Source organism: Lepidochelys kempii, chromosome 22 (genome assembly GCF_965140285.1).
Source record: "Lepidochelys kempii isolate rLepKem1 chromosome 22, rLepKem1.hap1, whole genome shotgun sequence".
Taxonomy (NCBI): Eukaryota; Metazoa; Chordata; order Testudines; family Cheloniidae; genus Lepidochelys; species Lepidochelys kempii.
Genome location: NC_136401.1, coordinates 14702279 through 14846457, shown reverse-complemented (window position 1 = coordinate 14846457; position 144179 = coordinate 14702279). Strand labels below are relative to the sequence as shown.

Sequence of the window (144179 nt, the reverse complement as noted above, 5' to 3'; positions counted from 1 at the left end):
TTCTCTTCCAACAAGCAACTCCCTTCCACCAGAGGTGAGCACCAAGAGGAGAAATTTCCTTCGGGGAGACATTTGCAAATTCCCCATGATTTCCCATCAAGCCAACCAGCACTGCAACTCATTCCTTGCAGCAAGGAATCCCAAGGCAAAGGCAAGAACTTTTAGTCGGTCACCACAGCGGTGGTTTCCAAAACGCCAGCCACACTTAGAAACCTTCGGGACACATTCTATATAATATTGTCCGTTTTCATGTGGAGGTTTTATTCCAGTGAGTCTTGTTTGTGGTTGGCGGAGCTGCAGTGCGTCACACCACGCATAATCCGATGCACGGGGGGCGCTTTTTTGTTATTGTTATTCTTGCTTTGTTTCAAATAGTTGGGGATTTGTGGAGACTGCATGAGAACAGTAAGTGTAACCCTACTGGAGGGATACAAATCTTCTGTGCGTATATAGCAATTCACATAGGGTAAAATTCACCCCTGGGGAGTGGGCTATGTATCATTTAAGCCCTCTAAACAGGGATTAAGTGAGATGTAAACGGTGCATGACCCTTGTGTTGGCCATCAGCATGAGGTGAATTTCACCCATATGCAGTAGGGGGAATTAAATATATTCATGTAAACATCCTTATCATTCCACTATGTCCCTTAAAGCAGATGCCAGACTTTTTGGTCACTTTTCAGAACAGTCTTTTGACAAGCTATTCTGCGATGGCTGGAGGTATGAGAACAACTATGACTCACCGTGGTGATATAGTTTTGTTAGTTTGTCTGGTTAACAGCCTTGCTCTCATTGCTGTACACCATTCCTGGATTTGTGGGAAGAAAGCAGCAGAGGTCAGATCAGATATTAAACTGGCACTGCACCTGATTTTAGGCAAGAAGCCACCATCTCTGAAATGCTTGATTCGTTACTGAACATTTTGCGGTTCTGTCATCGCTGATAGTGGAAGATCCCAGTGTCAACAGCCAGATTTGGATTCAAGTTCTCCCACAGTATAGGAGATAGGGTTAACACCCATGGCACCCTCTCTGCTAATTCCAGACTTTTAAAAAAAACAAAGGTAGACTATGCCTTTTTCAAAGAAAAATGCACTGTGTACATATGTCATCATCAATATATGATTAATTGCATGTGTGCTGTGACAGAGACACTGTCAACGGGAACGTATGTCTAAAGACACATAAAAGTGAAGAGACATGCCGTGACACGCTATCATTAAGGAATCATAATTTCCTTCCTATATTCCCACAACAGCTGTCACTAATGTCTTGAAGACAGGCCATGTTCTAAAACACCATGTCAAACACCTTCTCAGACAAAAAGGAAAGGAGGGCATGTTAACGAGGTGAACAGAAGGAAGAGTATTTTGACGGCTTGAATGAATTCAACCTCCCCATACAACACCCACATCCTTCGCTATAAGTCAACTTGATAAAGATCTTCAGAGCTGCACGATTCTGATATATGGGGCTACGTAATAATTACTACTATTAGGGTAGTGCCTAGAGGTTCTAACTGAGATCAGAGCCCCATTGTGCTTGGCACTGTACATGCACACACACCAACAGTAAGGCCTGGTCTACACCTAAAACTTAGGTTGACAAAGCTACATCAGTTAGGGCTGTGAAATAATGTAATGCCCTGTGTGAAGTAATTAGGTCGATCTGACCCCCACTATGGACACAGATAGATCGACAGAAGAATTCTAGCCACTGCCTCTCACAGGTGGATTAACTACATTGACAGGAAAACCCCCTCTGTCAGGGTAGGAAGTGTCTACACTATGGTGCTACAGCAGCACAGCTTGTAGTGCAGGCATACTTTAAGACAGAGTCCGTGTCTGAGACGCTTAGAATCTAAGTAGGAAAGACAGAGAAAGGAATTATTGTTGTACCCATTTTACAGAGGGGAAAGATTGATTGAGGCTGGAATTTTCCCAAAGACCCCAAGGCAATTAAACACCCAACTCTTATTGATGTTCTATGGGATTTGGGCACCTAACCCTTTTAGGTCCCTTTGAAAATGCCAGTCTAAATAAACTGCACAAGGTCACAGGGGAAATATAGGGCAGAGGCAGCTATTGAACCTTGTACTGAGTCTCACTGCAGTGCCATAGCCACAAGCACATCCATCCTCTCCCCACATCTACAAATTCAGCTGCTTCTCAACCTACCCATGGTTGTTTGGCTGAAATCATACATGCAGTCAGGAGAAAGTGGGTCTGGAGGATGGATTTGAAGGAGGAGAGAATAGTTGGCTCGTGGAAGGCATTTAAAATGTTGGGATTAGGGTTAACTCTAAATTCACACACATTTCCCATTATCCACTTTGGAAAATGAGATAGAGAGAGATGACGTGATTTGCTCAAGGTCACACAAGAAATCTGGGGCAGAACTAGGAACTAAACATAGATCTCCTGTCTCCTACTCCAGTGTCTCCATTGCAAAACAATCCACCCTTCCTCTCTCAGCTTCAAGGCTATATTTGTTACATAGGAGGTCAGACTAGATGACCACAATGGTCCCTTCTGGCCTTGGAATCTGTGTGCACAGAGACAGGAATGTCCTTCTGTTACAGCCACTAGGTAATTAAGAACCAGATCCTGAGATGCGCTGAGCACCCACAAACCCCACTGAAGCCTTCAGCTCTGACGTTTTGGTTCAGACCATTACAGAGAGAGGGAGCAGAGGCAAAGTTCTCGTCCAGGTCCGAACATCTCCATGGTTCAGTGGTAACTGGGTTGAGTGCTTGGGTTCAGACCCCTCTTTACTTTAAGCTAGAGTTAGTCGAAACTTTTCCAGTGCCAACAAAAATTTTCATCACAAATTTGCTTTTGGATGTAAAATATGGGGGGGAATGTCAGCAGAACTTTCACTAATTTTATCTTCCAGCAGGCTTGTCTACCAACTAGAGAGGAGGTTAGGTCTTTTTTTTTTTTTTTTTTCAAAATGTTGACCAAAAAGGTAAAAGGCTCATCTCTTAAAAACCCAGGAATGAATGAAGTTGTATCAACATGAAGAAATCCGCAGGAGGATTGAGTTTGGGTTAAGTTGGAATTTTGAGGGAGGCTAATAGTGGTTAGACAGAGCGACAAAGGACAGGCTTGTTAATGCGTTGCACTAGAACTCAGGAGACCTGGTTCAATGGCAAGCTCTGCCACAGATTCTCTGTATGGCCTTGGGCAAGTCACAGCCCCCTTTCTATGCTTCCGTTCTCCAGGTGCAATATGGGGATGATAACAATAGACCCCAACCTCATGCCTGTTGGGACACTCTCAGGCCTTGTCTTCCCTAGGGAAAAAAACATGTGTTCTTAAGTCATCTTAGCTAACACATGGTAAACAACATGAGGAAATTCCTAGTGAAGACAATAATGTCAACATGTGTTAGCATGTCAAATTAAACTCTAGGCCCCCTTTGAGTCTTTACCTTAACCTAGGGTGACCAGATGTCCCGATTTGATAGGGACAGTCCCGATTTTGGGGGCTTTATCTTATATAGGAACCTATTACCGCCCACCCCTGTCCAGATTTTTCACACTTGCTGTTTGGTCACCCTATCTCAACCTGCTAACATATGAAAGCTACAAACTGCCTTGTCTTCATGAGGATTTTACCTGACGTTAGTTACAGCACGTTAGGCTAACATGAGTTAAGACCACATCTTGTTTCTAGTGTATTCTCTCATGGAACGTCTACACTGCAAAAAAGGTGTGTTCTTAACTGAGGCAAGCTTATTCAGCTTACAATAGCAATGAGGGCATGGCAACTCAGCTTTTAACTCAAGTTGGCAGCTCAAGTTAAAGCTTAACTTGAGCTACTACCCTGAGTTAAAAAGTAGAGTTGCCATGTCTTCACTGATATTTTAAGCAGAGCTAGCTAACCCAAGTTAGCTAACTCAAGATGAGAGTACACTTTTATTTTACAGTGTAGACATATCAGAGATTAGAGCGATGGGGCTACATAAATACCTTGAAACATAAGCAATTTACTCATCCTAACTTTCAATGCATCTTTCACGTCTTTTGTAGTTCTTATTGCAAGGCAGGTTGGAACTATTTCATCAAGCTCAAGCAAAAGACAATTAATCAGGACCCAAAGCCACTGAGTCAGTACAAAGCCTGGTTTAAACAAACCAAAAACAAAACAAAATCAGTGCAGAGCTGTTGGCACATGTCAACTCCTCTTGATTAAACTTACTTTCACTTCCAGGTGCACACACAGGACAAGGTTTGTTAATTAAACCTGCCACTGGCCTTATTATGCATTCAATTAAAAAACTTGATGCCTTGATTTTATGCAGCCTGAGCGATGTGATGGTGACAGACTCACAGGCCTGTGTTGTTACAGTGCATAAGATCTGATGGAACTGGGGTGGGAAGGGAATCTTTAAAATATGGTTAAGTGTGATATATGCTAATTGGATACCCTCTTTGTATTTTTTTAAGCTATAGCTGAGTTTAGCATACCTGAGGCATGTGGAATGTAAAGTGAAGGTCTAAAGGTGTGGGGAAGTGCATTTGTCATCTATGGAAACCATATAGATTTTTGCAATATTCAGTATCAACTCTGGCAAGGTTAAGGGATGGGAAGAATGGCATCTAGATGCCCGATGGGTGCTATATAAATAGATTAAGCAGACAGACAGAGGCATCAAGGATTCTCTAAAGACACCACATTCCCACAGTTTTAATTTGGTCGAAGAATAGTCTTGGTGTTAAGGCATCAAAGGGGGACTCCGCAGCTCTGGGTTCAGTTCCTGCCTCTGCTACAGACTCCTTCTTGTATGACTCTGGGCAAGTCACTTAATGTCTCTATTCCTCTGTTGCCCATTTATGAAGTGAAGACCATACTTCCCTGCTCCCAGTCTTTGTCTTGTGTATTTGGGTTGCAAGCTCTTTGGGGCTGGATTTGTCTCTTCCTATGCATTTGTGTAACACCTAGCACAATGGGGCTCCTATCTGAGCCGGGGTGCAATAAATAATTATTTTGGTAATATATGAAATGATGAACTGTTGTGACTGTTCTACAAGCACTGCGCCTTTAAATTTTTAAAAAGTCTGCCTGGCTGCATGCATTTTGTGAAATCTGTTACAGGGGAGACAGACAGACAGCTCTCATGTGGAGACTTCATTTCTGTTCTTTCTTGTTTTTGTCATTTCCCTTAATATACAAGGCATTTGGACTGAAAAAACCCTAAGATAGCTCTTTGTATGTGGAAAAAACAAATTAAGGACCATTTTAAAATCACATCCTATACTATTTATCAGCATATGAAACAAATAAAAAGCTATTCTTTAAAATTGTAAGCTCCTTGGTACGTGATCCGAACTCTGTCCAAATTGAGATAAACTATCAGTAAAATTGCTCTATTTCCACAAAGACTAAGGCACTTCTGGTCATGTCCAATGGCTGATTAATCAAGGACCCTCTGCAAATAAGGATCTAGGCCCATATGCAAGGAAGCTGTTTGTTTCCCCTGATGAACACTGGCATTGTTGCCAGCCGAGAGACCAGCTAACTGGTGTGCCCAGCTCTGTAACTGCTCTCCATCCATGGGAGAGAGCCTTGATCCTCAGCCTTGGAAGGGTTAAGGTTCTGTGTGCTAATCTGGGTCCACACACATTATAACCACAGCACTTTGCATTTGCATCTAGCCTCTTTCATACAAGGCTTGCAAAGTCCTTTACCAATGTGAATGAATTTAGCGCCTCTATGAAGTATCATTTCCCAGTTTTTCAGATAAGGAAACTGAGGCACAAACAGGGGACGGGACTTACCAAAGACCACAGAGTGAGTCAGTGGCAGAGAAGGGAATAGACGCCAGATGTCCTACATCTTAACCCAGGAGACCATCTTTGCACAGCTCCCACCTACTGTGCCAGGTACATGACTCCAGCCAGCACTGTTAGTTCTCCACTTTCAGGCACCGTAAATTTATCCGGACAAATTAAAAACAAACAAACAAGTCTTTATAAAACCATACCATATCAGTTCAGAACAAGCACATGGAAATGAACTGAGCAGACGGCAAGATTTTCTGGCCTAACATATACAGTCGACACCTTTCCACCACCCCTCTGGGAGGTGACTGTATGACCATCATTCCATCACGCTGTCACACTCCTCAGGGGGTGTCAGAAACATCTTGTTTCTTTTCATTGGGGCAGAAGGGCTCAGCACTCACAATGGACCCTTTATCAGACTGGCCTTATGTTTTCTGTGTCAGGCATAGGCTCCCAGGATTCAGAACACCATGGATACATGTAATTAATGCAGGCACAGGCAACTGGGGTGGGGAGATCACTGCTTGCTCCATTGCCACCTCTGAAGACAGTTTATTAGCTAGAATCTGTTTGCCTTCCTAGCATCCTCATGTTTCTGTTTATTCAGATAAGATGGCCGTTCTGCAGTAAAGCTGGCTTCCAAGAGTTTACCCTCATATTATTCTCTGACTCTGGAGAATATACACATAGACTTGGAAGGATTAGATTTTTATTGGGTAACGTCAATGTACATATTGATTTAATCGTACACACACATCAGCTGATGAAAAAATATTTCCACTGATAATATTCAAAATGTACAGAAGGCAAAGTCAGAGGGGTGCTGCTTGAGGACTTATTAGAGTTTGATTTCAGACGAAAATGTTGACATATGATATTGACCGTTTGTGTCCGAAGGGTTATTAAGCTTTAACTTTTTGAATCTCAGTGCCTACTGTCATTAAATAATTATTGTCTGACCCCCCCATCACTCTCTGACCTCCCCTATAGTTTCTTACCACAGTGAAAATTGAAAATCATAAATTTTTTAAAAATTGCTTAACAGCTAGATTTTTTTTTTTTTTTGCAATTGTGGACATTTAAATCGATACAAATTGAAAAAAATGCTTACAAACGAACATCGACATTATCCATCGAAATGATAAAAGAAATAAAAATCAAATTCTGCCAAGCCTCTGTATACGCTAAGACACCAATGTTGAATCAATGCAGGCAGACTTGTGTGGTGCCCAGTAGGCACAGATCAGATTGCAGGACTCTCGGTCATTTATATATGAGAAAGCAAGGAAGCTACCTTTATGGAACAAGCTCGATAAGATTTAATAGGGATGAAACCAATGGGCGCTTCTACAGAAATGTAGGAATCAGTGGGTCAGGATCTTTGACCTGTGCTATGCAAGAGGTCAGACCGGATGATCATAATGGTCCCCTCTGGCCTTAATCTATGAAAATGTAATCGGATTCCACATAAACTAGTGAAGAATCTGAGAGAGAATGGTATTCTTTCTATAGTTTTTTTTTTTAAGAGCCTCCCTCTAGGAAACATGGAATTTTCCATGAAAGCCTATAAGGTTTTTCCATAAGAGTCTGATTATTTCTTAAGTACGGAGAGCATATGAGACGCATTCTGCAGGTATAGGATATCTGCTGCTAATAGCAATATTCCCATTACCAGAATCACCATTGCAACAGGCCTGTAGTTAGCTATGGTTATTTAACTTTCTAAATATGAAACAATGAACAAGGCCCACTATCCAGTTTTAAACTATCTTGATTCACCGGTAGAAAATTCTCCTTCCTGCCTCTCCTCATTTCCAGAAGAGGGAAAGCCAGGGGAAATAGATGGGGCTTACATACATGCATTTGGGCTCTCATACTGAAGGAAGCAAATTCCAGAGTTGAGGACATCTCATTGCAGGCACCAGGGGCCGGATTCCATGCTGACTCTTGCAAGATGCAACACAGAAGGTGAAGGTAACTTGAAGCCACCTTCGTGCCAACCAGAGTCTGGGATTCTCCAGGAGCTGACGTGCCCTCAACACAAGCTAGAATAGCCCCAATTGTACAGCTTTGCTGTGCGGCCAAGAATAACCAGAGCACAAAGTACTCAAGCCATTCCCCTCCCTAGCACCAATCCGCCTTCAGCCCAACCCAGGCACATTGCAGCCCTACCCTGCTCCTGCACTGAGGGAATTCCCAGCTCAGCTCTTTAACACTGCAAGAAGCTGCAGGTCTTTGACTTGCTGAGCTTACAAATTCTGCAGCCTTCAGCCTTGGTCTCTTCTGGGTAGCATTGTAGCAGCAATAGCATGGAGAGGGTGGGATTTACAGGGCCTTTGCAGTGCAAACATTCTACTCGATCAGGGGTTCTCAACCTTTTCCTTTCTGAGCGTCCTCCTCCACCCCACCCCACCGCCAACATGCTATAAAAACTCCATGGCCCACCTGCGCCACAGCACCTGTTTTCTGTTAATCCAGTAGATTAAAAGCCAGGACCGGTGTTAGGGGGTAGCAAGCAGGGTGATTGCCTGGGGCCCCGTGCCACAGGGGGGCCCCATGGAGCTAAATTGCTCAGGCTTTGGCTTTAGCCCCACACAGCAGGGCTTGACCTTTGGCTTTCTGCCTTGGGCCCCAGTGAGTCTAATGCTCTCTGGTTTATTTTGGAGGACCCCCTGAAACCTGCCTGCAACCCCCCCAGGCAGCCCCAGACCCCTGGTTGAGAACCTTTGCGCTAGATAACAACAGCTCCCCTCAGCAGCATCACAACCGAGCCATATTCGGCTCCCTTTGGTGAAGAAGCAGGGGGTTCTTTTCTTTTGGAACAGGAATATTCTAAGCATTTGCCAGGAGGATCTGTAATGATGAACTTTCGCATTCACGGGAAGTTAGGATGTTAAAAAATATATATATATATTAGGCCCTCTAGTCCATCCCCTGCCTTTTGATCAGGCTTATGTTATTACTGGGGTGATTTGCCTGCCAGGATCAAAAGGCTAAACATTCATGCTAGCTCAAAGGAAATTCAAAGTGGAAATTAAAAAAAAATAAAAATAAAAAAAAATAGAAGAAGACGAGGAAAAGTTTAAAGGCCTTTGCTAATCCCTTCAGTGGAGTTGCTCATGTCCTCTATTCATATTTATTTGCAAGGATGAAACAAAAAGAAAGAGAACATTACTGGTCTATCTACAAGTAATTGCTTTCTTCCCCTGACCTAGAAAATAATAATTGATTGCTTTTTCTAGCTCCTTTCACCCAAGGATCTCTAAGCACTTTAATTATTGCTCTCAGCCCCGTGTGAGGTAGTTACCTGAGGTGCAAAGTAAGTGACATGCCAAAGTCACACAGAAGGTTACTGGTACAGCCACAAATAAGCACGCAAGAATCCTGGCTTAAAGTTCCTTGCTCTAAAAACTGAAACCCCTGTCTATCAAATGAAGGGGCCTGATTCTTAGTCACTCCATTCCAGTGCTCGGGGTAGGAATGAGGGAATTTTGCACTTCTTGTAATCTGGAGCTGTTCAGCCCCTGGTATAAATTAGAGCAGCCTCAGGGCTTTTCTAACCTATGCTCTGCTTCTCAGGGTCCTGGAAAGCAGAATAGCCACTGTGCAGTGCACTCCAGCCATACCCCACTGTGCCACTGATCTCCCAGTTTAATCCCTATCTTGCCTTTCAATACGGGGGCTGTAAAGCCTTATGTCACTTTTACATGGGCTGGAGAGGTCCCTAGTCAGGTGGCCCTTCCCACCATCTTTACACAGCAACAGCTGTTTAAAGTGGCCTTAGTGTACCTGAGAATCAAACCTAAGAACTTCTGTGGGAAGAGTAATCCTGGAAGTTTCTAAATACAGTGTCCTGAATTACTCACGAGTCTTTGCATTTTCCCCAAGATCCATCATTGTCATTTCATTCCCCTTAACAAAATTTTTAAAAAATATAGATCCTCAGTGTCCTTAATTGATACTGAATTACTCTTTCTAACAGCAGAGAGGCAATCACTTAATTAGCAAGGAAAAATTACCAGCATCAGAACAAATTCACAGTTACTGAATTTAACAGTATTTAAAGCTGCTTTCTCTTTCTCTCCCTCTCCACCAGATGGCAAAGCTGCTCTATAATTGACATTCTGAAACATGCAAGCTGTGTTCACCACTTGCAGTCTTTAAATCAAGATACACTTTAACCCAAACAGAAATTATCATCTCAATGCAGAAATTATTGGGTGAGGTTCTTTGGCCTGTGTTATGCAGGAGGTCAGACTAGATTATCATAATGGTTCCTTGTGGCCTTAAAAGTCTATCAGTCTATGAAAGTGATGGTACAATAAATTGTTCTGGCAGCAGATAGTTCGGAGATGGGGTCCATATAAGTACCTAGATACATTAGCTAGGACAGGACAGACATTCAGTAATAGCTCCAGCAAACACCTTAAGTATGTGTCACATTTCTCCAGGAAAGCCAGGTTCATTTTGTGCTGATGTTTTAGTATTTTGATGTTGGTCCACGGTTGTCTGGTTTCTTGTTCTTTTACACACTGCAAGAATTTGGGGGTGGGGGTATCTGAATTTATACAAATGCCAAGAAGAGGGATCCTAATCAAATGCTTGAGACACTCTTGACATTATTTTAAAGACACATCCTAAATAATCTCTCGACATTAGATTGTAAATTCTGTGGGGCAGGGAACTTGTCATTTGGTTCTGTGTTTGTACAGCACCTAGCACGGTGGCATCCTGGTCCAGGATTCCTAGGCATTCCAGTAATACAAATAATAAATAACAATAATGAACAGAAATTCAGTGTAGCCCACTGTCACACAGTGTTAGCTGCAGCACCCTGGTCACTTAGATAATTGTGTAACAGAGAAGACTCCAGGCTTAATTGGAGGCAATTAACCTATTATGATGGAGATTGTTGACACTTGGGGCAATGATTGGGCTAAGAAGGTAATTAGTTCAATAAGGAAAGATATATAATTGGCGGGAACAGGAAGTGAGTGGGGGTAGGGGAGAGTAGAGAGAAGCTGTGTGGAAGTCTCCTCTGTCTGTACACTTGTGGTATGTTCTGCTAGGTGTTGAAACTGAAGGTTAAATACACACATGGTGAAAGGGAACCAGCCTGGGTGTTTTTGTGACTGAGAGACCACAAAAAACAGGCGAGGCAGCACAACTTACGGAGTCGCTGAAGAAGCGCCCTGTGACACCCACTCACAGCAGACCAGGGGACTGAAAAGCTCAAGTCGTAGATGTGTTTTCTAAAAAGTAAATGATTAAAAATAAAATATTGGAGGTGAAGAAATACCAAGGAAGGCTTCAATGTGCTGAGAAAAAAAAATCCATTTTCAACTGATTGCTTGACCAAACCCATTGATTTCAGTATTGCAATATCAGATTTAAAATTGTGGCTTTAATCTCATTAGTGAACTGTTACTCAGAGGAGCGATTGCCCTGATTCCTCACCACTAGGATTCCATTTTAGGCCATGTGGTTTAGGGAGATGAATTTAACAGGTATTGACTAGTTGGGATTTTACCAAATGACCCGTTAGAGTACAATATTCTAACCAGAGAGGCACTGTAAACATGATCCTGGGGTCTCCTCCATAACGGCTTGGCAAGAAAGTTAATGGCTGTTTTTCCCTTATTGATTGACAGACATCTCTAGTGACCCATCAGCTTCTGAGACAGGTCTGCTGGAAAAGCTTCTTTTGGACCACAATAGATTTGCTTCCCACTAATTAGCAGACAGGGAAGCCCTAACTCTTCCGATTTTTCCCCTGACAGAACTCATCTATTGCCAGCAGAGAGGCTGCTCTCTCTCCCCTTTCTGTCAGGTCACATTGCCTCCTGGAATTTAACTAGAGCTCCTCCAAAGGCTGGCATCCCTTTCTGATGGCAGTAAGTAAAACAATATGATCATATCAGGCAAGACCTTGACAAACAGTAGGAGGACGTATATACATTGGAGCATTACTCTGTTAGAAGAGGGTTAGACTGTAACCTTGTCTTAATCAAGCAGGGTGGAGAAAGGCTCTCCAACTCCCTGCTCAGCAAAGTAAAACCTACATGGATCTGAGTCCAATCTGGAACAGTCTTTCTTCTCTGGATATTCCTCCTCTGCAAGCGAAGGGGCAGGGAAGGAATGGGGCTTTGTCTCTGCCTCTTGAACACAATAGTCAATAATAATACCGAGATCTTACATGATGCTTTTTGCCCATAGATCTCAAAGCACTTTACAAAGGAATTCAGTATAATCTACACTTTACAGATAGGGAAACTGAGGCACAGGGTGGTGAAGTGACTTGCCCAAGGTCACCCAGCAAGCCAGGAGCAGATATGAGAATAGAATCTAGGTCTCCTGAATCCCAGTCCAGTGCTCTACCCAATAGGGATCACTGCCTCAGCTGTCCCCTATTAAGGATGCAATATCATCCTTCCCTTGGGGATCAGGGGCAAAACAGAGGTGCCTGTGAGGCATGATGACTTCCAGTGCCACTCCTGGTGTCAGACAACATACAGAATACATATAAAATGTGCTAGGCACGGTACAAAATAAAATGTGGTCTCTGTCCTGGCAAGTTTAAAATCTGAAAAATCTTATCAACAAAATGTAAATCAAAACATTTTAAACAACAACAATTAACTTTTCTCAAAACAAATACTTGTGTGGAAAATTTGTTTCTTTTGAAATTTTCTAGTTTTCACAGTAAACTTTTTTTTTAATTAAAATCAGGTTTTCATTTAAAAGAAGAACATTTCTACCAAAAAAATTGCAAAAAAGGAATTAGTATTTCTTTCAAAAATTTTCAACAAAGTATTTGACTTTTTCCAGCCAGCCGTTTACAAGCTAGGTAAATCAAGAAAAAGAGGTTAATACACACCAACAGTTATTACTTCCTTTATAATAACTAATGCTTGAAATATTTATTTCTCCCTGAGAAGTAATTCTCTCCGTATTTTTTTAGTATGCACAAGTATTAATCATAAAAAGCCTATGTGAAAAATGAATTGCCTTCATGAATGGCTTGGAACTGCATTTAAATGTGCTGAATGCTAAATTACTCATGGAGACAAGGTGGGTGAGCTCATATCTTTTATTGGAACAACTCTGATTGGAGAAAGAGACAAGACCTGAAGAAGAGCTCTGTGGAGCTCGAAAGCTTGCCTCTTTCACCAACAGATGTTGGTCCAATACAAGATATTAGCTCACCCACCTTGCGTGTCTCATATCCTAGGACCAACACAGCTGCGACACCACTGCAAATTACTCATAGTTGCATTGGAATCACTGTAATAGAAATGGCCGTGTATGCGCTTTCTTAAAGAGCAAAATTAGCTGCTGATGAAGTTCACCGAGATCCAAGCTCCAGTTACAGGTGCCCAGCAATCGGATGCAAAGCTGCTCTGATGCTGGCTACCAGGGGATTACCAAAGCATAGGAGCATGAAATAGAGCTGACAAAACTGCTCCCATGCCATTTCTCTCCCCGTAACCAGACGAGGGGCATGGCTGGAGGCAGGGGGTGCGGCCAGGGCTTTGCTGTGCCCTGGTGTTACCCAATTATCACAATGCCCCGTTGAGGTCAGTGGCTGCTGGCACAAGTTAGTGTAGCCTGCAGGCTGAGCAACCCCAGGATCGGGGGGAGTGTAAAAGTGGCTTAAAAACACCTTTGCAACCTCCTTCCTGAGAGCACAGAGTTCTCCTTTGCCAGAGCTAAGGATCAAGGCTAATCAAGTGGTTTTCTGTCAGAAGCCTTCTGCTCAAAGCAATCTGCTTTCCCCCTCACATTGAATAAGCCTGTGCTGACAAAGAATAACTTGAGGCAGCAACAGGAAAAGAATGAGCATCATTAATCCCAACCTACCATAAAGAAAATACTTAGACTTCTGCTTCCCTATCCTATTGACACGGGGCTTCTCCAAAGAGCAGACTGGTTTTGGCTGTAGTCTCAGCATTCATTTGGCACAGGCGGTCCTGTGAGAGACCCAAGTAATGGCCTAGTCAATTACTGCAGCAAGTGAAAAATCAGTCTGCATGCGCCTTTAATCATGAAACAAGGTCTGGAGAGGGAGTCATTTGCCAATGTGTTTCTCTCTAGTCTTTTGATCTTTCCCAGCAAGCAGAGACTAGAGAAAGAATCACTGAACAGCCTAAACCTTAGGCCACACACAGTCGCACAGGGCACAATGGTTTGATTCTATGCAATCAATTTAGTGCCAGGGGAAAAGTGCCAACGTGACAGCTCTGGAGACGGAAGCTCATGTTAATACAGTAAACAGGTGCAATGCAGGCAGTGCAAGCTTCAGCTCCCTCTCTTTATTTGCCCCAGACCTGACTTGGATGAGACAACCTCATTAGAGGCAAGAGGGGAGTTTAGTTATATACAGCTTGTCACCTCTACAGGCCAGGTCCTCAGGAAGTGTAAATAAATAAATCCATAGACTTCAAACGGAGATGAGGATCTGTCTCAAAAGGTTTCTACTTGAAATCCAACCCATTTACTGCACGGCCAAATGTTACAAGGCTGATGGCTAGTTGGTGGTCTCTGCAGTTTTCTGTGTTCTGAGCTCCATGTTATGAAATGCATCCCCTCATTGTTGGCTGTCTCAGCAAAGAGGCCCAGGATGGAATGGGTTATGAAGACAGAATTGCTTTCTCACCCTTAGAAGTCACCAGAGTGGAGGTAAATTGTTGGGAGGATGACTTGCATTGCCACTTTCCCCACTCTATCTACTCCATGGATAAGTGGAGGGCCTGAGTGTCCAGCTAGCACCTTGGAATACCAATGCCCACTGCAAGTTATGACTAACCTCCCTTGAAGCCCATGGGAGATGCTTGTATGGAAGTTAATTCAGATCTCTCAGTGGGAGAATTGGCCCCTGGATGTTGTTTCTCTAAGGAAAGATATTTGCACAGAACTCAAAAGTTGAAAAGGCCCCAAGAAGCACGAAGCAGCATTGCAATTAGTTGTCACAATTAAATTAACATCTGCAATCAAGAGTTAAAAAACAACTAAAGCAAAGCTAGACTGTTACTCAAAGCATCTGCCTAGGAGGATGAGTGGACATCTCCTTTTCTGCAACCCCCAGTGTTAAAGACGAAGGAAGGGAATGCTCATTTGAACAAAGATCTATTAATGATGCAGAGCTCACCTGATTGACAGCTCAGTGTGGCATTAAGCACCACGTGAACCCGAAGCAGATGTCATGAACAGTTAGCTACGCAAATGCTGAGCATAAGGAGAGGTGGGAATTTTACCCCTTTGTCTGCCCACGCTCTCCCTTCGGCATGCACATTTGGCAGAATAGCTCTTCCCAACCATATGCTAGGGTTGAACAGTTGCCCCTGATTTTAAGCCCCTGTTTCTTTGGTCATATGAGAGCCCTTTGTCCAGACAAATGTTGATATTAGGCTGTGTTCTCCTCTCTGTTATACTGATGTAAGTCCATACACCTCCACAGAATTGCACCAGCCTGAAACTGATGTAATGGAGTGGGGAATCAGGCCCTTTGTTGTATAAACAGAGTGGGGAGGGAGATACACCTGTAGCCTAAATACAACAGGACTCATGTCAGGCAAATTACAAAAGCCCTTTCTGGGGGTTGTTGGGGACAACAGACTCATCCCAGTGTAATACAGTGCCCCTGGGGGAAGTTCAAATTGAACCTGGATCCAAAAACATTTCGGGGAAGGGGTTGGAATGGGTGCAGGGAAGGGGTGGGAAGAGGTGGGGCAGGGGTGGGGCCTCATGGAAGGGGTGGAGTGGGGGTGGGGCAGGGCAGCAGGGGGCATGGTCAGTGGTGTGGCCCTCGGGCCAATGTACTAGTCCTCATGTGGCCCTCGAGGTCATTTGAGTTTGAGACTCCTGGGCTAGGACATGTCTGGTAGCTACCCTCATTATTTCCCCTACTACAGTGTCCCCTATGGGGTCTGCGGGGCTGCAGCTCCAGGCTGGCCACACACCTATCAAATCATGCCTCTCCTTCCACTTTGCCCTAGAAGGCCGCCCTTGCACACAAGGCTACTGCAGAACTGGTGCAGAGCTGACCCCACCCCTGGGCATAGAAGTCCCCTGTACTGAAGGTATTCCATGGCAGGGTCTTACACCTGAGCTATCGTGCAAAGGGGCACAAAGCAATAAAGTGTCAGGCCCTGGCTGTCTTCTGCTCTCTCTCAGACAGCCTAAACAGCAGACGCACGCACCTAAACCTGTACCTCAAGGCTATGGAATCATGGGAAGACACATTTGCAAGCACAGCTCCATGTCACAATAGTTTACTATCCAGACCTTTCATGAGGAGACACTGACCCACTGCAGACATCACAGATGCACTGCCTGACACTAATACTCTACATTTAGCCAAGATCAGGCTCACGGCTTTGAAAGATTGATCCAAGGCAAGCACAATATTGGCGGCATCCACATGATTACAACTAGACGGTGTTTTAATGATGCCCGGCTGAGAAGCAAAAGAACCAGCTCTGAGAATTACTTGTATGCAACATTATTGTGTTAATACTCTGCCTGAGTAGGCAGGATTTCTTGGCCTTTTATGCTTGGATTGTACTGGGATAGAGAAGCAAATGGTGGTGGTGACAAACAAGGCATTTTCAAACCATAGCCATGACTACTTGTGGCTTCACTATGGACCTGATCCAAAGCCCATTTGAAGTGAATGGGAATCTTTCCCCTAACTACACTGGGCTATGGATCAGGCCCCATGTGGCTACTATCTGTGGACATAGTGCGACAGCCACTTACCGGAAAGGCTACTTTGAGCTAAACTGCAAAAATGCAAGGAAAAGAAATTTTAAATGGAAGCTAGGCAAAAGTTTTGCCTAATAAAATGCAACTATCCATTATGAAAATTCAAAATTCTACAGGCACAGATTATTAGTTCAGTTTGGAGTCAAGAATCAATGCCCCTGCTTTCTTCAGATACACTCACCCCATCCCTTTCTTCCCAGAAATTCCTGCTACAACAGGAAATTCCTTTTTCCTCAGTTGCATGTGAGGGAAATTGACTCAGATAATATTCAACAATCTTGTTGCTTGCTACAGCTCCCACTGTTTTATCAGTCCCCTACTATTGCTATATTCTCCTCACTGGAGTTGGTCAAAAAATTTGCGATGGAAAAACATTCCACCAGAAAGTGCAATTTTGTCAAAATCACAACTTTTTTGCAGGAGTGTATGGATCTTAACAAAATTTCATTTTGACCAAAAAAAAAAAATTAAAAAGAAGCATTTCAGTAAGTTAGAAACATTCTGTTATGACCTTGTCAGAACATTTTGATGTTTTGTTTCTACACAATTTTTCATCTCAAAATTTTAATATATTATAAATGATCATACAATTTTAGCACAGTTAAAAATCACAACAAAATGTGCCAACAGACACAAAACAAGATATTTTTGAAAATTTTGTTTGAAAGGAAATTTTAGTTTTGTTCCAATTCAAAAGAAACAAAAATCTGGAAATTGGAGTTTCCTGTGGAACAGAAATTCTGTTTTGACCAACTTTAGTTATCACCTAAAGAAATACCACCAGTCAATGCTCAGCAATGCCATTTCACTGAGAGAAATTCCCCCTAAACCCCAAAGCTTCTTTTTTTTTTTTGAGCCTTAAGATCCAATTACCAAAAAAACAAATAATTTGTACTTAAAAATAAAAGCAAACAACAAAACCCCACCTTAAGTTAGAATCTACCCCCAATCTTCTAGGCTCCAAATGTGAAGCTCTGCTCAGTCAAGCCCTTTTAGCTACTATTACAGAATTTCCTTGATTGCCTCTGTGCACCTTTCTTGTTACACCACCTAAACACCTGTGTGAGATCTGATCAGGAAGTTAACTCTTTGCTTACTGGAATTCAGGTCATGCACCCTATTGCAATTATGCATTGCTTCCCAGAGACTATTTGAAAATGGCCATTTCACAGATAAGATCCTGATTCTAGGTACAGAACTTTAAGCTTAGGGGTACACCCACTGAAATCACACTTGCACATCTCACTTTGTCACCCCGAAAATGAGGCCAGCCCTAGGCAGAAATGTGGTAGCTGTTTGACAGTGGTTAGGTTTAGGGCAGAAATTAAAGAACTCTTGTGCTTGACTTCAATGGGACTAACTCACAGGCTGAAAGTTAAATCCCATGCTGAATTGGATGGGAATTTAGATTATTAAATAAAACTAATTCATTTGGCTTCTTTTGTTTATGGATCAGACTGGCTTGGGGGTTATTTTTTCTGTGATGACTGAAATTCACTGTTAATAAGCAGCGATCCATTATCCACCACTAACAAAGCACCTTACAATATTCAAAGAGCAGGCTTTTGGCTCACACTCCTATTCCAGCTAAATGGGCGAATGCAATCTCATTATAGGTCCAACGGCATGGCTGAAAACCTCATCTTCAATCTCATGCTTGGCCTGAGAGTCCTGTATCTTGCTTCATCTTTTCTTCTCCCTGTTTTGTAATAAATAATTGGCAGGTTTCCAGCTAGGAGAAAGTCAGTGAAAACAAGCCATTTCAGTCTGGCATTCAGATCACCTCTTCCCTCTTCACCTGACCTGTTGTAAACATTTCCTTCAGCGCTGTTCAAAATCAATGGATAAATGGCACCAAATATCCCTGGTATTCTATAGGCAGAACGTCAGGTAAGGAAGAATTTAAAGAAAGCCCATTTTATAAGGCATAAGGTTAACCCCCGTTAAACAGCTACTACATTTCACCCCACAGGAAGCTGTTTTTCAGTCATGGTAGTGAAGTGAGAGGCAAGCTGGCAGGCAAAGGATATCTCAATCTTTCCTGTCCAATGGTACAGCAGAAAACGAGTTGGTAATGCTATCCCCTAAAGCCCTGAAGAAAGGAAAGCAATATAAACAGGGGCAGCATCTAAACCCCGGATCCAAAGACCCACCACAACTTTAGGGTTGTTGAAATTCAGACCCAGGCTTTTTGACGAGACGCTCTCCCCCACCCCTAATTGCTAATATTACATGCACAGCTGGTTTACTTTTGCAATAAAATATTTTCACTGAAAAGGCAAATTCACAACACTATCTTTAGCACCTTTTTGTTTAGTTTTAGTTTCAATTCCAATGGTCATTAATAGAGCTAATAATAAGTTTCTAATTCTCGTCATAGTCAATAAGAGCGAATCATTCTAATTATTTTAGGGATGCCTGGTTGGGGGACACCTGCAGTCCGAGCAATTTTGTGTTACTAAAAAATGGTTTTCTAAAAAGCTTCCAAATCCTTTGTGAAAATGTACTGAAATCTTTGAATCCCCAAATCAGCCATGTTCTCCCACCCCTAGACCTCACCCTCAAAATCCCACTGTGCAGAAACCAGTAGATACAATTCTTCAGCCTTTGCCAGAGAATTTAGAAGAAGTAAAATAGTGAAATAGAGAGACTGGGACTTACAGAGGTGCAGTCGGTGTCAATTACATTCTAGCCCTGGATAACTGATAAAGCCCTGTTTGAAATACGGCATCCAGTTTTGTCACTGTCATAATAAAGATATGACATATTTAAAAGATGGTAGACCTGGGAGCAATTGGAAGGATAGAATGACTCAAGCATCATAATGACTGGTTTCAGAGTAACAGCCGTGTTAGTCTGTATTCACAAAAAGAAAAGGAGTACTTGTGGCACCTTAGAGACTAACCAATTTATTTGAGCATGAGCTTTCGTGAGCTACAGCTCACTTCATTGGATACATCCGATGAAGTGAGCTGTAGCTCACGAAAGCTCATGCTCAAATAAATTGGTTAGTCTCTAAGGTGCCACAAGTACTCCTTTTCTTCAAGCATCATAGTCACTGAATGAGGCTGGAAAAAATAGCTCTGTGTTCTCTAAACAAGAGAACCATTCTTCCACTGACCCTGCTGTGTCTACACTGGGGCTTAGGTCACACTAACTACAGCACTCCAGCCATGATATTTTTCACAGCCCTGAGTGACATAGCTAGATCATTCTAATATAAGTGTAGGCCTGGCCTGAGAGAGGACAGTTTTAGAGGCATGCAAAATCCTGAAGAGAACAGGTAAACTGAAGGAGTCTATTTAATGTACTGTCAAACAGGAGAACAAGGGAACACCAACTTGACCCAAGTAAGATACAATCCCTACAGGACCTCAGGATGGATTTATTTAATTTGCAGAGTGAGCTCACAAGATAAGCAACAGGAACTACTATTAATTAGGGATGGTACCCCTCCTTTCCTTACTCTGGCGAGAAGTTATTCACACAAATAACTCCATTGCCTTCTCAACGGGGCTCACAATCATAAGACTTTAGGAAAATATCACCTGAACTCCAACTCAAACAGGAAAAAACCCAGTCCTATTTTTGCCCTCCTCAAACAGTTCAGGATTGTTTCAAAAACACTATAACTGGGATCTGATTCTGGTCTCTCCGATGTTGGTTTCAGCCAGGTGTAATCTCTATGCCCAGATTTACCTCAGAGAGAAGAGAACTAGGCCCTCAGTCTTTTTAAACATTCCTTTGGGCACTGCTTTTCCCCAACATGGGCTCTTCCACACAGGAGATGGGTAATGCCATAGTCCCATAGCACCACACACCCTCCCCTCAGCCTTAGGGAAATTCCATGCCTAATGCTGAGCCGGTCAACATGGTCTCCGGCAGTGTGGCCTATAGCACAGTGAAGCACCCTCCCTCAGAGACCAGCGGGAAGGCTACAGCAGGCAGAACTTACCTGGAGTAAGGGAAAGGATAATATTTGTATTATTATTTAACCTCCAAGATGTGCTAGGTGCTTCATACACACTTTTGAAGATAAGGTCCCTGGCTTCAGTCTAAATAGGCAACATGCAGAAAAGGAATGAGGAATACCGACGGACCATGGGTTGGCAGCAGAGACAAATCCCTCTCATTTCCCCAGGAAGACACCCCTTCTCCTGATGGGGCCATTCAGTGGAAATTCCATGATTCCAGAAAAGGAATTGCTGTATTCCCCTCCCTCCCCCACACCGCACCTCTAGTACAAAGCAATGATTCCTCCTTCAAGCTGTTCTGATTCATCATCTCAACGTCCCATAAGCTATTCAGGCATGTTCAATGGTGCCTCAGATATCCAATTTGTCCAGCTGCCCTAACTCACACACACACTCCTCCCTGCACCAACACCTTTCTTTTGATTCTCTCCTGTAGTTCCACAAATGGATGCATTCAGCTTTAGCTGTTGGGATACTCTGAGCCGTTTGCACAGCGCAATGAGCACAGAGCCCAACCTGGAACCATACAAGCTGCACTGAGAAAACTTCTCTCAGCCAAGGAAAAAGATCAAGGAAATCATCTTCATACGCGTCATACTTCAATCAATCAGGAAATTGACTGATGGACTCTTGCTGCTTGAGGCTCATCGATACGCAGTGAATACGTAATTCCGAAAGCAAAGATGAAATACAATATTAACATCAAACACAAGAGGGAACTAGAGCACCAGAATATGGTGCCGGTGAGAAGGCATACAAGACATTTAAAGCCTTTTTGAAAACCATCTGATCAATAACCAGCCTTTTCAAATAATTTGGAATCCTTACCTAGATAGAATGGTATAAAATAAACTGTTCCTTCCATTATAGTCCTTTTGCCTCAGTTCCTTAGCACAGACCCCCTGCATCCATAAGAAGTTCCATTAACATCAATGCAACTCCACATGGATGCAGGGGTCCATCCTAATAGATTACATATCCGAATCAGCCTATGCGTGCGAAGTCCTGCTAGGCATGGACCTGATTCAGGAAAGTATTTCAGCACATGCTTAACTTTAAGCATGTATTTAAGTTCCATGGGACCTGAATCAGGAATCTATATGAAACATTTAAAAAAAAAAGTGATCCAGTTTTTTTTTGTTTAAATGAAGATATTATTTATCCTATTTATTGACAAACCGGCTTTTAAAAGACAGTGTTAACACACCAGTATAACTGGAATCAGAATCTGACCTCTTATTTTGATATCTATAGCACTCTCTGGGTCGGTCCTGTGTTTATTTTTGTGGGTTATATGGGAAATCTCTATTTGATTTTATGGCAAAAAACGGGGGAGGGGGGGTTGGACTGCCCTTTAAATTTAATAAGAAATTTTATTCCTTCTGTGAACTGCTATGGGATGATTCAAAAACGTTATTGCAAGTTTATCCTTCTCTGTTAAATTCTTTAGGGATTACTGTAATTTCTATAAAACCCTATTACATTTCTGTAGAACCCTCTTGGTTGCCTCTCTGTTCTAAGAACTACAAAGAACTTTTCCATAAGGACATGGACTGACAGGCACTTAAGCAACTCTCATGAGAACTTCCTTGTTGCTTTTCTCTGAGGTTCAAGTCTCTTATGCTTCATTATTACTAGATTTACACTGCAAGTAGTGGCCAGAGGCTTCAGCTGGGGCTAGGCCCCATTGTGGCTGGCACTGTACAAATGTATAGTAATTGACAGCCCATGCTCCAAAGATCATCTTCATTATTAAACAGATGTTTGGGTCTCATTTTGATTTCCCGGCCACTGCTATGAAATCAGCGTCACCCTGTTGACTTTAGTGGGATTAATGTTAATTTACAGTGGAGTAAGTGAGATCAGATCCCAGTTCAAGGACAACTAAATAAAAGCATTAATCTCAAAGCCAAACTCTGTATTCTCTAAAATGAGGACTGTACAGTGCAGAAAAGTTATCTGGAGTCAAACAGAATGAGAAACAGATGGAAAATGGTTTGCAAACAGGTTTTTGTTTTGTTTTGTTCTGATTATCATTCAAAATCCTAATCAGAAAAAATGGAGAAAAATACAACTGCAAGTCACTTTATATTGACGTGCACTGTGTAAATGAAGATACAAAGCAATAACAAAGCAAGACATTTATTTCTATGTTATGTGTTGAACATGGCATCAAGTCTTACTTTAAGCCTAGATCTGAAAAACACGTATGTGTGTGCTTAACTTTATGGCTGGCAACAGTATTCCTCCAAGTAGTGAAGTTAAGCACACAGAATCATAGAACAGGAAGGGACCTTGAGAGGTCAATCTAGCCTAGTCAATCTGCCACTTGTGGCAGGACTAATTATCATCCCTGACAGATGTTTGTCTAACCTGCTCTTAAAAATCTCCAATAACCTCCCTAGGCAATTTATTCCAGGGCTTAACCACCCTGACAGTTAGGAAGTTTTTCCTGATGTCCAACCTAAACTGCCCTTGCCGCAATTTAAGCCCACTGCTTCTTGTCCTATCCACAGAGGTTAAGGAGAACAATTTTTCTTCCTCCTCCTTGTAACAACCTTTTACATACTTGAAAACTTGAGGATACTTGAACACTGTTATGTCCCCTCTCAGTCTTCTCTTTTCCAGACTAAACAAATCCAATTTTTTCAATCTTCCCTCATAGGTCATGTTTTCTAAACCTTTAGTCATTTTTGTTGCTCTTCTCTGGACTCTCTCCAATTTGTACACATCTTTCCTGAAATGTGGCGCCCACAACTGGACACAATACTCCAGTTGAGGCCTAATCAGCATGGAGCAGAGTGGAAAAATTACTTCTCGTGTCTTGCTTACATCACTCCTGCTAATACATCCCAGAATGATGTTCACTTGTTTTGCAATAGCATTACACTGTTGACTCATATTTAGCTTGTGGTCCACTCTGACCCCCAGATCCCCTTTCCACAGTACTCCTACCTAGGTAGTCAATTCCGTGTTTGTATGTATGTGATTGATCCTTCTGAAGTGGAGTACTTTGCATTTGTCCTTATTGAATTTCATCCTATTTACTTCAGACCATTTCTCCAGTTTGTCCAGATCATTTTGAATTTTAATCCTATTCTCCAAAGCACTTGCAACCCCTCCCAGCTTGATTAGAATCATGAACTCGATTGTTTCATGATCACTTTCACCCAAGCTGCCTTCCACTTTCAAATTCTCAACCAGTTCCTCCCTATTTGTAAAAATCAAATCTAGAACAGCCTCTCCCCGGTAGCTGTCTCCACCTTCTGAAATAAAAAATTGTCTCCAAAAGAATTTATTGGATAATCTGTGCCCTGCTGTGTTATTTTCCCAACAGATGTCTGTTGAAGTCCCCCATCACCACCAAGTCTTGTGCTTTGGATGATTTCGTTAGCTGTTTAAAAAAAGCCTCATTCACCTCTTCTGCCTGGTTAGGTGGTCTGTCGTAGACCCCGACCACGACATCACCCTTGTTTTTTATCCCTTTTATCCTTACCCAGAGACTTTCAACAAGTCTGTCTCCTATTTCCATCTCAAGTGTATATATACATGTTTAATATATAAGGCAACACATCCTTCCTTTTTTCCCTGCCAGTCCTTCCTGAGCAAGCTGTACCCTTCTATACCAATATTCCAGTCATGTGTATTATTATCCCACCAGATCTCTGTGATGCCAACTATGTCATAGTTGTGTTTATTTACTAGCATTTCGAGTTCTTCCTGCTTTTTCCCACATGCATAAGGTTTTCTAGAATCTGGGCCTTAGTTTGTGAATCTGAATAAAGCTTTTTTGCAACTGAAAAGTGCTATGTTTGTGCTGACTGCTATTTTTAAAGATTAATGCCCTGTCCAGAAAGACAGAACGTGTTTTATCCAGTGCATTACTGAGTCAGATTAAAGCAATAGCAATTGAAATCAGCCCATCTTGTGGATTTAGATTCTATGCACTATGAACCCAAAATTTCATTTGAACTGGGACTAAAATGCTGTGTGGGCCTGCTGCTGGCTGTCTTCACGTGGGAGAATGTCATTCCCTAACAGGATAACAGAGCCAGCAGATCATGTTTAGTTTATAATACAGTGTAGATTTAGACGATCCATTTAAATATGATCTGATCCTCAATATTTGGTGGCTTAAGTGAAACTATTCTTTATATCACATAAGTCAGATCATATTTAAATGGATTTAAAGCTATATCTATATTTTCTTCCCCAATAGCCCTAATTATAATTTTATTTTTGTGTACTAAGGGAAGGTCCTCTGGGTACACGTAAATATACACACACGTGCACAACAGACATACACATTTTTAAATAACCCCTCTTCTGTGTTATAAGATATGTGCTATTATAGGGCAGCTTCAAGCTAAAAATCGTACTGTATCTTTAAAAATGGTTGACCTGTGTTCCAATTACTAAAACTGAAACATCTGAAAAAAAATAGAATTTGCATGGACCTTTCTCCATTATTGCTGTTTTATTTTACTTTTTTCCCATTTCACTTCGGTTACCCAGTGAAACTAGATTAGTCATTTTTGCTATTATTTATAGTCAGACTTTCACGGTCTATTTCTCCTGCATTTACACAATGTTATCGTATCCAAAACTGCAGAGGAAAATTTTGAGAAACTCATTAAAATGGGCCAAAGTTATCCCTGGTGTCACTCCACTGACTTCAGTTTATTACTAATCTCACTGATGCCAGTACAACCCTACTGATTTCAATGGAGTCAACACCTGGGACATAAAATGTCTAATAATTCTGTTCCTGTAAGAATTAGTTGTTGTTGTTAATTTGCTTTAGTTGTTTATCTTCCCTACCTTTGTTGTTTTAAAGCTGCAGAATCTATTATTCTCCTAAACAATTTGACAAGGATCTCCCTTCAAGCATATATGAATGTGGCCAAACACATCAAAACAAAAATAATAAAATAGAAAGCTACCATAAAAATATAAGCCTTTTCAGAAATTCTGCAAACTTTGTATTACCTCCTGCCGATGAGCATATTTTGCTGTGTGTGTGGGAGGAGGGAAATCCCAACAGCTTTGCATTGTATCAAGTTATTTCTTGGCTCACACCCAAGCAAATAATAAGACAGTAATAATAATGAACCAGATACATACACCTATAAGAGAGACAGACATAAAAATACAGCTGATGAGGTAGCTCATGTACAAGATGCTTTTTAGTTCAGATGTTCTTTTTAGAATTCTGGTGCAAATTATTTAATCGATTGCCAGACTCTAATTGTCATTCTGCTAAAAGGGATGAAGATTTCAGAACAGAGCAGGACAAGAACTAGTTAAGCATGCGTCTCAACCAGAAGGGTGACCAGATGTCCCGATTTTATAGGGACTGACCCAATTTTTGGGTCTTTTTCTTATATAGACTCCTATTACCCCCCACCCCTGTCCCGATTTTTCAGACTTGCTGTCTGGTCACCCTACAACCCAGCATAAGTGGATTTGATCCTGACATTCTAATTGGTGGCTTCAAGGAAAAGATTTAGAGGGCCTGATCCCTCTTTCAGTAGGAGTTTTGCCATAAAATTTCAATAGGAACAATATTAGGCCCACAGAACGCGAAAGAGTATACCTCCAAGCAAAAATATTACACTCTGCAGAGGATGGATGGAGAACATTCAGTTCCATAAGAATGCTACAGATACAAATGGGCCAGAAATAGAGCAAACTCAGTATTTTTTTGGCATGCTATGTCTATAGCTTGTCTTTAGGGCTTCCTTGGAGTAAGTTACATTACTGAAGACCAAAATCATTTGGGTTGGGACTTCCGTAGGAGCCTATGGGAGTTGGGCACGCAAAACTCCCATTATATCTGGGTATTGATCTCCTTTATTCCCCTTTGAAAATCAGAGCTGTGTTTATTTACTCGACACACACAGTATGGGCTTCCCGTCCACACTACCCGACCTCTCACCCTGACCCAGAAGTTTGTTCATTCTTTATGATCCATTCAATCCTGGGCCTGTCTGCTAAACCTGCTAAACACGGTTGCCAGCTGTTACCAAACGCAGTAATTCTGCTCTCACTTACGCTGGTACAACTCCACTCACTCCAATGGAACTGCAGTCATGTAACTTTGAGGAGAATTTGGCTCAAGAGGAACAAGATTCAAATCAGCAACTCATTTCACACACAGACGCACCAGAAACGAAAGACTCCAGCTGCCCTGACTCACACAGAACTTGCCATTGCCTTCAAGCCAAAAATAGTTCAACCTGCCTTTTAAAATATTTTATTAATGATTATGATTATTTATTAACCGGGAAGGGGGTGGAGTTGAAAGTTATGCAAGCTCAGAGCTGGACTAGAGAGCAAGAAAGTTCAAAATGATCCTAGTCATCTCCTACCCTGAATATTCTGCATACACACCTCTTCACTGATCTTTCTCCTCTCATGTCAGCGTGTCTGAAGAGAATATTAGCAGTTCACTCATAACTGACTCCAGTAGTTAAAGCTATGATTTGCATCTGGACTGGCCTGCTCAGTACCCCAACCCTAACCAGGATCTGTCTGTCTGTTTCTCTTTGGGGGCAAATGGAGGGATTGGGGGATTTTATTTTTAATCCAGAAAATATCTCCTGAACTTGAAGTAAACCCAGGCAAGTACAATCAAGCTCTTCCTTCTTTGTGGCCTGTGTGGACAATCTGCGCCAGATTCTCAGCTGGTGTCTATTGAAGCCAATGGAACTATGACAAATTACACTAGCAGAGAACTGGCCCTTTCCCATGTATTCCTGTTGCAGTTTCTGGAGCCATTGGCTCTGTCGCACCAAACGGTTTGATCATTAAAGGCAAGTGCTGAGGACCTAATGAAGCCTGAGACTCAGGACAAAAATCTGAAGTTAAGCAGGTACAATCCTTCTAATACCTTCTGGACAAAATATGGATTTCTGTTCTCCGATAGCAAACTAGAAGTTATTTTTATTTTTAAATACTCTGGAGAGACTCAAATATTATGGTGACTGGGGAGATGGGCATATTAACAGACAGACAGCTGGATGCCAGAAAAAGGAAGAAAAATCTCCCCACTAAGCAGAACCCTGTTCAATTATCATTTCAGCCCAGTTATTGGACCCCAGAGAGGTATAAGATCTGGACAAAGTTGTCTTAGGCTTTAAGGCTAATGGACATCAGGAATGTCGTTCAACCGCATTCCCCAAACAGCAGTACTCGCTCTGAACTTGTCTAGGTGAGCCTGTAAGTTTCTAGCAGTGTGAGCCACACAATGGCAGCCACAAAGAAAAAGTCAGAATTACAGAGCGAGCTGGTTGAAATTTGCTGAATTTCTATTTTTTGGCCCCCCAAAAAATCCACGACAAAAAAAGGAAATTTTGACTAATTGTTCACAATTTTTTTTGGTGCTTTTCAACCAGTTAATCAATTTTTTTAACGTTGACTAAATTTTCTATTGAAATGTCATTTTGATGGAAAAAATGCAAAAGAAGCTTTCGACGATTATTTTTTGTTTGCATTTTTTCAACCAGCTCCAGTTTTTGTGTGTTCAAAAGCTTGATCCTGCAAACACTTTAACAAATTGTTAACACACACACACACACACACACATATCCCTTAGAATATTTGTGTCAGTAAAATTACTCCAGTGTGCAAGTGGTTGCAGGATCAAGACCCGAAAGGCCTAAAAACACATGTCTTATTTTACCTTACTGTTTAATTTACTATTTTTTGGATCAGGTTTAGACTGCAGGAGCTTTGGGGTGGGGACCATCTTTTTGTTCTGTTTTTGTGCAGTGCTTAGCACAACAGGATCTTGGTCCATGACTGGAGCTCTGAGGTGCTGCAGCAATGCAAATAAATAATAATTATTGTTGGCTGCAATAGTTTTAGCCATGTTGGTCCCAGGATATTAGAGAGACCAGGTGGGGGAGGTAATATCTTTTATTGAACCAACTTCTGTGGGTGAGAGAGACAAACTTTCATGAAAAGCTTGTCTCTTTCACCAACAGAAGTTGATCCAATAAAAGATATTACCTTCCCCACCCGGTCTGTCAAATAATAATTTTTATGATTATTCAAAAGCAAACTCTTGTGTGAGCTTTTTCTGAAAGTATTGGGACCTTTTTAGGAGGAGGAAGTTGTGGAGGAGGAAGACAGCCCCACCCCTTCCCCCGCTTTATGTCTCCTGCTCTTGTGGTGTTTATTTCACCATATTTCTATTGTTAGTCAGTAAACCACTCCACTAGAGCAGAAAGGTGGGTAGCCTTGACCTAAATTCTTTATGAGCATAATCTTGTTCCTATTGAAGTTTACAGCAAAACTCTCACTGACTTCATGTGGCTATTTCAGAGGACTTCCTCCCAAAATAAATAAAATATAAATGGTTCTGTAGCATTTCTTCCACTATTAAAGGAAGTGATATAAAGAGACCCCTCTAATGCACTTTTCCTGTTGGAGGAGAACAATATTTGTAAAAAGAAAAGGAGGACTTGTGGCACCTTGGAGACTAACAAATTTATTTGAGCATAAGCTTTCGTGAGCTACAGCGGAAGTGAGCTGTAGCTCATGAAAGCTTATGCTCAAATAAATTTGTTAGTCTCTAAGGTGCCACAAGTCCTCCTTTTCTTTTTACAAATACAGACTAACATGGCTGCTGCTCTGAAACCTGAAATCATATTTGTGATTCACTGAGGACCACTGCTATTCCATGGTAGTAGAATCGCATTTGAGCACGGGACATGCAGCGGCCCGTATTCTGCACAGGCATACGTATGTGCATTGTGAGTGGCAAATCAATAGAATTACTCTCAGTGCATAAGGTTAAGCACTTGCATAAGTCTTTTTGAGAGAAGAGTAGGTGGAGAAATGAAATGGGGTGTGTGTGTGTGTGTGTGTGTGTGAAAATTTTCAAACATTTTGAAATTGTTTTAATTTCACAGGTTTTGGCATGGGGCGATTTCTCAAAAGTCAGGAATTTTTCACCAATATATATATATATATAGAGAGAGAGAGAGAGAGAGAGAGAGAGAGAGAGAAGTGTCAGGATCAAAAAATGTTCAGGTTTGTCCCTTATTGATTCTACCTTTTCCCTCCTTTTGTTCTGTCACTGAAGACAGGGGAAGGGAGAGGGAAGGAAAAACCAAAAACATGAAAAATCAGACCACTGGAAATATTTCTGTTTTCAAGTTTCATTAAAACAAGGATCTGAAAAATTTAGAAATCAGGAAATATTTTGGTTTTGGGGTGGGGGTGGGGACAGAGTATGTCCATCCTACAGTCATGGGGGTATGATTGCAGTTCAGGGGGAGTACCAAGGGGAGATGGGTACCAGAATTCTTTTATCCTGCCGTGCTTCCCCCCCCAACCCCAAGAAATATCTGAATGGGTGCCACCCTTATTGACTTCAGTGGGGATGCGTGAGGGTGCAGCAATCCAGCTACAGGCAGTGAATTGCAGGATCAGGCCTTAGACTATACATGCTATAGTGCAGGGTCTGTCACTGACTATACATTTGTGCTGTGTTTAGCCCTGGCCCGGTTAAAGCCTCTGAGAGCTACTGCAATAACAAATTATTATTATTTCAAGGTCAAGTAATGCATCTAGAGCAAAGAAAATCAAGCAGTACCTGGAGCATATCCAGAGCCAGTTAAGAAACACAATAATCTGTGCAGATCTCTGCTGGCCAGCACCAACTCTCGCACTTGTTATATTTGCTTATCAGACTTTTCTAGACAGCTGTTTGCAGTATTTATTTCACTGTGAGAGTCGGGGAGTTTGGGTAATAAGAAAGGATTGATGCTAACTTGGGCTTTTACATCTCATCCATTACAACCACGGATCCAATACAAATGGAAATCTTTGTGCAACACCTTGCACAATGGGGCCCAGGTCCAAGACGAGGGCTCCTAGGTGCTATGGTAAAACAGATAATAATCCTTAATTTGAATGAAGAAAAGGAGGACTTGTGGCACCTTAGAGACTAACAAATTTATTGGGCATAAGCTTTCCTATGACTGCATCCGATGAAGTGAGCTGTAGCTCACGAAAGCTTATGCTCAAATGAATTGGTTAGTCTCTAAGGTGCCAAAAGTCCTCCTGTTCTTTTTGTGGATACACACTAACACGGCTGCTACTCTGAAACCTTAATTTGAATGGTGATTCCACCATTAAAACTGCTACTGAAACTACTGGCCTGATTCTTGTCTCACTTAGAGCAGAGTAACACCACTGGGTGAAATCCTGGTCCCATTGAAATCAATGGCCAAGGTCCCATTAATTTCAACAGGACCAGGATTTCATTCACTGGCATGAATGGAGTTCCTCCTGATTTACACCAGCCCAGCCTCCTTGTTCTCACGTCTCTTTGAACATCACAGAGGTTCAAAGTGACTTCAGAACAAATACAGAGTTGAGCAAGTGGTGTTTTGTATATTGTCCACTTGTGCTTTAATTTTGATGGGACTTTAGCCCAGCTGTCACTGTGAGAACACAGATGCCAGTTTAATGCTGATGGGCTGATCACAAAATGTTGCTCTCTCTCACCCTGACTTTGGCTAAAGACTAAGGAAAACCCATTGCTGGGAACTCTCCTGCTTTGGCAAGAAGATGGAGTGGGGATCTAAAGGGTCATTTTCCATCTATTACTTAACTGATTCTGTGACTTGAAAGAGCTGCACATGTGACATGAAATTAACAAGAACATTTGTTTTCAATTCGTTTTTGAAAATGTTATTAATGATGCTGGGAACAATCCTGCCAACCCCAAACATTTAAAAATCATGAGTCATCACCCCTCTCAAAATCCCCCATGACACTGGCTTAAAAAAAAATCACAAAATTTATAAAAATAGTAAGTATGGGGTTCTTTTTATTTGCCTTCTCCTTTAAGGCACCAAACTTTCAGGCTTTTCTCTGCAACCACGAGAGCTAAAATCTTACTCTTATTTTTAAATGAAAGTTGAGATTCTTACATAACAACATTATTCCCTCCAGGAGCTAAGACTTTAAGAGAAACACCATATATCACAAGAGTTGGCAATACTGGCCCCTTTGTTGTTTATGGGTGGGAAAGAAGGGGTGGCCAATATTTGAAGAGAGAGGGACAGAGAAGTTTGAGAATGTAGGGAGGGGTGGGGGGGGGAATAAGAAAAAACTAGAGGGAAAGGAGACAAAGGAGAGATGAGGGGAAGAAGGATTTGCATAGATAGGATATCTTGAGAATAATCTCCCTGGTCCACCTCCCATGCACCCTAAAATGTGATACCCTGAACTCAAATACAATAGCACACAAACTTCAAAAATACTTACAGCACTAAAGAGCAAAACACCCACCTTGTTAAAGACAAAGAGAGGGTGGAGGGGGGTTGGAAGAGAAGGAAAGAGTCCTATACAGGAGCAGGCATTAAAGGAAGGAGGCAAACCCACGCAGAACATAGGTGCCATTGGGCAATATTTGACAAGCGAGGAATGGTGGGCTGTGCAGAATGATCCAAAGGCTACAAACAGGAGTTAAAGTAAGGGGATGGATCACTTGAAAATTGCCCTGTCCTGTTTGTTCCCCCTGAAGCATCTGGCATTGACCACTGTCAGAAGAAAAGATACTAGGCTAGATGGACCATTGGTCTGACCCAGTATGGCCGTTCTTATGTTTCTCACCTAAAGGGAGAAGCTTCAAAGAAGAGTTAAGCTCCCCCATTCCCATTCAAAAGCCAAGGGGGAGTTTACCCTGCTCGGTCTGGCTTGGGTAAGCATTCCCTTTCCCTCAATAGCTCCCTCTGCTCGTTGGCTGGTGTGATGAGAGCTTCCCACTCTTGTTTCAATCTTCTTTAACCACTGCCTACAAGTTGCCTACTGTCAGGGCTACCATAGCAAAGCCCTGCTCATCCGATAGTCTTAGGTAGAGCCCCAAATAGGCTGATGGTGACAAAGTGTGCATTCCTGTCTAGCCTGACCCATTCCATTTATTTATGTGGAAGATGATGGGCATTTCTGCATAATTCAAGTCCAAGCCATGCAGCATGTGATAACTTTCCATGCTTCTTAAAATAAAATAATTATTAAAATCTTCATTTTGATTAGGTCCAGCAATCGCTGGGGTTTAATATGGCAATGAATTGGTGAGTTTGCATGTGGATCGCTGCCCTCTCTTGGCTGGAATCAGAATTGCACAACTGTGGGTCATATACCCTATAGTGTTAGGAGCAGACTGAGATGTTCAGGCTGTAGGGATTGTGCTTCAGGAGCAGGAGGAGTTGAAAGCTGTCCCCTGATGCTAGGAATCTCCTAATATGCAGCCTTAAAATGACAACAGCAAGCCCTAAAATGGCCACGGATTTGCTACAATAACAAGAAGTCAGTGTTGTAATTTAGATGTTCAGTTTCTCCAAACAAGTATCCCATGACAAAACTTTATTTTTGCAATTTCATGCTTTGATCAAAAAGCAGGAACAAGTACTGGGAGTTGACACATTTGAGTGTAGCTGTCCAATGCAACCAACCAACCATGTAGGGATATTTTGAGGAACTAGCTTTTTAGATTCACAAAAGCAGCCCCACAAACTGGGATACTGGATTTGTGTCAAGAACAGCAGTGCTTGTTCAAACCATTCAGCAAAGCACACTGGTTAAATGTCTGCGGCTTGGTATAAAATCCACTGCAGCTTTAAGAGAGGGGAGGGTTTCCAGGAGAGGAAAAGGCAAAGCCTGCCCACAAGGGCTTCTTTTTGCCTTTCTGATCCATTCAGAAATTACTCATTGCAAATTCCTGACTTTTCAAGAGGAGGAAGTGCGATTGCATGGATTTCATTTGCTGCACATGTGTGGCACAGAGTGGGAAAGAGACTTCTTAACTGGGGAGCTAGTCCAGCAACAGCGATGACTTTGTGAGAGCTGGGGTGGGGGGTTGCTTTACACCAGGAAGCTGTGCTGTATGTTTCCACGCTCAGCTGCTGAGACAGAGAGAGAGACACACACCAACACAACAGCAGCCGCTTGCCTTTCTCGGTGTGTGGATCAGCTGTCTCTCTCTCTCTCTCTTTTTTTTTCTTTCCGGTGTGTTGTTGTTTGTGTGTTGCGATGGCTGAATGATGGCCCAGTACAACTCCACACCACACACCATGGCTGCCAAAGAAGATCTCTACAGCAAAGTCACCCCCAGACGAAACAGACAACAACGAACGGGGACAATCAAACACGGGTCGTCTCTGGAGATCCTTTTATCAATGGGATTCCCCAAAGCCAGGGCGTAAGTTGGGACATCTTTACTTCCCCCTCCACCCTCTGAACCCCCCCACCACCCTTTTCTGGGATACAGGCGAGCTGGTTAAAGGCCGTGGGGGGGGGGGGTGCAATTTCTGGTTTGCATGTTGATCCAGGGTAGAAGGCGTGTGTGTATCTGGGGCGTTCTCTCGGGGATGCAGGAGAACGTGGTGCGATGGGCAGCTGCCGGCGGTGGGTACCCGATCGCTCGGTGATGCAGGTGCGCCTCGGCCCAAATGGCCTTTGCCGGTTTCGTTTTTCGGAGGAGGGGTTTGTTTAGGAACCGGGAAGGGGGGGAGAGGTGGCTTTCGAGGAGAGGCTCCGCTCCGAGCTGTTGAACTGCAGAGGCAGAGCCCATCCACTGCAGTGGTTTGCAGGCTGGGGGTGTGCAATTTGCAGGGAGGTGGGAGCGGCGCGCGTGTATCGCATACTCATGGCCAGGGAAGAGAACCGGGTCCCTGGAAGGGCTGGTCTGTGCCAGGGCTTTAAAGGCAGGTGAAGAAATGAGCATGCATTGCAGCAGCCCCGGCTGGGGCGTTGCTATTTTACGGCGGCTCCGTACTGCTGTTATGCATCCAGGCTCAAGGTTTTGATGTCAGGATGCACAGCCTTGGCAAGGTAGCAACAGCAGCGGCGCACAAATCCCGCGGCTCTGGAGCAACCGAAAAATCAAGCTTGTTCACAGGACTGTGAAACCAGGGCCGGGCCGGGCCGCGGAATGGATGCGCTGAGCACCGCTGGCCTGTCTCCCGATCCTGGTGAGAAATTGCTTCAGAAGTTTTGGATGTCCAGCTTGCTCCAGCTAGACAGGAAACTGGACTTCAGCAAGGTGCAATTAGAACCCATGTCCCTTCGTCGTTATTTGACAGTGGTTATTCCTCAGCAGTTATTTTAGCTCCTGCAGTCACCTGAGATCATGTCTGTAACCTACGTGCCGGTGAAGTCAATGGAAGCAGTGTTCAAAAACCCCAGACCTTTGTAATCCAACGTCCCGTGTTTTTCATGCGCAATTCAGCAATAATCTGTTGTAATATTTCTTTGCTGTGCTTAAAAGTCATTGGGCAACAGCCTAAATATCATGTAATACTGACCCTCCCCAACCCCCTTGTTAAAATGATGACTACTGAGTGGGGTACTTTAGGCTGTAAAACAAACTAGGGGAATTTGGATGATTGCTTGATCTGCCTAGATTTGCCTTTTATAGTTGAGATATCAGAACTCAGCTGGTTTCCCACTATTTTCTGTCCAGATTTTTATAGGTTCACAGATACACATGATTTGAAGGACAGACATCATCTATAGATTCATATGACCACCTTGGCTTTCACTAGAACATACACACACACTCAAAATCCAATGTGCGTTTTCCATTGTCCTACTTATGCTCTTTATGTGTGTCAATGATCTGTAGCCATATAGAGAGAGTGGGATGTAGCATTTATCAGGATGCTTGCAGATTGGCACACTGAGGAAGCAATGACTTAATGCACCCAGATTGGATGGAAATGCACTAGCATATTACTCAGTCTAGATGGGGGAAAGAAATGCTTGATATGAAAGATAAAAACAATGATTACCTCTATGATGGTGATGTCTAGTTTGACAGCCAGCTATTTTACCTGAGTTACCATGCCGTTCACATCCTTGTTAATAAAAGCTTGCTTCATAGTTGCAGTACATAAAAATGAAACCAAAGCCTAGATAGACCAGCTGGGAGAGGTTAAATCCAAAGAACAGGTATCAAAAATACCCCCAAACTTAAAGGCTTATTATCATAAAGTATTTGGACTCAGAGGCGAAACCAGCTAGTTCTTTACATACAACCGGATACTATAATAGTATATTTAACTGATAAACTGTGCTGGAATTGGATGACTCAGTGTATAACATAGCTCTTGGCACCATATTCCAGTCTGCTGATAATGTTGCAATTAAATGGTTATTAAAATGTGAGTAAGAAGCAAAACAAAAATAAAAGTGGATTGGTAATTGCTGCTGCCAGTGGTGTGCTATTATGGAATAATCCACAGGTCAGTGGTCAGGCTCCCAAAAGTGCAGGGTTTATAAGCAGCACAGAGCACGTTGTTGGGATGATTCCCACAAGATTGCTGCTTCCCAGAAGAGGCCTTTTATCCAAATGCTCATTTCTGTGCAAAGGGAGGAGACTCAGGCTGAGATTTTCATATTCAAGTTTCTAGGTTCTTCCACATTATAAATGACAACCACAATAAAAATATATAAGGCTTAATATAATTGCCGTGGCTCTGGGTAGGTCAGTCAACCGATTGAACCTGGGACTGCTGGTTCTAAAAGCATGACCCGCTGCTGCCAAAGCCCAGCTCTGTTAGCCAAAGCTGTAGCAGGCTTATCAACCTCTATAGGTAGGTCTGTACTTCCAGCTGGGGCTGCAATTCCCAGCTCGAGGAGACACATCAACACTAGCTAGCTCTGGTTGAGCTAACACCCTACCGAGTGCAGCTGTGGTGGTGCAAGTGGCAGGTGGGACTAGCCATCTTGAGTATGTGCCCATCTGAGACAATAGGCACATGCTGGGGGCGCCCAGCTCGAAAGTGTAGACATACCCTATATGTGGTTCAGCCATCACTGTAGGAGAACAGAGTGGGACACCAAGTGGGAATGAGTTCCATGTGCAACTGGTGTATTCAGGAAGTTCACAATGGATCCACGAGGCTTCCATCCCACTAGATCAACTCTGCCACTTCCCCTACCGTACACGACCCCATGTTCCCATGGAGAACACCGGGTTGAGCTCAGCACTGCATCATCCAGGGGGCCAAAGAGGAGTCAACACACAAAGCTACACCACTTCCTGTCTCCGACCTCAGCAGAACCAAGACGTTGTCATGTTTTGGCCCTTGGTAGCTATGGAGTACCAGCAGGAGTTAGAATATGGGTATTTATTGCTTCACGATGGTCCTCAAATTAGAGGGACTCAGTCCAATTTCTACATAGTGAAATCTTTTCTCTCTGGTGTTCCAAATGTGTTTTCTGTGCTGTTAAAACATGTTTGCCTAGTAACAGACAGAGTAACATAGCAGCATTTCAGTAAAGAGGCTCCTATCCCTCCAGGGTTTGCGCTAATGCTGGGAGAATACTGAGAAAAAAAATAACTGGAGCCTGAAATAAATTCACTTCCCCCATGTGTGTGCCCCCATCCCGCTAGCTTTTTGCAATTATTCTAGGCTGAAATTCATCCTTGTCCACAGGAACAGCACAAGGTCTGTGCATCACTTAAGCTCTTTGGGCTTTAGTGGGACTTAAGGGGGATTCAAGTGGTGCTTTGAGCCTTGTGTTGACCTTCTGTGCAGGGATGAATTCCACCTCTAATGAACGTGTTTATTGATGGGAATGTTTCTTGACAGAGCAATTTTTAAGGGCATACTGGAAGAGAGTGAATTTCAAGTATGTAATCATGCTGGAGCCAATCGCATCCAGCCATGGAATAGAATATACCAGTACCATGTCCACAAGCTATTTGGGGCAGGGACTTCATTTGTACAGCACTCAAGACAATGGTGTCTTGATCCTGGCTCGAGCCTCTGTGTGCTACTGTAATACAAATATGCGTAGTACCACATGTCTAATCAAAACCACTTCCATTTCAAATACTGAACACTCAGAAGCAAGCTGCAGACCAAGGGATTATTTGGTCAACAGTTTTAAATAGCAAATTTGTTGAAGATCCCAATCTGTTCACTCGGTGAACAGTAATAAAAGAGGCATAATTAATTGAATAAGCAATCCCTTACAAATTACTCTTCCAGATCTGCTTTTCTCTCTGGAGTGCTTATTTTTCCCCTTTCGAGTACTTCTTTAACTGTTTTTGGAAGTAATGAGACAGAAGGCTTTTTGCATACTCTGGCTTTTAACGGATGAAATTCTGCATCCTGGCTTGAGCAATAGCTTGACTAATTAAATGGTCTAGTACATGTGCTGCAGTTCCTAGGTTCAGCATTGGGGCCTCTGAACAATTGTGTACATCTGTGCTGGAATGCATCCAAGAGGGAAGCATGGGGTTGTGCTGGGCAATTGAACATAGATACTGCAATTGAGTTAGCAGCTGTAGGGAAGGAACACTGGAGAAAGGTTTCAGCAAACATACAGTTGGGACCATATCCCACTATCATTCCACATATGGAATTTTCATTGACTTCACTGCAAATTCTGCTCCAGGACTGAGGGATTATTGTTATTTTATTTGTATTACAGTAGTGCCTAAAAGCCCCATTGTGTTAGGCGCAGAATATACACATAGTCAAAGACAGTCCCTATCTCAAAGATCTTTACAGTCCATATATACTACAAAAATGGGAAGTATCGATATCCCCATTTTAGAGACGGGGAACTGAAGCACAGAGAAATTAAGTTACTTGCCGTGGCAGAACTAGGAATTGAACTCACATACCCGAGGCTCAGTCCAGTATCTTAATCACAAGACCATCCTTCTTCTCTAAGAAAAAGAGAACATGTCCCTTTAGGAAATGAACCCTGTCTTTGAATGCATTTCCTACTGTTTGCAGCATTTTTGCAGCTGTGTTGGTCTCAGGGTATGAGGGCACAATATCTTTTAGTGGACCAACTTCTGTTGATGAGAGAGAGAAGCTTTTGAGCCACAAAGAGCTTTTCTTCAGGTCGGATATAACCTCACCCACCTTGTCTCTCACATATTTTACCGCTTTTTTTTCTGTAAAAATAGCAGAGTGAAACCGATTGGAGGAAATGAGAAAGGTGAATAAAAAGGGAAATGGAGTAATCATTCAGATAGATTGGCTGCAATACACCATCTTTATTTTGTATAGTGCTTTTAATGCAATCTGTATTATGAAATGCATTACAGATTTAAATAATGTAGTTACAACATGAAATAATAAACAGAAGGAACTAAACAATCAGAGAAGGGAGGAAAGAAAAATGTTCACAGGAGAGCTGGAAATCTGGATGGTTGACTGGGCAGAGAGTTATAAGGAGATTGTTCCATGCGTCTCAGAGAAGGCGTTTGCACCAAGAATGACAAGAGTGAAAAATGGGACAAATTAGATGTCTGTGGACAGAAGAAATATTAAAAGACAAAGAGTAAAAATTTTCAAAAGTGCCTACGTGATTAATTCCCGTTTTAAAACATGCCTTAGGAACTTAAGATCATAAGGGCCAGATTTTCAAAGGAATGTCGGTGTATAAAGATGCAGATGGGCACCTTGTGGAATTTTCAAAAGCGCCAAAGCAAGTTAAGTGTCTAACTCCCATGGACTTTAGTCCTTGAAAATCTGGCCTTAAGTGATTTTTGAAAATGGGACTTAGGATCTTAATCCTTTTGAAAATTTTGCCCCTGGTCTGCAAGGTCAATTTCAGAGACCTTTTTAGAAACCAGGGAGGACAGCTTGTCCTGAAATGAATAGGGAGCCAAGGGAGTTGTTTGAGGATAGGGGCTGATGAGGTAGTCTTATTTTGATAGTCAAGGAATATAGTGGGAGGCTAAGAGAGTGTATCCTATAAGGATGGACAAGCAAAGAAAAACTTGTTTTCCAGAACTACCTCGACATAGTCTGCGTACAGCCCTAACACCAACACTTCTGAAGCCCCACATAGCTGTTAGTGGGTCCACTGCTTATTCCTGGACATTGAAGCAAGGAAGCTACACAGTTCAGATTTTAACATGTCAAAGAAAACTTAAATGATACAGTTATTAGTGCAGAAAGTCACTAATATTACAGAGGAGGTTGAGAAAAATATGATTTTACACTCTCTATAGCGCTTTTCATCCCACTCTGACGACCTGTGAAAGGGAGCCACCTCTGGGTTCAAACATGGCAGCTGTTTAACAGTGCACCCTAATGTTACACCAGCTTTTAGGAAAAGAAATTCAGGATACTGTAGGAAGTTGAATCTGTAAGGCAATTTGGGAAGACAGATGACTGCAATCATCTGAGTTGCATTCTGGACACGACATTAGATGTGGCATCCCTAATCATTTTTGAAGAGGACTTCTATTAATTACAAGTGGTCACTCTTTGTATGTCTCATTCAAAAGGCAGTGACTCCCCAGTGTTACCAGACACCATACTGGGACATTATTTCTATACTGGGTTAGGCCCCAGTCCTTCATTGAGCTCCTTGAATGCACACTCGCGTACTCTGGGGCTCTGGATGGGCAGGCACAGGCATCTCTGGCACAGAGCTCATTGCTGTATCTAGGCCTTAGAGAGAAGAGAAAAAACATCTGATGAAGTGAGCTGTAGCTCACGAAAGCTCATGCTCAAATAAATTGGTTAGTCTCTAAGGTGCCACAAGTACTCCTTTTCTTTTTGCGAATACAGACTAACACGGCTGTTCCTCTGAAACCAGAGAGAAGAGTGACGCCCATTGAATTGCCTTCACAAGTTCTTGCAGTGCTGCAAAAGAGACCATCTGACTCAAGTGCTGACCAACTCTGTCCCTGTGATAAGATCACAATCTAAAGTGCTGTGGGTGTAGCAACACTGCATCCTTGCTTGGAGGTATTTTATACATAAACCACAGCTTGACCTGTCTTCACAGTAATCCTGTTTCTACAGGAGGTGGGAGGGGAGCCGAGAGAGGTGAAACAAAAAGACACTTCTGCCACACTGACAACCAGGACACTGGGGAAACTCAGACTTTCTTGTCAACTGCTGGAAATGGCCCACCTTGATTATCACTACAAAAGGTTTTTTCCTCCCCACCCCCCACCCCGCTCTGCTGCTGGTAATAGCTCATCTGAAGTGATCACTCTGGTTACAAAAAGAAAAGGAGTACTTGTGGCACCTTAGAGACTAACCAATTTATTTGAGCATGAAGTGAGCTGTAGCTCACGAAAGCTTATGCTCAAATAAATTGGTTAGTCTCTAAGGTGCCACAAGTACTCCTTTTCTTTTTGCGAATACAGACTAACATGGCTGCTGCTCTGAAACCTGTTTAAGAATGGTGCAAAGATTGCTCATAACAACCATGCCAAGGTCAATAAGTCACTGGGATATTTGCTGTGTAAGTGAGAGTAGTGCAGAACGAAAGCTTCCCAGTGGAAGTTTTTCTTGTACACCCACCTTGTTTGGGGGGCAGGGAAAGAGCTGCATTGCACCTTTGTGCGGTTAGCTCCCCTTACTGGGATTCTGCATTTAAACATACAAATAGCATTAAGTAATGAGTTCCTGGTCTAGAGACAAGTCAGTGAGATCCCCATGATCCTGCATCTCAGAACTCTATATTGCAGGGCTGTCAAACCTTTACAATATCCTGGGAGGCATTAGCAACTTGCCAGAGCCCAGGGGACCTTTGCCCATTTCGATATCAAAATAAATGCAAGCAACATAACATTTGCTTGTTCTTGTCCTTCTCGCTGGTGATTTGTCTTGGGGGCAAAGGGCTGATCTTGTTGCCAATGACTTCACCAGCTTCAAAAGATAAGTAGATGGGGGTCAGGGAGAAGTGCCATGGCTCTACCTCTGACACACCAGCCAATAGGGCAAAACTTTAAAAAGAGAGCAATTTTGTTTGGTCAAATAGATTTTGTTTGTTTGTTTGTGTCCCCTGCACTCCCCAACTTTGTCAAATGTCTCTGGGACTTGGGGGGGTCTAGTGCACTGTTTCACGCCAGGCCAATGTCATGCAAGTCAACGCTTGTTAATGGGGGGATTATTATGGAAAAATACTGACAAAAGGTTAACGCTGCCGCTGAGCAAACCTAGAAGCTTAGAGGCAAAGTTGAAGATATGTAACTCTGATAAACAGCAAGACCTTTAATAGCTTGACACTGACAGAGGTTTTAACCATATTTCACTTACACTCTTCCCGTCACCGTTATTACAAGCAATTTAAAGCAAGTGTCATTTCTTCCTTTTACATATTATTAAGGAGGCACTGCAGTTCATGATAGTTCAGAATTAATCATTTGCGGATAGCGACTGCTAAATAATTTCTGCTGGAGAGGTGGGAGTGCATTAGACATATTTTTCCCCTCTCGATTCTTAAAAGCACAAAACTTACTATCTTCTCCACCCCCATCCCAACAAAATATAAACAAATCTTACCCCACTAGGATCTGATCCAGTTCCCATTTATGCTCTGATTCAGCAAAGAACTTAAGCCCATCCTTAACTTTGAACATGAGTAGTTGAGAGCAAAGTGCTCTGTATTTTCCTCCTGATTATGGAAGGGATGTTTTCAGTAACATTGGGGACACTTGTGACACATAAAGCAGTACATTTCTTTTCCTAAACTATACCTTATTTTGGGGGGAAGGATAAGATTTTTGCTGCAAAATTCTATTTCTCCTGTTTTGCACTAATATAAAACATTACTGTTTTATTTATATTGTAATACAACTTAAGAGCTCTGATCATGGACCAGGATCCATATATATATATATATATATATATATATATAGTGCTAGGCGCTATACAAACACCAAACAAAAAGAGGGTGTCTGCCTCGAAGAGCTTGCAATCTAAACAGATGACAAGAGACAACAGGTGGATGCAGACAGTCAGACACAGGGAGAGTACAGGAGACAGTGTTGGTTAGCACGATAGGTACTGATCTCAGCATTGTCTCCAATAAGAGCTTTTAGTCCTGATTCTTCTCATTAATAATATTTTGGTAAAATTCACCCCTGTGTAGAGGACTGGTGCAAAGGTCTAGGCACCACTCTTTTGAGGATAAAGTGGAACTTAAGTAGTGCATACGGCCCTCTGTACAGAGGTGAATTCCATCCTATGTAAGTTTCAGAGTAGCAGCCGTGTTAGTCTGTATCCACAAAAAGAATAGGAGTACTTGTGGCACCTAAATTTGTTAGTCTCTAAGGTGTCACAAGTACTCCTATCCTATGTAAGTGTAATTCTAGCTAATAGTTAGCACTTTTCATCTTCACACAAGGTTAAAAATAAATGAAATGAGCTTCCCAGACCCCATGTAAGGTGAGTATTCTCTCCATTTTACAAATGGAGAAATTAAATCAGAGAGGTGCATTGACTTGTTTGAAGCCACAGTGATAGACTTAATTATTTAATGTTAAGTTTTTTGAATAAAGGGTACAATAGAATTACATAGTATTATTCTGATTTCTCACGCAAGAACCACATTCCTCTCCACATCTGATTTTTTTAGTTTATTCTCCACAAAAAATATTTCCCTTCATCGCATGCTTGAAATGAGTGTGATTGGTAATTAATAGTAAATGTCAGATAACGGTATATTACCAGTGGATAAACTGCAATCATTTCTCTGAGTCAGAATTCAGACCGTTCTGAAACATGCTGGGGGAGGGGGGTCTGATTCTTGTTTAGGCTGGCAGTGTATAGGCTTACAATGAGCCTAAATGTCAATTACATATACACCCAGTATGTTACCTTCACGCTGCTGGAGTGGTGTAAAGTGCCTTAGAGTCTATGAGTATCTGTCCAAAGGGCCAAGTCCTCGGCCGGTGTAAATTGGCATAGTGCCTTTGACTTCAATGGAGAAATGCTAATATATATCAGCTGAGGAGTTTGCTCCAAAATAGCCTGGTTCTCATTTGCACTAAGACCCCTTCATGCCACTCTGCCAGTGGGTTCTTTTGCACCACTCAGGCAACGCAAACAAGTTTCAGAGTACGTAAGAATCTGTCCCCAAGTCTTTGGGAGAAAAGCTATGTCGGCAGTAATCCTCCCCTCCCCCGCAATACATTTTTACACCAACAATGCAATATCTTTGTAAATGGTGACTCACTGCTTCTGTGCCTCACAGGCCATTATCTCCACACCTACAAGATGCCCATTACTGCCTTCAATAAGAGCACCTGGGGGGCTTGAGCACACTTTAAAGAGTCACAGCACGTAACAGAGAATGCAGGGCTGTTTCCCAGGCACTGGCTATGCTACTGGCCTCCTGCATGGTGTGATCATTCTGGTCTAAAATGTGTCAGTGTAAATTTAGCCAAGTGCAGAGGGCTGTGAGCAGAGCATGACTCAAGATGGCTCCACGACTCTGAGCCCTGTGCACTGAAGGAGGCCGGAAGCACAGAGCCCCTGTTATGGTGTCATGGTGAAATGGTATGCTGTTCCATTGCAACAGGGAAGTTGGGTGGCAACTGGCATCCTAATGTCCCACGGATCCATGTCCGCTCACCTTCCATCCTGTTCACCTACACTTAGGGTGACCAGAGGTCCCATTTTTAAAGGGACAGTCCTGTTTTTTGGGACTTTTTCTTATATAGGCGCCTATTACTCCCCACCTCGGTCCTGTTTTTTCACAGTTGCTATCTGGTCACCCTACCTACACTTTCTTCTCATCAGTGGCACCTATAGACCTATGCAACCTGTAGCCACGATGCTGCAACTGTATCATCTGCAATGGCAGACTCCCATGCCAGTGTGAACTACCCACGGAAGTCAGCAGGGCTCCATACATCATAGGTGCTGGAACTAGGGGTGCAGGAGCACCCCCTGGCTTGAAGTGGTTTCCGTCATATACAGGGTTCACAGTTCGGTTCAATGGCTTGCAGCACGCCCTCTACACACATTGTTCCAGCACCCCTGCCATACAGGCACAGGATTCTTCTTATCTGGAGCCAGCTGCAGGATCAGGGCCTGTCACACCACAGTGGGACTTGCCCTTCCAGTGTTTTTTGGACTTCATTTTGATTTTACAGAATTGGTTCAATTTTGGAACAACAAAAAAACCACCATAAAAAAAACTGCAGTATTTGCTGTTTTCTCCCTAATGTCCTGCTCTCAAGAAAACACACCCCTTATTGGAATTTTCAGTTTCAAAATCAAACTTGGTTGCACTGATCCTTCGCAATGAGGTTTAGTAGATATGAAGACTCCTGCTCAAAAGCAGATGCATGGTAACCAGGATCAATGTATTTGAAATAATTGCCGACAATCTGAAAAGGGCTGTGATGCCTCAGAGCATTGCAAGTTGTTTTGATGTGAAAGCTGTCGTATAGGGACATGGCTTTTAGCTCCCATTTGAAATGCAGGGCAGTGGGGGAGCTTTAGCAGGGATAGTACTTCCGTGATTTAGTCATAGATATACAGGGTACCTGACCAATGCATCTTGCTGGGGCTTCCTTTGTCAGTCAACCTTAAAACAGGGTCTTCGGAGTTCCTTTTTCAGTCAACGCTGGACTCCTGCTGGGATTCTTTTGTTGTTCTCTCAGGAAACTCCTGTGACCGGCTGTTGATTTCTCTGCCTTGTGTTTGGTTTTTGGATGGGCCATGCTGGTGCTTACTGGGTTTTAAAAGAAGTGAGTCAAGAGTGCCAAACTAAGTGGGAAATTAGACTGGACAAACACACAGTTCTATAAGAGGCATGTGTAAGAACTGGTGGCTGGAATTTGCTGCATGGAACTGTGCAGCCATGTAGTAGCTTTCCCTGTCTGAGTGCACACACCGTGGAAGAGAGTGCTGGAGCTCTCTTAGCACAAGGATTGTGTGGCTGGGTTTATACGAGATTATTAGGGCCCTGCCACATTCATGGCCATGAAAATGCATCATGGGCTGTGAAATCTGCTCTCCCGGTATGAAATCTGGTTTTTTGTGTGCTTTTACCTGATACTATACAGATTTCTCGGGGGAGACCCAGTGTTTCTCAAATCGGGGGTCCTGACCCAAAAAGCGCTTGCGGGGTGGGGAGGGGGTTCACAAGATTATTTTAGGGGGGTTGCAGTATTGCCACCCTTACTTCTGCACTGCCTTCAGAGCTGGGTGGACAGAGAGCGGCAGCTGTTGGCTGGGCACCCAGCTCTGAAGGCAGCGCCCGCCAGCTGCAGTGCAGAAGTGAGGGCAGCGGTATTGCGACCTTCCCACCACAACTCCTTTTTGGGTCAGGACCCCTACAATTACAACACCGTGAAACTTCAGATTTAAATCGCTGAAACAATGAAATTTGCTATTTTAAAAACCCCATGACCGTGAAATTGACCAGAATGGACCGTGAATTCAGTAGGGCCCTATAGATGATTCATCTTTAAATATTTCCCAGCCCCAACAGGAGCGCTAGTGCAGACCCATCATTGCTGTGTTAACGGTCTTGTGGTCTACCCCTGTATTAAGAGCAGGCCTAGAAGACATGGTAGTTGAACATTCCCACCATTACTACCCTAGTGCTGCTCCACCGGTGATCACAACAGCAGGAGCAAAAGTGCAGATGAGTTGCTAGGGTTTTTAATGAGAAAAAGGCCCAGTTCATGGAGGCCCAGCTTGTGATTCTAACACAACTGGAAGCTCTAGGCTGTCCAAAGGGCCCAGGATGAAGGTAAGACCTGAGCGTCACCCCGCCCATGGTGGCGAACATGAGGGGAATATACTCTACAGCAGAAGCACATGGTTGCTGCCCTGAACGGCTCTTCCCTGCACCCTGCAGAGGGATCCAGGCTGAGTCAAATGGAATTCCTTCCGGGATTGTCGTGCATTCCCTTCACAGGCTAGCCCAATACAGACTGTAGCTTAAAAGCTACAATATAGCCCCCTGTGTACAAGGCCTGACGCAGCTGGAATGGCTATTTGCCACACGGTCCCCTTAATTAATTGCATGAGACCCAGAGAGATGGGAGAAGATGCAGTCATAGCAGGGGGTTTTGTTTTTAATTCTTTCTGACATTTAGAAGGTCAGTGGAAAAGCTTGTCAAATAAAACAGGAAGTTAGTCTGACATGTAAGCATTTGAGCACGGGATGAAAATCAGCCAAGGCAGCCACAAGCCCTTGTCTCTGAGCACCAAGCTTTCACACATGAAGACCAAATAGCATGTGAAGCACCAAATCACCATTTGAAATATCTCCCACAAATGATCTTTTGCTGTTTTTCAATACCATGACTAACTTTTACTCCACTGACTAAACGAAATTATCCTCCCTGTGGACTGAGTCTTCTGAGCAGACTTAGGGAAAGAATAGTCCCATGGCTAGAGTGCTAGCTTGGGACTCACAGGAGCGGGGGGGGGGGCAATTACCTGCTCCACCACAGACTTCTTTTATGACCCTGGGCAAGTCACTTAGTCTCTCTGTGCCTCAGCTAACCATCTGTAAAATGGGAGTAATAGCACTGCCCAACCTCATAGGGATGTGATGAGGATAAATATGCTAAAGATGGTGAGGTGTTCAGATACTGTGGTGATAGGCAGTCATAAAAGTACCATAGATAAGGCACTCGCCTACACTTAAGATGTAGAAAGAAAAGGAGTACTTGTGGCACCTTAGAGACTAACAAATTTATTTGAGCATAAACTTTCATGAGCTACAGTTCACTTCATCGGATTGACTTAGCTACGTCACTCAGGGATATGACAAATTCACACACCCTGAGCACTGTAATTAAGCCAAATCTAATCCCTGGCATAGACACAGCAAGGTTGATGAAAGAATTGTTTAGTTGACTTAACAATTGTCACTCGGGGAGGTGGATTACCTACATCAATGGAAAAATCCCTGCTGTCAATACAGGAAGTGTCTACCCTAGGGTGGTGCAGCTGTGCTGCTGAAGCACCCATAATGTTGACCTGCCCAAGATGAAATTCACAGAGGACCAGCAAAGGCCCATGCATTATTTGAGTGGGTCCCAGCACAGGGATTTTCACCCTTTTTCTTTTCTTTTCTTTTTTTTTTTCTTTTTTTTTTTTGAGTCAGAATTAATTAAATCCAGGACAAGATTTTCAGAAGTTACTAGTGATTTGGTATGACCATGTGAGGTTCCTGACAGGGGCCTGATATCCAGAGAGCAGCTACTCAGCACTTTCTGAAAACCAGGCCCCTTTCAGTTGTCCCAAGCTGGGCACCCAAACCAACTAATCACTTGTGAAAATCTTGGCCCATGGATGCTCAGCTCCTCTGGAAATCAGGCCACTTACTTCAGGCATCTGAAGTAAAAAAGATTTTGGCCTAAGTGACTTGCCCAAGGCCACGCAACAAGTCAGCTGCAGAGCTGGGTCTAGATCTCAGCAGCCTGAAATCACTGTTAGGCTGCAAATAACACAAAAATGGCCTCTCACGTGAACCCTTGAGATTCTAATCCAACCTTTGAACTCAGATGTGCAGAGGCAGTAGCATAAATCGAAAGAAGTTTTGTTAACTGAATATTTCAGAACTTTAAAATATATTTAGTTTGAGTGTCATTTTAGAAACGGACAAAGGGTTTTTATGGTTGCACAGGTTGGGTGTAACTGTGGCGAGGAAGGAATCTCATATTTTCTGAGCCAGTTCTCTTGCCCTTCGAGGTAACAAGTTAGTTTTGAATTTGTGTTGTGTGCAGCTGGCTCTTCTATTGAACATCCTTCCAATCATATGAATATTTGAAACAATTGAACAATTAATCTGAGATCATGAAAGCGGGATTGAATGTTGTGACTAGATAATGATCCCTTTGCTACAAAGTAAACATCAAAGCAGGAGACAATTTTTCAATCACAATATAAAATTCACTGGAAATTCTTGCTACTGTACCCTATTTTTCTTTTATTAAATGAGACGAACATTACGATCAGGCTGTCCTCTGAAAACATCCAGAAAACACTGGCCATGCCCATTCCAAAATTCATAAAGGTCTGCATGAAGGTCATCCGTGTTCAGAGAGCTGGTGCATGGCAAATGCACCACATAAATTTCACTTGAGCTCTGAAGATTTAAGAGGGACTAGGGTGGAACATTTAGAGCCTGGTGTGGATTTCAAATAGAGAGTGAGTTTCATCCTACAAGCAAAGTGCTCTTAAAAACTGCTCAGGATTCCACAGGATCCACCACTGTGATCCAACCCAGAGGAGGAAATTGCTATGAATTGAGGAGCCAGACTGGCAAAAGCACTTAAGTACATTGCTTAACTTTAAACACATGAGTAGTCCCACTGCTTATACTCAGGGAAGAGTATAAAAATATTGCTCGGGCATGTAGGAATGTTATCAGGAGGGCCAAATCGCACCTGGAGCTGCAGCTAGCCAGAGATGTCAAGAGTAACAAGAAGGGTTTCTTCAGGTATGTTGGCAACAAGAAGAAAGCCAAGGAATGTGTGGGCCCCTTACTGAATGAGGGAGGCAACCTAGTGACAGAGGATGTGGAAAAAGCTAATGTACTCAATGCTTTTTTTGCCTCTGTTTTCACTAACAAGGTCAGCTCCCAGACTGCTGCGCTGGGCATCACAAAATGCGGAAGAGATGGCCAGCCCTCTGTGGAGATAGAGGCGGTTAGGGACTATTTAGAAAAGCTGGACGTGCACAAGTCCATGGGGCCGGACGAGTTGCATCCGAGAGTGCTGAAGGAATTGGCGGCTGTGATTGCAGAGCCACTGGCCATTATCTTTGAAAACTCGTGGCGAACCGGGGAAGTCCCGGATGACTGGAAAAAGGCTAATGTAGTGCCAATCTTTAAAAAAGGGAAGAAGGAAGATCCTGGGAACTACAGGCCAGTCAGCCTCACCTCAGTCCCTGGAAAAATCATGGAGCAGGTCCTCAAAGAATCAATCCTGAAGCACTTGCATGAGAGGAAAGTGATCAGGAACAGCCAGCATGGATTCACCAAGGGAAGGTCATGCCTGACTAATCTAATCGCCTTTTATGATGAGATTACTGGTTCTGTGGATGAAGGGAAAGCAGTGGATGTATTGTTTCTTGACTTTAGCAAAGCTTTTGACACGGTCTCCCATAGTATTCTTGTCAGCAAGTTAAGGAAGTATGGGCTGGATGAATGCACTATAAGGTGGGTAGAAAGCTGGCTAAATTGTCGGGCTCAACGGGTAGTGATCAATGGCTCCATGTCTAGTTGGCAGCCGGTATCAAGTGGAGTGCCCCAAGGGTCGGTCCTGGGGCCGGTTTTATTCAATATCTTCATAAATGATCTGGAGGATGGTGTGGATTGCACTCTCAGCAAATTTGCGGATGATACTAAACTGGGAGGAGTGGTAGATACGCTGGAGGGGAGGGATAGGATACAGAAGGACCTAGACCAATTGGAAGATTGGGCCAAAAGGAATCTGATGAGGTTCAATAAGGATAAGTGCAGGGTCCTGCACTTAGGACGGAAGAACCCAATGCACAGCTACAGACTAGGGACCGAATGGCTAGGCAGCAGTTCTGCAGAAAAGGACCTAGGGGTGACAGTGGACGAGAAGCTGGATATGAGTCAGCAGTGTGCCCTTGTTGCCAAGAAGGCCAATGGCATTTTGGGATGTATAAGTAGGGGCATAGCGAGCAGATCGAGGGACGTGATCGTTCCCCTCTATTCGACATTGGTGAGGCCTCATCTGGAGTACTGTGTGCAGTTTTGGGCCCCACACTTCAAGAAGGATGTGGATAAATTGGAGAGAGTCCAGCGAAGGGCAACAAAAATGATTAGGGGACTGGAACACATGAGTTATGAGGAGAGGCTGAGGGAGCTGGGATTGTTTAGCCTGCAGAAGAGAAGAATGAGGGGGGATTTGATAGCTGCTTTCAACTACCTGAAAGGGGGTTCCAAAGAGGATGGCTCTAGACTGTTCTCAATGGTAGCAGATGACAGAACGAGGAGTAATGGTCTCAAGTTGCAGTGGGGGAGGTTTAGATTGGATATTAGGAAAAACTTTTTCACTAAGAGGGTGGTGAAACACTGGAATGCGTTACCTAGGGAGGTGGTAGAATCTCCTTCCTTAGAGGTTTTTAAGGTCAGGCTTGACAAAGCCCTGGCTGGGATGATTTAACTGGGAATTGGTCCTGCTTTGAGCAGGGGGTTGGACTAGATGACCTTCTGGGGTCCCTTCCAACCCTGATATTCTATGATTCTATGATTCTATGATTCTATGATTCTATGCTTCAGCTGGGACTACTCACATGCTTAGGTGCTTTCTGGATGGGGGTCTTTCAAAAACCTTTATTTTTAAATTCCGTAGCACAGTCAGAATTTCTGCTGATTCTACGTCATTGTCAGTGTTCCAGTTAGCCAGCTCTGATCCAGCATTAGAATAGCTACATTCGGTTATCTGGATTAGCATCACTAATTCCATTTCCTCGTGGTTTTCATCAGCTAGCTGGTTTTTTTAATGTGTACTATGTGTCCTGTTTGTTGTGATATGTTGCGCAATTCAGTTATCTGGTTGCATGTGTAACTATCACTCTACCCACGGACCATTCTGTTGCTGGAGCCTCTGACCCAGTGGACGTACACATGCAAGGATTCACTCTTCTCTGGGTTTTAATTTCAAACCTACATATTATGCTATAATTGTATGCATCCCTATAATAACTGGAATTTGAGTATCGCAAATGTAAATCCTCATACCGCTGTGAGGCAGGGAATTATTATTATCCCCATTTCACAGATGAGAAAACTGCAGGACAGAAAGACAAACCCTACATTTTCTAAAGTGACTTTTTTGTGGGGGTGGGGGAGGGGCATCGCATTTTAAACACTGATTTTTAGGGGTGCTGAGCATCTAGAATCTCTGTTCTGGGCATTGGGAAGGGTGGGTGCTCAGCACCTATGAAAATCGGGTCCCTTAGGTGTCTAAAATTAAGGCACCTAAAATTAAAGGCTACTTTTGAAAAGCTGACCCTAAGTAACCTGTCCAGAGCCAGGCAGCAAGTAAGTGGCAGAGTTAGGTATAAAGCTCAGGAGTAAAGTTTTCAAAAACACCATGAAGGGATTTACGTGTTACAATGCTGCACGTCATGGCACCTAACTTTTAGACACCTAGAGAAAAATCACAAGAACAGCACTATGATCCACAAAGCCGAATTAGGCACCTCGGCTCCAGACACAATGAATGGGGAGAGAAAGGGCCCCTAAGAATGTGATCCACAAAAAACAATGCATTGACCGGAGGGGTGACAAGACAGCAGCGCACACCCCTGTTTTGGAGATAGGTGCCTAAGTCCAGACTGCAGGGAGCCGCCTAGCTCTGCTCAGCAATCCACAAACAGGAACCTGCCCCCTGAAGTCAGCTGGCTGAGGTGCCAAAGGAAAGACTCTAAACTTGAGTCCTCACTAGAGCTGGGATCTCTGAAGCTCCTCGCTTCTTCAGAATCACTGTGTTTAATCTGGTCTTGGTAATTCTCCTAAAATCTTGTCAGTTTCCCTCACACGGAATTGTAGATTATCGTGGGACAGATTCTGCTGTAAACTTGGAGTCACTCCACTGAAAGCCATGGAGTCACTCTGGAGTCACACTGCTTTAACCAAGAGCAGAATTTAGCCTCGCCCTCTATTGTATGTTGGACAACAAGACTTGCTTTTGTATTATGGGTGCCTACAATCTTCTAACCATATTTCATGGGGGGTGTAAAACCTAATAAGAAAAGCTTTTTTTAAAGAAGTAGATTGTATTATAGGAAATGAGAGGCGACAGCCAGAGGAAGCTGTTTGTTCTCGTTATCAGCTCTAACTCTCATCTCTTGCAAATGGCTCTTTTAAAATCCATCATTGTAACTCTCAGCCTATGTTAGAAAAGGTCGTGTGGTTCTCATTTAAGGGCCTGATTCAGAGCTGACTGAAGTGAATGGGAATCTAAGGAAAGATCTTTCTCCTGCACCTGCATCCTAGTAATATCCAGGTCATCTGTAACCGAGCTTCAGCCAGTGCAGTAAAGCTGAATAGCCCCACTGCCGTTACTGGCATTTGTGCTGAGCCCCAACAAGGACATGCAGGAGTTTACACCAATTGGTTAGAGTTCGGCACTGAAGCAGCTGGACTATTTAGGGTTATTCCTGAGTGTAGACAAGAGCATTTGGGGTATGTCTGCACGGCCCTCAGGAGATGATTGCAGCATGTGTAGACAAACCCAGCCTTGATTGAACTTGCTCACTAAAAGTAGCAGCATAGCCGTGGCCTGGACTAGATGCATGAGTATATACCCCAGGTCGCAGCCACCTAGTGCATGCTGCTCCCCCTACATAATTTTTAGCAAACTAGCTGGGATATGCCTACGTGTGCTACAACTGCGCTTCCTGATTGCAATGTAGACATACCCACAGCTTCCCATTCAGCAAAGTCCTTAAGCACATGTCTAACTGCAGGCATGTACTTAGGTCCCACTGATTGCAGAGAATAGGGGGATAGGACTTAAGCCCTTTGCTTTGCCTTACCAAGTCAGAATAGGGTGCCAGATAGCAAGTGTAAAAAATCGGGACAGGGGGTGGTGGGTAATAGGCGCCTATATAAGAAAAAGCCCCCAAAATCGGGACTGTCCCTATACAATCGGGACATCTGGTCACCCTAAGTCAGAATAGCAATGTTTGCCACCCACTCTGCACAGGTGTAAGAGATTAAGCAAGGGGAAGCAGAGCCCAGTGTTTTACAAGGCTGCGTGCCTTAAAATCTATAAAGATGCTATGTAAAATGTTCAGAAAGCACCTAAGTGACTTAGGTGCCTAAATCCCATTGACTTTCCAGTGATGCCTAAGTCACTGAAGCACTTTTGAAAATGTCACCTGACTCCACAAAGCTGCAGCATAGTTCCATCAGTGCCCTTGCTCTCCGATGGAATAATTCTCTCCTCACTGCCCCACCATTAGAGACCATTAAGTATAAATATAATAGTACCAGGGAGACTTCTTATCTCAGCACTGCTAACACTTTCCAAGCACATTGCACAAACATGCTGTAGATTTGCCTGTGTTGCTGTGTGTATTTTTAATCCTCTCGCTGAACCCTGTATTCCTAAGGTAGCTTAAGACAATGAAACAGTTGAATCCTGTCCAGAAACGCAGTCCCTTCCTTCCTTTTCCTCCGGTCCCTCTCCCAGACATGTATATCTGATCACAAGAGGCTGATAGACAGCAACACTACTGACCTTGAGCTCAGAACATGTCTGCCCAGTGCAGGAAATGTGTAATAGAGCAGTGGCTAAGGAGCGAACAAAGGTCACAAACCCGCAGATGAATAGTTGTAAATCTACATAACTGATCAGCTGTATTTTTAGCCTTCTAACTGCGGAATTAGGGATGGACACTGGACCCAGATGCATTGAGGGTGTATTTACGTACCCACCATAGCAAAATGTGACCTGCACAGGAAGTGTTAAAAGGTGGGCTTTCTTACTCTTTCCTCCTCCTTCATCATGTATTAAACACCACCTGCAAGTTGTTTGGTTTTTTTAAAGTGATTTTCTGGTTATTTGGGTCAGCCCCCAGACAAACCGAGGCCAGCCCTGGAATAAGCCCTAACTTGTACCCCTTCTTCAGTGACCTCTGTGGGCTGTTACAGGGGGCACAACGGGCACAGGGCATAAGGGACACCTCATCCATATCTTCTACATCCTGGCCCACCCTCTCCTCTGGGCTGCCAGCTGCGCTGGGACACTCCAATAGGCCCTTCTGCCAGGGCTGTTATGTCTAGCCTCCAGCTCCATTCGCATCAGTCTAGCTGGCACAAAGGGACTATAGGCAGGCCCAGTGAGACAAACTGGTTCAGACCACAGGGTGAATATGTGGGGGCGTTACAACTGTACAAACACAACCTGCTTTACAACATCATAGGTCTGGTTAGGCTTTAAGGTGTCTTCCTGACCACAGGTTATGAGGTACGAGGTGCGTGCCCAATAATATCTTACATTTATATAGTGCCTTGTAGCTTACATGGCTGAGCAAATTATAGACTGTGCATGCAACACCCACTTCTGGGAAGAAGGGTATCAAGCAATCAGTGCAAAGGACACTGCACAGAGGGGGGAGGGAAATGGTTTGGACACCAGAGCACTCGCATGCCCTTAATCTTACTCAAAGGGCTTTAAATTTAGTGTCTGTGTATTGCCCACAGGACCTTTGATATTGCGGTTTTCTCTGAAAGAGTTGCACCACTGCATGGTTGCACACCATTGGAAGGGCAAAGGGCTCAGCTGACCCTGGCTGGGTACGAACCAGTGGTTTCAGGAGGTGAAAGGGCTTGATTCTGATCACACTTTTACACCAGCGTAAGTCAAGAGTGACTTCGCTGAACTCAGTGCGGTTCCAGGTTGTAATTCCGTTGAATTCCGTGATGTCTCTCCTGATTGACAGCAATGTGAGAGAGAGCAGTTAGTCCTTATATGTTTCAAACTCTGTGTTACTAAGCCACCCTCCAACACACACTGCAACTGAACTCCAAGTGCTCTTATTAGGGTATTATAGTTATTTCCTTCAACAGTCCTCTGGGGGGTAAAGTACACTGAGTAGCCCTGAAATAAAAAGATTAACATCGCCCCACCAAATCTACCCTAGTCTCCTTCTGATCCATTACCGTGTGTGCTCCTGATGTATATTACAAATCAATGGATATTAGGAAAAGCTGCTGTACATGGCATAGGCTTGATTCTTTTAGATGCGTTTAGTAAACGTTGTATATTATTCTAAGTCTATATTTTGCCAGCACAAAATACATTGACCAATGTGTCTAATCCATTATAATCCTAGCCTTCAACAGATATTAACAATTCAGTAGTACAGATGGGGCCACATGCTTTCCTCCTATAACTCCATTAAAAGTGCTACACCAGGGATGGATCTGGCCCATGGCAGTTCATAGAGACGTGACAAAGACAATACAGAAAGCCACATCAAAATCAATGAGCGTGCAGTTATGGACTGTAATCACATCATAACCAACATAATTTAGAGGAGTCTGATCTTATTGATCTGAAAAGGAAATGGAGGGAATTTAAGGATGGAAGTTACTGTAGGAGTCCAGAGAAATATAGATTTGTGTGAACAACAAAACCACCAGTAGAAGAAAATTATCCTTATTATTTTAGAATGCTACGTGCATGTGTATGATAAACAACTGAAATGCTCAGCATGAGATTTCAACATGTAGAGACTATATTGCCAAATAGCTGCTGGTTGGGGATCTTTTCTCACTAGACAATGTGCATCGGGGTGCTGGAACAGCTAGTACACTGGGCATGCTGAGAACCGAACTGTAAACCCTGTGTATAATGGAAACCACTTCAAGTCGGGGGGAGGAGGGGGGAGCAGCACCCCTAGTTACAGCACCTATGATCTGCATCCAGAATACCCTAATGTTCTGAAGCATTTTTATGTCACTTAGGCCCTGTGTACATTACAGCCAGTCAGGGTTAGCAAGAACTGTCTAAATATGGTCCCTTATCAGCAAGGTGTTAATGCAGTTTCCTGTGACCAGTATCAACAGGGAAGGGCTGGGTTATAAATCAGTTTACAAAATCATTTAGTAGTTTGGACAGTGGACAGTATTAAATCCCAGGCACCTAATTCCCTTGGGTTCCTTTCAAAATACCAGCCTCGGCTCGTTAGACTCTAATAGGTAGCATAATACGTGGTTCTTTACAGGCCTATGAAACAAGGTCCCTGAGTCAAGCTTTTTAAAATCAGGGGGCAAAATCCAGAGGTCTTTTTTATACTACTCCCAGCTACAACCATGTAAATGCAGAATGAGGTCATTGGCGTTACCTTGGATTCACACATATGTAAACGAGTGCAGAATCTGGCCCTCAGTTTTGTACACTGCTTAGTCAGGAAAAAATGCCAGTGCAGTGAACAGGAATGGGCATGAGTAAAAATTTGGAAGGACCTCAGGGTTTGTCCTGGAATTAATCTGATCTAATCTACACTTTGAGAGCCAGATCTTGCAATCAGTAAGAGTTTGGCCATTTACTTTCCTTTGGACCTTGATTCTATCCCAAATGGAAAGACCATGATCTCTACAAAGATAAAGTGGATGGATGCTAATAAACGAATAGGCAGGCCTTTGAAAGCACAAGAGGGCGTCGTATCAGCAGCCTGGGTGGCAAAACTACTCACTTCCACTTGATGGTTCTCTTGCCTGTTTGTACAGCTCACGAGATGGCACTTGGCGCGCCTCTGACATTTTATAATAGTTTCTGTTCCAAACGCTGCAACTTGTCTTCTGAACATATCCTCAGCTGGCGTAGACAGGCATCACTCCATTGAAGTCAATGGAACCACGCCCATGACTTCAACTGAGCGACATCTATTTATACCAGCTGAGGATCTGGCCCTTTATGTTCAGAGCTATTTTTAATCATAGCAGGGATGTGAAAATGCTGGTTTTATGTACTGTGCAACTGACTGCTAAGTACCAAAGTGACGTCTCACTCCTAAGTGACCTAGGAACCTACAGGCCACTAAAAAGTCAACATGATACTGCAGAGTACCTAAGACACTTTTTAAAATTGGATTTCAGCTTCTAAATCACTTAGGCACTTTTGAAAATGTACTCCGTGTCTGAGTCCCAGTCCCACCTTTTGCACTAGTGTATTGCATGGGTCTGCACACAGCTTGAGTGAGCCCCAATTTGCCGGATAAAGTAATACTGGAGGTTATAGTGCATACAATCTTTACAGACAGCTGGATTAAATACGCAGTCCCCTGCAGATTTGATAATGGCCTAGAACAAAGCTGCTTCCAAGATTTTGTTGAAGGTTGGTCTCAGCTAGAGATGGCAAAAGCAGATTTTGAATCTAAACCCTTTTGCATTAGCGGAGGAAGATTCAGATTTGGATTCCCCAGAGGCAATTCTGCCCCTACGGTTTTGGTTCCAAAATTACAAGGGTGACATTTTCTTGATATTACAAGGGCAAAACCCAGGTGATCTCACAATATTTCTACCATTTGATATGGTAGAAATCATGCAGATTTCAGTACTGTCTTAAGCCATAACCAAATAGGAACCCTAAACATGATTCAGCCTGGAACCTGATTCTCCCCTCTAATCTGGATCCAGACCCCATTTCTTTGACTCCACCCCTGGACAAAGGGAGTTATTGGTTTAAACTTCTTTAAAGGTTTGCGGGGGACGGGGGGACTTTCAGGGTAAGTGTGGAGAAAACACCACCATTTATAGGTTTGGCACAAGCCCCGTAACAGTGAAGAGGCAAATCAGTGTGCGTAGTATGAATGAATCTTTATTCTACCACCAAATGTGCACCAGATGCTGGGATTAAAATTAAAACCTTCTCCCAGTGTCCTTGGAAGGCTGAATGGAATCTAAACATGGGCCACTTCAAAGCTGTTCAGTGCCTGAAGGCTACTTTTAAGTGATCTAGGGTCAATCTTCTCGTAGCAGGTGCAGCTGTTACGTTCTACAGGAGACAAGCCCTGACAGTATATGAACAGCCTCGCACAAATGGGTCACTTTTCAGTTCCGGGGCTAAACTGGAAGTCCTGTGAACTACCAAGTGTAATAAGGGCAGTTTACAACCTCCCCTCTCCACCTCCTGCAATCACATATCCTGTGCATACATCTTACAATGGGTTTGTTTGTTTTTTTGTTTGTTTTTTTAAAGACTACAAATACAACTCGGGTAAATACTGAAGGAAGATATTAAGTAGTCTGTTGGCTTCTGTTGCACTGAATCGCTAGAATGATAGATCAAAGACTTAAACATTCCACCGTGTTGAATGTTCACGTTGAGCGATAAATCTCGATACGCTCCTTAAGAAAGACATCTATGAATTGTTAATAGGAATGTTTTGCATGTACATAGCATCCTTTATTGGGCATTTTATATAAAGAGGCATTCAGAAAAACTACAGCACATTTGTGAGGAAAGTAACTACTATTTTCCTCATTTACCAATGGAGCAGCTTGAGCAGACAGGTGCGGAAAGAAATGCAGCTTCCCAGAACTCACCCTCTCCCAGGCCCAGATGGAAGGTGGGCCTCCAGAATTCTAAGTCCTGCTCCAAACATGGAACCCACAGCTTCTAACCCAGAGAAAAACTCATTTCTAGTGCGTGCCCTTTCCCATAGGATGCTTCTCACCCCATCAGCACTGCTTCCATGGAGGACACGGCTATGAACGTTGCTCAGAACTCACAGTTCAGAACACATGACTGTAAAAATGCAAAGCAGCATGGGAAGCTTTAGGGTTATCAGACGTCTGAGAGCCAGAGGCATGCTGTGAGTGGGACAGGAGTATAGCTCTTCAGAAGGCAACAAGAAAGGTTCTGTTTTGCGTCTCTCAGGCTCAGCTGATGGAGAACAGGGCAAAAGTGGTTTTAAGCCACCTTTATGCCACCCGGATTCTGAGCAGATGCTGGGACCAAAATAATTCCCAGTGTAAGTTATAGCAAGTCCCCTCCGGCCCCTGACCAGCCTCATCTTGCCCCAGTCCTGCTGTCTAGCACACACCCTACACTGGGGCCTGCGAGTATCGTAGAATCATAGAACATCAGGGTTGGAAGGGACCTCTGGAGGTCATCTAGTCCAACCCCTTGCTCAAAGCAGGACCAGTCCCCAGTGAAATCATCCCAGCCAGGGCTTTGTCAAGCTAGGCCTTAAAAACCTCAAAGAGTAGGGGACAAGAAGCTGCTTACATCTGCCCTGTGCTGAAGGAATTCTCCTTCACAGCACTGGTACACTGCCAGAGTCAGGCCGGAATTGCCTCTGATGAGCCTGTGCAGTTCAAGGGAAAGTGCACTTAAAATCAGCAGTGACACCTGATCTGCAGTGGAACCTGCTTGCCCCTTCCCTGCCGCCATTGCATAAGGGAGAGGGGCCGAGGCCACACCTGCATCTGCCCTGACATGCTCCCTCTTGAGATCAGGAGTGCTGCAGTCGGAGCTCCATCTGGCCTTCCCCCTCCACACAGGCTACCTCCAGGACAAATTTCTCCGAATGTAGACACACTGTGTAGAGGGGGGAAATTTGTTCCTTACTTCTGCTGCATGTGCACCAGGGAGACGTAATTTAGCCCTTAGCAGGTTGCGTGGGGTAAAGGCACACAGTCAGCTCTGTATGATTTAATTTAGCCAGGACTTCCTTCATTCTTAGCAAGATGGGATCTTTACCAAACCTTCCCTCTGCTCCAGAGGGGGGGTGAGTGCCTGCAATTGCAGCTGAACCCCCGGTAACATACTGTCCAACTGAACAAGCAACGCTACCGCAAGACAGCAGAGCAGCTCTCTCATTGCATTCTTTCCATGGGACTTAATGCCCTGGCTTAATATTTGCAAAATGCTTTGAAATCCTTGGTTGAAAGAGGCTGGACAAGAGTTACCTTCTAGCCCAAAAAGTTGGCCACCCTAATACTCAGAACCCAATCAGTTACTGCCTTGAGCTCCCTTTTCAGCTTGCTTGTCAGAATATTTGCAGCAATCGGTTACAGATTGTGCGTCTCCTGCGTAAATGATGCCAAATCATTATTTATATACTGGCGGACTTGGCAGGCAGCTGAAAACTCCAGTAGGTAGCCAAGGTCTGTGCAAGCAATGCATGTGGGAGGGGAGACAGGGGAAGAAGTTGAACCTTAATCTCACTGCAGGAACAACACTGATTCATGAAAGAAAATCTCTTCCAGAAATATTTGGCCCTCCATCCTGACCTAAGTCACCTGGGCAATCCTTCTGGCCCCTGAGCCAGGAGTTCCTGCGTGACCACGTGTTCCCGAAGACCAAGCATGTCCCCAGTTTTAAGGGCTTGTCCTGATCTCCGCGTCAGTTTTAAAGTGCTTTGTCTCGATTTTGGGAACTATGCTGATTGGCTCTTGGAAGGAGCTATAAGTCAGCTGGGGAAAATGACAGCCAGCTAGCCGAGCACTTGTACACGTCAGGGACCAACTCCTAGGAGACCCATCACATGTTGACAACCCACCCATGCTCCTTCCAAGGAGCCTGCACAAGTCCTCTTGCCAACTCCACACCTGCATACTCATATACACACATGCAGAGCAGGGACATAGTGAGAGGAGCAAGTCCCCTTTCTCTTCCTTTCTTCCATGCACTCAGACCTGTGTCTCCCCACGCCCCTCTTTCCCCCTTGATAACTGGCTTTTCACTTTGCAAATCTGACCAGCCCATTCCAGCCACATGGGGCAATCTACCAGACCATGTTTGTTTTCAGGCTGAAATAGGCCCAACCTGAAACTGCAGATCTGCATTTTGGGGGGCTCAGAAACCTGGAGTTGCATCTGCATCTTAATTTTGATACAGCTCACTACCATTATAATGGACTGAAGCAAAAATCTCAGGCCCAAATGACCCCCAAACATTCAGACGTCACACCGAAATTTTACATCTTGAGCCCTGTCAGCAGGTCTAGAGAGGAAGGTTGGTCAGTCTTGTGGTTAACGCACTGGACTGGGACTCTGGAGATCTGGGTCTAGTTCCTGGATCCACCACATGCACCTTGTATGATGTTGGAGAAGTCACTTTGTCTCTCTGCTTCAGTTCCCCATCAGTAAATTGGAGATAATAATACTCCCATACTCCATCTTCACTGTAAGCTTTTTGGGGCAGGGCTCTCTCGTGCTATACAAATGTGAAGCATCCAACACTTTGGAGGCCTGATATCAGTTGGGTACTACCGTAATACCGATAAATAATTATGCTGTTGGTCATAGGTTTTATGGGCTGCAGATGGCATGATCCTTATTTCTATATAATAATTAATCAAACCATGGTTTCTCGACTATTGGGTTGTTCTGCACAGAGTGCTAGTGAGAATTTACGGTTTGTTCATATAGAAATAGACAAGTATTCTAAGCAAAAAAAAAATCACATCCTATTAGATGTGATCAGATTTAAAACCCATACTAAGCTACCATCTGCCACTTACACCTGGAAATTAAATCAACATGCTTGAGGTTCAGAAAGCTCCACGGGTATGACTGTTTCTCAGGTTATGCCTGCCCTCTAAGCAGAGATTTGTTCTGGTGCAACATTAGGAAAAAGAAGCGGAGTTCAGAGCATGCCTTGGGTATTTTGGCAATGCAAGATACAAAACTTCTTGAGACTGAGCAGCAGTTAGGTTTGTTTGGGCATTTATTTGTGTCATTGGTAACTGTCAGCTATGGGGTATATAATTACTCTCTCTCTACCATGTATTTATAAAGGGGGAAAACAGTGTTTAAAAGGTCATGCTTTTGTCCTTGTTAACAAAATGATGAGAACAGATGCTGTCTGCTTTTGGTTGGCTCTCTTTGGCGACCTGTAGAATTGGTTCTGACTAACATGAAACAGGCTGCATGGTTCATATGAATCCAGATACCACACAGGAAGTTGTTCTCTTAGTATTTCCTAGACAACCAGAACAAGGAAGTATCTATCATCTTTTGACGGAGGTGATTCTCACAAGACGTCAAGCCTGAATTTCCAAATGAAATGGGCTCGGAGAAGTTATTATTTGCTTGTGGTTGTACTTGCAACATGCTAAGTGGACAATCAAGAAGGAATGATCAAGAAGACAGAGAGGTGATTGTATGAGAAGCTGGCAAACAGGCAGATAAGGGCAAGAACATAATACACGGGACTCTTGGATGGATCTAAAGAGCACTGTGCGGTTTGCCCATCATTCCCTGGAGGACTGTCCAACTGAGGAGCAGCAACAGGAGGAGATTAAAAGGCATCACCATGGTATTGCACTGCGCATCCTCACCACAGCATGTTGGTGATGCCTCATGGCATTGGAATGCAAGATGGTATCATGGTGGCCTTGCACCAGCCCAGGCTACTTTGAGAGGAGATCTATGACAGGGATAGGGAAAATAGTTCCAAAAATATAACTACATCATGAACCTTTTTTCATTCCTGGAGATGAACTCTCACCAAAAAGCTCTCAGGTTCTGCACTGATCAGACAAGTGCTTTCACTTCCATTTTACAGCTGGAAAGTGGGTGAGAGGATAGGGAGAAACAGAGAATAAGCCAGCGCTTGGTTTTACGAGCGTTCCAGCCCATGAGTGAAAAGGATCAGATAATTCAGAAAAGCATCCAGGCTTTTGTGCCCTTTCCTGCACCAAACCAAGTGAGCACAAATTTGCCTAGATGAACAGCAGTTCTGAAAATCCATCCTCCTTTAAGCTGTTTCTGGTTGAGCATCCAGAAGACTGAGACAGTGGTCTCACGGCATCTCTCAAATGGAGTGAAACTCATATAAGCAAAAGACTAGAGCAAAGCATACAAGGTTAGCCAGGTGCTATGCAAATATCCTTTCTGTCTTAGTGCACCCCAGTCGTGATTTATATTAATGTGGTTACTCAGATGCTTTGTACATGGGGTCTACAGCATATGGGTTTTCATCCTGGGAGGTGTGAACAAGTTTCAGAGGGTCAGTGCCCTTTCTTTAAGGGTAGATGGGAGAGGGGGTTCTGTTGTAACATAGGGGTCCCTGGATGGAAACGGTTGTGAATCATTTCCCCAGTGATTAATGTGGTCTGGGTAACTAGACACAATGGCTAGAGACTTCTGTTTACCCTATCCAGAGCAGAGACTGTCAGTTACTCAACTGCACGGTAGTTTTGTGTTGGGAAGAATTTAAAGTGGGGATTAAGATAATGCCACTGGATTCAATTCAGTTATGACCTAAAACAGATTCAAATCCAAGTTTTCAGGAACTGGGCTGGACAAAGCCCTGCTTATTAACAAGATGATAGGTGTCATAAAAACAGTACACTGGAGAGAAGAGAACAATGCTCCATTGCCAGTAGAATGGATAACATGACCCAGGAGGGTTTTTCCATCTGTAATATAATTCCAAAGATGACACACTAGCTCCTATGGTTACCTTCCTCTTCTTCCTCTAAACCGCTCTCCAGCCACGAACCCTGCTGTTTAACTATGTCGATCACATCGGAATACATTATTTATTATATTGTGGGAAATCCTGGAGGCCCTAACTAGATCGTGGTCTTGTTATACATTCTGCAGACATGTATTAAAAGACAACTTTGTCCACCCAACAGTTTACAATCTTAGTTTAAGACAGGGTGTGGCAGGTGAGTGAAACACATGGGCAGAAGAAGAAGAGGGTGGAAGGTGTAACAGTAATAGCAGAGGGAACATTTTCTGATGGTTATAGTGGAGGGCTGAGAATGTGTGTCATTTTTTGGCTCTGACACCGACTTACTGTGTGACCTTAGGTGAGTCACTAAACCTGTCATCGCCTCCATTTCCCCAGGGACAATAAATATCTCAGAAGGGCACTATGAGGCATCATTGAATAATGCCTTTGAAGCATTCTGAACTTTTCAGGTGAGAGCTGCAACGTAAAAGCAAACTATAATGAGTAATTTAAAACGAAGGAAAATTAAAATGTGTTCCCATTTGGAGCACTGCCCCTTTAAGTCATTAAACACATAAGTGCAATATAGACACATTTAAATTAATTATTTAAAGTTATTTCCAGTTGTGCGTGGGAGGTAAGTGGGAGATGAAGTTGTTACTTAGTGGTTAGAGCAGCCTTAGCCTTTACGTTTCTCTGTTTTTCACACAAGTGTTTTTCTAGCTTTTAACTCTTCTGCCTGATACAGACTAATCAGCCAGCTTTGATTGCGCCTTTGTCAGCTTATCAGAGCTTGCTCTATATTTAGAAAATTGTCGGACTGGTTCGCACACCTTGAAAATGTCAGTTTGCGACAACACAAAAGCAGTTTCATTCTTTTCTGTCAGAGATATGCAGAAAAGGCAGGGAAAGGCTAATTTCTCTGGGTTAATTGCTTTGTGCAGGTTTCAGTGCAAGGATTAAAATATCAGTTATCATGGGATTCTGGAGCTGTTTCATAACCCTTGCCCTACCTGTAACCACAGCACAAAAATGGTTTTCCATGCCTTAACCAGAGTCACGTGAAAGTTCCTTAATGAATCCAAGATTCATGATTGAGCTGCCTCTCTATCTATCACACTCCTAATCACGCAGCTAAACAAAATTCCAGTTCCAGGAGCCACAATGAATTCCCAAAATGTAATTATGGACTTTTCCCTTGTATCAGGTTTGTATCTCCCTTTTAAATACAAGGAGCCAGATTGTCTGCTCGGGCAAATTCTCAACACAGAATTCAGGCCATTATTTTTCAAGAGAATAAAGGCCAAATTCTGGTCCCACTGTAGTCACTAGGAGTTTTGCCACTGAGTTCAGTGCATTCCAGATTTAACCTCTTGGACTACCAGTGAAATGGTTTTCTGACATGTTGTGATCAGAGAGGACCACAAGGCAACCTTAAACACTTGCAACTGGTTTACATACTGCAGAGCAAGCGTACACACACACTCCTGAAATCTGAACATAGTTTCTCTAAATGATTATTAATTTGCTTTCATCTGTATTTGCTTATGGAGCCCCACCCACCCATGCTTGTATTTACCCATCATATGTTGCTCTTCTTGTTGAGGTCCATTTAGAAATATGTTACTGTGCCCCAATATAGCATGATCATAGACAAAATATCTTTATACTTTAGACTAGAAGAGGCCCAATAGTGCAGGAAAAAATTGAGAAAATGTTTCCAAGTGTTTTCACAAAAAAAGTCACAACATTTTGAAAATACTAACGTTTTTACCCAGCTCTGCATTAGGCCCGACAAATATAAAATAAATGTAACCATTTGTCCTTTTGTATCTATCTTTCTCCAGAGATGTTAACACTGGACAAGCAAATACAAATGCTGGTCCCATCCCACATCACTAATTATTATTGTATTAATGTGTATTGTGATAGAACCTAGAGTCTCCAATCACAGCTCAAGTCCTAAGCATGCACTGTACATCCATGTAAGGAAAAGATGGTCCTGGCCCCAAGGAGATTACAATCTAAGTAAACGATGAGTGATAACAGGTGAATACAAACTAACAGATGGGGGAAGCAAAAGGAAGAATGAGATCATTATAAAGAAAGAGCTAGAACCCACTTCATGATGATACATAAACATACGATATGTCATGACAGATCAGACTGTTGGACTGCCTCTGTCTATCCATAAAGATTTATAGGAAGATAAAATCCCAGCTCTCCAGTAACGTACTACCTAGCCAGTTGGTCAGTAATGTTCATTTCCTTCCAGAACCCTGCAGGTTACTGCACTGAAGCACCAAGGGTATGTATCTTTTCATTTGCACCGCCATTTTTAATGAGCGATCAGTGCAATGTGGTTGCAAAACGTCACCGGCAGCTGGGATTTTCAAAGGAGCCTGAAGAAGTAAGACAGTCAGATTTCAATGGGATTCTTAAAATTTCAATGGGATTCTGGCATCAAAAACTCCCAGGGGCTCCTTTGTAAATCCCAACTCATGGCAGTTGGGGATGCATGGGCATCTCATGGAGAGTGAAAATCCCCCTTCATATAGCACTCATGAGAAAGACTCAAAGATTTTGAAAACAGAAAGATAAGCAGCGGAAAGATGTTGACAAATTCAAGGGAATTCAGAGAAGAGCAACTAAAACGATTGGATGAAAAGAACTGCATGGGTCTAGCTTGGCGAAATGGGATATGATTAAAGGGGATATAAAAACCATCCTCAACTAGCTGTAGGATGCCAGTGACACACACTAGCAAAGTGGCTGGTCCACACAGCCAGGAACAACCTATTACTGCTACCAGTGAATGGAGATACTCCTTTAGCTGAAGAGGTCTGTACTATGGTTCCAAAGATCCATGTTCAGGCCCTACTGATAGTCCATGCAGGGTGGTCTTTATGACACCAAGGAGGAAAATGCCATTGTTTAAGGTTTTTTTGGGAGCAATGGGATGAAAATGAACAAAGCCAAATTATGTTTGAAGGTTTGTTGGACAAAGGCATACTTTCCCGTGGGAACTGCTGGAGGCCCCATTCCTTGAACCTTTTAAAACTAGACTGGACAAAGCAACTGAAACTATCCTGTTGGGAAGAATCCTGTGCTGTATGGGAGCTGGATCGGATGAGTAATAGGGAAAACACTTTCCTAAAGATAATACACTTTTTTTCAGTCATTTTCCAAAAATCCAGCCACATTATCTGGCTCTATTTGTTTTGTAATCTTGTGTCTATAAGAAATGAAATCTCTGTTGCAAAGTTGTTTTTCCCTTTCTTCCTCAGAATGTTTTCACAGTATAGATTAGGCTAGGGTGGGTTGAACTGATTCAGGAAAAAAATAAACGTCTCTCCCCCATCCCCAAACTTTCAGCCATTTCTGGAACCAATTTCAAACAAAACTTAACATTTTTGGCTCTTATTTTTTGTCCATTTTCAGATTTTGGCGGGTATTAGAGCTGGAATTGCCAAAGTACTACATAAAAAAAAAAAAAAGCTGTTCTCAATATTTCCAGCCAAGAAGAACTAGAAATCTTGCCTGTTCTTGCTTGATTTCCAGCATGCTTCTTGCAGATTTAAGAGTTTCTCATAGTTTAGTTAAGGGAGGTAGGGATTAAATCACAGGACTGGGAGGAAGTCCCCTTGGTTCTCTTTGGAGTTTTTTCACTCACTCACTCACTGTGAACAAGTCACTTCAGGCTATATTCACAAAGGGATTTAGACATTGCAATACCTAACTTTTAGGCACCTTGCCACCCAGTAAAATCCACAGCCTCGAGTTAGGCGCTGAGGCTGCCCATAAAATGCATAGGGAGAGTTAGGCACCTAAGACTGGGATGCACAAAAGCCAGCAAGCTAAGTGAGGAGCCGCCTAAGCTAGCTAATAGGAAATGCTGGGAAGACGAGTATGGCATAAACCTGGCCTCTCAAAGAGAGTTAAGTGCCTAAATCCAAGCCAGAGGAAGGTGCCTATCGCCACTTGGGATTCACAGCTGTGATCCCTTACTTGGAGTTAGGGGCCTAAGCCATTTCTTGCAAGAAACCAGAGGTGAGAGGAGGCGGGAGGGAGAAAGAGAGAAGGAGGCCGCCTTTAAAATGATTCACCCAGTGGTTAGAGCTCTCACTTGGGATGTCTCTGGCTGATGTGGAGAAAGGATTTGGACTTGGGTTTCCACCGCGCAGGAGAATGCTCCAGCCACTGGGCTATGGGATATTCTGGTGTGGGGCTCTCAACCTCCACTGTTGGAACTGTTCCTCTGTGTATAAATAACTAAATAATTAAATATGCATTTGGCCAGATAGAGGGAGAATGACTCTGTAGCCCAGTGGTTATAACACTCCTCTGAGAATTGGAGTCTTCTAGCTGAATGCCCTAACAATACGGCTAAAGTTTATAAGGGAAGGCCTCTCCTACCCTGACTGCTTTATGCCTACTGGATCACGCCCTGGATGGGGAGGTTTACTTTGAGGATCCCACTGGGCTTAGGCATAGCTGTCTTTCTGCGCTGACAGAAAGTGAGACACATCAGGAACTTTCATGGTGGAAAGTCAAGTGCCGAGGGATTTCAGGCACCCCCAGGATTAGGTGGCAGCTGAGCAGGAATTCTGTGACACCTTGATGCTGGATTTAGGCATCTGAAGTGGCAGTTAGGTGCTTAAGTCCTTGTGCGGATCCATCCCTTCCCTATGCTTCAGTTTCTCCATCTGTAAAATGGGGATAACTACTTAAAAATACTTCTCCACCTTTATAAAGTGTCTTGAGTTTCTTGGCAGCACCGTGCACATGGAAATTAGCATATTATTATCCAAACAGAACCAGTACTTCAAATCCTTTCATATTCACCCCACCCTAAGAGGAGTAAGTATGGTGGATAAGAATACACATGTAACTTTTAAGCTCATACATTTCTGCCAAGACACCTGTGGGTGTTTATCCTTTTGTAGTACATATGAATATCTATCTCACACACATAAAGGGGAAAAAAATCACAAGATGGTGGTTAAATAAAGTTTGCGTAATTACCTACAATTTTCCACTATGAGTCACAGTAATTTACATGTAATCTAATACTGAGAAGTTCCAAGTTCATGTTACTTTCTATTATGGACAAGTAAGCATCTGATAGGAATTAGTTTATTGCACCACTGGCATGTGATCTCTGCTTAGGGGATGCATTCTCTGCACTGAAAGAGTTAACAGTTTGCTAAAATAATTGTCATCAGACCAAAATACATGTTAGACAGCTGAGCAAAAGAACAATGCGGCTATTGTATTGTAACCACAGAACTTGGCACATAGATAAGCTTGAAAGGGAATCATGTTTTGTTTATTACGGAAGTGATGAAATCCACTGAAAAGTTATTGTTCGACTTTAGAAGCAAACTCTGTCTCCTTTGTAGATGGCGGGGGTTGCAATCATTGTTGCCTCTAAGCTGTGCGCGTGTACACAGATCCTAAACCCCGTGCACAAAAACGAAACACGGCGAAATACTGCAAGCACAATAATTTGCACAGAAGAATTTTTTTTGCGCACATGGCCTGTCAGAAATTGGCACAGAAGAAATTTTTTGCACACACGGCCTATCAAAAATTAGAGGGAACATTGGTTGCAATCTCTGCGTAAGAGGAAGGGCAGATATTATTCCGTGTCACTAACTTTTGTCCAGCAGGAATGTGCTCGAGGATGCTTTCCATGACTATTTTTGTTTTGCCGAAAACCCAATTTTCCATTACACAAAAAAAATTCAAAAGAAAATGTTCAACCAGTCCTGCTCTACAGCAGTGCTGTACACAACCTTTAATGGCTGGGAGAGCCATTTTAGCTATCTGATGGAGTCTCCAGGAACCACAAACATCACCTCATGACGATCATAGCATGATGCTGCATCTGTACAGCTCCATTGGCCGATATAATTCCATCCCTCGTGGGTGGAGTCATGCTGCTGACAGGAACTTATGCCCAGCCTTGTTACGAAGACTGATAACTGCACACTCTAGCCTCTCCTCAGTGGGCAAAGTCTTTCTGGAAGTGGCAGGTGAGATACTCTGCCGCCCTACCACTTGTGGATAGAGATCCAAACGAGCAGATACCAATCCCACTGATGTCTGTTGGGGCTATACCCTCTGATCCCATGGCTGAATTTGGCTCAGAGATTTTATTGACCTCACTGGGCTGAGAGTGGCAGTTGGGTTGGGAAAGAGAAGGTGTAAGGAGGCATTTCAGGGTCTGGCTGCCCATCTGTATGTGTAGAGGGTTTGGGTCTCCTTGAGGGCATGTGTAACTTTCTTTAGAGGCTGAATAAAATGCACAGACGTTGATGTGTATGTGTGGGTGGGGGGAATAGGAGGAGGTTTTAAAGAGAGAAATTGCCATATGTTTTGGACGTTCAGGCAATACACATTGCTAGACTATATATGGGCCTGATCAAAAGGCCAGTGAAGTCAATTGAAAGAGTCTCCTTTATTTCAGTAGGCTCTGGATGAGGACTTGAGGTAGGCATTATCAAAGGAGCCTAGAGAATTTGGCACCCAACTCCTATCAAAGATCAGTGGAAGTTGGGCACCTACAGGCCCCTTTGAAAATCTCAGTTTAACAACGACTGTAAACTTGAACCTTCCTCCCCCATCTATTTGTTACATCTTGTTTTAAGGTAGGTTGGTAAGCTTTTCATGGCAGGCATTATGTCAGCTAGCGCCCTTGGTACTGTGTTTAATACGACAGCTGCCATCTTAGCTGACACACCAGAGACTGAACCACTGACCTCTAGAGCTGAAAGCAGGAGCTAGTATAGCTTCCCAAGGCTCCCTTGTGCCTGTACCAGACCTGCTTGCTCTGTGAATCTGCACAGATGAGAGACCTGTCACACGCACGCACCTACTAGTTGAGCTGTGATCATGGTAGTGATGGGCACTATTGAAATACAAGTAATGATCACTACAGTCTAGATCACAGAACTCAGAGCAATTCTTCCCCTTTCTGAGCTCCTAACATTCAAAGTTACATCAAACCCCAAACATCACAAGACTGTCATTAATTAATTAAATTAATTAATTGTTTGCATAGCACTTTGAAGATGCATAGGGCTATAAATGCTTCATATTATAAGGGGTAATAAAACTAACATGTAAATAGCACTTTTCAGCTTCAAAGAGTTTTACAGCCATTAACTCACCGGCTCTGAGGGCTGTTTGAGTTTAGTGAGTGTTTGCTCAGTTTTTGTATCTATTGGTCAGCTTGTGGGAGACAGCAAGGTCCTGTAGATAGAGTCTGTGAGTCAGGAGACCTAGGTGAATGCAAGCTATGGGTGTGCTGCACCTCGAAGGTTCCTGCCCTGAGAATGACTTCCCAACAGCTAGAGGACTTTGGCTTAAAAAAGGAGTGATGAATTGAGGGTGGGCTTCTCTTCATATTTGCACTTTCAAATCCTTAAACGAGTGGCTTTAGAGGAAGGATGATCTTGTGATTAAGGGTATGTCTATAGTAGACAAGTTACAGCATCACAGCTGTAGTGCGCACACTTACTACTGTGATGGAAGGAGTTCTTCTTTCCCTGTAGTAAATCCACCGCTCCGAGACACAGTAGCTAGGTCAACGGAAGCATTCCTCCAACTACCTAGCAGTGTCTACACCGGGACTCAGATCTGCTTAACTACATCTCTCAGGGGAGCAAAATTTCCGTGCCCCTGCGTGACGGTAGCTAGGTTGTCCTAACTTTGTCACGTAGACCAGCCCAGAGGGCCGGAACACAGACTCAAAAGACCTGGGTATGATTTCTAGCTCTGCAGCAGACTCCCTGTGTGATCCTGGGCAAGTCACTTCATCTCTCTGTGCCTCAGTTCCCCATCTGTGGAATGGTGAGAAAAATACTTCCTTTCTCCCAGCCTTGTCTATTTAGATGGTGAATTCTTTGGTGCAGGGCCTGCTTTGTACTTGGCATATGTGCTGCCCCAGCCCAATGAGCCCTGATCTCAGATGCGGGCCTCTAGTCGCCACTGTATTACAGATAAGGAGTGCTGAATATTTTATAGTATTATAAAATTCAACAATGGACTAACAATCTCATCCACATAAAACAATGTTTCTCTTCAGCAAGTATAAGCCCACCTTACCCCTTTACATGTGCCATGTACGTATGAATTCAAGTGGCCTTGATTTGGGGGAAGAGAGGTAGAACAGTGATGGTATCTGTAAGGCACCGAGCCTCTTTTAAAAAAAATATTAGACTCTCTCAGATGTTTCCCCTTCTGCCTAACCAGTAACAGATTTGCAGGACATGCTGACTAGCCACATCCCAACCACTAATCCTAGCATATTTCCCACATTCCTATGTAGAATTGCTACAGAATTCTGGGGGGACTGAAGAGTTAGACCATCTACTCCCCAATACAGTATTGCCAAGCCTAAGTGTTCAGATATCACAAATCAGGAGCCAGAAACTCATGAGACTGGTTTAAAGATCATGAGATTAAAAAATTGGGAGGGGGGGTCCAATTTCCCTTCTGGGTTCTGAGCCTACAGGGTAGACTCAGGTCATGTTTTCAAGATTTTCTGCCCAGTCATGAAGACAGGGAACTTACTTTTTCTGAACAATAAACACCAAGATTCTTATATAATCACTTGACTCCAGGAGCTGGGGCTTTAAGAAAACACAGCCAATATCACATTTGTGATGAAAATCACAAAAGCTGGCAACATAGCAAATAGCACATAAAAAAGCTTTTACAATACCCGAAAGGATTTCACATCTTTGACACATTGCTGGGTATTTTTTGAATCCATAATTTCATCTGAGTGACTCCCCCTATAAATGATATGCTTAAAAAGTTATTCAAGACACCTGCAAAACTGAAACATCCCATTTCAGAAGCAATTTTGAATTATTCCCCCTTCTGCCCCCCCTTCCCCATCTTCAGATCAAAGGATATTTGTAAGCAAATGGGGTGGTTTGTTTGTTTGTTTATTTCCTTAGGGCTTGTGTGGAGTAACTTAATTACAACATGGCTGTTGACCCAGCACTGTTCCATCTTGTAATGTAGACATAACCTAACCATGATTTTAACTGTGTCAAGGAACAGCCACCTCCCTTGCCATGGTGATTTTTGTAGCACAGACAGGCCCTAAGATTCATTCCATTCCTGCTGTTTATTCCTCAGATGACAATTTTCTGTGACTTTGAATTCATTTGTGGCTTGATTTTGCAAAGTGCTAAGCACCCTCCATGAGGGTGAAAGACACTCTGGATGTCAGAGGATTTAAGAACATAAGAACGGCCCTACTGGGTCAGACCAAGGGTCCATCTAGGCCCAGTATCCGACAGTGGCCAGTGCCAGGTGCCCCAGAGGGAATGAACAGAACAGGTCATCATCAAGTGATTAATTTAGTCTTCGACTGGAAACATCAAGGCCCCCAACACTTTCACACTTGGATACGTAAGGTAAAGCAGCTAAATCCAAACAAAGGTGCCTAAATAAAAGTAACATGGTTTTCAAAGATATAGGGCACCTGCTGCTCCCATTAGAGTCATGGTTTCTTCTCAGTACCTTTGGGAAAAAACTGCCACTTTTAATTAGACTCCTGCTAATGAATGTGGGTGCCTGGCTTTAGTGGCCCAAGTTTGAAAATTTCAGCCTAATGAATTAAATCTGGCAGTGCCGCTGTGAGGCACAATAGGATATAAAACTATCATCATCCCAGATACACATGGACACAAAGGCTCAGACCCCACACTGTGGCCACTTTCAACTGTGCCACCAGTGAAAAAGCAGCCCTAAAAAGCCGGCAGAGCTGGCCCTGGGAGGATCACCTCAGTTGAAGCAGCTGATTTAAAGGCCTTTCAAGTCAATGAGAGTCTTTCTACTGACTTAATGATCTTTGGAAGAAGCCTTTAGTGACAAATAATACCACCTCTCTCTTATATAGCACTTTTCATCCCTAGATCACAAAGCACTTAACAAAGGAGGTCAACATCATTATCCCCATTTTACAGATAGGGAAAGTGAGGAACAAAGAAGAGAAATGAGTAGCCCAAAGTCCCCCAGCAGAAGAGCTGGGAATAGAAGCCAGGTCTCAAGTCCCATTCCAGTGCACTATCTACTAAGCCACACTGCCTCCCCAGAGTCATCTTTGCACCTCTCTCTCCCTGAATCGTGCTTAGCTTTCTTGGATTGCAGCTGAGGAGCTCAGCCACTGAATAACTATCAACTATCCCCTGCCACCGCCTCTCTTTCTCTGCCTCTTTTTGATATCTCACAGACAGGGGACTATGATTTTGTGGATGGAGGGAAGGATATGCAATGGGAATTCAGGGGATTTCTTGTGTAAATGAATTCCTGAACAACAAAGATCCTGACGTCATGCAAACATTGCTGGCAATAAACAATAAAACAGGAGGAGGAATATTGTTTATAATCAGAATAGTCTCTACAGTTTTCCATAAAGCATCAGCCCCTATTTAAGCATGTTATTTGTAAGGAAAGAGCCTAAAATCTAAATAATGTATAAAAAAGGAGCAATATAATTTAAGGATTATAATGCACTTCAAAATAACTTAAAATTCATACATTTTATAACAGCCTCTGAGTGAGAATAGTTTTAATTGCTATTGCACATTCAGCAAAGGCAGCACAAGAGTACAAAGTGAAAGCTGTTAAGAAAGTTAAACAGTCCTATAACCAAGTGGCTGTGTTTGGCCAGCTTGTTGGGGAGAAGACCCAATCCCAGTTTGACCCCCTGGGGTTTTGGGGGTGGCGAAAGGGCACGGGCCGCATAAACCTTCCCACCTGCGGCCTGCGAGTGCTATCGACCACCCCCGACCTAAGGGAGGGCGTGAAACTGGAAGGGCCTGGTGTAACTCCTACCAAGGAATGGGAGAGATGCTGGGGCATCCATGGGAACATTGGTGGCTTCGAACTTCCCCAGGTCACTGGCTAAAGTGACCCCATTCAGTTCGATCTCGAAGGGGGGAGAGATGTGATGAAGTGGGACTGTTCTCAATGTTTCCTCTGAATAGTGTGGGGGTGCCTCACTTTCCCCTATGCAGTTCTTAAGTATCTAGGTGGTGGGGTAAGAGTGTATGATCATTGCAGAGCCCTAGGGGGCAGGTGTGTGGAGGGGTCTGGACACAGAGAATTGCCAACACCCTGTTTCCTGGCAACTGATGGCCAGCATTCTTTTTGTAGATCCTACAAAAACAGAAATTATAAATCTTTATTTTTAAGTTTATCATCAAGAGTTGCGTGTGTGTGTATCTGTCTAAATAGAATGTATATATGTGTCTATGGAGAATTTGTGTGAGAGAGAAAGACAGAGAAAGAGAGAGAATGAACAACAGATATTTCCACTAAATTGTAACCATTTTAAGATCAATTTTACACTACTAAATTCCACCTAGTGGTGTCCCCAAGGTCACTGATATGAATAGGTTACACATAAAATAGGAAATGTCACTGTACTCTGGCTTAGTTATATAAACATGAAGAGTGGATTGTCATTGAATATTTCAGAAACACATTAAGAGAAATAAAACCACTGTGAGTCAGGGAGGTGCCTATTAATAGTGTCACTTTAAACATTACTACTGCTATGCCTACACTACCCGCCGGGTCAGCGGGTAGTGATCAATCTATCAGGGATTGATTTATCGTGTCTAGTGTAGACACGATAAATCAATCCCCGATTGCTCTGCCATTGACTCTGGAACTCTACCACCGCGAGAGGTGGAAGCGGAGTGGACGCAGGAGCAGTGGCCGTCGATCCCGCACCGCGAGGATGTGAACTAAGCGATTCTATGTCGATGTAAGATACGTCAACTTCAGCTCATAGCTGAAGTTGCGTATCTTAGATTGATCCCCCTCAGTGTAGACCAGACCTTAGTTTACAGTTTTTACTATAAGGCACAGTCACATAACAATAGCATGCAACTTCTTCCAGCTTTGAGCAATGTGGATATAACATATCTCATGCAGTTCTGAACCACGTGGTAAAGTAAGTGTGTTTCAAGGAGCTATTTGAGGGTGTCATCCTTCAGAAATGCTCCAGCACACTATAGAAGGAATGATTATTGTTCACAGGTCAGCTGACTTTCCAACAGAGTGCCTTTCATTGATACTGGACTGTGTATCTAAGGGGACTTGGCAAGTTAATGATCTAAAAATACATGTCATATTTCAAAACAGAAAAGAAAAAAAGCTTTTCCACAAGGGACATTTTAGCAGAGTATAAAGAAATTATGAGTCAGATGTAAAAGATGGTTGCATGGCTTGAACTAGCAGAACTTCCTCTTTAGCTCAGTAGATAGTTTGGAGAGCACATTGTATACAACTCACCTCTCTCTGATTGCTTTTTCCTTTCTGTATTTATTAATGCACAAGTATTATTATTATCATAATTACAGCTGTGCCAAGTGACCCTCATATGCCAGGCGCTGTACAAACACACAGTAAAAGCAGCTCTGCCATGAAGACTTTATCCTCTAAACATACAAGACAAAGGATGGGAGAAAGGGACAGAACGTACCAGCAAGAGATTGAGAACCAAGTCAGAGAGACATTAAGTGACTTATCCATGGTCACATATGAAGCCTGTGGCAGAGCCACGTATTAAGGGCCTGATCCAGCTGCCTTGAAGCCAGTGCAAAGACTCCCATGGGAGCAGAAGTAGGCCATAAATATAGATCTCTGAGTCCCAACCCAGTTCCTTAGCTATAACACCATTCTTCCTTCCTCCTAAGCCCTGACTACTTGAAAGACCTAGGTTCAGTTCCCTGTTGCAGCACTCTGTCTCTCTGTGCCCTCAGTTGCCCCCCTGTAAAATGGGGATAATAAGCCTTCCCTACCATACACGGGTTCTGCGAGGATAAATACAATAAAGACTGTGAAGTGCTCAGGTTTGATGGTAATGGGAGCTATGTAAGTACCTAAAATGGACAGATCATTTGAGGCATTTTTTTTAATATAAACCTTTCCTCATTAATTTAGTCTGGTGAAAGGTGTGGCATTGACAGTTCCAGAGATGGAAGCTCTCAGTTCATCTCCAGAACAGGAACTGCCTGGGCAAGATTGCCTCACGCGACCCTGTCAAGCCCCTCATGAAAGGGCTCTTCATTCTCTCTGGCCCAATCGCTGACACTGCCCACAACGTGGGCCGTTAGCACCAGTTGTGTCTGTTTATGTGATGTGAACTGAATAAAGTTCCCTCCATCTCCCCTTGGAGCATAAGGCATTAACTAGTCTAGCCTGCACGTTACATGAGCAATTCTTAACTGCATCCAGATTGACTGCTACTAAGGAACCGACTCTGCTTGAAATGTTATTGAAATATCTGACGGTGGGAAGGAGAAAAGCCTGCCATAAAGCAATAAAGAGCCACCCAGAATCGGTTTTCTTTTTCTCCTTCCCTGTTGTCCTGCTGCTTCATGCTAACTGCAAGTACAGAAAATATCTGGCCTCTGGGACAGATTCTGCTTCCCGTGACACAGATGGAGTTACTGGGGATTTACACTGGTGTAACCTAAAGCAGAATCTGGTCCTTCTTCTCCAGCAGCTCTTCACACTGTGCTGGTTTAACGTCACTTTGACGGGAAAAAATAAAACCCTAAAAGGTAACAAAGTAAGATACCACTGTGTGCTGGTCTCTGCCCCTGCTCAATGGGCTAAATACCTTGAACATACTTGATAGGCTGGTCCAGGAAAGTTTTTTCTTCTGGTGCTTGGGATCCTGCTGGAAAGCAGTGACTCAGCTAACATGCGCTCCCCTACCCCGGCAGAGCTGTAGATAGCCTTGGACCTCTAAGCTATTTGCTCTCAAGCTTTAACCTCTTGCCTGGGTGGGCAAGTTTGGAAATTAAGGCCTTCATCCTGCAATCTTATACCTGTGGATGAACCCTTACCTCTTACATTGAAGGGCTCTGCCCACCCAGATCAGATCAAAGTCAGGCTCATGCTGAGCCATTCTAAAAATCCCACCCGACCTATGCGATTCAGTACAGCAAACCATCTTGCTATATTTGCTAATTTTTCTTGTGGGGTGCGGCGATGTGCGTGCACCGCAATCTGTCTGCACAGAAGTCAGTGCAGGATCAGGCCCATTGTTTACAAATACCCCAAAACCTGGCATAAGAAGGAATCACTATTGCAGCATTCTGTTTTGTCTCTTGCAAACAGCATGCGTCCTGATTACGCCATGCATGTCAGCATCACTTCACACCATTTTAATTGCATCTGGCATAGAAACCAGGTCTTCTCCCCCACCCCCCCACAAGCTTTGCAGAGTTAAACAATGCAATGAGAGAGTTAAATTCTAAACAGTGGCAGAGGAAGAAACAAAGTGGCTTAGGAGAGAGGGAAAAGGGGTTTGTTTTCAGCTGTGATTTGAAATGAGAGCGCACCAAGGATACATGGCAACACTTTTAGATGGCAGGAGCTGCAGAGTTGAAGGTTCTTGTAAGTTTATAATGATTAACTTATCATATAGCACTGTCATCTGAGGATCTGAGGGAGAGAAGCACAGAGGCAGTAGGAAATCCATGGATGCGACCTGGATTCCTAAGAGAATAGGGTGGATTGAGGCTAAGATGACATGATCTCACTTTCCTACACTGGGGTGCATTGGAGTTTGAAGATCTGGGGAGGCCATCAAGTGCGGCGTTGCCAGCACTCATGATTTTATCCAAATCTTGTGATATTTGGTGATTTTCTTAAAACCCTAGCTCCTGGAGTCATGAGACTGCTTGAGAATCTGCTACCATTGCTGATGTGTAGTGCTTATATCAGTGTAGCTTATGCACTTTTATACTGATATACCTGCGATTACACTAACGAGGGCTTTTAGTGGTATAAATATGTCTGCAAAAAAATCGCATCCCTAACTGACGTACCTGTAGCAAGTAAAACTTTTAAGTATAGACCATGAAAACATAAAAGTAGGTTTCTAGCTCTCCTCATTGCGGAAAAAGCTTGAAAATGGGACAGAAGTGACCCTACCAGCTGAAAACCAGACAGCAAACAAAAAGAACCAACCTTCGTTTTATTTTATTTTTTAAATCTCACGCTCTTTAAAAGCCAATCTAATGATTTTGGTGGGGACTGAGTCAAGATTTTTGAATGCTTAGGGCTGGCAATAGTGCATCTATGCTGGTCTCCAAACTATAAAGAGCAGCTTCAACATGCAGCACACACCGTGCCAGTATCTGAACTCAATAAATAAGGCTGTTCAGGGGTAAAAATAGGCATGCATCTTTCAATTCCAAAGAAATGCATTGGACAGAGCTTCTTGGAAGTATGGGTTGACAGAGATTTTGCTTAAAAAAAAAAATCACATAGGGACTGTCTCTCCTTTATAGGCACATTAGGTATTCATGATTTACTGCAAAATTATTTAGCGTCAACTCCTTAGAATGCTACGGCAATGGCTTTCATTTTTAATTGGTGTTCTCTCCTCTTCTCTACCCCTCTTAAAACACCTCCTCAATATTTATTGCAAAGGAAGCCAGCATCAGTCTAGACACTCTATGGTAGTCATAGCAGCATGCACAGTAAAGCAGACTCTCAAAACCAGGAGAGTTTTAGGCCTTGGCTACACTTGAAAGTTGAAAGAGCTTGAAAGAGCGCATTAAATCAGCACCGGGCGCCTTAACTCCTGAGGTGTCCACACTGGCAAGGCACTTAGAGTGCCCGGACCCCGCGGCTGGAGCACTCCTGGTAATCCACCTCCATGAGAAGCATAAAGCTTTCTGCACCCCAACTGGAGCGCTGGGGTGTCAGTGTGGATGATGTGTTGCATTACTGTGCTGTGATTGGCCTCCAGAAACATCCCATAATCCCCTGAAGTCAAGTGGCCACTCTGGTCATTGTTTTCCAACTCAGCTGTAGGCATGCGGATATCCCCTTTCAAAGCTCCATTTCTGACAGCCGGCATGCTTATCTGCTCTGGGACACAAAGTAAACCATTACTGTGGAATGCTCCTGCTGCAGAGGCAGGCGTGTGTGTGTGCATGCGTGTGTGAGAGAGAGACAGAGAGAGAGAGGTGGGAGGGTGGGGGCTGAGGTTCCCCCTGCTGCTGTCTGAACTTACAAGATAGCATGCTGACACACTCTGCCCCCCCATGCTTTGCAAACCCTTTCCAAAGCACACTGCAGCCACTTGCATGCTCGGTAGGGTGACCAGACAGCAAGTGTGAAAAATCGGGACGGGGGTAGGGGGTAATAGGAGCCTATATAAGAAAAAGCCCAAAATATCTGGACTGTCCTATAAAATCGGGGCATCTGGTCACCCTAATACTGGGATAGCTACCACAAGGCACTGCTCTCTGTGGCGTTGCAAGAGCTGCTAATGTGGACATGCTCCACAGTCACAACGAGCACAGTGTGAACACACAGCAGCGTTTTCCCCGCTGCTGTCTCCGAGGGCTGGTTTAACTCCCGGCGCGCTACATCTGCAAGTGTAGATGTAGCCTTCGTGCCAGTTCTTCCCCCATGCTATGCCTTTTCTAGATGGCTATCACTTTTAGGCTCACAGTTACGTGCAAGAGCCGTCAGTGTAGAAAGTGGTAGGGGCTAGATGCAGCACAGGTGGTGTTTTGTGATGCTGCACTGTGCTTTCCTTGAGTACCACTGCTGACTGAGTGTAGAACTTGCTAATGCCGCAGTTAGGGGACACACTTTGAACTGGCTGACATGCCATCAGCCACCATCTGGAGAGCAAGCCATTTAAGTGCAACCGTGATAGATGGCAAGCTGGCCTGCAAGGAACGGGTATTGCAAGTCATAGATTGCCTAGTCAGCGTGATGCAAAGAGCTGTGGCCTCAGATTGAACTGTGATGCTGTTACACTGCTAGCATTTCATTTTCATGCAAGGAATAATTTGCACTTCTTAGAAAGCTGTCGGGCTATTGAACACACATGCAAAATAGCTAGATCTGGATCAGTTGTAAAACTTCTGCATGACGAATAATTTTAGAAATACTCTCCCACGTCTGTTACTTCTACTCTAGAGCAGGGGAGAACTATGCTATGGCAACCAGATTATGCTAGCGTGACTGAAGAGTTTAAAATGGCAAGGCCTTTGAGTCTCTTACCCCAGACTTGGCTTCAGAGCCAACCCTGATAGTGAGGTGAGGTGCTAAGCAGTCTGGAAGGTGATATTCTTCCAGAGAGATGCTAAAGTGGGGTGCTTTCTATCGGTCTTTGGCAGTTGTACAGAATAAAATGATAATAATACTTACACTTAGATAACACCTCTCATCTGAGCCTCTCTACAGGCAAAGAACTTTACAAAGGTGCGGCCTTAATCTCACAATCTTTACTTGCTGGCGAAGACCCATAGATGTCAACAGAACAGTTTATATAAGGGCAGCAGGATATGGCCCGTAGATATTATATTACTTTTATGAATAAGTCATTTTGAGTATGAGTGACTTAGACAGAGAGTCTGAGCTGGAAATCGAACGCAGATCTCCTGACTCTTTCTCCTTTGCTTGATCAGCCTTATGGCCTCCCAGAAGTTCAGGGTACACTAGTGATATTAGCCGGGGGAGCGGAAGAATAAAGAACAGAGCTGGCTTCTGGGACTTTCACAATCTGAGCTCAAGCGGGTTCCAAATTTGAAGGACAATCCCAAATATAACACATGACTGCCGTTTTCCGAGCACCTTCATAGCCAGATTTTCACAAGAGCTCTGCTCCTGTTTAGGCACCTCAGTGAAGTGACCAGATTTTCAATAGTGCTCAGTAGCTCCCATCGTTCTCAGTCAGAGATGCCGGGTACTGAGCCTTTACAGGGCCTCTCTAACGTGCAACAGTTACCTCAAGTTATTGCCCTTGAGCTAGCCTTGCTGGAGGGAGAGCCACCATGCTGCTGAATGGCACCTGACACACAGAGCAGCCTGAGAGCAGCACAGAGTGGCTGGATTAGCTCACGTTTCAGAGTAGCAGCCGTGTTAGTCTGTATCCGCAAAAAGAAAAGGAGGACTTGTGGCACCTTAGAGACTAACCAATTTATTTGAGCATAAGCTTTCATGAGCTACAGCTCACTTCATCGGATGCATGTGATTAGCTCTGTGACTGGATTAGCAAATGCTCGAGTTTTACAGCACCACTTCACTAGAGTTAGAGATCGTTGTGTGTGGACAGGTTCAGGTTTGGGGCAAAACTTGCCTTACAGTTTGAATTTTCACTACAGTGAAGACAAGCCCTTTAAAATCTTGCCCTGGTTAGGTTTATTCATAGAAAGATGGAGAAGAGACTGAAAGAGTGAGATGGTCTGGTAATTCAGAGTATGATGTTAGTGCCCAATGGAGATCAGAACCCCACTGTGCTAGGTGCTATACAAACATACAAGAAACAGCCTCTATCCTCAAGCGTTTACAGTCTAAACAAAGGAGGGAGAAACAGAAACATGGAAAGGTGAAGTGACCCACCCAAGGTCACTGACAGAACTAGGATTAGAACCCATGTCACCAGTCCAGCCTCTCAGTGACTGGACCACACAGCCTTTCACAGTACAGCTCTTGTCTAGGGGTGGGAAGTGGGTCATGGGGAAATAGATGCTTACAGGGGAAAACTGCATCCAAGTTGCCCCTGTATATGGGGAAAGGGGGGTGGTAAAGGGCTTGTACTGGTTATTTAAAGGTAATACTACAATTTTTAAATTAACTGTAAAGAAATGGGAGCAATTCCAATCTAGCAAATACACATTGATTTGGTACTTTATCACACCAATTCTAGGAGCCTTTATCCAGTTTATACATGTTTTTACCCTGGCAAGTGTTCATTTTAAAATCCTTAGAAGTTTTGCCTGAATGAAGAATGAATAAAGCCTCAAGCCACGATCTGAGAAAACACTGAAGCATGTACTTAGCTCCATCCCTTTTCAAAAAAGCATTTAAGCATGTGCTTAATGTTAAGATCATGCTTAAATCCCAGCAAAGTCAATGGGATTTAAGCTCATGCCTGAAGTTAAGGGCACGTGCATGCACCCTCCTTGAACAAGGGTGCTTTCTGAATCCAGGCCTGATTAAGGGCTTTCAAGATGTGGCCAGTTTCTGCCTTCTAGTTTGCCATTTAAGGGCTCCATCCTACAAACCCTTACTTCCATATGTAGTCTCTCCTCTTCTGAGTCATCCTGTTCAGGCCAATGAGATAACATTCATGAGTAAAGACAACTCACACTACCAGTAAGACTCATCAAGATCTCATCCTACTGCAACTTTGGCTTTGATAAAACCAGAAAAGTATTTGGAGAAAAATGTTCCCCCCATTTGTGAAGAGTTTCTCACTGTGTCTTGGGATCCTTCTTTATCTCAGTGTTTCTCAGTATTGCTCCTTCTCACCATTCCTTATTTCCTGTTCCCTTTTAGACTTCATATATATTATATATCCCCCCTCCCGCACTGGCCTTGTCTTAACCCCTCCCACAGTTAACTCTCAGACATTTAGGAAACTTAGAACCAAGATATGCCTTCAAAGATGTAAAGCTGAAATAACGTCATTGAACTCAGCAGACACTCTCCAGATTTACACTGATGAAACTGAAATTAGAATCTGGCCCACAATTTAAAACTTCCAGTTTGCAGACATATACAACGGAATTCATTTTTATAACAGTAAAATAATTTTACTGTTCTATAGACTCTACCATCAAATGATTTTAAGGCTGGTGGCGTGGTGGGAAAAAGAGACTAACATTGCTATAGTAATGTATCACTCAAATCTGGGTCTTCTACATGATCAAAGTCAAAGGGTTCATTTTTTAAAAGGTTTCAGCATTGCATAAATCTACTTCTGCTGGTATTCAAAGGGAGTGGAGTTAAGCCAATGGGGAGCCCCAGCCAAAAAGTTCTGATACATCTGTGTTTTACTGGTGCCATCCTAACATCTTGGGTCAAGCAAAGGTAATAACATCTGAAGACAGGATAGCATCAATACCATATCCATTTAAATCTACGGATGGAATTTAAGGAGACAGGATGTAGTTACCTAAATTGAACTTTGGCCCAAATCCTGCTAGCTAACTGCCTTACTCTTATGGAAATTTCCATGTGATCTTTAACTTTTTTATTGAAGTGCATATATATAAAAATAAGAGGTCAAGACTGCAGCTTGATGTCTCAGCCAAAGGATGCACATTCTAATACTAAAATGCTCCCAGCCCCCAGTATTATGCCATGGCATTGATTCAGTACTGACTCAGAGGGAAGTGTGCCTCACACTTTGAGTCACTTAAGCACTTGGGGTTTTCTCAGAGGTCTCCCTTTCAAGCATTGGACTGGTCTGAACCTACTTAGCTTGCAGGATCCCAACAAGATCACAGCCCCAGGAGGTATTATTTAAAAGACAAAGTAAAAAAGTTCCTGAACAGAGTTCTCCAGAGCAGAGTTTCTGCTTTGGCATCTAAACCAACTGTATTAGCATCCCATCGTTCTTCCTTCCACCTTCCTTTATTTCTCAGACTTCCTTCCTGTTGCATTTTGTGTGTCATTTTAGCTGTCAGATGGTGGTTAGCCTCCTTTTGGGGCATCTACTTCCCTATTTCCATCTTGTGGGTTTGCCTTTTCAGCCGTGTTGCAAGTGCTTTCCTACACATCCCTCATAATAAACAGATGCTTCCACAAGAAATGGGATGCAAGCACTTTGGACCAAAATAAGGACTTGATCTGCATATACCTAGGTTCTTTGCACTCGTACACAAGTCTGTTGGGGGGGAGTCTTCCATGCACAAGGAGTACAGTATAAGTAAGTTCAAAAAAGAACTGGATTAGTTCATGGAGGTTATATCCATCGATAGGTACTAGATAGTCAGGCAGGCAACCCTAAATGTCTGACTGCCAGAAGACAGGGGTTGATCAATCCATAATTACCCTGTTCTGTACATTCCCCCTGAAACTCTGGTATGGGCCACTGTTGGCAACAGAGAACTGGGCAAGCTGGACCATGGTCTGACCCAGTAAGGCAGCAATTGTGTTCTTATGATCAGGCCTACAGTCCATTTTTCAAACGTATGCATCTTAATAATTTATCCATGTCCTGCATTTAGATCTTCAATTATGCTCCCTTTCAAGGTACTAATCTGAACATCAACAAATAAATTAGGACGGCTTATTTGTAAACTGGATCCATAGTCTCCAATTACTTTGTATCTTGTTGGGTTAAATCTACATTATAAACAAACATGCCCATTCCTGAGAGTGGGGAATTTTAATGTTATATTTTGTTGCTCATACGTTTTGCAAACTTCCTGGCAAGTTTGGTCTTTGTTTTGTTTCTGCAAATACAAGGCAAATGTTTAAACATTTTCACTTAAAATGGCTTGAGCCAAAGTCCTCGATTCCAATCTGTGACTCCAATCTGTGGGGAAGTTTGGATCTGGATCAGAACTTTGTGTCACAGGGCTCATCTCTAACTTCAGATTCAATATACAGTAGACTGACACTTTATTTTCAGCCTCTAACTATTCACATTGATGCTTATTTCATCTTAGTTGAGCTGGGAAGCCCTCCCCATAACTGGTTTGTTAGTCTCTGTAGAATGAAAGTGAATTCTCAGCATGACACATGGTGGGGTGGGGTTAGGAGGAATTAGCCCACAGTGTCTCCCACTGCTGCTGGTGGAAGTAACGCACCAAAACCTTGATGCATCACATTGAGAATTCACCCCAGGAAGTTACTAAGGCGGCAGCTTTTAAACTTGCAGTTCCTGGTGTAACTCTGTGCAACCGACTTCATAGAACAGCATCTGTCTGACAAATTGAGCAACTGTACCGCCCCCAAGTTTCCTGTTTTGAAACCCTGAGATGCTGGAAAATGTTAACACCAACACTTTAAAATGCTACTTGTTGCATTTATTTTTTCTCTTCAAGACCTCTGAGATACAAAAACTCCATTCAGAAAGCAAAACTTGGGAAATGGCCATGGCGGGAGGGAGGGAAATGTCTCTTTCTCCCAGAACTCTCTGGGCGAGATTGTAATCTCAGTGTGTTTAGCAAAATCTGCTCCTCTCTAGGTTTTAGGTTGAGCCTAGGGCCAGGTGTCAGGAGACCTCTCTCCTTCACTCTTCCAGGACTCACTGTGCAATTCTGGACAAGTCACTACCTCTCTGAGTTAGTCTCTAAGGTGCCACGAGTACTCCTTTTCTTTTTACCTCTCTGAGTCTTACCCCCCCTCCCATCTGTAAAATGGAGATAACTACATCGGGCAATAGAACTGGGGCATGCTGCATCATAGTTTTTATTTGTGTTGCAGTAGTGTCTCGTGACCCCAATCAGGGGTACTAGGCACTATACACACTATACATTACAGTACACACTATACACTATAAAGCACCCCAAACGAAAAGATGATCTCAGACCCAAAGAGCCTACAGTCCACATATAAGATGGGAAGCTGCAGATGAACGCAGAGACAGAGAGACAAGACAGCAAAATAACAGAGACACAATTATGGTTTGCACATTAAGTAGCAGCTGCCACGGCCAGCGAACCCACCCGTCTCCTCGCTCTGAGAAGATTCATAATAGATCCATGATCTGTCAGAAAGCTACCTATGATGGGATCCTGCTCTAACAATAAAAGGCCCTTGCTATAAGGGGCAGAGATGGTGCAAATCTCTGTTCCGTTCCTGGTCATTTCTGTATGAGGAACACAGGAGTAAGAGAGAAAGCAACACATTTGTCTTCAACCCCTGTGAAGGAACTTATTTATTTCCAATCAATATGACAACCACTTCCTTTTCTGGCTATCACTGTCACTCCAGATGGTACATTTGAGCACATTTAATCCTCTAACTTGGCTCCTTGCAAAGACATTGTCTTCCTGGTTAGCTAAAACTGTATTAGTATTTGTGGGGGAAAAACTTGATCTCTCACACTGTTGAGAAAAAAAATTGAATAACGAAAGCTTGCTCGAGTCTCAGCTGTGGTGCAAAATATTAGACCGGGTTTAAAGCCACTATTACATCAAATGCAGTATGTGTAGTATGATGAGTTCTATTTCTACTGACTACCCCCCTGCCCACAGGGGAATAACACTGGAGTGATTCCATTTATTACAACCTGTACATCTGAAGGCATTTGCACCATCAAATAGAACAGCTCGATGAGTTTACTAAAATTCAGATTCCTGTAAATGAGTTAACAGAGATAGGGCGTTACCTAATTTCTCTTCGAGTATACATTTAATGTCACCCACCAATGTTAAACTACTCGTATATCTAGCATTCCTTTTCTCAATGCCTGCCTGATCCCAAATTCTGAACCTTTGGCCATTCAGCCGCCACTAGCCTAAGTATTGCCAACGTGCGTGTTTTTTTCATATGTCTTGATATGTGGGGTGTTTCTTAAAGCCCAACACCTGGAGTCATGTTATTTCCAGAGAATTTCAACTTTCATTAAAAAAAACAGTAGTAGTTACTGCTGGCCTCATGGTTGCAGAGAAAAGCTTGGGAAAAAATGTCAACTCAAAAGACTAAAAACCCAGAAAACAAAAAGAATCCAAAACTTATTTAATAAAAAAACAAAACACTTGAGGTGGGAAATACTGTAGTCTAAAGGCTCCTTGTTGTAATTCACGTGGTGTTAGCATTACAGTGCACTTCCAGGCCCCAACCTAGCTCAGAAGCCTTATGCGCTTGGTGCTGTACATTCTAGATAGACTGGGAGAAAGGAAGTGTTGTTTCCTCCATTTTAGAGGCATTAAGAGGAACAGAGGTACATGGAGGTTTTGATGGAGATATGCCATTGTACAACAGTTGAGAAATTGGCTCTAAATAACTTGTCCAAGGTCACACAAGGAGTGTGGGGTAGAGCTGGGAACTGAATCCAGATCTTTTAAGGTCCAGGCCCCAACTTATTCAGAGGCCCACGCTGTCATTTTGCTTTAAACAAGAGATATTTTTTTTGAATGAATGCGTCTCTCTTTATAAACATAAAATGGCTGCTAGATTCCTCTAATTTTGCAGATTGCTTTTTTTTTAAAGCTGTACTTCCCTCTTTGGGGTTTGATTTAACAAGCTGGCAAAGCAAAGAATTAAGGGGATGTCTTGGTGCACATGTGTTAAAGAAGAAAAACATCCTGCAGCACATATGAGTCTTCTGCCTTCAAGAGGTTACGTAACTAAAATATTAATAAATAACAATAATAAAAAAATAGAGCACACACACACACACACAGAGTCCCCAAATCTTCTCCACTTGAAACAAAAATAGTCACATGGCAGGATTGCATTTTGGGCAGCTGGATCACCCCCTCACGAAAACATCATTAATTATGACAACTGTAAATTCACAATGTGAACAGCGTGCTTACCAATCCTGTTTCTGGTTGGGTTTCCCACTTCCCTCTCTTTTCTATTAATTGCCTTTGGTATTAATGAGTACTGAGATATGGCAGCCACTGCTCAGGGAAAAGGCAGGAAGAAACCCTCAATCTTACTGTGTTGTCATGTACGTTCTAGAAATATTTATTTGACCTAGGGGATAAAATCTTCCAGACTATCTGTAGACTGTGCAGCCACTCTGCAATAATGTTCATTTGAAGGTTCTTGTATTTCAGAGGGGGTGGGGAGATCTTTGCAGAGCTGTGACCTGTTTATGGTATTTGCTGACCTAAATTAGGGAGATTTTCCCAAATGGTGTGTGTATTTTTAATGGGTCTCATGATTTAGCAGCAGAAAATACACCCCAGCCTTGTGACTGCTGTAGCGGCAACTAGAGTTATTTGGCCAAATGCTAGGGAGGAGTGTGGGTCCCACATTTTGTGTTAAAAGTAGCAGCAGAATAAGCTAGGATAATATTTAAGGGACTGACACAAAGCCCACTGAAAGGAGTGAAATTTACGTGTCTGACCAAAACAGTATGGTACAGCATGGGAGTTACTTGCCTGCAATAACACCTATGAAGTTTAGTTCTTAAAATGTATGCAGAAGAGGAAAATCTAGTAGGAACTTGTTCCTCTCCTCCCCCCGGCACCCAATAGGAATGGAATCCTTAGGGATTTCTGTGTGCACTCAGCTTATTTACAGTGGTTAGGTCATCGGAACAGGCATCAGAAACAATATCATGTGATTTAGGTGACCAATCACACAGAGCGAATTCTGAATATTGAATACTCAGAGGATCAACCTCTTCAAACTGTTTGCAAAAACCCATCATGCCCGAATATGTCTGGGGAAAAACTAGAGGAGGTGGTTGATAAACTATTCAGGAATTTTAGCATTTTCCCCCATCAAATAATCAAGGAATTAGACTGCTTGAAAGAATCAGGGACAGATATTTCACTTGCAACTATTTATTGAATGCAGTAATTAGACAAATGTGTCCATTTTCCCACCTTTGCTAGTAAAAATTATTTGGTGAATAATTCTGAAAAATGAATATTCATAAAAAAAATAGAAAAAAGGCCCAAACCTGGCAAATTAATTGTTTGCAAAGGATACACAATGACTCTCCTTTACTCACTGGTCATCACCAGGGTTTGAAACCAGGGACTTCTGCCCCAAAGCTAAGACCTCTGCCACTTAAAGTAAAGGAATACTGCTATTATCTGTAAGCAGTAGTAGGTGGTTATGGCTGTAGGTGGAGAAACCACTCAGGAGGACACAGCATACAGTTTACAAGCACATTCCAATCTGTTCTACTGCTGAGTTTAATCTTGAAAAGGTCTGTATCCTGTTATAAGTCCCCTGAGCCAGCAGCATTGTATATTCTATTCTTTGACCATAAACCACAGCAAGCTGGAAAGTTAAACTTTAAATATAGATATATCTTTAAAAGCAAAAATAAATATATTTTATAATCACAACAAAAACACTCCACTTTATAGCGCTCTTCTTTTAAACAGTCCCATTTGGCATAAATTATGACTCCATAATTCTTACCTTGCCATGTCGGGCAGCTTCAAACCAAATCTAATGTTGGAAAGAGCCAGATTTTTCCATCATGTTTAATGCAGTTTCCAACAAATCCTTACTTACGCAGCTAAATATTTTATGGACCAGAGATTTAGGGGCTACTTAAAATGATGAATTCTTCCCCCTGAGGAGCTTTGTTCACAGATAAGAAGTTTGTACAGGCATGAGGCACCATCATAAAATAGGAGATTTAGTTTTTCCCCCGTACTGTCTCTAATGCTTATGCTCATTCACAAATCCCACAATGCTTGCGTGGGCTGATGGCTTCATTTTAGCTGGCTCAGAAGTAGAGAATATTGGTAGCATATTTGTGCTTGTGTCCACAGGCACATACGATGGACCAAGTTCTTTTTGACAAACATGCAGCACGCAGTATCACCAAGGGCAAAATTTGACCCTCTGCTCATATTACAATTTTAGAAGAAGAGTGGATAGATATGGGGAAATTCACGTAGCTCTATATAGCATCCAGTGGGGACAGTTTAATTATATCCTAAACATCAATTTTGGATAAGCAATAAACTCTCTGGAACTGTAGGTTCAAATCCCACTGGGGTTTACTCAGCCCTTCCTCTTTCTGAGCTCTGTGTATTTTAATGGGTGGGGGGGTGGTGTTTAGGAGGAGATGTTAAGACAGGAAGTCTCCACTGCTCTGCAGTACTTGAAGGGCTAGAGTGAAGTGGAGGACACAGGGGTGTTTATTTAAATAAGTGAACTGAGAAATGATAATGAAGTCAATAGGTTTGAGCATGTGTTTAAGTCCTTTGCTGGAGCAGGGCCGGCACCTTGCAGGACTGACCCCTAAATAGACAAGACAGACAAAAGGGGGGAGATAGGGATGATTATTGTCCCCATGTCACAGATGGGGAACTGAGACACCAACATCACAAAAGGGCATCTGTGACAGAGCAAGAAACTGAGCACAGATCTGCACCCCTGTTTAGTGCCTTAACCACAACACCCTCCTTCTTCTGGATTTGAACATCCCGTCCCCACCCCCAGTTCTGGATAGTGTCCTTTTGTGGCTCAGGAAATACAGTCGCTTTTATTGTTCTGTAAAATGCACAGCAGGCAGAATTTGTTCTCCACAGAGAAAGACACATTGCTGTTCCAAAAATAGTAGTTTCTCCTTTTTCCTTTTCCACTGTGACATTTCATTCTGAAGATGAAAAGGCCATTTCCACCAGTACCTGTTAGCTCCTAATTCATTACCCCACAAGCTGCCACACCATTGATAGCAAAGGCGTGCTCTCTTTTAAATGGGGCTCCAGTAAGAAAGCAGAGCAATTAGCGAGAGGAGAAAAGATTTCTATGTGCTGTTACTGAGACTGAAGTTTCTCTTTAAGGTTAATGCATCATTCCCTGAAAGTCATTTCCCTTGAAGTAAATGGGTTTTGGCCATTATGCTTTATGTTTATTGACATGTATCTCTAAGCTGAATTGACATTCCCCCCTGTTACTGTTTTTTCTCCACCATGAAAATTACAGGAAGCCAAAATCCTTTTACAGTAATGAGTTAAGTTGTGTAGTACACAGGGCTATATGCTTTTCCATTGAACAGCTGTGGGCTGAAATGGGTATTGTGTGCTGTTTACTTATTAACTGCTAAGGTGTTATTCAGCTGTCCCTGTGCAGCAATATACCATTTATGCTGTGGCCTTGCAAGATCTTACAACTCAGGGTGGAGAGTTTGGCTGCGAGACTTCCTAGGAACATTTAGGTGCTGTTTTACTGGTGATTTAGAACCCCCCATTTAAACAGAAGCTTACTGGTGATTTAGAAGTGGGTGCTCTTCCTTCTGACTTGATACCAAATCGCTGCCTTAGCAAGGTTTTAATGGGCACACAGATGACTGGAGAGTCCAAAGATTTGTGATGGCTGAAGATCTTACGGCACTTTCAGGAGAGATGATAGAGGTTAACAAATTCCAGCTTGCCCACTCTCAGTCCCCTCTGTAATTTCATTTGGATGCAGTATCCTCACCACCTCCTGCTCCGAACCGTTGTACTGTGTCCTTATTAAACACGTGCCTCGATCTCACCTCAGAGGTGGCTGCATGTGGTGGTGGATGAAGTGACTCCTTGTGTTAAGTCTGTTAAAAGCCACAAGGCTCAAAGGATTAGTAATGCTCTGTGAAGCCATTTCACCTGTAGGTCTCCATGCTGAGTCCAGCTCCAGTGAGTCACGACCTGAAATTATCATCTGATGGCTGCTTGGTGACCTGTCAGAACTGAGGTGGGCTCAGTCTAGGTCCTAACCTGAAGTAGCCATTTCACAAAACCACCCAACTGAAACCAGCTTCCATATCAGACAACAAATTTCAACCCCATGTGCCTATAGTTAAGCACCTAATGAGGTGGCTTGACTATGGATTTTCAGTAATTTTCAGAGGGGATGAATACGGTCCACCGGCTCCCACAGCAGGTGGTCTGCGGATGTAAAGATCAGCTCATTTATTTAGGTGACTGCATATAAATGCACGTACCTAGCTGTCAGCACCCAGCTTTGAAGGTGTCGGCCTGAGTGCTAACGGTGCTGCGGAGACTAAGCATCTTGAGGAATATCCCTTCCCGGCCTGAGTTGATGGCTAACGAACAGGGCATTTGCGGGGAATTCTTTACTGTCCCTGTTTTGTGGTGACAGGGAAGGCATCAGTCTGAAGCACAGTTACCTTTCCCTTCAACTAAATAGCATGGAAAGAAACCGTTTCTCTGCCTCAAATGCCATGACAAAAATTTACCTTACACAGTGTTTCCTTCCTTGCGCTGAAAATTAAACTGGGCTGTGGGGGTGGAAGTGGGGGCAGGGGGATGCTCCCTGACAGAACCGGAAGGGTGGGAGGGGGAAAGAAAAGGCATTTACCTTCTGAAGTTGCTCGTGAACATGGGTGCGTTTAGCCCAGACTAACATTTTTCTGGTTTCAGAGTAACAGCCGTGTTAGTCTGTATTCGCAAAAAGAAAAGGAGTACTTGTGGCACCTTAGAGACTAACCAATTTATTTGAGCATAAGCTTTCGTGAGCTACAGCTCACTTCATCGGATGCATAAAAGTGGAAAATGCAGCGAGGATGTTTTTATACACACAGACCATGAAAAAATGGGTGTTTATCACTTCAAAAGGTTTTCTCTCCCCCCACCCCACTCTCCTGCTGGCAAAGCCAGCAGGAGAGGGGTGGGGAGAGGTATTTTTTCATGCTTTGTGTGTATAAAAGATCTTCTACACTTTCCACAGTATGCATCCGATGAAGTGAGCTGTAGCTCACGAAAGCTCATGCTCAAATAAATTGGTTAGTCTCTAAGGTGCCACAAGTACTCCTTAACATTTTTTTAACGTCCTTCTGGATCCCTTGAGTACAAAAGGCAGCGGAGAGAGAGCTGCTGTCTATTCTAACAGAGCTTTATTGTACCACTCGTTCCAAGAAAACATTCATAGGTTCACGAAGAGAATGGAAGAGGGGTGGGTGGCAGCACGCTATGTCCCGCTAAACAATGCATGATGCCTCGAATGATCTGCTCTGGGGTCTGGAGAGAGTAAATCAGGGGCGTGAGCCAGCCTGTCAGCCCGCACTATGCAATGGAGAAATGGCTCGTTTCAAAGCAAGTGGGGCTTTGCAGGAAGTAAATTTTTAATGTAAATGGAGATTTGCTGCTGTGGATGCAACAGAACTTAAATGCATTAGATGCACCAAGTCTATGGTGTGGAGAGTTACATTTCTACAGCATTTTAAAGGGTGTAAACCAGTGGTTCTTAACCTTTTCACACAACTGTACCCCTTTCAGGAGTCCGATTTGTCTAGCGTACCTCAAGTTTCACCTCACTTAAAAACTACTTGCTTACAAAATCAAACATAAAAATACAGAAGTGTCACAGCACGCTGTTACTGAACAATGGCTGACTTTCTCATTTCTACCATAGAATTATAAATCAATTGGAATATAAATATTGTACTTACATTTCAGTGTATAGTATACAGAGCAGCATAAACAAGTCATTGTCTATTTGAAATTTTAGTTTGTACTGACTTCGCTAGAGCTTTTGATGTAGCCTGTTGTAAAACTAGGCCAATATCTAGATGAGTTGATGTACCCCTGAAGACCTCTGTGTCCCCCAAGAGGTACTTGTACACCTGGTTGAGAGCCACTAATGTAAACAAGCAAGAAGGGAGGGGAGGGGAGTTGTTTGGTTGGTCTGAGAAAGTTTGACTGGAAGCAAGTGGAAGAAACAGAGCTTAGGAAACTCTAGGGCCAGAAATGTAGCTGGTATAAACAGGCAAAGCTTCGCTAAAGTTAATAGGACTATAACAGTTTACACCAGCTGAGGATTGGCACTCCCAGGCTCTGCATCCCCAGGGCTTAGAGAACTGTGGAATAGTCTTCCACAGCTTCACTGTATGAGTCATTTAGAGCTATGCTAGACAAAATGCATCTAGGTAGAACACACCAGGGACACTATGACGCTATGCAACGTTATGTCCTAATAGGAGTCATGTCCCAGTGTTCCACTGATTGCAATGGAATGCTGGCAGATAAGGGCAGCACAAACATTGAGTAGGAAGTGTTTTCATAATCACACATTTGCAACACTGCCCTTTCTGCACCAGTATTTTTTGCCTTCCTCTTAATTTCTCAAAATGAAAGCAAGTATTGGTGGGGAGAAACAACTGAATAGAGGGAATGTAGCCAACTCAGTGGTTTGAGTCTCTCTCATTCATGCATGTCCATGCTATTCCTGCATGGATATCAGAGTGCTTTCAAAAACATTAACTAAGGGTAGATAGGGAAATGAAGGCATAGCAAATCTTCACAGGGAGCCGTTGGCAGAACTAAGAGTATAATGCTGGAGAGCACAGACTCCATTTCCCGGTTCTAAACACTAGACTAATTCCCTCCCAGAGCCGTGAACCCAGAAGTGCTGACTCCAGGCCCTTTGCACTCATTTGAAACCAGTATGTTCTCCAACCCCAACTGTACGTTCCCTCAGAAGATAATAATGCAGGATATTCTTATTGATTCTATCAGCTCAGCCTACATGCACTGTCAGCGGTCAGTTTAAAGATGTCAGGAAGTCTTCACTTTACAATAAGCCATACCATAATATTTAACAAGTTTGAGGGTATCAGCTAGCAGCTGAATAGAGCTTTTCCTGTCATGAGGCAAATTTTTACTGCATAGAGTTCTGAGACAGATTATACTCTCCATAGAAGAATATGAAGGCAGCTGCTTAGACCAGTTTAACAGCTGGCAAATAAAACCAGCCACTTCCTAAGCTGGTCCCAGCCCCATGTTCCTGGACCTGTTGTGAGGACAGCAAGCAGAATTGCTACCTTTACAGAAGCTGTCCATGTAGCTGAATGCTTCTGCTGCTTGATCCTGGGAAAGATGCCACTGTATGTATATGATTTATTATTCAAGGCTTCAAAGCCCTGAATTTCAATGTTGTAGACTCTCTGGTGCAACCACTGTGGTTCACCTCTCAGTGGGATCCGCTCAGTCCCCTTTCTCCTGATGGGACAGTGACACAGGGTCCCCCTTGATATGACATTTTGGAGGCATCCTTCGAAACTGAGGCAGTCTCTGCTGCACACGGCGTGTTTTGTCCCAGTGCCCTGCGTCAAACCTTCTCCTTCCCCATGATGTTGTACAGCAGGCAGTGTGCTGGGCAACACATACCTGACTGGATCAGACTAACGGCCTATCTAGGTCTAGTATCCTGTCTCCAGCAGTGGGTGGCACCAGTTGCTTCAGAGAAAGACACCCCTGCAGTAGAAGTTATGAGATAACCTGCTCCCCAGAGAAGGTTCCTCCTGACCCACAATTATGAGAGGTCAGCTTATGCCCTGAAACATGAGGTTTCTATCCTTTCCAAAGTTCTTCATGTTTTAATATACACAATTATATCCGTATAAACATCTACTCCTGTTCTGAATCCTAATGAGTTCTTGACCTCATTGACATACTGTAGCAATGAGTTCCGTAGACTAATTGCCCACTCAGGTATAATTGCTTTTCAGTGCAATATATCGATATTTGGGGAAACATTTTTTGGATAAACAGGTGCTATCCAAAATTAAATTGCAGTGTATTGATTTCCTCCTGTATTTTCCTGACTGCTCACCAACAGAACACTTTTGTGCATTTTTATTTAATCTTTGTTAGAACAACAGGGAATATTTATGCACTTAAAAGGGAAAAATCAGGACGGGAACGTGATCAGTTTAGCAGGAGCTGCACACATTTAAGGAGAGTAATCACTTTAGATAAGCTATTACCAGCAGGAGAGTGGGGTTGGGGGAGAGAAAACCTAGATTTGTGCTGGAAATGGCCCACCTTGATTATCATACACATTGTAAGGAGAAAAGGAGTACTTGTGGCACCTTAGAGACTAACCAATTTATTTGAGCATGAGCTTTCGTGAGCTACAGCTCGCTCACGAAAGCTCATGCTCAAATAAATTGGTTAGTCTCTAAGGTGCCACAAGTACTCCTTTTCTTTTTGCGAATACAGACTAACACGGCTGTTCCTCTGAAAATTGTAAGGAGAGTGATCACTTTAGATAAGCTATTACCAGCAGGAGAGTGGGGTGGGGGGAGAGAAAACCTTTTGAAGTGATAAACACCCATTTTTTCATGGTCTGTGTGTATAAAAACATCCTCGCTGCATTTTCCACTTTTATGCATCCGATGAAGTGAGCTGTAGCTCACGAAAGCTTATGGTCAAATAAATTGGTTAGTCTCTAAGGTGCCACAAGTCCTCCTGTTCTTTTTGCAAATACAGACTAATGAGGCTGCTAATCTGAAACACATTTAGTAGTTTTTCTGTAGGTTATTCCAGGCTGAAAATATTTGCTTTGTGCCCCCTGGTGGTGGTTGTTTTTCTCTGCTCTTCTTAAAGCTGAGTGAGATGCCCCATATTTTCATATCCATCCCCTTTGATTTTCATGCTGATCAAAAGGCCAATAAGTAGGTCATTTTAAAATCCTGTTAGCAACGGATCTGAAACAAAGGGGTTTATCTATCATGAAGCACACCAGGTGAAAGAGAAAGAAAACAGACACTGCACGCTGTCTTGTGTAAATTGATCAGGCAACATTTAATTTTATTGAGTCTGAAATAAGGTGCATTTGGAATAGATCCAGATTCCATGTATGTTCACATTTAGATAAGTCCTGCTTACAAATGGTGCTGATATGACATGTGAAGTGCCATAGGGGCAGCTAAGAGGTTGAGCAGGGAGCAGGAAGACATTTTTGTAAGCAGTGGGAAACCATATTCTCTGTGTTTGTAAATAAAACACTGCAGCCCTTTGACAATGAAAACCCGAAGAGAGAATATACCTCCTAAGCCGGGTATTCTTGCAATGAGGCAATGTGTGAATGCTATGTTGTCAACCCCTCACCTTCCAAAATCATGAGTCAGATCCCAGAAAGTCACAAGATTGGCTAAAAACAATTATAAGTTTTTTTCTAAAAAAAGAAGTTTGGAGTACTTTTTGTTTGACTCCTAGTTTTTAAGCCTTTGGAGTGTGCTCAGGTCACTTTTTCAAACTTTTCTGTGCAACCATGAGCACTAGAAACATAAAAAGAAAAGGAGCACTTGTGGCACCTTAGAGACTAACTAATTTATTTAACACGGCTGCTACTTTGAAACTAGAAACATACTTTTCTTAAAATGAAAGCTGAGAGTCTCACATTATCACATGTCTCCAGAAGCCGGGGCATCACGTATGACATTAAATATCATGAGGCTGACAATAAAATTGGAAGATCTGGCATTCAACGCTGTGACTGGGTTTAGGTGATCTCAGCACGGCACGTCTCTGCCCCTGCTCTAACCTTGCTGCCTTGCAGAGAAAGCAACTCCACCGCCCTCTGCCCCATTGACTGTTCTTGGTGCCACAGTTGACATTAACTTTGCCGCTCAGGTTAGCTAAGGCCAGAGTCTGACTCAAGCCCTCATTTAAGCCGAACAATGGTGCCACTGCTCAGAGGAGCTGAGTTCTCTCTTCTCCCATAGGAATCCAGCTCACCTGAGGACAGGAAGTAGTGGGTAGGAAGGAGCAAAACTTCAGCCTGGCAGCGGTGGCTGGACCTGCAACAGCTGAGCAGACTGTCCATGTTTGGATGGCCCTTGCCACTACCACCTTGAACAGGGGCATGGTGCAGTGGGTGGGGCATCAGTTCAGGGGGCGTGTCTATGGGCCTGGATTGCCTTAATCTACCTGCACTTGACTCCACAAATAGTTTCATTGAGTTAAATTGGAGCATTCATTGAGAAATGCATTATTCACAGGGAGTTAGGACATCAGACTCTGGCCCTTAGTTATTGCCGCTGTCTGCAAATCCAGAACCACAGGTACCAGGGTTTCTGGTGGCTGCAGAGTCCAATTCAAGCAGCAGATGTTACTATCCACTTTCTGTCTACCCATTAACACTAACAGTGGAATATTCTTTTCCTCCCCCTCCTCAGACAAAAAGCACTGACATCCACTGGAGGAAGAAGTGTCCAAGCAGCATGTGACTGGTTGGTATGAAGTAATAAATAATTTTTAAAAGTGGATAAGATTTATTTACCATACTTTACAAACTGTAATGTGAAATGTTATTTATGGAAGCTCCACGTCATTGTTTGTTGATACGAGGGCAGTACCTAAGGGACACAAGAAAGATCAATGCCTCATTGTGCTAGGCACCGTAAGACATATGGTCAGAGACAGTCCCTGCCCCGAAATGCTGACCATCTCAATAGGCAAGGTCGAGAAAGGTGAGAGAAAGGAAGTTTTATCACCCCCACTTCACAGTTGTGCGAGTTTGAGATCTAAATTCGCAAAGGGAACAAGAGTTTTTGGGTGCCTCGGTTTTGAGTGTCCGCACTGAGAACAAGTTAAAGGGCATGTTTTACAGAGAGTACTGAAACTTCTGCCTTCTGGAAATCCGGCCCCTTTAACATGTTTCAAATTGGGTACCCAAAATTATGAAGCACTTTTGACACAAGGTCACCCAGAGAGCCTATGGCAGAACCAAAGACTGAACGAGTCCCAGTCCAGAGACTTAACTGAAAAAGCAGACGTCCCTCCTACTTAGTAATAATAACTGGGCCACACTGGACATATAGACAGCAGGAATGTACATTTCCATGCCTGGTCCCTTGGAGATCAGTGGCCCCAAGGCTAGTAACATGTGGGGAGTAGGGAAGAACTCTAATTTTGGTTCTTTCTGCTACAAAAATATGGGTCTTTTTAATTTAATCTCTTACTCAATATTTCTGCTGTTCTTGAATAACCACCTCTTCCCTTCTCTCTCTCAGGTTGTTCTCTCATGTGGGGGACCCATTCCTTGATGACCCCCTGCCTCGGGAATATGTCCTCTACCTGCGCCCCACCGGCCCCTTGGCTCAGAAGCTCTCTGATTTCTGGCAGCAGTCGAAGCAGATCTGTGGGAAGAACAAGGCTCACAACATCTTCCCACACATCACTCTTTGCCAGTTCTTTATGGTGAGCCAGCGCTTCTCATTCAATTGTCCTGTGCGTCTTTTTTGGCAGCAACCATTACCAGGTTCAAGCAGGTTGAGTTACATATTTCTCCACTCATTGTAAAATGCTTTGTGCTCGAGGGAATTCAGGGAATATTATTACTGGGTTTGCTTGATGCACACCAGGCTGGGAAGCAAAATGATTGTTAAACAAGTCCATTCCAAGCCACCACTGTCTTAACAGAATAATATCACTGGAGACTAGGTCCTTGAAATCTGCTGAAAAATATGTTTGCTCATTTTTCATTAGAGTTCTAGGAGATGGTATCCTGCTGGAAGTCCTGCTGATGCATTGCACTTCTATACGGTGCTATATCCAGGGATCTTTTTAAGCACTAATTAAGTCTCACAGTTCCCCCCGCTGAAGCAGAGAAGTGTCACTCTGCACACTTTACAGATGGGGAAACAAGCACAGAGGGGTGACATGACTTGCCCTTGGTCACAGAGTAAATGAATGGCAGAGCTCAAAAGAGAATTCATGAGTCCCTTGTACTAAATTGGTATCAGTCACAGACCGGCGTCAATATGGTCTTAACGATTGTCACGTGTATCGCTAAAGTTCTCATCACCATATCATCCGCATATCTCACTAAGTAGACTATACACAGATGCTCCTCCAAGAGGCCACTGTTCGGTACTTAGGGCAGTCATATCACAATCTGATTCGTTGCTTGGCTGGCCTTTCCCCAAAGAAAATCAAATCCATAACCACTTTTAATCTCACCAGCTCTCCTTCGGTACCAAACTGGAATAACCCGCAATTTTAATTACTAATAGCTCAAAACTCAAATCCTCCTGGCTAACCATGGACATATTAACCATAAAAGAGATTACTGAACAGACATCTTTAGCCTGCTTCACATATCTTCATGAGAAACACCAGCTACCCAATAGAGCAAGGTCCTTTCTACAATAAGCGTGGACTCAAAATTATAAAGGAGGTGGGGAATTGTTGGCAGACAACAAACAATCCACTCAAAGTGCACCTTAAGAAGTATGTTAGCCAAAAACATTTTGTGGGTAACACATACAAATGGTGAACTCCTTGATTTATCCTACTGACTGTACCATGCAAGAAAAATGGGAGAAGATGCTAAACATTTCCTTTTGCTCTGACAGGTGGGACAATATCTGGCATTGTATGTGCAGAACATCCAGTTCTGTTTTTGCATTTCATTCAGAACAAAATTCTAAAGAGATGATATCGGACTCCTGGGCAAATGCTTAAAGCTGGACTCGCCCCGCATAGCAAATATTGGAGTTGTGGCAGCTGCAATGCAAACCTGTCTCGGATAGTCTTTGAATGGCAAAATATGTCCATGTTTTGGAAGAAAGAGTTTGGTGCTCCGGGGTAGAGGTTTCCCCCACATCAAGCCTCTGTTTTGGGCATTCTAGGAAATCCACCTTGTTTGAGTAATGCCAGGAAATGGATTGCTGCAGCACTCAGTGGCTAAAAGAGTCATTTGACGGAAAGGGAAATCTGCTATCCCCTGCCCCACACACACATTCTTTGATTGGCTGGAGCTAAGCTAAAAAAACTAACACTAACCTACAGAGACACAAACTCCACCTATGAATGGAGCTCTTGAGAGCTTTACCAAGAGTCTCCCGCTAGATTGGGCTTCTGATGCTTCTTTTCTGGGGAAAAGTGTGGGGGGTGTTAGGGAATTATTTATCTTATACTCAGGAGTATTTATCTATGAATATTTCATACTGTGTTAAGATTAAAGCTGTACTCCTGCTTTGTCATTGTATTTGACTATATAAGAATGGCTATGGTAAAACTTCTGAAAAATAAAGTCGAAAAGCAAGACACCTGACCCATCTCTTCTGGGAATCACAAGAAAGAGAAAGTTCTTCTTCGGAGAGGGTCACTGATGTAACTAACTTTGGAAGGCTACTATGGTGATGGGCATGTTGGAAACATGATAATCACTGGTGCAGGCCTGGTTTGCCATGAGTAATTAGATATGGATGCGTCTTTATTTCTTGGGAGACAAGATTAGGGAGGTAAATGGATCAGTAATCTGTAAACAGAATGTCTGTATTAGCTAAAATAAAGGGGAACACCCAGGGAACCATTTACAATGGACGAGATAGCAATGGATAAGATAAGCCTGGAACCTAAGGTGAGGTAAAGAGTAAGTTGTGTATGGACAGTGCATGCTGTCCTGGGATTGGTTCCTATAAAGTGACCAAGCCAATCCCAAAACGTGTAATGTAATGTATAGTAAATGCAATGTATGGTAAACATATGTAAAGGAAGAGGTTTGCTGCGTAATTTTGGGGGTGTGGTCTGCCTACACCCACCCCTATGCTTGAATCTAATCAACTCAACATAACTTTGCTCTATGCCAAATAAAGGCGCCTGAGTGACGAGCGGAGATGAGCTCAGTTCTTGGGGAACCAAGTGGAAGAGGTCTCAGGGGAACCCCAACCACTAGGCCATACAACAAATGCAACAGGAGAGTGAATACCTCTGAAGCTGGTTAGCTGAAACATTTGAATGCAAATCCATGGAAGAGTTTTTTGTATTCACTCAGCTCTTGGTTGTTTCATTTTGTTTGATGTATATGCTAGTTCTTTACATTCTTCTACTTCTATGAAAGTCCAAGGTGTAAAACCATTCAGGTCCCTCACCCTAAACCCTTCCTTTCTTCTCTGAGTACACTACAAGGGTATATACGGTCCCAGTGAATGAATTCCTGCCCCCTAAGGAACATGTGTCCTGCTTTCATCGGCAGTGCGAAGACAGCAAAATTGATGCGCTCAATGAAGCCCTGCATGCCACAGTGATGCGATGGAAATGCAAATTCCCTGCTCCCCTGCCTTTAGAACTCTACACATCTTCGAACTTCATTGGGCTTTTCGTCAAGGAGGACAGCGCTGAGGTCCTCAAGAAGTTTGCGGCGGACTTTGCTACAGAAGCTGCTTCTAAAGTGGGTGAGTACACGGGAAAGAAATGTCAAAGGCAGGCTATAGGGGCTCCAAGCATTTTAGCTTGACTAGTGCCAAATACTCCTGGTATGTCATGGTAAAATGCAGCCATTGTGCTGCCAAAATCTTGCCAGAAGGTCCTGACAGAACCTCTGGAGGGGCTGTTTAGGAATCAGAGTCCAATCCTTAAGGGACAGATGCCCACACCACAACTGGCCTCCTTGTTAGCAGCCTAGACTGAAGACTGGGTGGGGAAGAGAGACTGAACTGTTTTCCCGCAGATGTGGTCTTTCCAAATCAGGGTTGAGGCACTTTTAGTGGGGCAGTGTCACTCCCTGCACAGTATCCCTTCTGTGGTAATAGTAAGGGCCAGAGTCTCAGCTGGTGTAAACTGGCAAAACTCCACCCAAGTCACCAGCTAAGGATCTGACACTGAATAAATTCATTTGGTTCCCAAGGTTGGTCCTCACACTAAATTTACCCTCCCCAAAACATGCTCTTCTTACAATTGTATTCCCCTTCTGTCAATATTTCATTTATGCTAAAAAAAAAAAAAAAAAAAAAAAGCTTTATCATAAAGGAAGCCCTTTTAAGTGACCATTAAAACAAATAGCTAATTTTGTCCAGTGAATAACTGTAATCAGGTGACAGCAGTAAGACTACTCGTGCTTAAAGTTAGTCAGGCGCCCAAGTGCCTTGCTGAATCAGGAGCCTAGTCAGTGTCAGTGTTATCTACCCTCCTTGCACCCTCCATGCAATTGTATTGCCCAGTTTGGTGCATGGTCTGGGAAGGTGGGAATTTCGCCTTCTTTGAAGTATTCAGCCTTGGCCACTGTCTGAGACAGGACCGAGATGGCCCATTGTTCTGCTCCGCTTTAGTGATTCCTCTGTTCATAGGTGCCCCAGAGAGCATTTTCAGATGCAAAAGTTTTGATGCCATTCAGAAGTAGGGCTTTCAAGCTCAGGGAAGTGATGTTGGATTTTTAAGCGAGGCTTCAGGGCTAGGAAGATGAGAGAGGAATACCCCACCACGTGTTCTGGGGTTTCAGTACCTCTTCACAGAACCTATTGTTTTCAGTTCAAAGAGCACAACCCATTTGCTCTGAAGTGTTATCTCCTGGAAGGGAAGTTGACATTTGACAGTTCTTTAACCTTTCAAACAGACATTTTGTCTCTGAGGCTACAAGTTCCTGCTCAGCTCACTACCTCAAGCTTTTTCCCCCACCACAGACAGAAAGCGCATTTAGTTTCCTTACAGAATTTCTGCTTCCCGGAAGCAAACCCGGCTCTCTGTGAAGATGCGTAAAATACCTCAACAACCAAAGGGAAACCCCTTTCAGCCTTTGTACGTCCAGAGGAAATTCACCACACCGTCTTGGGGACCAGATTCTCGGGCCTGCTTACCATCACTTAGCTAATGCAAAGCGAGAGGAAACCTGCCCTAATTCTCTGCTGGAGCGTCCCATGGCATATGGGAGTGGCCAGCAGGCACAGAACCAGCAAAACTGACTCCAGTGCCTCCTTGCCCTGGTGCAGGGAGCACGACAGGGGGATGGAGTGGGAGTGGCCACAGCTCAGTGTGCTCTGGCGATCCCCCGGCAGCTATATAGCCCCTGAGGGAACAGCCACAAGGCTGAAGCAGCGCCTCAGAGAGCTGTAACCAACTCCGTGCCATCCCACCCCTGCAGCACCCAGCATAAACTGGGCACAGCAAAAGATGGTCCTAGATTTTCACAGGCTTACACCGCATGGGTTAAAATGCATCAAATCAGCGGTTCCATACATACGGGGTGGGGGAGGGACTAGAACTTCTGACTCTCAGGAGTCTGTTGCTGCTGGTCCAGCACAGGTTGTACAGCCGCACGCCCCCATCCAGAACTCAGAACAGCCACCATTTAGGTGCTGTAGCTAAAACAACGACAACTAAGTAGATACACTTGGCCTTGTAGAACTGCAGGTTGTTCTGAGCCCCCAGGAGTTTCACCTGACAGCGACCTAGAGACGCTCACTTTCAGAAGAGGGAGGAAATGGCTGGAAGCTTTAAACACCTGCTTTTTCTTTGTTTTGTTTTTTTTTGGCGTGTCCTAACACAGCATGAGCAGCTGCCCTCACCGCTTCTGGTCCTACCGGAAAAAGGAACAAGCACTGACAATCTCCAGGCAGCCTGTCCCCATGAGATTTGTTCCTCTTAGACCAAATGTTCCTCTGAGCTGATTCTTACGGGTGCATTGCTCACACACAGCGCTGTCGCGTACCCACATTCGATGCCCCGGGCCCTTGTCAGAGATCACCCCTATAATGTGTCCTTTTTTGCTGAATGAGAGAGATTAAAATGGGCTGGGCAAGCACCTGACATTTTGGGTTGGGAACCAAGCCTCCAAATGTCTGCCAGTTTGTCTGTCCCTAATTTTTAGATGTGGTTGAATGAGGGAAAATAAGTTATTTTTACAATTTATTCCTGTTTGAACAGTTCTGTTTATTATGATTTATATAAAACATACGAATGGCCTTACTTGGTCAGACCAAAGGTCCATCTAGCCCAGTATCCTGTCTGCCAAAGTGGCCCATGCCAGGTGCCCCAGAGGGAATGAACTACTAGGTAATCATCAAGTGATCCATCCCCTGTCGCTCATTCCCAGCTTCTGGCATTTCCTAATTTCTTCACCTGTGTGTTCACCTTTTTTAATCCCTTCATTATGTAGGTTCTCTCAGTAGCTTTACCTCTTATCCTGGGAGTACCCTCGCCTCACCTCAAACTATGTGTGTGTGTCTCATTTTAAAATACTTCAGCACCGTGGGTGAAGTCCTGACCTCACCGAAGTCTGGCAAAATTCCTATTGACTTCAGTGGAGCCAGGATGTCAAGCTGCGTTAACCTGAATATTTCAACTTCAACATGAACTCTAAGAGTCCCCAGTTTGTGTTCTCCACCTGTGGGAGGAAAAACGGCGCAGAGTGGGCGGGGGGGGGAGGGGGCGGAAATGCAACAGATGCACAGGATGACAGACAGAACAGATAGAAAACACAGAGTGGAGAGACCAGGAGAGAAAAGATCTTGTGTGGGGGAATTAAAAAGAAAAACAAACGACTGTCTGTTTTTCAAAAGTATTGAGCACCCATGTCAGAGGCAAATAGGAGTTTGAGAGTGCTCACCACCTTTGAGCATCAGACCTGCACCATATGCAGGAACCCACTCTGAGCAGCCTATTTTTGGAGAGAACGTCAACCCCTTAGATAGGGGGAAAGGCTGCCCGTTCGCTCGAAAACAACCTGGGACCTCCAGAGCTAACAGCATGAGCCTCTGTAGCTTGAGCCTAAGGACTGCTAAACCCTGGAGCTGCGGGCAGTCGCAGATTCCTCTCCTCTGTACATCAGGCACACAGGCTGGGGAAGCATAGGCTGACCAGATAGCAAGTGTGAAAAATCGGAACAGGGATTGGGGGGGGTAACAGGAGCCTAAATAAGAAAAAGCCCCAAATATCGGGACTGTCCTTATAAAATCGGGACATCTGGTCACCCTAGGGAAGCATAATGCAGACTCAATAGGCAGTGGGTTATACAAGATTTCATGAGACATCCCTGGTACCAAATGCTCTTCTAATCAAATTCCTAAGGGTCAGACTCAGATCAATGGTGCATTACCAGTGCGCAGCTCTATAGTTTTGATTTCAGAGACCAGACTGCCATTTGTCTTCCTTCGCTAACTGAAAAGTTTTGCTCAATTCTCCTGCACTAATGGGATGAATGCTTTGAAAATGGAGCAAGAGTCTGCTGTTCAAAGTGACAGTTGCTTGCTTTTGATTGCATCTTTCTCATTTCAGATGTTCATGTAGAACCCCATAAGAAACAGCTGCACGTGACATTGGCCTACCACTTCCAAACCAGCCACTTGCCCACGCTGGAGAAATTAGCACAGAACATCGACGTCAAGCTAGGATGCGACTGGGTCGCCACAATCTTCTCTCGAGATATAAGATTTGCTAACCATGAGGTAATTTTTGGAGTTCATCTCAGTTTAAAAAATAAAAAAGCAATCAAATACCATTGCAGTTGATTTGTATCTCAGAGTTGCTGCAAAGCTCCAAACTGAGATTGGGTCCCGCTCTGGTCCAAAGGCACATATCACAGAATATCAGGGTTGGAAGGGACCTCAGGAGGTCATCTAGGAGGGACCTAGGAGGTCATCCTAGGCCCTGTCCCAAGATGTTTACTGAGATTCAGCCTGTTCCCCAAGGTGTCTGTGGCAGAGCCAGAATCCAGATATACTCTCGGAATTTAAGGCCAGAAGGGAGCACCAGAACGTCCAGTCTGACCTACAGTTCATCACAGGCCACCAGCACCACCCGTCACCTGCACACTAATTCCCACAGCTGAAATTAGACCAAAGTATCACAGCCCACGGAAAACTAGATTATGATGTGCCACAGGGAGAAAATAAGAGGGACCAAAGTATATACCCAGCACTCCTATTGATTGCAGTGGGAGTAGCAAATGCTCAGCAACTCTGGCACTTTTATTAGGTGTACAGCTTTAGGCATGCCCAAGCGTGAAAGTTTTGGCGTTGGGATATTAAGGGACAGTGACTAGTTTCCATCTTCCTCTGAAGATGCTGGCCACTGCCAGAAACAGGATACTAGAATCAATGGAGCCACAGTCGGCTCCAGGCATGACAAGTCACATTTCCTTACGGAGCATACAAGGTACATAAAAAGGATAGAGTTGCTCATTAGATGTTTGCTTTGCGATGGAAGTTGCTAATGCAGAAGTCAGGCAACAAGCTTTTTGCTGAAGTGGAGGATGGCTGTGGGTATTTACCAGGAAAGTTACTGATCAACATTTGACTCCACTTCAGTTAGCAAAGAAGGTTACTTGCCATTCTATCTCATGACCTACAATACATTCTAGCTCCCAGCTGGCAGAAGGGAACAATCGCATTCAAAGCAATTTTTTTCCCCATAAGAACATTTTTGTCCAGTTTTACAGAGCTTTTTGCCCTTTTGTAAACATGTAACAAAACAAAACAAAAATCGTTTAAATCCCATCCAGTCTCTCTTGAACATTACAGGTTATATTTGTACACTCACACCCCAATACGTGCACCTGTGTGCACATCAAATACACAAACAAGCATGAACACACAAAACGGGATATATATTTTCACAGTGCAACAGACAGAAGTAGAATTCTAATTACTTGCTACTTCTCTGCCTACTTTGAAACCTGAGCCCATTCATCTTAAGAAATAATAGTAAAACGAGACGGTCTAGGCAGTACTCTCCTCATCGCCTTTAATTTTGTTTTCTTCATGTCCTCGTAAACAGTTCTGAGAGCAGAATATTATGAGTTCAAACGTATTAGCCCAGTGACAAAGGGTCACTGCCCCACTTTCAAAGCCAATAAAGAGTGGGGAAGAAAAATGCTCTTTTAACTGGAAGTCGAGTAAACACATAGAAGATGATCCTTGGGAACCTCACATGTGTAAATGCAAAGTCCCCAATTCAACTGTGGACTGGAGCACATGTTTAACTTTTAAGCACATGAGTAGGCCCAAGTCAACAGGATGCTTCAAGTTAAGCACGTGCTTACATTTTTTACTGAATTGCAGAACAAGGAAGGGGAGGAATTATTTAGGATGGCACAAGGAGCAGCTTGACTAGGAGCAAGAGAATGAAAGGGAAAAATGGAAACTGAATACTGAAAACTTCCCGACAATAAGGACTGAATACTTTCCCGATGGGACGTGGCAGACACCACATTCTAAAGATGTCTTTTGTAGATGTATAAGGCCAGAAGGGACCACTGTAATCGTCTAGTCTGACTTCCTGTTAAAAACTAGAATGAATGAAGCACTAGGACTAGGTAATACAATGCAGAAAGCTGAGACTGCAGCAGCTGGAGTGTGGGACTGGGTGATTTCACAAGGCTTTTCCATCTTTAATGCCTGTCATTCATTTCTATAGTCCCCTTTGCTCTCTCTTTTACTGGCCTAAGAAGGGTTAATTGTCTAGTTGGGGGAAGGTAGTAGACAGCCGGGGAGAGGCATATGCGAGTTCATTCCTTCAGCCTTCTCGCATGGCCCAGGATTCTGTAATGCCCTTCTCACATACTCTCGCTTTCTCTTCCATCTCCCCAGACACTGCAAGTGATCTATCCCTACATCCCGCAGAATGACGACGAGCTTGAGCTGGTTCCAGGGGATTTCATTTTCATGTCCCCAGTGGAGCAAACCAGCACCAGTGAGGGCTGGATTTATGGCACTTCCCTAGCGACCGGCTGTTCTGGGCTGCTGCCTGAGAATTACATCACGAAGGCAGACGAGTGCGGCACCTGGGTGTTTCATGGGTAAGCAATGCTCAGGCTGGTTTCTGGCTGCAGGAAGCGACAGTGGAACTCAGCTAGTGGGATTCACCTAATGCAAGTGATAGTAGAGTAAACAAGGTCTCTCTTTGTCACTGATGTTGGGAGGAACATACAGTCACAGAAACACTCACCTGAACAAAAGGAATAGCAGGCTCTATTCCTCTTCATGGGACCAGCAACTCAACGTAACTACTCAAGGCGTTCCAACAACATGATTCAAAGGGTCACCACCAACCATTACAGGGCCAGAGGTAGATGGCAGCTGTAAAGATGCATCCTTGCAGTAAGAGGGGTGGGGAATTACGAAGTGTGCTGTCCCATAAAGAAGTTCGCAGTGGCAAGACCAGGAGCAAGAACCATAGTGGACCTTGCAGCTCCCTTTGTAATGGAATGTTACAGAGTGTGCATTCCTGAAAGACCATCTCTCTGGGGAGGTTAGTGCCATTGTGTGTGATGCCTGAGCATAAGGACCAAGGATTGGGTTAGATTTTCCAAGGTATTTAGGCAGATAGCTGTCTAGTGGGATTTTCAGAAGCACCTAGGAACTTATCTCCCATTGAAACCAATGCCTGCCTGCATCTTTGGGTGCCTAAATGCCTCTGAAAATCTAGCCCTTTGTGACTAGCCCTCGCATGGCACCACAAGATGGGGGAGGGGAGAGAAGGAAAGCGTCTTCCTACCCACTATCCCTCTAACAGGACATTGCACCTGCAGAATCCAAGCCACAATCTGGCCTCTAACTTTTAAGTTTTTGATGGGGGAAGTTGCAACATTTTTGGGAAGGAGTTGCAAACCAAATGTAGGCATGCCTTATTTAAAACTTCAATGGACACACAAGTCTTCTGGGGAAAGGCGGGTAGGGTGGAGAGTTAACAAGCCAGTGCTGGCCACTGTGTTAGCACAAGAGAGCCAGAAGCATGAAACTGACTAGGAACAAAAAAAGAAACCAACCAAAGAAATCTCCAAGTTGAGTGAAATGCAAGAAACAAAACAACAGAAAAGTTCAGGTTGGTTTTTTGTTTGTTTTTCACCCTTTCAGTTTTAGTCACATACGGTGCGGTTAGGAATAGATGTACGTACACCCAATGGCTAGTTTCATTCTGCAGCTTTGAACCCACATATCAATGCAAATGACTACCACTCCTTGCAAACAGGACCTGAATTCCCCCAAACCCGAAGGCCACATTCCCTCAGGTGGGCACCAACATACAACTTCAAAACAGAAGGGCTCACATTTTGTAGGTGTCTGTCATATTGCTCTAATCCACACTTTGCCAAGTTCTCCCCATGAGACAAGGGCTGCTGATACATGGTTTCCACATTTCAGTCAGATGAGGCAAACCTTTCTAGATCTCTGTGCAGGTATTTACATGGTACCTCTTCATCCCTCTAATATCGCCATACCTCCCAAGTAGTTATGAAGTTATCTTCAAAACACCCCCACGAGTGGAGGAAATATCTCTGGTAACCAAGGCACAGAACAGTGAAGTGATTTGACCAAGGTTAATTAGAAAGTCCGTGGCTGAGGTGGGAATGTGCCGCACAGTCTGGTGCCCTAACCAGACCATCTTTTCTCAACTAAAACCTCACCGACCGCAATGGGTTTGCGGTCTGTGTTCGCACACTGAAGCTATTCTATAGCAAGCTGGCCTATTTTATTCTGAAATCTACATTTTTCCTCAAGGTTTCTGAAGGAGTTTTGGGCCAGGGCACCAATACATTAAAAATATTAATTAATTATTATTACTACAGTAACTAAAAGGGAAGCAAAAGTTTGGCAATTCCAGCAGTTCTTTGTCTCCAGGAAAGGGAAGAAAGGAAATGCCCCTTTCCCTGATTACCATTAAAGAACATAAATAATGAATCAAAGCAGGCAATATGGAGCATTTATCAAAAACATTCTTACATACTCAGAAACAAACCAATTTTACATAACAGATTCCCATGGTACATATTAGGTAATAAAGTGCTATTTAGAAGAAAGCAAACTTAGGACAAGTTAAGCTCAACTCCCAAACTGCAGCCTAATGCAATGTACTGCAGGCTGGATTTTCATAATAATTGGAAAGCCTCTAGGCATTCAGACTATCTTTCCAGGCACACGGGTCCTGTTTTCATCATTGCCAATGAAAGTGAACATAGATAGAAATACTCACTGCAATACTACGGATCCGCCCTTGGGAAAAAATGGCAACCCCGTTCACTGACTTATGATCATGCGTCCGGCATTCAGAGGCACTCAGGTTCCAAGGGGGTTTGAAACAGGTGGCATGTCGTTGGAACTGGGGCTCACACCGAGAATACTGGGCAGCCCTGGAGTTGGATAAAAGTGATAATGACAGTGAATATTTTCCTGCTGGTCACAATAAACATACTTCGTGATCATATAGCATGTACCATCCCAAATGGATGCCGAAGCGCCTTCAACAAATTCCTTGTACACATCATCATTGAAAAGTAGCCATTGCTGGGGTGTTGGCCAGCATCCTGGTAGATAGCCAGCTGGACCACACAGCAGTCAGGAGAGGACAAATGTTCACCTAGGACATCGACGCAAGCCCAGTAGCCTACAAAATAGGATCTTCAGTGTCCAGGCATAACCTGGCTTTTGAAGGTCTCCTCTGAAAAACCCCTCTCTCTTTTCCTCCCCTCCTTGCTCTGCCAATATAGTAAACTACAAAAGCTGGAAGAGATTGATTCAGCTCTTCAGAACTTGCATGTTATTAATTAATTAATTAATGTATTTATATTGTGGTAGTGCATCGGAGCCCTAGTCATAGACCAGGACCCCATTCTGCTAGGTGCTGTACAAACACAGAACAAAAAGGTGGTCCCCGGCCCCAAAGAGCTTACAATATAGAGTCCACTGCAGGGTTCTGTAGAACACTAGGCCACCCCTTCTGCCTAAGGACAGCAAGCCTGGCTAGTCTGCCTAACAACGTGCAATGGGATGTGCTTAGAGCAGGCCAGCTGGGCTGTGTAATGGGAGCTTCTCCATGCCCACGGGCTGCAGAATGACAGTGGGATCACTTCTCAGCTGCCAGGGCAGCAATTCCTGAGGACCTCTGTGCCCAATAGTTGGGGACCCTTCCCCCACAGCCCTGTAAAATTGTGGTATGTGCATGGGCGGTGGGTATCGAAGGTCAGGGGAGGCCAAGCCTCCCCTAACCCGGGATGTGGCCCCACCCACATTCTGCCCCAAAGACCTGCCCTCACTCCCCCTTTCCCATGAAGCCAATGGGGGCTCAGCTCCAGCTGGTGCCCAGGAGCTCGGGGCAGGGCCAGTGCTCCCACACCAGTTTTACACCAAGGTCACGCCAGCAACTTCAATGGGAGTGACGGCCAATTTCACACTCGCATAAAGGAGATGGTCAAGTAGTGGGGGTGCTCACCCGGGAATCAGAAAACCCAGGCTCAATGCCTTGTTCTGCTGACATCCCATGTGACCCTGGGCAAACCACTTAGTCTTTGTGTGTCTCAGTTCCCTTATCTGTACAATGAAGATAATAGCACTTCCCCACCTCACAGGCATGTTGTGGAGGTGAATGCATTCAAATGTAGGATGTGGCAGTGCTCACAATGGGAGCCATATAAGAACCTAAGAAATAACAATCGGGCTCCTTTGGTTTTGCTTTAATATGTTTTGCTGGTGTTTCCCCCTCAAGTAAGGAATGTAGAGGAAAGCTTGGAGTTTGCAATAAATGTAACCTAATGGCTGTTCTGTTACTGACACCACGGCATGTTTGAATCACATAGAGGAGGAAAACATAGGAAATAAGGACCACATCCCTCACGTGCTGTGAACTGGTCTAACTGTACAGACCTCTGTGGAGCTACCCTGATTTACACCAGCTCAGGGTCTGGCCATAAGTATTCCTCTCCTGCATTATTTAAAACTTCGGTCCTTTCCTTCTAACCGTGCTATTGTGCTGTAACAACTCAGAACCAATCTAAGCCACACCCCGAAAAAATAGTCCGTTCCAAGTCCTTCCTGGAAGAGAGTTGTCTGCAGGCTGTTCCCTAAGAACCCATTCGTCTCTGTGAATTACTGCACTGCCAACTCAGAGTCAGAAACTCCCTGCCCGCAGCAGAGTCCGGAGACTGGAAGGGAAGTGGGAAGCCCAGCAGAGCTAGTTATAGGCAGCTTCCCCACAGGAGCCACAAAACCAGACGCTCAGCACTGTGGGTCCCTTGTGAACTTAAAGGGACAGAATTGTAGAAACCCGCCCATTGTCATTGTGTGGACTCAAACCAGCTCAAGTGGAGGCTGCTGAAGCTGGAGGTTTGAGTACATGCTTGAGCTGCTTGGCTGGAGAGGTTTATCTTGTTTGCAAAGGCCGAAGTACTCTCCTCCCCCAGCCTCATACCAGCAGCGCTTGCAAACTGCTGCATTAGATATTACAAGGCTGCCTATTTCTGCTCTCACTTATAGGGCCAAAGCCACTCCTGGCCTCCTTCAACAAGTCTAGGAGGGAAGAGAAGAAATCCTCAATTCCCAAGCCACACTCAGTCACCACTTGGGCTTCAGTAGCCCCTTCCACTGCTGCAGTCCCATTCTACAGCTTGCAGCGGCTGGTGAATCCACTGGCTGTAGCTCCCATCTCCTCTAAACTCCAGTGAGTGGGGACATTGAAGGAACCTCCCACCTGTCCCACCCACCTCCCCTGAAAGCCTGTAGAGGATTTACCTTCAGCAAAATTGGTAGAGACCCCTTTGGCCAGCCTTTCCTCAGATCCTGCACCGGCCTTCCTGTGCTATATAGGAAAATGCACACTTTGCCCCCAGGGAAGAATCAACAGTGCTGGCAGCGATGTTGTCTGGAAGGCAAGGAGCGTAATTGCCTCACCCAGAAGACAATGGATATTTTTATCTGGTGTCTTCCAAACAATGAGCTATGTGTGGAAAATGACTAACTTGAATTGGCTCCAGTGGTTTCTATTTTCCAGTCACCAGCAGAGCAAGGGAGACATCGGCAAAGTCCGATTTATGGCACTTCTCTAGCCACAAGATATTGGAGGTTGCAGAGAGGTTCGTTTCTGCCTCATCCTAATTCTTACCCATTCCTAGCATCCATGAATGGATGCAACTCTGCTGCATGAACTTTAAGGAGGGAGAGGTGGAGAAACAGCATCTAAGAAGCGATGGAGCGATTGCTCAGAGATAAATGGAAAACAGGAGACTAGACAAGTCACTTTCCATCCGCCTGGGTCAGCATCTTCCCACACTATCACCTGACTAAGGCAGTGGGACTGCTGCTGGCCATCTTCAGGGGTTGAGAAAGGACCAGGAATATGCCAGCTGCTCACTGCTGCCCATTCCCATCGGGTCTCTCGGCTGTGCCTTTCGTCTGCACGGCCACTGTGGTGTTCAGCACACTATGGCTTGACAGTCACTTTGAAGGGGATCAGAAGTAGGTTCCAGCATGCAGATTTCCTATATCCTACATTTTGGGGGATATTTATGTCAGTTTCAGGGCAACTGCACTTTTATTCCCTCTCTGTGGTCCACCCAGCACGTGCCACCGAGGCTTCACCTCTCTTGGGCAGAGACCTGCATCTCTCTCCCTCCTGACTAGGATGTTTTTAAGGCTGCACATTTCCTTACCTACATTGTGATATTCCCAGCAAGCCAGATTACTTAAACAGGCCACTGTCTGTGTTTTGCTTTCTTTTCCAAGGTTATGAACAGCATAATTGCCAGCAATTATAAGTCACAATACAACTCTTTCTAGGCAAGCAGATTAAATTTTAAGTGAAATCATCACAAAGAAAACTTTTAAAAAAAACAATATAGGAACCTACACACATGCTAAAAAGCTTTCCAGAGGTCACCCCCAACTCCAGCCTTGGGCTCTGGTAGGTGTCAGTCCTTCAAAACCCACAACTACATTTCCCACCTGTTTACTAGTTCATAACTGTCTCAGATTCTGAGAATCCCAGCTGGGCAGTTCAGCCATTTCTTTATATGACGTGGGCCTTTGATCTCCAACCTCCAAGAACAGCTCATTAGCGGACAATGACTCAGCTCCTCAGGGCATAGCTTCAAAAGGCTGGAGTTTTGCACAACTGCAGAGGAGGAATTTTTGTTAACCTTTCCCTAGGTATTTCTGAGGAAATCCAATTCATACCTATTGTCTCCAAGGTCCATTCTTGTCCGGCACATTTTCAATATAGTCCTTTGAACTCTCCCAAGCCTCACATCACATCCCCCTCTGCTGTCCAGAGAGGTTACCAACAATCCCAGCCCACCATAATACATAAACTTTGCATTTAATACAATTGACCCTGAAGATACTTAAACTCAATTCATAAGGTCTCCCAAGGATATTGCAGGATTATTGCCTTATCTGTCACAATTCAGATCCAGGCTTTTGGTTCAGATCATCATCATTAAGATAGGAGCCAGCTACAAAATTGGATCTGGCTTTCAACCTCATGCATGGTGTGACCTTCCTGGGCTCATCTTTATGCCGCTGCCCTGCATACCTGTAAGTCTCTCTAAAAAAAAAAAAAAAAAAAAACTTTCTGCCATGCTGCTGACAGTGGCCTGCATAGAAATTGCATATTGTTCTTCCATCTTCCCTTAATCTCTGTCTAATTATCTCTCCACCCTTCAACTGTGAGCTCCTGAGAGCAGGGACAATTCCTTGTGTATTTGGAAAGTACCCAACACTTGATGGGAGCTACTGTAAATTATAGCAATAATAATAATCCCTGCTTTCCTCCTGGCAAGTTCCAGGTTGTTCAGAGATGGGATTTCTACTTCAAGTATGAAGAGTGTGTGACGGAGAAGGCAGTCTCAAGACTCCACCCCAGAACAGCTCCCTGGCTTCTGTTGCTCAGGGTGTGCAGAGGGGCCTTTCTGTGGGCTATGAGGATGCTGTGATCTGGACAGGGGACTATTCTACTGTCTATAGATTCTTTTACCATGCTCACTATCTTAATATCTGAGCACCTTCCGGTTCTGCTTTGCAGCCCACACTCCCCTTGTTAAGGAGTTTCGGGGGGGGGGGGCATCCAAGTGTAGTGTCCTACCTGAATGAGATAACCCTATACATTGCTCCACTGGTAAGCCCAAATATTTATTTTTCTCATAAGGTAAGGGGGCATTAGCATCAAGGGCATGATACTTTTTATTGTTTGCTGGCCAGGATATGATATGATCTCCTGGCAGATCGCCTACTAGCAAACACAGATGACCTATTTTCTTCCATTGGTAGAGAGAGACCCCTTGGTGCAAGTCGAGAGTCTTCTCCGGACACATTTAAAGCAATTAATCCGAGTGCAAAGAGAAAGTGGCTATCTCTGTGTCAAAGCAAATGACGGCACACATTAGCCCACGAGTTATTTTTAATAACTAAGAAAATGCACATCGCAGCAAGATCCACTGCAATCAATAGAGGGTTGGTTGAAATTCTGTAATTGCCTGTTTTAATTTACTCCCGAGGATGTTGGCCTAAGCCCTTGACCATCTTGCTGGGATGGCTTTATTCTGAGCATGCCTCATTTGATTAGCATATTTAATGAAAAAGAAAAAGTAGTCTATTCTCTAGGTAAGTAGGGAGAGAGACTCTCTTAAGGAGATGGCACAATTAATCCCTTTTCTCTCACACCAGCTGTAAAACTGGTGTAAACTCTATTGACTTAAATGCAGTTACTCACAATTTATGCTGGTATAATTCAGATGAGAATCATGTCTAAGATCTCGGCTGCTTTTATTGTTTACATCTTATCCTTTCTCTTGCAAGTATCAAAATTGGATGTTCCAGTGATACTTATTGTATCCATCTGTAATGGCCCCTTAAAAGCATCCTGATGCACTGGCAAGTTAGTCTCTCAAAAAGATTCCAGGATTGTCACTCTGTCTGCGTGCCACACCGAAGCCTAGAACACTGAGTCAGTGTGAAGCGATGGAAACAGCTACAAACATGGCTGAGAGCTCTTTCTGTTTAGAATATCACCAGGTTTAATCATGACCAGGAGTCGTGATCTGTTATCATCCATCCAATTTTAAAGTTCTCAGCCATTTTGACTTTACGGACTATACCCATGCAGTGAACAGCTACAGTAAGACACAAATCTATGCCATGCCAAGTCCTAGATCATTGTGATATCAGAGGTAACTCAACCAATTACCACTCTTATTCTACAGCTAATTTGCATGAAACAATTTCATTGGTTGTATGAGGAAGACTGCACACGTGGTATATTACTTGGGCCAGCTGCCACACCCATGTGATAACATGGGCTTTCAGCTACTTCTTTAACATGGTACACGGCAGAAGCACCTAAGGGGCATGACCAGGTTGGGCCCCATTGTGCTAGGCGCTCTACAATCATATAATAAACAACAGCCCATACCCCAAAGTTGGCTGAAGACTTCCTCCCACCCTATTTTTTTTCAGGTTGTTCTCGACTGCAGTGGTTCTCAATCTTTTGGGGCTCAGGACCCATTTGCAAAGACCTGTTGTAACCCTGGTAAACAGCTTTCATGCAAAAAAAAAATCGGAGTTACTAAATATTTCTTACCCACAATATATAAGACCCACATTAACTTAATAAGCATTAAATAAGTATGCCATGCCGATCACGTAGTCCCTTGTCCCATGGGGTAGCTGGGTACAGCTCCCCGCTCTGGACATTGTGGTATCTAGGGTTGCAGTGCCAGAGGGTTGGCTGGGTCAAACCTGAGTGGAGCCACAAACCTCATGCACCAGGTCTCAATGCCCAGATCAGGGAGCCAAGCCTGCCAGACCCGCAGGATGGGAGCCACAGGATCTGCTGCTTTGGGGGAGTGTGGCACGGGCTCTGCAACAGCTCCCCCCGCAGGGCCTCCAGCCACACTGTGACAGAAACCAATTCCCTCACTGGGCCTCCCACGCAGCCCTTGGGCACGTTCTGTTGACCCAGTTTGGGGTGATGACTCATGGGTTAAGAAACCCTGTCTCTAATGAACTGTAGAGTTCTTTGGGGCTGTCCTTTACTCTGTGCATTACAACACTGAGCACATACTGGAATACAAATAATAATAAAACCACTTCTTGCCCTCTCTCAGGCTCTGGGCACATCCCAGCACAACTCTGAGGACAATAAGTCAAAGGAACATTTTCTAAGCAAGTGTCTCTTTATTTGTGGCAGATCTTACTCGATTCTGAGTACCAGTTCTTCCCCATCCCCTCTAACCTTCAATGATGGAGCTCTGGAAAGAAGACAGCAAGAAGATCAAGGACCTGGGGACACAGGGCCACTCACTATCATCTGCCAGACAATGCACGTAAGGATTCATGACACTGTGAACAACACAACTAAATACAACTGAATTGTTGTAATATAAACTAGTAATACAATCAGTATAAATGCTAATTAGTAATTGGTTATATTAATTAGTGATTTTTAATTACGGCACCTAGAGCCTTGGGTAGACCTCTTTATATTATTTAAATTAACATTTAGAAATAGGGAACATCCCCGTCATATCAGCTTTACATCCCTTGCAACTGAGGAGTTTCTGGCTCAATGAACGTTGTTTCTGGCTCAATGACCGTTAAGGACTAAGGCAGTGGTTCTCTCAACCTTTTCCATATTGTGACCCCATTTAACGGCAGCAAATAGTTTCAGGACCTCTCCACTTTCCATCTAGCTTGGGGTGGGCAAACTTTTTGGCCCGAGAGCCACATCTGGGTGGGGAAATTGTATGCAGGGCCATGAATGTAGGGCTGGGTCAGACCGTTGGGGTGCAGAAGGGAGTGCGGGGTGTGGGTGCAGTGTGCAGTGTGCAGGAAGGGGCTCAGGGTTAGGGGTTGGGGTGCAGGAGGGGGTGCAGGGCAGGGGGTTAGGGTGCAAAATGGGGTGCAGAGTGCAGGAGGGGTGCAGCAGAGGGGTCAAGGAAGGGGGTTGGGATGTGGGGTCCAGGAGGGGTTCGTCCCAGTGCCACTTACCTCAAGCGGCTCCAGGGTGGCAGCAGTGCGCAGTGGGGCTAAGGCAGGCTCCCTGCCTGCCCTGGCCCTGTGCTGCTCCCAGAAGTGGCCAGCATGTCCAGCAGCGGCTCCTGGGGGTGGGGTGGGGCAGGTGGCTCCACCGCACGCTGCCCCCGCCTGCAAGTACCACCCCAGAAGCTCGCATTGGCTGCAGTTCCCTGTTCCCAGCCAATGGGAGCTGTGAGTGGTGGTGCCTGCAGGTGGGGGCAGTGGCTGCAGGTGAGGGCAGCGCATGGAGCCCTCTGCTCCCTACCCAACCCCCAGGGGCTGTAGGGATGTGGTGCTGACCCTTTCCGGGAGTGGCGCGGGGCCAGGGCAGGCAGGGAACCTTAGCCCCACTGCACCATGGGGGTGGCAATCCCACAGGCCGGACTGAAAGCTCTGATGGGCCGGATCTGGCCTGCAGGCCATAGTTTGCCCTTCCCTGATCTAGCCATACCCCTCAGACTTCTTCGCCACTCTGAGTTTGGGAACTCAGATTAAAGTAGGGCGGTCCTGGAGGCGAGTTGGCAGGAATTACAGCCTATTTCAAAATGTAGGTGGGCTTGCCCACAAGGACTCGGTGGCCTAAGGACTGGTAACAGACTAGGGAGTAATTTGCTGCTAGGCTGCCAATTGGAATCTAGCCTAGTGCTGGAAAGCCATTAGCACACGGGTATGTATGTCTACACTGCATTTAAAAACCTGAGGCTGGCCTGTGCTAGCTGACGCAGGGCTCGGGCTGAGGGGCTGTTTAACTGTGGTGTAGACATTCAGGCTTGGGCTGGAGCCCGGGCTCTAGGACCCTCTGAGATGGGAGGGTCCCAGAGTTCAGGCTGGGGCCCAATCCTGAATGTCTACAGCACAAGTAAACAACCCCCTTACCTGAGCCCGAGACAGCTGGCCCAGGCCAGCTGCCAGGGTCTAACAGCAGTGTAGACATACCCTTAGTGCTCAGCGGAAGGGTCCACACAGACATTTAGTGTGCAGCATGCTGCAGTGCTATAAATATATGCTCCAGCTTGCTGGACGAGCCCTTAGACTCAGATGGCTGTTTGGTGGCGTATCTTGAATGAGCTGCTTCTGGTCCTGCTCCCAGTGGACAGCGTCACAAAGCTGCCACCAGTGTTGACAGAAACGCCAAGAACTGAATGGGATGGGGAGGCGGCGGGGGGGGGGGGGGCAGAAACTGAGCTGTGGAGGTGGTGAGGAAGGAGACACACAGGGTAATGTGGGAGATGGTTGCACTACCTCTGCCTGTCGTGTGGGTGAAATGTGTGTCTCTCTCCAAAGATGCCAATGCAGCAATAAGTTTATTTTAAACTATTCAGAAGCACCCCTCCACCCCACCAGTAGCTAAAGGGTCGCCCTGTCAAGACCACAGGGGCCTAAACGTTAGATTGACCATTTCTGCGATTGGTTTGCGGTATCCGCACACACCATTACACCATCTTCCCATTCCGCCTGTCTGCTCTCTTCTTGCCGGAGTAATGAAACTTAAGAAACCTGAAGCTTTCACTGTGCTAGTGAACCTCGCTCCCTATACTTGGCACTGGAATCTAGTCCCACTTGGGGTACATCAAGTACTGTTAAAGTAAACCCAGGTGAACAGGTTCTGTATGGTTTTAATGGCAAATCTCCAGCAGCTAGTTTCACACCAACAGCTCATTCTTTACAGCTGATTCAACTGGCTGTGCTGGGGAGCTCAGGTTACAATCCTCTGCTGGCTTTAAGGTGACATGACAGATCACAAGCTCCGAAGATAACATCTGTCCCCAGAATACCTATGCAGCAAGGATGCTTCTTTCATGTACACCACATTTATACTGGTATAAATGATTTACTTCAGTGGAGTGACCAGTGCCCCTTGTTCGTACTAGGATTAAGTCAAGAGTCAGGTCCTCACTCTTAAATAAATTGGAACTAAGAAAAAGGCACTTGGATTCTCACCATGGCCAAACTTCCTGTCATTTTGCTTTCAGCCCCTGAGAGTAACCAGCCAGCCAGGGCTTCAAAAACGATGTCTTTTTGTCTGCCGGCATGGGGAGAGAATGGATGTTGTGTTTGGAAAGTACTGGTTGTCCCAGTGTTTTGATGCCAAAGGTGAGTCAGTTGCTGCAGGATCGGTTACTCCCTAGCTTTTGGGATGGAGTAGGGGTAATAACCGCACAAGAAAAGTTTAAATGGATTGTCTCCTGGGCAAACTCCGCTGGAATGTAACTCATCGGGGGAGGCTGATTGAGATACCATTCTGACAGCACTCTGAAGTGGTTAGGAAAGGGACAGTGTGAAATACCAACAGAACTGCTCCTTCTCTGCAATCTTGAATTAGGCCTTTGATTAAGTAGGGTTGTATCATAGTGGGGTTAGGCACTCAGTGGATCTAGCCCATCCACATCCATATTAATCTGTGGCTGCAGCCACTGCAAACTACCAAGCTGGGGTGGGGATGTGGTGGATGGATACTATGCTTGACCACATTGGTCTGCCCTGCAGTTGGGGTGGGAAATCATCTGAATAAAAGATGTCACTGAAACAACAAAACCTCTCCACAATCATTCTTATTTGTAAATTCAAGCCATTCCTACACCAGGGATTTGTCCTGATTCTACCCGTTAGCAATCCAGCCATTGGGGCCCAATGCAAACTCTTTGGGCATGTCTACACTTACCTCTGGAGCGACTGATCTAGCGGGGGTCGATTTATCGTGTCTAGAGAAGACGCGATAAATCGACCGCCGAGCACTCTGCCGTCGACTCCGGTCCTCCACCAGAGCGAGAAGCGTAGGCGGAGTCGATGGGGAAGCATCAGCAGTCGACCTACCACAGTGAAGACACCATGGTAAATAGTTCTAAGTACGTCGACTTCAGCTACGCTATTTTCTTAGCTGAAGTTGAGTAACTTAGACCAACTTAGCTCGCCCTCTCCTCCCCGCCAAGTGTAGACCAGACCTTAGTGCAGACAGGCAAAGCCACTCTTTGCACTGGTAATTCTTAATCCTAATTGAAACCAGAGTAAATGGCACGAGAGCAAATCATGGCTTGGAACGGTTTGCCTTGTCTACACTAGGATTTGCAGCAATGCCATTAGGTGGTGACTGATGGCTAAAATTGGGGTGACTCCCCAATACAGACAAAGCCTTAGTATTTCCGATAATAATAAGGTATCCATAGTAATTCCAGGCATAGTTAGTACTTGAGCTGGTTGGAATTTTTTCAGTGTTTTTTTTTTTCATCAGAACATGTTGATTCGTTGAAACCAACCCTGTTTGCGGGAAAGGGTCAGCTTCACCTTTCGAAAAAATGTGAAAATGTCAAAACCTCCCATTCCCATGGAAACAAAAAAATCATCCCAATTTTTGGTTTCAAATTACTTTTCATGTAGAAAATTAAGCTAAGTATAGTTAAAAATATTAAAATTTTAAAAGGTCCAAAATAAAATCGAACATTTTGAAATGATCAAAATGAAACATTTAAATTGGCCCGAACTGAAATTGTTCTCAGATTGCCATGGAAATCCTGAACATTTTCATGAAATTTCCTCCTGATTCGGAACAGGAAACATTTTGAATTCTGACAAGGCTCCCACAACGTGAAAACCCTTTCCCGCCCAGTTCTGGTTAACGTCTGTCGTGTGCAAGCCATTGTGAATGAAAGGTTGTAATAGGCATGATACTGAGTGCTTTTCTCAGTCATCCACTAATTCCAGCACCTGCTTCTAAACTTTCCCCTAACAGGAAGGTATATGCGTACAAATTTGAATATGCCTCACAGCTTACCTCAAAGAAGTGGTGGTTTCAGGGATTATGAAAAAGATGCACCAATTACCGTGTTTGGCTGCACACAAGCAAGACTTGTTGGTAAGCTCCCGTCGGCTGAGACAATAGTTTGCACAAGAAGCATTTATATCTCCTCCCACACGTGCCAGAAAAGAAAGAGCAAGTGCAATACAGAAAAATTCAATCAGGTGCCAGGAGCTAAAAGAGTTTAGACACGTTGAGAGCCTTCAAAAAGTTTCTTCAATGTAACTAGAAAAGAACTTCCTTTAAAGTCAGCCTGGCCCCACTCAGCTGCCATTGCAGCAGGAAGAACAATGCACAAAATCAAAGCCATTAGACGTGCAGCTGCGTAGCACATAAAAGTGCCCTGTAAATTTGCCACACTGTGGAAGATTGTTGATAATGACGGTCATAAAAGTACTGCAGTTAACATGACAGTTGCTGTATGCAAAGTATGTTCCTGACTTGATTTTGACAAGCTTAATTTTTGATCTGTAGTTTGCAACACAAACATGGTTTTGTCTCCCCAGTGGGGTTTCATATTTACACTGTCAAGTATAGTTCAAGTCAAATCAGGCATCTCCCCCATTCTGTTCTTGGCCTGTTTCATTAGGGGAATACGTAGCCTTCTACCACTCAACTTTTATAGAGAGTAAGTTATTTGCTGAGTTCAGGAACAACCCCTGAAAATGTTCCAGATTTTGGTTTGCACAACTTCAGACTCCTTTAAGGATCTGATTTTCAGAGCACTTTCTGAACATCAGGCCTCTTATGTTGGGCACCCAAGATTACTGCACATTTTGAAAACCGTAGGCCTTTAATAAAACTGGATCCGAATATAATAATAGTATGGCCAGACTGCAGGGGCAGTTCTCAAGGAAGGTCAGTAAAACCTGTGCTTATAATACACACAACAGAAGGGCTAGATTGGAAGCAATGAGAACACTTTGCTGGCACCATTCATTGGGGTCTGGGTGTGTGAAATGTATACATGATCCACACTGCCCTACATAAAAGAGCTTTTTAGCACTGTTACAGCATGCCTGCCATCTACAGGCGAAAGCTCTGTTCTGCACAAATGCTAGCGTGACCTTGAAGAATCCCAGAACTATCATTTCAAACAATCCTCTGACCTGGTTAGTAAAACAGCAGCTCAGAATCCAGCGGCGAAAGATTTTCATGCACAGCATCTCCTACAGCTGCACACTCCACTTTCCCCAAAGGTTCAAAAGCCAGTTAAACATACGTACAATTATAATTAAACATTTAACAAGATTAATAACCCTTGTATTCTCCCTCCCTTTGTCTGCCCCGTCTATTTAAATTGTAAGCTTTTCATAGGGCAGGGACCGTTTCTTACTATGTGAATGTACATGTACAGCATCTTGTACAATGGATTCCCAATTTCATTTGGGTCCCTGAGGCACTACTGTAGTATAAATAATCATAATGTTAGGCCTGATTCTCATCTTACTTGCACTGGTTTTACACCTGGTTAACTAAATTAGACTATGGAGCCATGGTAATTTACACCAGATGAGGCTCAGGACTACTGAGTTAAGTGGAGTTATTCCTGATTTACGTGAGTATAAATGAAATGAGACTCAGGCCTGTTATATTTTTCCCATGCACAAAGAGCAAATCTATGTTTTCAGTGTAAGATGGCAATCTAAAATAGAGAAATCTCCAAGAACAAATAAGAATCAAGTCTCCAGGAGAGAGCACAGTGTTGCTGTGTCTGTCCTAAAACAGGCTACAGCCATTCTGAATGCAAAATGGCTGCCGTCTCTCTGTACACTGACTGAGTTCTTAGAAATCGAAAAGGACAGTGCACAGAAAAAGGTATCACAATTTCACAGCTGTCTATGCCTCAAAGCATAGTATACTACTGAAATAAAATCTGATGGATAAATAGGTCTACAAAAAAATAACCAATCCAACTGGAGAACTTCATTCGCTTCCTGCTATGTTACAACTACATTGAAGCATGCATGCTGCAATTATTGTGATGTCTACTGTAACGTTTGTATCAGTGATGCTAAACTTTTGCTTGCAGGTGAAGCCTTGCTGGAAAGTAACACTGTTATTGAACATGTCTACTGTTCCCCGTCGCTGCGCTGCGTACAGACAGCGCACAATATTCTGAAAGGTAAGAAGCAGACAAGGGGAGAGTCTGGATTTTTCCTGTTTTCTGGGGAAGCCGGCAATGGAAAACCCATTTGTTTAATGAACGGCCTCAAAAATAGCACGTCTCTTCCCCGCGCTATACAGGTTAAGTTACAAGGGACACTGATCCTCATGCTTTGGGCATGAAGCCACTGCCAGCTGAGGCAGGAAATGGATTTTCTTTCCTTCTCCTGCATTGCATAGCACTGTACAATAGTCAGGCACAACATGAGGCTTCTACTGCATCAGGATACCAGCTAGATGGATAAAGGGCCTGTTTCATATGGCAGTTCCTGTGTCCAAGCGCCGATTAACATTACATTCATTCTCAGTCTAACAGATTCCAATGCTCTAGATCAGTGGTTCTCAACCAGACGTATACGTACCCCTGGGGGTACACAGAGACCTTCCCCGGGATACATCAGCTCATCTAGATATTTGCCTAGTTTTACAACAGGCAACATAAAAAGCTCTAGCAAAGTCAGTACTGGGTTTTACAGTTCCATATACTGAACTGAAATTTAAGTTTAATTTAACTGAACTGAAATTTAAGTACAATATTTATATTCAAATTGATTTATTTTATAATTATATGGTAAAAATGAGAAAGTAAGCAAATTTTCAATAAGAATGTGCTGTGACACTTTTGTATTTTTAGGTCTGATTTTGTGAGCAAGTAGTTTTTAAGTGAGGTGAAATTCAGGCATACTCGAGACAAATCAGACACCTGAAAAGGTTACAGTAGTCGGGAAAGGTTGAGAGCCAGTGCCCTAGATCATGTGTGAGCTATTGAGTACATGGCAGCATATAGAGTATTACAGGGCATATTCCTGGGGGACAGGGGTCGAGGGGAATATTCATGGGTGTATGCTTTTCAACAAAGCAAAGCCCTCAGCAAATAGTTGCCTTCCCTTGATTACACTCTTAGTAGGCATAGATTGTGCATGAGTGCTGTGGGCAAGCCTGAGATTGGGGGCATATTGCTTAGTTTGTGAACTCTTCAGGGCAGGGTCTGTCTCTTTGTTATGTGTTTGAACAAGTGCCTACCACGCTGGTCTCTCGGTGCTACGATAATATTAACACTGCCTTTGTAGTAGATATGCGAGCCTGTAGAGAGGTGGGGCAGGCTATTACCCATTTCCAGGTGCCAAAACACATGATTTTTAAATCTTTTGTGTGAGGCGCTGTATGTATAAGTTTAGTGTTCAGTATGTCCTTTTTAACTTCACCTTCCCAATGCAAACACTCTGTGATGTAAGGAAAGTGTGAGCTCCCCCTGCTGGTTCTGCAGCTGTTAGCCAATACTAATTTCTTTTACCAGTCAACATGCTGATGCAGACATCAGACATCAGACTGGACTGGGAAGCAAAGGCTAACATGTTAGCTCCCTTGGGCAAGGGTAGCGTAAAGTGTGCATGGAGCTGCCATCGTCTTCTCTTCAGAATCATCAGCATGCTTATCGGCTCTTGATCTGGAACATACAGTCCAAAGAGGGCTCCATACAAAATACAGAGTTATGTCTAGATTAGGGGCACTTCTTTAGTTCTGTGCATCTACGTGACACATACACATACCTGCCATTCATATATCTGGTTAACTGGCTACATGCACAAGCAAATACTGGAGTTGTGCACATCTGGCCCTGTCTCCCAACCAGTAGAAGAACTTGTTGATTTCTAATCAAAATACCACACGCACAAAAAAACCCAATCCTAAATCCTCTTGTTCCCAGTCCCACCTGCTGCTTCCAGGGATTTCCACCCCCCTGCTTTTTTTTTCTTTCAGGTTTGCAACAGGAAAATAACCTAAAGATTCGAGTTGAGCCGGGCTTATTTGAGTGGACAAAATGGGTCTCTGGTACCACATTACCTGCCTGGATACCTGCAGTGGATTTAGCTGCAGCCAGTCTGTGTGTTGATACAACCTACAGGTAGCAGAACTTGGCATGTCACTCCAACAGAGTTTCCTTAGCAATGAATAATCTTGAATTTAATGCATAGGAGAGAAGGAGCGAAACACCAGGGACCCAAACCTAAGCTCTGGCTGAGCTGTTGGCCACCTTTGTACTCCTTTGTATTGTCCCTGGGGCTGCTGGGAGCTTATTGAGTTCCCAGCCTAAATTAGAGCAGGCCCAGATCTGCTCTAATTTGCACTAGCTAGTAATGGTGCCCTAGAAGCCAGGGCTCACCAGAGAATTGCTGCTCTCTAGCTATGTCCTTGATAAACTGTGCCCCCTGAGCTAGGGTTCCCCCATTCCTGTGGAATCCTATATGCCCCCTTAGTGCAGCTGAGCCATGCAAAGTGGGGCATTTCATGGGCCAGGATTTATTTATTTTTTAACCACATTTCAAAACTTTGGGATTTGGGCTCTGGATCTGAACTCTACAGTCCAGCTTATCTCTGCTTCAAAAGGTAATTAAAGAGCTAGTTGAGCTGAGTCAGTTCTCTGTGGTGGACATTTATAGCCTGGGCTAACTCATGACTTCAGTCACACCCAGCTACCCCACTGATGCAAATCTTGGATATGGATTTGGGTATCGGATTGCATTGCCCTTAATTATACACTTGGCAACTTGCTGAGGCACATGTTAGCATCCAGCTATAATTTCAAGGCATCCTTGGGACAGACACTTGTCCTCTTTCCACTCCTAGTGCCATCATCATCTTCCCAACTCAGGTAGCCCAGCCCTATCCAGCCAGCAGCCAGCTAGCACCAATCACTCACTCTTTCGTCCTAGCCATCTCTCCACAGGATTCTGGTCCCAAGACTCCTGCCTTTGTCCACCTCTATGATGCCTCCATTTTAGGGCCAGGCCCTCAGCTGGTGTAAATCAGCATAGCTCCAGGAGCTATACCAACTGACACTAGCGGAGGGTCTGGCCCTTAATGTTCAATTTTCCTCTGGTGTTTGTCCTTCCTTCCTGGGCTACTATTTCATTATGGCTGGGAAGGCAGCCAAAGTCCACAAGAATAGTAAGTTAATGGTTAATCAACATGAGAAGCTCCTGCAGTGACCCACATTTGACATTTCCAGGTACGAAGTGCCCATATAAGTCTTCAGTTTCCCTTCCAAAAGGCTCACATTCCCTAAAGTGAGCATTAAATGTCACTGGAACAAATGCAGAACACACATGTTTTTTTAAACTTTCAATATTATTGCAAATGAAACTCCTAACAGAGAAGGCTCTTTTCCCTCATGACCCTCTCCTGTAAGTAACAGGAGATGAGTCTTTAAAGCCAATTCCAGTTTCCTTTTTTTATCTGTACGTATACAAAATACAGCTGAGAGGTTAATACTGCTTAATAGTAAGCACTGATCGTTGTGCCTTCCATCAGAGAATCTCAGACATTAACTGCAGAATCCTCACAAATGCTCCTCTGAGTGAAGTATTCTTCATGAGAGGTGGAATGAGGGTTTTGTCTCCCCACCCAGTGAAAAATTTCAACCGTTTTTTTTTAAATTGTTTTCATCAGAATTTGAGATTTTCATCTAAAAGCCTGAAAATAAACATTGTTTCTACTTTTCAGCAACCAAAAGCTGAACATTTTCAGTTTAAAATGTTTCGGTTGCCAGACTGAAAATATTTTAGTATTGGGGTTTTCAGCAAAAACTCAGAAATTACTGATGAAACCAGAAATGTTTTCATTAAAATTTTCATTTAATTGAAAAACCATTTTCCCCTCAAATTAACATTTTGATGGAAAGTTTCTGATCATTTTTCATCCGAGGAAACTGACAAAATTGGCACAATATGCATTTTTCTTCAGTCTTCTGGAACTTCCCCCGTGCTCCAAGACTTGTTGAAAAATCAACAGTTGATGGCCCTGTGAGCTCCTCAGCCAGCTCTTTTAAAACTCTATAAAACCCCTTTGATGTCAGCAGCTTCTGCTGTCGAATACCATTGCATTTAGCCTCAAGTTCTCAGCAATCGCTAACCACAGCTCCACCTTGCACCAAGGGAGTTGCTGCTTGAAATGTAAGGATGCTGACACATGCACAGTGCCTGCCTGTGTTATAAACAGCTGCAAGGCATACAGAGAGGCTAAATAAAACAGCTTGGTAGGAACAGTCCCACATATCGTGCAAGGAATTAAGGAATAGACAAGATGACCTGCTGGGTTTTCCCCGCTTCCAAATCTATGATTCTTTTATGCTAAACAGCTTCTGAAAAATCCCATACGGCAATAGATTCCAGGGAAAGGGCATGTGGTCCTGGTCAGCAGTCAGTCACATTGGTGAAATCTCAGGATTATTGTGAATTCTCATCAACAGTAAACCATCTGTTTTGGAGAGAAGGGAAGGATCTTCAATGCAAACTAAAAGGTCTCAGATAAAATCATTCCCTCCTTATAAATAATGTAACACAGGAAATTCCAACACATGAGGGTTTGGTGACAACTTATTTTGCAGCTGCTTTTTGTGGCTTGTGATATCATCAGAAACCCTGAATCCTTCTATTACACCCTCACTACTCTATTTTAAGATGACCGAGTAGAAATAAGCAACCAAAGCGAAAAAAAAAAACACCCTTTCAATCCTTTCATGCCTAATTATACCATATAGCTGCTTATATTTTGTCCTCCCTGCCTACAAATTACCTTTTCGGGTCTGTGGAAATATATAGTCCTGGTGCATATTGCACCTAAATAGAGATACTTACACTGCACTTATTCCAGAAAGGGTATCATCACATTGCTAGCACTAAGCAAAGCAGCTGGACCACAGGAAAATAGCCAGTTCAGGAAACACAAAGCTTCTGGGAAGACTATAAAGTATGTTCTCCTAGCCAAAAAGGAAACCTGTTCTTGTGTGGTCTGATGGTTAAACTAGCGGTCTGGGTGAACGCCTGGAGCCCTAGTCTCCTGCCGTCGGAGATGAGTAATTCCCTCTGACACTGATGGGAGTTTCATCATATCCTGGGATGGAATGAGGAGACAGAGCTTTTCCTTGTGTCCCACGGAGAGGAATAGGGCCTTCTGTTCCCCCACCCCAAGCTCCTCCAATGGCTTGCCTCCAATACCACTCCCATTGAATTCATTGGCCAAACTCACACTGGGCAAGTGACTTAACCACTCTGGCCTTGTTGCACTGAGCTGGTCTTAAACATTTCCCACAAGTGCAGTACCATACTTTTCTCAGGCAGCAGCAGCCCCTGGTGTTTTTACCACCACTTCATCTGGTCCTGCTCTGAGCAGGTCTAAACAACACCGTGATTAATAACACCAGCGCCTCATCTATAATAGAGTTCCCTCCATTGCTACCACTGGCAGAGCCGTACTGGTGGGAAATTTGAAGAAATAACTCAGTAAAGACACAGTCTCTGTTTCATTTTACCCACCTCTAAAACAGGGGCAATATCACTCACAAACTTCACGTGGGTGCTGGGGAATTTAATTAATTGCTTTGAGATTCTCTGATCAAAGGACCTATTGAAGTGCAAAGTGTTGTTATTATTACTATTACACATGACTGCAAGTGTAACATGCTTGTATAAGTATGCTGCTTTCCATCTCTAGTGACTGGTGTACATAGAGGGAAACAGTTTACTACTGCTGCCAGCTAATGGAATTACTCCTTTAGCTCAAGAGATGGAGGTCTGTACTTGGGTGCTTAAAGGCCAGGGTTCAAAACCCACTGATAACCTATGGAAATGCTCCTTACACAAATGACGAGGTCTAGGGGTTTGAGTTATTTAGAAGAATTAGAGAAACAACAGGGATTTCTTGTTTAACACATGGGAATTCGCACGCATGTTTTCAGTCAGTGTGTACAGGGTCTAAGTAACTTGCATTTAAAATCTCTCCGCCTCAAAACTTACTGTGTTTGTTTTTCTGCCCATAGACCTCATATACCAGTCAGCAAGTTAGTGGTTTCAGAGTCTTACGACACATACATAAGTAGAAGCTATCAAGTAACGAAAGAAATCATAAGTGAATGCAAAGGCAAAGGTAAGCGGTTCTGCACCTTGGTACAAAGGGATCTAATGCCTCAATAGTGATCAAAAACCACAGATAGGCACTCTGGAACCGAACGACACTGGCTAGTCACTGTCTCTGTCAAAACCCCATGTCTGCATCCTCTCAGCCCACAGACATTGGGGATTCAAGACCTGGGTGAAACTGTGTAGTTCAGGCCCACTTCTAGGTAAAATATTCTATTGTCTGTTATTACCAGGTTTGTCCATACCCAGAACCAGTGGTCACTTGAGACCCTATTGTTTTAGGGGCCCTACAACCTATGCAAGCTGTGCAGGTTTCCCCTATCTTCTCTGGCCATGAAACAACTCCACTCCAGGCCATTTCCTCCCTCCCATCTCCACCACCACGGCCAGAAGGAGAGTCTTTGCATGTCCTAGTATGGATGTCTTAGGCTGGTCATCACTACTGCAGTGGCTTGTTTTGCATCTGAACAAAACCAGAATTTTTTTTCAAATAAAATGTTGAAATCAATTATGGTGCATAGAAACTGAACATTAATAGCATTGGGATGGGATATTTCTAGAACCCCAGCTGATTTATTTGTTTTTTTGTTTGTTTGTTTTTTTGACTGATCCTTTCCCAAGGTTTTTCAGAAATAATTTGCCCCAAAAAGCAGGTAGAAGAACCCAGAGTGAAAACATTGGCCTCTAAAGAGACTGACAATTTATGCATGCCCAACTTGAGTCTCCTTAAAGGGACCTGATTTTCAGAGGATATGTATTGAAGGCTTTCTGAAAATCAAGATCCTTTAAGATACCTCAAGTTGGACACTCACAAACTGAGACACTCAGAATCACTAGTCATGTTTGAAAATCTTGGCCTTAACCTCTCTGCCTGTTTCTCCATCTGTTAAATAAGAACAGCCATACTGGATCAGACCAAAGGTCCATCTAGCCCACTATCCTGTCTTCTGACAGTGGCCAATGCCATGTGCTTCAGAGGGAATGAATAGAACAGGTAATCATCAAGTGATCCATCTCCTGTTGCCCATTCCCAGATTCTGGCAAACAGAGGCTAGGGACACCTGCCCATCCCGGCTAATAGCAATTGATGGACCTATCCTCCATGAACGTATCAAGTTCTTTTTTGAACCCTATTATAGTCTTGGCCTTCACAACATCCTCTGGCAAGGAGTTCCACAGGTTGACTGTGCGCTGTGTGAAAAAATACTTCCGTTGTTTATTTTAAACCTGCTGCCTATTAATTTCATTTGGTGACCCCTAGTTCTTGCGTTATGAGGGTAATACACGTCTCACATGGATATCTGAGGCATAATGAGCTAATGTTTATAAAGTACTTTTAGAAGATGGAAAGAATTGGGTATGATTCTTGGATTACTATAGCATTGTTTTCTTTCAACATGTTTGATTCAGTGAAGTTATTCTATCAAATAGAGCTGGTTGAGCATTTTTGAAAATCTGGAATTTTGTGAGGAAAAAACCCAGCATGAAAATGTTTCTACCAGCTCTGCTACTGAATAGAATTCCTGTTAAGATAGGTGAACCCAAAACAATTTCTGCTCTTTCCAACATTTTTCAGTCGTTCTCATGAATTTCCTTGAGAATTTTACAACTAGTCGTATGTTGAGTTAAAAAAAATCATTCTAAAATAAAATACACTCTGGCTAACACTTAAGAACTGAAAAACCAATGGTCAGCATTGACATGGCCAAATTTGAATTTAGGGGGGGAAAAAACAATAAAACCCCACTTTTAACGCTAAAGGTCTGATCCTAGAAGTGCTTTCAGTCAAATGCAGTACTGTTAAAATAATGGTATTACTCAGTGTAGCAAGCACTATGCTCAGTATAAGGATTTGCAGATTTGAGCCCCAGATTATATTCAGATTTGTAGATTTTAAAGCCGGAAGGGATCATGATTGTGATCATCTCGACTGACCTCCTGCATAACACAAACCAGAGAATTTCACTCACCGATTCCTGCATCAAGTCTAATAACTTGTGATTAAACTGGTACATATCTTTTAGAAAGCCAGCCAATTGTAGCTGAGGGTTTGTCTACACTTAAAATGCTCCATCAGCACAGCTGTGCCACTCTAGCTCTTCAGTGTACACACTACCTATTCCAATGGGAGGGATTCTCCATCAGCATAGGTTATCCATCTCCCCAAGATGCAGTAGCTAGGTCAACGGAAGAATTCTTCCATTCACCTAGCGCTGGCTACATGGAGGCTTAGATTGGTTTAACTATACCGCTCAGGGGGGTGGATTTTTCACAAGACTTAGGGCATGTCTACACTTGCCATTTAAAGCAGGAAAAGTCCCTTTTTTGCGCAAAAACCATGAGAGCGTCTACACTTGCCAAATGACTTTTTGCCTTGAAACTCAGAAGTTTCGTCGCAAAAAGAAAACCACCTCCACGAGAGGCGTACAGCTCTTACCGGTGATGCTTTTGCGGTGATGTGCAAGTGAAGACACGTTGTTCCTGTTTACACAGCTTTTAGCCTCCGGAGGCTATCCCACAATGCCCAGGTGACCACTCTAGCCAGCAGCTCTGCTGCTCTGATGCCAGGTAAACAGACATCCACTCCTCCCCCTGTAAAGCCCCGGGAACTCTGAAACTCCCCTTCCTATTTTCTTGGCAATTGCTCACTTATCTGGTCAGGTGACCATGCCTGCTCCAAAACGATCCCCCGCTTGGAGCAATGCTGAGCTACTGGAGCTGATCAGTGTTTGGGGAGAGGAGGCTGTGCAGGGACCCAGGATGCCCCATGATCACCCCCTTCCCCACCTTCCCGCAAGACCCATCATCAAACTGGAGAGAGCTGCACTGTGGGATAGCTAACCTAGAGCGCTGCTCTCATCCGGGATGGAAGTGCTGCTAATGTAAACCCTCTCTGACACCTGAGGAATTAAGTGAGTACACAAACCAGCGCTTTACTTTCACCAGTTCCCTACCACCAGTGAAATTTACAGTGCAAAAACTCTGCAAGTGTAGACATACCCTAAGTTATGCCGACCTAGTGTAGACCAGGCCTTAAAGGCTTCAAGTCACAGAGAATCAATCATATCCATTAGTAAACTGTTCCAATGGTTAATTATCCTCACTTACAAAAAACCCTGTGCCTTATTTCCAGTTTGAATTAGGAATATAGGCCATTATATTCAAACTTGGGTGCCTAAGATTAGCTCCCAAAACCATCCCTATCCATGTGAATGAAAGTGGCTTGATTTTCAGAAATGCTCACACTGAAATCAATGAGGGTGTTAGCACCGCTGTTAATCAGGGCAATTTTATTTAGGTGATTAAATAAACTTTAAGCAACCTGGATTTGAAAATGTTGTCCAGAAGTAGGGCTGACTGAAAAGTATAGGTATTTTCCATGAGAACTTTCAAATGAAATGAAACATTTTATTTTAATTGAAGAAAAAAGAAAAAAAACTTTTGCTGAGATTTTTTTTTTCCACAAAACAAATCAAAACAAATATTTTGTATCATTTGAAAAATCAAAAATTTCAAAGCAGGCAAAATCTTTTCACCAAAATTCTTGTATTCTTCACAAAGCTATTGGTTGCCTAAAAAACAACAAGTGGGGACAAAGAATTTTCAATCAGTTCTAGCCATAAGCACTTTGAAGATTAAAAAGTGCTAGAAGTATTATTCATAAACAATAGTTTCCCACATATATCAACTGTGTTGTTCTGTATACAATTAAACCCATTCTTTAAGAACCTCAAACTGATAGGTTTTGCCTTGGACAGTTGTCACATCGAGCTTTTTTTCCCTGAATCCCAAACAATCAGTGTTCATTCATTTTGTTGCAGGAAATAACATTTTGATAGTGGCTCACGCGTCATCTCTCGAGGCCTGTACTTGTCAACTCCAGGGCCTCTCACCTCAGAATTCCAAGGACTTTGTACAGATGGTCAGAAAGGTAATTACCAATGGGTAAAGCTCTTCAGATAAAAAAAATTAAATCTCCTTACAAGCCAGAGGAGACTTTGTTCCTAGTGTCTGATAATTCAGTCCATTGTTTGAGCTATGCAGGCTTCAGAAATCATGTGAGTAGAGAAGATTGGTTTAAGAGGCTTATCTTACCAGTCCGTTTCACAACAGATAAAAGGGGAGTGAGCATACAAAGGGGCTGCATGTCTCAACTGCACTTTTATGCTTTTGGGGTGATGGCACCTTATGGTCCCCCTTCTTATGCACCTTGTTATAGTTAGGAAAGTGATTTGAAAAATGTCATTGTGGGCATCCAGAGTTATTCCTTTTCCTTGGCTTCATGTTAGGAGATAGTGTTGTCTGTGTGCCAAGCCTGCAAACACAACCAGGCAGCTGGAAATCCATCTGCGCTCTTTCTTTTTCTCATATCACAACGTTTTATTACACAAGCTGACCCATGTTGATAAGTGAGCCAGAATCGAATCCAGGTCACTCTCCCATAGCTGTACTGACCCTTTATACTGTTAAGCCAGCCCACAAGACCTGGACATAAACACACACATAGCTAGGTGCTGTACGTTATTTAGTGGAGACTGTAAAGTTGGAGTCTGGCCCTCAAATATTTTATATTCACAGTGAAGTGCTTTAAAAAGCACGTCTGAATTAGAGATATACAAATAACTGATTTTTCAACCTGGTGGTTCAGATCAACTTGAAATTAAAAATTTTCAGTTTTTCTTGCCAAAATGAAAAACCAAAAATTTTTATTTTTATTTCTTTTCGCATCGAACAAAGTATTTAGTTCAGCCTGAAACAAAATATCTTTTTGTATTTGTTTTGAGAATTTTTTTTACCCTTTTTTGTTTTTTTAAAAAATGCATTTACCTAACTTTCAAAATGAAACATTCTTTCGAAACAAAATGGCAACATGTTGATGAATTTTTCAAAAAACTTTTCCTCCTCTTTTGGAGGGGTGGACCAAAACTATTTGTTGCATTTTACCCAATCCATGCATTTTTAGGTCAATCCAACACTGCATTTTACAGAAAATAAACTATTAAGTCTGAAAAAATTCACCCAGCTCGAGTCTGAGTGTTACTCCTGAATCCTGCTGTGTCTCAGATTAAAAGTATCTTCTGAATTTGAGGTGGAATGTTCAAAAGGGCCCAAATAGTTAGGAACACAAGTCCTATTGACTTGGCTCTTTTGAAAACTTCACCCTTGCTCCAGATCTATTCCTTCTCATTGCTTTTCTGTATTTTAATATTTCCTGACAGATTCCATACTTGGGGTTCTGTTCCTGTGAAGAATTGGGAGAGACAGGCATTTGGCAACTAACAGACCCCCCCATCCTCCCTCTCACACACGGACCAACTGGAGGCTTTAACTGGCGAGAGACCTTACTACAAGAATAGGCAAAGCTAAACTTACAAACAAACAAAAAATGGCCTTTCTAAGCATTGGAGAATGTCTCTTATTTCTTGTGTTTAATGACAGTGGAAAAAATATTCATAACATTTTAGGTGACTCGTTCACAAAAACATTCTAGCATATCACCTATAGAGTCGCATTTGTGCAAAAAGTTCTCATATGTAAAACTAGGCGAATATAAGAAAGGGCTTAATTGATGGAAGAATATAACTATATGTCCAGGCTTCTGCACTGCAGGAAATGTCTCTGTTATCTAAGGCTACATAGCCTGGATATATTTTTCATCTTGAACTGAACTCAGACAACACCACCTTCTGCACCATGTTAGTGACAACTAGGACTGTGAAAATTGTGAATTTTGAGTCTTTTTCATTTGCAAAATTTTGCAGAACAAACATTTGCAATTTTGTTCTGGGCTATGTTGGCACCTTCCCCATTACTCCCAAATTTTGCTAAATAGCAGTTTCGTGTTCCCCCAAAATAGCTACATTCAGTGTGTTCCATAAGATAACCTGTCTCATCTCCAGGAGGAAGGGAGTTCTCTATTCCAATTATAGACCAGCATCAAACTATTCCTTTTCATTACCGTATTAAATGCCTACATATTACACAGGTGGGTAGGTTGCAGATGCTTAAAATAGACAGAAGCACATGACGCTGATCTGCATCAGAACACAATTTTGAACGTCAAAGCTGTCAGAGGTAAAGTTCTCACATGAAAAATAGGATCATTTTTCAGTGAAGAACTGGAGCAATTTTGCTAAATGGAAATGAAAAGAGTACTCCAAATGTGAAGGTTTTCTGATTTTCTTGGTTGAAATTCACCACTATGCAGAAGACCAGGATAAAATCCTATGCATCACTCAAATCCTGTTTAAGACCTCACAACAGGGTTTTATATGAGGCATGGGCCTTCTCCTGATTTCTCTATACAGAGGTGAATTTCACCCCTTTGTGAATATTTCTCACAGCCCTAGTGATGTTCTACAGTAATCAGCCTTCATCAAGGATAATGATGAAGTCAAAAGGATATGCTAATAATTCAGATTTAAGGTGGGGGGGTTGTTGTTTTTGTGGGGGATTTTGTTTCTTTTTGTTTTTCACCTTTGTTTTCTTTACATTTTAAGTGCCGTTTGTAACACATAGAAAGCAGAGCTGAGAAAGGATACACTGTGATGAAAAAAGCAACACACTGAACCCAAGAAGCTGTTACTTATGAGGTGATTTGTTTCATATTGAGCTAAAATCTCAATCCCATTAAAGTCATGAGGAACTGCCATAGTAGATCCGACCCAATGGTCCTTTTAGTCCAGCATCCTCTCTTTGACAGTGGCCAGTGTCAGCTGCTTGAGGAAAAGATGCAAGAAAGCCTGCAATGGGCAGTTATAGGATAACCTGCCTCCAGGAAACTTCCTTCCTGACCCACAATAGTATGAGGTTGACTTATGCCCTGAAGCATGAGGGTTCCAAAGCTATTTTGTTAAAATATTTACTATTTTAGGCCCCAGTTCAGGAAAACACTAAAGCACATACTTATATTGAAGTAAATGGGAGTTAAGCACTGTCCTGAATAGAGTTGTTTTCCTGGCCATAATTCAGAATATTCTTGTTATCCATATAAATGTCCAGGGTTTTGTTTTGTTTTGTTTTGTTTTGGGGGGAGGGAGTAATAATCCTGTTAAATGCTAGGCCTGTCAATAGCAGAATTCCCATTGACTTCAGTGGGTTTGGGATTTGGCGACTCATTCAGTATATCACAGTGACCTAAAATAAGAGAGCCTAATCTTTCATATGTGATGCAGGTAAAAGGCCCACCAGCTTCAATGGGAATTTTGCCCATGTGGCAACAGCAAGAGAAAATCTTAAGGGTTTTAAGCTCAGCTTGGTCTAGAACAATTTTAACTAGTATATGATGTGGACCTTGCCAAGGAATATACAGCAGATTCTGTACAGAATTTAAGTCAATAAACAACTCAACTTGTGCAATATGACCATAACTATAGTCTATTATTTGTACATTTACAGTATATGTAATACATAGTAGAACATCAATAAATGCATTATTATACCAGGGATGTATACTGAAAAGTCAGGGAGATAACTTATATGATGACAGAAAGAAACTGCCTCAGTATCTGTGCAGTTATATTGCTGTCACTTTTTTTATTTTAATTATAATTTAAACTATTTTTATCTGTGTACAGACATTCTGAAGAGTGTTTATTGCTTGTTTTCCTCCATGCTTACTTACCACAAACTCGCAAAGTAGTTTATTTAATTAAATGAATAAACAGACAATCAAACCAAAAATAATTTGGGTTTCACTGTATATTTAAATTCCATTGATAACTTACTGTTTTGTGCTGCAGGCTTGCAAGAGGTTGGGTAACATATGCAATATGGTGAAAAGCTATCCAGATTTGACCATTGTTAAGCAGCGTTTCAGGAATTTGTTTTGACAGTAGCACGTAATAGGTATGGAACAAAACCTGTATGCATAGACTGTTGAATATTGTAGTAATTGATCTTTGCATAGAGTTAGTATTTAAAAAAAAATGTTCTGTTTGAGAAGGGAAAAATGGTTAAAACATTCTCTTCTTATAAAAGTATATTTTTAGATGTTTGGGAAAGTATTTTGGCAATTGTTATCTGATCTCACATTTGAGTTTCAGGTGTCAGGAATCTCAGAAAAAAAATCTTGTTTTCTTCCAGTATTTCGCTGTCTAATGAGGGTTTTGCATTAAGGAAACTGGTGCTGATAAGGTTCTTTGTTAAAAATGTATCTTACATTATTTAAATGCATCATACTGGGAAAACCCTAGGTATTTTTTAAATGTTTTTAATTAGAACATTAAAAAAAAGCATCACTGCTTATATTTTGCTACTTTGCTGCTCACTAATGTGTATTTAACGTATCTCCAGTGTCTTGTCCCGGGGGAACATCGGCCTGATAGAGCTGCAATGAATAAAATTCCTTCCCTTGACTTCATTGCAGTGGTATCAGGCCTCATCAGTTCAGTCTGGATCCATATGGAATAACAGTGGTTCTTAGATTCTCGTGCAGCCCCTCAGCTAAGGAACAAGGCTGGAAATCTTGCGAGAACAAATTGTTCCGGAGAAATTCCTAGGTTGGGCCTGGTCAGAAATAACATGAGAATTAGAGACATATGGCTTGGGTGTATCACAGCAGTAGATTAGGGGTGATACCCAGCAGCCACAAGAGGAGAAAAAAAGGTAGACTATTTTTATATCATTTTTCCATTTTCTATTTAATTCAATCAAGTGTTTCAGTAGGGCTCAATGGATGCCTCCCTGATTTCTTGGGCCTTGAGTCCAGTATATCTTTGCCTTGACCTGAATGTTTTGCCTATACTCCCTCCCTTAAGTGGAACAGGTTGGGTTGCAACAATCATAGACCCTTATCCTGCAAACTAAGGTGACCAGATGTCCCGATATTAGCTTTGTCTTATATATGCAACTATACTGCCTCCCCACCCCCAGAAAAAAAAGTGTCCCGATTTGTCACACTTGCTATCTGATCACCCTACTGCAAGCTCACACATGCAAGAATGCCCCTTGCCCTATACAGAGCCCACTGAAGTATATTAAACCTTGCCTAGAACACTTTAGTCTCTGGCAGACAGGATGTGCACAGTTCCCAGTGATTTCAGCAATGTACCACTTTGTCCATTGTGCATGGGAATAATTGGATGTGTTGATGCAGACATCAGGTGCCACATTTTCATGAGTTTCCCTCACTATCAATGCACTGGTAGCTACAGTCGATTGCTTAAGTTCTACAAGTACGTATTGGGCCAGGTCCTCATCCAGTGTAAATGGATTTAAGTCCATTAAAATCAATGGAACTATGTCCATTTACATCAGTGGAAGGTGTGGCCCATTATTTCTAGAATGTGATGTTTTCCATTACATGGAATCTGAGCAAATCTAGAATAAATGGCCAACTGGTGGCTAGAAAGCATTTTTTTTCCTTTTCCCTGTGGAGTTAGTTTCTTCATGATCATTATTAATGATTATTATTATTATTAAAGTGATAAATCTATTATAAGCAAAGAGTGAGTTGTTTAAAAATGGCTCTTTGTGAAGAAAAAAATAATTACCACTTTGCAAAACAAAAACAACAACAACAAAAACCAAACCAAAAAAAGGGGGGGGGGGAGTGGTGAAATGATTCCAGAGTGGTATTATCCTAGTAAATCCTTTTTATCAACAGACCTGGCTTCTACAGGTTTTAATACCAGAAGGACTCAGATATGGAAATCTGCGTCACTCTGTGTACTGCGTGCATCTATTTTTAAAGAAGGTTTGGGGATATAGTTGTGCATCGCATTATTATTAACAGCCTTTCCACTAAACTAGCTGTTAGCATATTATAGTGATATTTTTCATTTCAATTGCATAGAAATGTTAGGAGCTAAGGGCCTGATCCAAGCTTACTGAAGCCACTGGACTTCTAACGTCTTCAGGGCTTGGGATCAGGTGACACAAGACCTGAACCTGCTAAGTGCTGTGTCCTCTCAATTGCCATTGAGTTCAGTGGAAGTTGAGGACACTTTACACATATCGGGATTGGCTCTTTGGCCCTGATTCAGGAAAACATTTAAGCGTGTGTTTAAATCCTGTTGACTTCAATGGACATTAAGCAGGTACTTAAGAACATTCCTGAACAGGGAAGCGCCCCTGAATTGGGGACCAAATGAAGATGAAGTCAGATTAGTTCAGGTCTGTTTTATTGTGAAAGAAAATCCTTTGTGCAGTGAATTGAGGCGTTTGCTATGAGACCTACCTGCATTACTACATGAGTATATCATTTAAAAACAGTGATGAATTGCTCTTTTGAATTTACACTAAATAATGAACGTAAACATAGATGAACTGCAGTTCATTTCAGCATCCTGTAGAGCAGTGGCAAACTCTATACACACTACTGTGAACTTTGGTAGCACCCAGAATTTGCATTTAAATTGCAGTCTTGTAGACGAAGACGATGGGAAGAAAATCTCAATAACTCATGTGTGGGGTATGGGGAAAACTTAACATCTGCTTCAGTTAACATTCATTTTAACAAGAGAGATGTAGGATATTTGAGTCAGGCAGTTGCCAAATAATTTTCACGTTTAAATACAGGACTGAAAATTGATTTGCAGTACTTCAATATTTAAAACATATTGAAAGTCAGGAGGAAAATTACTGATTATAATGGAAAGTCTAGTGGTAACAAAATTGAGCCTAAATGTAGAGGAAATCATTTGATTCTTAAATACATATGAAATGATGCGAAGAGCAGGCACATTTAAAGTGAATAATCAAACTGTAAATGCAATTGACTGCATACACTCTAATATGCCACTTAGTTGTCACTGCTGCCTCAAATACCTAAACACATTTACTGATTGAATATTTATGAAATATAAATGTAAGAGAATGGAAAATATATGACCAGATCCTTTTTATTAACTTGTTTTGTTGCCACTAAAAGTACTTTCTGAAGTTTCTCTCTGTGGGCAGTTCTAAAAACTTGATGTCATCAATGGATGCATTTTTTTTTTCATTTTAAAGCTGTTGTATTGTTATGTTTACTATGTTTTCAGTGTGATCAGATTGTATTTATTTGAGAAAAACGTTTGACATTTAAAAAAAATGGTCTTGCCAAAAAAAAGAATTGCTGTAATTACTTGTGACATCCTTATTTGTTTTATTTTATTTTTTTAATCTTCTATTTCAAGTGCTAACAACTGTTGAAACAACCGTGCCATTTTAATTTGCTTGTTATATTAAACGGATTTCTCAAAAGTTAAACCAAATGGCTCACAGATGATTTAATAAAGATGAAATGCACCCAGAGTAATTCCTGCCTATTTACAGTTTTCCTCTCAAATACAGACGTATGCCAACCGGCAAGGAGTGAATCTGAAAGCGAGTATTCAGGTAAAGCATATGGGTGAAGTATACCCCTGTGGAGAGAGCAGAGGGCTTTGGTGGGATTTGCTATTCCTCTGCCATAGGTCAACTTCACCCTGCATGAATAATTTAGATCAAGGTTTCTCTGTCTTTTCAGGTTGGCAACCCCTTTTTCTAAGGCAAAAATGTTCATGAGCCTCTTACATTTATAATAAAAGGAAGAGTAAAAAAACATATCAGTGATAACAGTGATCAGCCTTGATAAATAAGCACACACACCCAGTTTGTTTTCAAAGGACTGAGAGAACCTTGAATGATAAGGGCTTGCTTTGCTTTAGATTGTAATAAAATTTTCAATCCCTCATGCCTCATCTGAATGCCTTTTGTGATCTCGTCTTGACCTTACTTCCTTTGTTTGCCTTGCCACTCACTGATAAAACAGTTTGTATGACCGTTATGTGCTTACTTCAGGGAGGAAGGCGAATTAATTGCTTGTTGAAAATTCTCACTTGGTTCTGTCGGGGTGAAATTCACCCCTGTACAGAGAAAGGGCACAAGGCTTATTTAAATTCAGTTTTGATGGCCCACTGCACAGAGGTCAATCTCACCTTTGTGAGAGTTTTGCATCAGTGCGGAGGGCTTCATGATTTGGGGCCCAGTCCAGCTTCCATCAGTTTCAGTGGGATTTGGATCCCCTTTGTGCCCACAGTGACTTCAGGAGAAGATTTGGTTGTGCAGGATTGGAAGCACCAGTTCTAAACTGAAGAGATCCCTTACTTCACAGGCTGCATCTCCTTCCTTCTGTAATTTTTTTCCCCCCAATGTTAATTTTATCACCCACATCCAGTTACGCCCTTTGTTGATCAATTGCATTCATTAAAGAAGCTGCTTTACCAGAAAATGGAATGCTAGGCCATAATGTTAATTAACTGGTCGAGACGTTTAAGCAGAAAAATGCATAATGTATTTATGATTAATTGGTTCATCCTGGGCATCCAAATGTGTTCCCTACGAATGTGTGCAGTCTGTTCTAATCCAATTGGCTGCCTCGTTAACAATGCCCTTCTCAACTGAAAAATCCACCCAGAGACATATTTACTTGGGCTTGTATCTCCCAGGATAACAGACATAGCTTGTTGGTTGAGTTCACCAACAATAAAAACAAACCTCATGGGGTATTCACACACAGCCTCTTCCACAGGAGTAGCTGACCTGGGGCCTGAATGCACCTCAGCTTCCAAAGCACCCAAGAGATGTGGAGCAACATGCAGGATTAGGCTCTGGCTCCTCAAAGTTTTCCTTGGGCCGCCCTGCTACATCTGAGACTTAACAGGTACATCAGACCTCCAAGCAGCACTTTGGGGGCCATGTATTAACATTATGCTACCACTGTTCCACAGTGCTCATTATCTAGGGAAGGGGTGGGCAAACCTTTTGGCCCGAGGGCCACATCTGGGTGGGGAAACTGAATGCAGGGCCATGAATGTAGGGCTGGGGCAGGGGTTTGGAGGGCGGGATGGGGTACGGGGTGCAGGAAGGGGCTCAGAGCAGGGGGGTGGGGTGCAGGAGTGGTGCAACAGAGGGTTAGGGGGCTCAGGGCAGGGGGTTGGGGTGCGGGGGGCAGGAGGGGTTCGGGGTGTGGGCTCCAGCCCAAGTGGCTCTGGGGTGGCAGTGGTGCGTAGCGAGGCTAAGGCAGGCTCCCTGCCTGCCCTGGGCCCCGCCGTTACCGGAAGTGGCCAGCTTGTCCTGCAGCGGCTCCTGGGGGTGGGGTGGGGCAGGCAGCTCCGCCGCGCACTGCCCCCACCTGCGGGTACCACCTCCCAAGCTCCCATTGGCTGCGGTTCCCTGTTCCCGGCCAATGGGAGCTGCAGGGGGCAGTGTCTGCAGGCGAGGGCAGCACACGCAGCCCTCTGCCCCTCCCTCCCCCAGGGGCTGTAGGGACATGGTGCCAGGTGCTTCTGGGAGCAGCCTGGGGCCAGGGCAGACAGGGACCCTGCCTTAGCCTCTCTGCACCATGGGGCTGGCAATCCCGTGGGCCGGATTGAAAGCCCTGACGGGCCAGATTCAGCCCGCGGGCTGTAGTTTGCCCTCCCCTGCTCTAGAGCATTTGGCCCTCACCACCGTAGTCATCTGAACACCTCATAGTCTCTAATATATCTAGCCTCACCATGGCCCTGTGAGGCAGGGCAGTGCTCTTATCTGCATTGGACACACAGGGACCCGAGGCTCAGACACACTAAGGGGCAGATTTTTTGAAGCTATTTAGGCCCTGATGATTCAGAAAGGTGCCTGCTGGGATTTTCAGAAGCTCACCATTTTGAAAATCTTTGAATCTGAGAGCTTTTGAAAATCCAACTAGGCACCCACCTGCCCCTTCAGGTACCTACATAGAGTTAAAAATCTGGACCTAAATCCCAACATCACACAGGGAGCCTGGGGTAGAATAGGGAATTGAAACCAGCTCTCCTGAGGCCTAATCTCCAGACCATCCTTTCTCCACAAGTGCACCCCCTGTCTTTAAGTGGTTTCCATCATATACAGTGTTTATAGTTTGGTTCAGTGGCTCTCAGCACCCCCACTATACACATTGGTCCAGCACCCATGCCTCCCAGGACTCTATATTTCTTTTTATCATTGTCTCCCTCTCCTGCTATGTTCCTTTTCGCACAGCACATAAGTGGGATGCAACCCCTATGACATCTGAGTCCAAGTGGGCACAGAGTCATAGCATCTAGCACCTGTCAACCCACAGTTTAATAATTTTAGAACATGTGGGGTCACGCAGCTTTCTCCCTAGTGGTCACGGCAGGGGAAACAACCCAGCGAGAAAACATGAGCTCAAGTAGGAACAGCAGAAAAAGAAGAGGGAGGCAGTGACCTCAGCACTGATGAAGTCATGATAACCCCACTCCCACCCCGTTGAAAAGGAACCCACTGCAAATCTGCACTTCTAAAGTGAAGAGGAAGTTCGTGCAGCATAACAGACAGAGACGGGCTACGCTTACATCCCACAACATGACTTTCACCGCCGTGCTCTGTATCGTGGCTTTGTTACCACTGCAAGGTAAGTGACATCGTTTAACTGCCTGTCTTAAAAGCTCTTAAACGGAATTATTTTGTT

General features: G+C 43.5%; 2 protein-coding genes across 2 annotated transcripts in view; both read left to right on the top strand.

Moving 5' to 3' along the window:
- Window positions 1–33058: 33058 nt before the first annotated feature.
- UBASH3B (ubiquitin associated and SH3 domain containing B) lies at window positions 33059–137127 on the top strand. Its single transcript, XM_073320687.2, has 14 exons — window positions 33059–33747; window positions 97565–97618; window positions 98402–98588; window positions 101371–101569; window positions 105384–105553; window positions 107696–107904; window positions 117060–117195; window positions 119860–119980; window positions 121614–121736; window positions 123712–123804; window positions 125607–125751; window positions 129664–129770; window positions 133585–133694; window positions 134983–137127. Exons 1-14 carry the CDS (start codon window positions 33587–33589, stop codon window positions 135118–135120), a joined length of 1953 nt encoding a protein of 650 aa, XP_073176788.1. The 5' UTR covers window positions 33059–33586; the 3' UTR covers window positions 135121–137127.
- A 6809-nt stretch (window positions 137128–143936) lies between these two features.
- Window positions 143937–144179, top strand: part of CRTAM (cytotoxic and regulatory T cell molecule) — a 24859-nt gene continuing 24616 nt past the window's right edge. The window contains exon 1 of the mRNA XM_073320935.1: window positions 143937–144122. Coding sequence (XP_073177036.1) covers window positions 144074–144122 — 49 coding nt within the window. The 5' untranslated portion in view covers window positions 143937–144073. The remainder of the gene's footprint in view (window positions 144123–144179) is intronic.

Excerpts from the sequence above, each read along its gene's own strand:
- UBASH3B (XM_073320687.2), top strand. The coding sequence starts at position 33,587 with ATGATGGCCCAGTACAACTCCACACCACACACCATGGCTGCCAAAGAA. Across the intron at positions 101,570-105,383 it reads AGAAGCTGCTTCTAAAGTGG|ATGTTCATGTAGAACCCCAT; the intron begins GTGAGTACACGG and ends TTCTCATTTCAG. Across the intron at positions 125,752-129,663 it reads TGTGTTGATACAACCTACAG|ACCTCATATACCAGTCAGCA; the intron begins GTAGCAGAACTT and ends TTCTGCCCATAG.